We start from the raw sequence: 143012 nt of genomic DNA, 5'->3' as shown, positions 1-143012 counted from the left end.
CGCTGTCTCTCGCCCTCCGCAGTCTAGCTCGATGCCTCCCACTTCCAGCCTTTTATACTCGCCGCGGTGACGTTCCGGATGGGCCGGATCATCGAACCCGGCCGTGGGCACGGCGTCATCAGCAACGGGGCAGCCAGGAGCTGGGGAACAGCAGCCGCTCCGGCAGCAGAGGCCCAGGAAGGCAGCTACGTCCGGAGAAGTTTATATACACAGATAGACATGAACACGCGTTACAGGGCTACACACAAATACACAGATACACACATCACAGCAACACACACATATACACACGATACAGGGAAAGCACAGCGAAAAACACAAATGCGCACGCTCACACAATTCAGGGATATCTCACAGCCCCATACACACACAACACAGAAGCTACACATACACATATAGGAGGCATCACATGGCGCGCGCACACACACACACATACAGTACATACACTACTGGGATACATCACAACTACAGAAACATGCACATACACATTCACAACAGGAAAACATCACAGTGACACTCACACTACAGATACACAAATCACAGCGACACAAACTTGACCTTGCCCATGGGACGTTGCCATGGGAAATTTCTCCCCACCTGGACCAAAAGTTGTACAACTGCAACATAAGGTCCCAACTCCTATACTCAGTTTCCTGACTGAGTGCCTTCTTCACCGCCTTGTCTACCTGTGATGTTGCTTTCAATGAACTATGCATTTCTGGTCCTAGATCTCTCTGTTCCATTATACTCCCTAGTTCTCTACCATTCATAGTATAAGCCCCAAACACTCATACTTATCTATACTGAAATCATTTGCCACTCCTCAGCCCACTTCATTAACTGATCGGGATTCCCCTGTAATCCTCATAACTTCTTTCACTATCAACAACACCTCTTCATTTTATGTCATCTTCAAATTTACCAATCAAGCCTTGTGCATTCACATCAAAATCACATTTATCTAAATAAGGAATAATGATTATATACACAGTTCCAACACTGACATCTGTAGCACATCACAAGTCACCAATCTCCATTCTGAAAAACAACCTTCAATCACCACTTTCTGCTTCCTATCTCTGAACCTAAGTAGCTCTCCCTGAATTCCATAAGACCTAACTTTGCAGACCAGTCAACCATGTACAACCTTGCTAAAGTCCAGACAACGTCCACTACCCTGCCTTCATCTACCATTTTGGCTAACTTTTCCTCCCTAGCCTCCCACAAAGTCTGAAGATGCACTTTATGAGGGCATGGGGATTTGTCTGCCTTCATGTGCTGTACGGATGCAAATACTTCCTCCCTGATAGTATGGAGGTCCTCCAAATGATCTCAACTTGTTTCCTTTATCTCTTGTGCAAACACGATTTTCTTCTCAGTATCACAGAGGAGAAATAGATTATGAACTTCTTACTATTCCCACTTTACTTCAAAGTGCTCCAGTTGGAATGGGTAACCAATTGATTAATGGCTAACTAGCTGATCAACCACCATAATTGTCCTAATGGCTAACCAATCGTTCAATTCCTAACTAGTCAACCAATGGCAAACCTATCATTCAACGGTTCACCAGTCGACCAATGGCTAACTCGTTGACCAACAGCTAACCAGTTGACCAATAATGGTGAAGTTATGTCTTCAGAAAGTTTGCCGATGACAGAATTGTTGTTGGCAGAATTGCAGATGGTGATGAGAAGGTGTAAAGGAGTGAGATGGTGATTGGTGTTGCAAAAACCTCACACTCAACGTCAGTAAAACCAAAAATTTGATTGTGAATTTCAGGAAGGGCAGTTGAGGGAACACTCACTACCCTCATTGAGGGGTCAGCAGTGGAAAGGGTGAGCATCTACATGTTCCTGGGTGTCAACATCTCTGAATATCTCTCCTGGTCCGATACTGATGCAATTACAAAGAAGGCATCACCAGCAACTATACTTCATTCGGAGTTTGAGGAGATTCAGTTGGTCACCAAAGACTTTAGCAAATTTCTCTGGATAAGTGTATATTGTGGAGATCATTCTGACTGGTTGCATCAGTGGTATGGAGGCACCAGAGCTAAATAGAGGGTTGTAGATTCAGCCAGCTCCATCGTGAGCACTAGCCTCCCACTACTGGGGCAATCTTCAATATATGGTTTCTCAAGAAGGCAGCATCAATCATTAAGGACCCTTACCATCCAAGACATGTCTTCTTCTCATTACTACCATCAGGGAGGAGGTGCAGGAGCCTGAAGACCAATTCTCAATGTTTTAGGAGCAGCTTCTAATGTTCCCATGAACATTATGTCGCTTTTTGACCTCTCTTATTTTGCACTAAATATTTTGGTATATTTCTTATTGTAATTTATAATAATTTTTATATATCGCACCGTACTGCTGCAGCAAAACAACAAATCTTACAACATTTCAGATAATAAATCTAATTCTGATTCTGAAACAGAGAAAGACATACACTGCTCCCTCAAAACTGCCCTCCCAGTGTGACCCTCCCTCAGTACTGCACCCCCATCATGACCCTCACTCAGTGCCACCCCTCCCACAGCATGAGGCTTGCTCAGTACTGCCCCTCACACAATGTGACCCTCAAAAGTGCTGCCTCTTTCTGTGGAATCTTGCTGCACACTTATTGGGAGCGGTGATTCTTACCCCCACAGAGTTTACCACTCCAAGGTGTCCTGAGAATGAACTAGGAGCTGTAGAATGAACTTGGACCACCTGTCCTGACCCAGCTACTGAGCTGGTTAATGGGAAGGGGCAAAGGGTGTGGAGGGGAGGTGTTACATACCACTAGTCACAGGCTCTCACTGTGGGGATAGAGTGGGTGAGAGGCAATGGGGTGAGTGAGGGTAATTGAGGTTAAGAGTGTGTGGGTGGATGAGTAGGTTAGCGAGGGAGGTGTTGGGTGAAGAACTTGAAGGATGGATAAAGTACAGAGGATGAGGTAAGAGGGAGGAATTGAGGGGAGGTTTGAACTGTGTTAAGGGTGAGGGATAAGGGAAGTGAGGATGGATGGTAGGTGGTGAGAGAGTTGTGTGGGTGAGGGAGGGCAAAACGTAAAGCATGAAGAGTTTAGAAATGGAGGAAGATCAGGAGTGTACTGGGGAAGGGTGAAGGAGCAGAGGTGAGGGGGAAAGGAAGGGTGTTGGAGGAGGTGATTCAGGGGAGCTGTTGGAGGAGTGGTGAGGGAGATATGGGACAGGAGAGGTGTGAGGGGGTGAAGAAGTGGTAAATGAGTTATGGGAAGGAGGGATGTTGGAGGTGTTGGAGGAAGTATGGCTGGTAGTGAGAGGAAGCTACCTCAGAGGAGGAATGGAGGAAAGTGATGTTTTCTTCTTCTTTTTCTTATAAACTTAATGGCAACTGTCAGACCAACATAAGGTGTATTACTGGCACTTACTGAGTTGGAGTGTGGAGCAAAGAGACAGGAAGTATACCCACTAAATTCCCCCCCTCAAACAATATCTAAAAGTCTAATGCTTTTCAGGTCAAATGCATACCTTTAGTCATTGCAATGGCAATAAAATCCTAATAAACTTTCCATGTTAAACTGTGTCTGTCCTAGAGACCTCAAGTTAGCAATTAAGTGATTCATTTGCACCTCATAAGAAGTGCATTCAAACAATATATGCTGAACCATTTCTTTACAAGTGTACTCCTTACAAATGTCTGTATCAAGCTTATTAGTTCTGAACAAAGAATTATTCAGCCTAATATGTTCAATATGTAAGACACAAAATGCTGGAGGAACCCAGCAGGTCAGGCAGTGTCTATAGTAAAGAGTCTATAGTTGATGGTTTGGGCCAAGACCCTTAATCAGGACTGGAAAAAAGAGATTAGAAGCCAGAGTAAGAAGGTGGGGGCAGGAGAGGAAGAAGTACGAGGTAGTGCGTGATAGGTGAAATCAGGACAGGGGGCGAAATGAAATAAAGAGCTGGGAAGTTGATTGGTGAAAGTGATACAGGGCTAGAGAAGGGGACAGGACAGAAGACCACGGAAGATAAAGAAGGGGGAGGAGCTCCAGAGCAAGGTTTGGCAGGTAAGGAGATAAGGTAAGAGAAGGAAATGGGAATGAGGAATGGTGAAGGGGGTGGGGGGACAATTACCAGAAGTTAATGGGTCTGAGTGAGCACATGGTTGAAGAGTCAGAGGGTCGAATTTTTCTCTTGTTTGTGATTTGACTACTACACTGCAAAGTGTCTTTCAGGGATGCCTACCCTGAAGAAGTTCAAGTCTTCCCTTCGACGGGAGTTCAGTGAAACCCTCTGTCACTGCTGCCCTCTGATTCTTCGACCATGTAGTCCTCCATCATCTTGTATGTATTACTTTGTGTGGCCTTTTATATATTGGTGAGACCCGACGCAAACTGGGAGACCATTTCACTGAACACCTACGCTCTGTCCGCCAGAGAAAACAGGATCTCCCAGTGGCCACACATTTTAAATCCATGTCCCATTCCCATTCTGATATGTCTATCCATGGCCTCCTCTACTGTCAAGATGAAGACACGCTCAGGTTGGAGGAACAACACCTTATATACCGGCTGGGTAGCCTCCAACTTGATGGCATGAACATTGACTTCTCTAACTTCCTTACTTCTCTCTCTCTTTCTGCCCATCACTCTGCCTGTTCTCCATCTCCCCCTGGTGCTCCCCTCCCCTTTCTTTCTCCTTAGGCTTCCCGTCCCATGATCCTTTCCCTTCTCCAGCTCTGTATCCCTTTTGTCAATCACCTTCCTGACTCTCAGCTTCACCTCACCCCCTCTGGTCTTCTCCTATTATTTCACATTTTCCCCCTCCTACTTTCAAATCTCTTACTATCTTTCCTTTTGGTTAGTCCTGATGAAGGGCCTTGGCCCAAAACATCGACAGTGCTGCTCCCTATAGATGCTGCCTGGCCTTCTGCATTCCACCAGCATTTTGTGTGTGTTGCTTGAATTTCCAGCATCTGCAGATTTCCTCGTGTAGTATAATTTCTTCCTCCTTTTAAACCCATCTCTCAGTTGAGCTCCCACCATCTTCTGAATTTTTAAAAAATGCCATCCTTTCTTTTCCTTATCTCAACGTTGTTGCCACAGTGATTGAATAGACTTTTTAATTATGACTTTCACCTCTCCTTTATGCAAAGGCACCACTTAATTTTAAGTGATTGCTTGGCTAGAATGTTTGCTCACTCTTTTCCTTCAATGGCAGGGACTCATAAGAAATGTATGCACGGGCCGAGACCTTGCAGCCTCAGCAGATGTTGTTCAACCTCTAGAAGAATATCTGGTCTACGAACTTGAAATACCTGTTTTAATAGATGTCAAAACCGAGAACAAATCAGAGCATCGAAGTAATAATCAGGCCGTACTTCTTTGACCCGTTCGAAGGTTAAAATAATAACCTTCGAACGTTAACCCGTTTGAAGGTTAAAAATAAAATGGACTTTGTAGAAGCCATGATACCTGCCCTTGCATATATTGCCGAGCTTCCTGTACCACTGCAAGGTGATGTTGGAGAAGAAGGGAAGATATAGGCGGGGAGGGGAGAGAATGGGTTTTGTGAGGCTGAGGAGTAGATGTTGGAGTGAAAGGAGGAAAGCAAGGAAGGCGAGAAGGAGGAGGCATTGGAGAGAGAAGGGGGAAGGAAAGGAAGTGAGAAAAATGGAGCGATAGAAGGGCAAATTCTTCCAGCGGAAGCGGTTGCCTAGGACGCTGTTGCCTGGAGACTGCTGCGCGTGCGCGGCGGGACCGGGCCTGCGATGGAGGATGTGCTGGATACAGAGACCCAGCGGGTGAGAAACTACCCGAGACTGGCGCCTCAGTCCCATCTCCTCAACGGAGACCCGGCCCCGACTGCAGCCTTCATTCTGGAGCGGGGCCGGTAGTTCTGGTGGCGCCGGGGTGGGAGTGTGGGTTGCTGCGGCGGTGAGGACGGGTGAGCGGGAGGATGGAGAGTCCCAGGCAGGGTCCGGGAGTGTGTGTCCAGGGAGGGGTGAGGGTGTAGAGGAGAAGGTGGTTGGGGTGTTGGGACGAGTGAAGGGCTTTGGAGCGGAGGGAGAGTTGGGTGTTTGAGCCGAGGTGCTTGGGGGACGAGGAGGGGCGTTGGAACGGGGGGGGGGGGGGTGTTGAAGGGGTGTTGGAGGAGTGTGGGGAAGTTGTAGGCGTGGGAGGATTGATGAGAGTGTTGAGAGTCGACTGAATGTTGAGGTGAGATTACGGGGTGGTGGTGGTGAGTTAGGGTGGTGCAGTTTCACATAACAGATGGAGAACCGGGCCACTTACTCTATCTGAACTATGCCAGCTCTCAGAGAAATTGCATCGTACCGTTTCCTCCCATCCCCCACACACTGTGGACATTTCACAGTGTCCAGTCAATCCGCTGACCATGCACGCTGATGGGATGTGGAGGGAACCGGAGGACCCAGGGGAAGTACTCTTGGTTCAGGTGCCACACAGGTAGTGTCAGTGGGTGGGATTGAACCCAGTCCCTGAGGCTGAGTGAGGCAGCAGCTCTACCCACTCTGCCAGTGTGCCATCCTAAAGTTGTCTGATCTACCTTTGCACCACTTTACTACACTAACTCCATATCCCAGTTCCTGTAATGTCCATCTATCAATGTCTGTGTTGGCAACACACAAAATGCTGGGAGAACTCAGCAGGCCAGAACTCAGAACTCAGCATCTATGGGAAAAAAGTACAATCAATGTTTTGGGCTGAGACCCTTCAGCAGGACTGGAGAACAAGAAAGCTGAGGAGTAGATTTAAAAGGTGGGGAGAGGTAAGAGAGAAACACAAGGTGATGGGTGAAACCTGAAAGGGGGGGGGGATGAAGTAAAGAGCTGGGATGTTGATTGCTGAAAGAGATACAGGGCTGGAGAAGGGGGAGTCTGATCGGAGAGGACAAAAGGCCATGGAAGAAATAAAAGTGGGGAGGAGCATCAGAGGGAGAAGATGGACAGGCAATGAGGTAAGGTGAGAGAGGGAAAAGGGGATGGGGTGTGGTGAGGGGGGGGAGGGCATTCCTGGAAGTTCGAGAAATCGATGTTCATGCCATCAGTTGGAGGCTACCCAGACAGAATATAATATGTTGTTCCTCCAACCCGAGTGTGGCCTCATTATGACTGTGGCCATGGATAGACATTGGAGTGGGAATGGGAAGTGGAATTAAAATGGGTGGCCACTTGGAGATCCCGCTTCTTCTGGCAGTCTGTCTTGAATATTTTCATCATTGGTTTCCATAGCCTTGCCTGTAGAGAATTCTGAAGATTCAGCCTGTGGCTGAAGAATGTTTTTTCTCATTCTCTGTTATTCACAGGTAGAACAAAGAACAGGTGGTGAAAAAAGGCTTTCAGCAGTTAGAGCATTGAATATAGGAATTGGGGCATTATGTTGTAGTTGTACAAGTCATTGGTGAGACTACACTTGGAGTACTGTGTACAGCTTTGGTCACTGTTAGAGGAAAAACACTGTTAAACAGGAAAGAGAGCTGAAAAGTTTTACAAGAATGTTGTCAGGACTAGAAGGCCTGAGATTGAAGGAGAGGCTGGCCAAGTTAAGTTCTATTCCTCAGAAAGTAGGAGAATATGGGGCAACCTTATATAAATGTTTAAAATTGTGAGAGGCATAAATAAGGTGAACAGTAAGTCTTTTTTCTGGGGTAGAGAGTCCATAACTTGGGGGCATAGATTTAGAGTAAGAAGGTAAAGACTTAGAATGGACCTCCGGGATAATGCTATTACACCAAGGGTGGTGTATATGGAAGGAAGAAGCTCATTGAGGCAGGTACAATAGTATCATTTAAGAAGCACTTGGATCGGTATTTTTGGAGGGGGGGGGGATATGAGCCAAACACAGGAAATTGGGACTAGTTGGGTGGGCACCATGGTCAGCATGGACTGGTTGGGCTGCAAGGCATCAATTCATGCTCTGTCACTCTAGTTTGCAATTCACTGTATGTTTCAATGCACGTATTAATAAATCTAAATGTAAATATCTGTAACTGATCTCTGCCCTGTTGTATTCTTTGATAGTCCTTTACACTGGTCACAACTCCACCAATATTGTTTTTATCCACAAACTAGCTAGTCCACCTATTTCAATTTGACTTCCCATTCACATTCTGAATGCCTGTCCATGGCCTACTCCATTGCCATGATGATGCCACTTTAGGTTTGAGTAGCAACAACTCATATTCTGTTTCTGTAACTTCCAACCTGATGGCAAGAACATCAATTTCTCCAGTTTATGGTAATTTCTCCCCCCCCCATCCCCCTCTTAACTTTTTCCATTCCCCATTCCGGTTCCCCTCTGACCCCTTCTCTCCTCCCTTGCCCAATATCTCCCTCTAGTTCCCCTCTTCTTTCCCTTTCTTCCAAGGTCCACTGCTCTCTCCTGTCAGATTTCTTTTTCTTCAGCCCTTTATATCTTACACCTATCACCTCCCAACTTCTTACTTTACCTCCCACCTACCTTCCCCCTCACCTGGTCTCGTCTATCGCCTGCCAGCTTGTACTCCTCCCACCCACTTTATTTTGGCTTTTGCCCCCTTCCTATTCAGCCCTAATGAAGTAACTTATCCTGAAATGTCAACAGTTTATTCCCCTCCATAGATATTGTCTGACCTGCTGAGCTCCTCAAGCACTTTGTATGTGTTGCTCCTGCAGAATCTCTTCTGTTAATCCACCAATCTCTGCAGAACATCACTAGTCATGGACCTCCAGCTACCACTACTGTCTGTCTTCCATGAGTAATTCAGTTCTGAATTCAAACTTACATTTTACCCCTGTATCCCATGATCAAGTGACACATTTTCCTATTTGCTATTGGAGGGTGGGGGGGTGGTGGGAAAGAGGGAGGCATTGGTTGGGTCCTGCACAGGGTGGGTGGTGCTGTAACAAGTGCCATTTACATTGAAGCTTTGCAGAGAAGAAGGGGCATTAGGAAAACTGTGTTGCAGCTGCCGAGAGATAAGTGGTAAGGTGTCTGATGTGGGACTCGTGTGCATTTATTGCAGAACTTGGACTAACCCATCCTTCTCTCCCTGTAGGTTGCAAAGACTGGCCGTCGAGCGCAGCAGTCCCAGGACACTGTAGGCACAGAGGTGAGTGGATGTGCAGGTACTTCCCCATCACCCCTGCCTTTCCATAAAGGTCTCGCCAGTCAACAGGGTAATGGTTAACAATACTACAGAATGTGGTGGAAGATGGGTCCCGTCCCTTCAGGGTGTTGCCCTCACGAGGGGGTGGGTCCCTCCTCTCCCCACAATGTGCAGACTCTCTTTGAGACTCTGGTTCCACTCTCCAGGTTCCTAGTTTGTGAACTCTCTTCTATTCCCTCCTCTCTCCACAGTATGGACTTATCCCTAAAGCCTCTTCACCACTTAGTGTAAATTTGCCCCAGTGTGCATTCTCCTGTCACACCCTCTGGAGAGACTGATCTGTATACTGCCGAATCGATCAGACACCTTATCAGGAACAGTCAAGTTCTTATTTCTCTGCCTTGCAACATGTACAGGGTAAAAATGGATCTGTTGTTGCTTTAAATAACCAAATAAGTGTAACTTGCTGAAGAGCTGGTCTCTGGTGAGTTGACTCCACTCAATGGCTCCAGAAGAATGTCAGATATGTTGTAGGGCTCATGATGCCAAATTAGGCCAAGTGTCCGGCTAAAGGCCGGGAATCTCAAGGCCCCATTGACCCTACCTCCAAATAAAACATATTTCCATCATTAGGGAGGCATTGTTGAATTGTTCTGTAACGGTGTCAGTATGTTGTTGAGGGTACAAATCATCTCTCGCAGACTAACTATGTACAGACCTTGCAGTCTGCTGGAAAGGTCAGGATTGACTGCAAGTATCTTGGTGTTCCCAGAGAGGGGGTGGGTCTTATTAAATCAGCTTTACAAAACCCAGCGAGCAGTTCCAGAGCAGTTGAAACATGCAGTACACGGAGAAGCTGGTCAGACTGTCAAAGGAGAGCTGCCAGGTTGCCAGGGACAAAGGTCCGTTGTGTGGAGGACCAGAGAGGCTGGTGTCAGCAGGGTGTAGGGATGAAATGGACTGAGATGTGTGTACAGGAGACAGATTCTGGAGCAGGAAAAAGCAGGTCAGGCAGCATCTGCAGAGGGAAGTGGACAGTCGCTGTTTTGGGCTGAGATCCTTCACTGGGACTGAAAGAATAGAGAAGGGGAGTGGTGAGGTAGGAGCTGGTAGGCAATAGATTGAGCCTGGTGAGGAGGGGTTGATTAGGAGGTGGAGGTAGCGACAGAGGCTGAGAGGTGATGGATGGCGGTGACAAAGGGCTGCAGATGGTGGTATCTGATGGGAGAGAAAGGCGGTGAATGGCACCAGAGATGGGAGGTGAAAAGGGCAGTAGGAGGACGAAGGGGTGTGTGTGTGTGTGTGAGAGAGATAGGCAGATGGAGCAGGTTGGGGTGGGGAACTGGGTGATGGAGAAGTTGGGAAGAAGAGTGTGTGAGTGAGGAAAACTGGGTAGATCAGGAGGACAGAGAAAAGGAAAAAGGGGAGTAGATTACTTGAAATTAGAGAAAGCTGTTGAGTTGTAGACCACCCAGTGGGAACATTCAGATTTAAGTTTATTTAAACATGCAACGAAACATATAGTGAAATGTGTCATTTGTGTAAACAACCAATGCACCAGAGAATGCTGGGGGCAGCCCACAAGTGTCACCACACATTCTGGTGCCAACAGAACATGCCTACCGCATTTAGCAGCAGCAACAACAGCAAAATAAGCCCATTTCCCACACACACACAGACCTCCAACCCCAGGACAGTCTGCCTCCAGGCCTCTGTTGCTCTAGTTCAGGGGGTTCCCAACCTTTTTTATGCCATTAAGCAAGGGGTCCTTAGACCCCAATTTGGGAAAGCCTGCTCTAGTTTGAGTTTCATTTCACCCTGGCAATGAAGGGGGCCAATGTATGGGAATGGAAAAGGAAATTTAAATTCCTGGCAACCAGGAGCTCCATCTTTGAAGTTTGCAGATAAAATCAAGTGGGCTGTTAAAGGGCACCTTCCACCCTGGGGTTCAGAGAGGATGGCACGGCATTGGAGACAATGCAGGGGGTAGTTATTGGAATGTTATTGAATAATAGGGCAAATCCAGTCACAGCTTCTGAGTGAAGGTGAGGTGAATGTTGGCAACCTGTTAAAATGACAACAGTTTAATGCATATCGACAAAGCCACACGACAAAGCCACATATCGACCTGAGCCACATGAGGAGCTGGTCAAAAGTTGCCTTAAAGCAATGGGCTCCAAGGATATCCATCAAGGCAAGAGGAGGTTCTGTGTTTTGGGGCTTTGTTCACTGAAAGCAGGGCCCTGCTGAATGCAGTAATCTTGGAGTTTGCAGGTCTGGAATTAATTACAGAGGTTGGAATAGTCAGGCATGGAGAGATTTTAAAATATGGATGAGAGTTTTTAAATGGTCTAATCAAAGTGTTAGATAGCTGGGCTTATAAATTGAAAGATGATGGGTACATGAGATACTGAAAGTTTGGACAGGCAGTATGTTTTGGAGTTTGAATTCATAGAGATTGGATGAACAGAGACATCAAAAGGCAGCACAAATAGATAATTTTGTTAAGAGCCAGTGGGACACCGAGCACAAAAGCAGGCTGTTATGGGAATTGATCAGACCTTAGAACATAGAACAGTACGGCACAGGAACAGGCCCTTCAGCCTCAATGCCTGCTAAGACTGTGATGCAATTTAAACTTATCCCATCAGGTATAAATGGGATTGGATGGCCTATATTCCTCCTTTCCCTACTTTTTATATGTTTGTCTGAATGGTTCTTAAACACTGCTATCAAATCTGCTTCCACCTCCTCTCCTAGCAGCATGTTCTGAACACCCAGAAATCGCTGTGTATAGATAAAATTCATGAAAAACTACCCCCCTCACTTTCTCACAATCTCTTATTTTATTATCTTGTATTTCCACCCTGCAAAAATGATAATCTACCCTATCTACGCCTCTCATAATTTTAAACTCTTCTATCAGGTCTCCCTTCAGCCTCTGATACTCCAGAGAAAACAATCCAAGTTTATCCAACCTTTCCTGATAGCTCAAACTTTCTAATCGTGGCAGCATCCTGGTGAACCTTTTCTGCACCCTCTCTCGAGCCTGTAATGAGGTGAGCAGAACTGAATGCAATATTACAAACATGGCCTATCCAAAGTTTTATACAGTTGCAACATGACTTCCTGACTTTTATACTCAACACCCTGTCCAATGAAGGCAAGTATGTCATACACTTTCTTTACCATCCTATCTTCTTGTGATGCTACCTTCAGAGGTCAGTGGACTTGCACCCCAAGATCGTCTGTACACCAGTGCTCCTGAGGGTCCTGCCATGTAGTGTATATTTTCCCCTTGCATTTGACTTCCCAAAAAAGCAAGACCACCATCTAGTCCAGATTAAATTCCACGGGCCATTTCTCTGGCTGTATCTCCAACTGATATACAATGATAAGAGGCACAGATCGAGTGGACAGCCAGAGACTTTTTCCCAGGATGGAAATGGCTAATATGAGGGGACATAACTCTAAGGTGATTGGAGGAAAGTATAGAGGGATGTCCAAGGTAGGTTCTTTTACACAGAGTGTAGTGGGTACTGCCAGTGTTAATGGTAGAGGTAGACACATTGGGGACATTTAAGAAACGTAGATAGGTGCGTGGAGGAAAGAAAGCTGGAGGGCTATGAGTGAGGGAAGGGTTAAATTGATCTTCAAGTAGGTTAAAAGGTCACTACATCGTTGTAAGCTAAAGGGCCTGTATTGTGCTGTATGTTCTGTGGCCTTGCCAACATTATCCATAGTGAGCCAAAGAGAAAAATCTTTTTATTGAATGATATGAGATGCAAATTCCTCCTTTACCACTTTGGTACATATTCCACATTGAACTGGGACTGATGTGGATTTAGGTTGGGATATAGGGCTCCAGAACATTAGTTCAGGGTGGAGGGTAGGCTGTGGAGAGGTGAAGGGTAAATTGGTGCCTGAAGGGAAAAAAAATCATGATTGCTAATCAACAATGTAGATAAGATTAGGAACAATGTACAAGGGAGCAGGAGAAACTCAGCAGGTATGGCTTGCCACCACCTCCTTGAGGGCACTGAGGGGTGGGCCATGCCACAGATACCTTGATGTGACTAAGCATTACTCAAATATCATCTATAAATTTGCTGGTGATACAACTATTGTTGGTAGAATCTCAAATGGTGACGAGTGGGCATACAGGAGTGAGATATGCCAACTAGTGGAATGGTGCCACCGTAACAACCTGGCACTCAATGTCAGTAAGACAAAAGAGCTGAATATGGACTTCAGGGAGGGTAAGACGAAGGAACACATACCAATCCTCAGAGGGATCAGAAGTGGAGAGAATGAGCAGCTTCAAGTTCCTGGGTGTCAAGATCTCTGAGGATTTAACCTGGTCCCAACATATCGATGTAGTTATAAAGAAGGCAAGACAACGGCTATACTTTATTAGGAGCTTGAAGAGATTTGACGTGTCAACAAAAACACTCAAAAACTTCTATAGTTGTACTGTGGAAAGCATTCTGACGGACTGCATCACAGTCTGGTATGGAGGGGCTACTGCATAGGACAGAAAGAAGGTTGTAAATCTAATACAAAAACCATCCAGGACAACTTTAGGGAGTGATGTCTTAGAAAGGCAGCGTCCATTATTAAGGACCTCTGGCATGCAGGGAATGCTCCTTTCTCACTGTTACCATCAGGTAGGAGGTACAGAAGCCTGACAGCACACACTCAGCGATTCAGGAACAGCTTCTTCCCCTCTGCCATCCGATTCCTAAATGGACATTGAAGCTTTGAACACTACCTTTTTTTTAATGTACAATGTTTCTGTTTATGCACATTTTTAAAAAGTATTCAATATATGTAACTGATTTACTTGTTTATTATTATTATGTTTTATTTTTTTCATTCTCTCTGCTAGATTATGTATTGCATTGAACTGCTGTTGCTAAGTTCACGTCACATACCCGTGATAATAAACGTGATTCTAATTTGATCCTGAAAAATGAACAAAAAGAAAAATCATAATCAGAACAGTCAGCTGTGAAGTATAAAAATCTCAAGACCTGGATCAGGTGTGTGTGATGTCACTGAGGAAAGTAAGAGTGAAAACAATGATGACTACAATCTTCCATTGTCCGAGTGTGGAGGTCAGCACCCCACCAGCTCACCAAAACCTCGGCCAGTTCAAACCAGCACACGGAGCACTGGGGGAAGTCAGTGGGTCAGACAGCATCTGTGGAGGGAAACAGCCTGAATGGTAAGGAAGGGACAGAGACTTAAAGCAGAACTAGACCACCATCAGGGAAAGTAGGTAATGAGTTAAAACTGGAGGTGCACCATCTGAAGCACAAAGTGTTCAGACCAAGACAGATGAAGTAATAGTGTAAATAGAGATAAATGGATTTGATCTGGTAGAGATAGAGTGTGACCCAGGTTGAGAACCATCCTTTCCCAGAGGATATGAGTCACAGTAAAGGTGAGCAAAAAGGCTGTGGTCATCCTGAGGTGGTTTGCAGTCGTAAAGGAGAAGGGCGAGTATTAGGACAGAGATTAACTACAGGTGACACTCTGGAGCATTGGATTGCAGAAAGCCACAGTGGGAATGGTTTATAGCATCCAATGCACAGAGCATGAACTCAGAAGTTAGTGGCATTCAACAAGTGTCATGCAATAATTATGAGGACCCTTAACCTTCACTTGGAAACTGGACTTGGGGATGAGCTCATGGAATTCCTCTGATGTTTAACTCATCTGCCTTTGTTTAGTGTCTCTCTACAGTGAGGAGGAGCAGGATAGTCCAGATAAATTCGTGGAAAAAGAAGATAGGAATAGGATTTGCAATCCCAACAATTTTTCACTGATTCCAAGAATGGAGCTGTGTGAAAACGTGCCTCGTTGTTATGAAGTAGTTCGGGAAGATTGAACAACATTTAGCCAGGGCAATGCATGCAAGGAATTCTCCACAGTGCTGGGAGGATGTAATTCCAACTATTTCATGGATTGCATGCCTTTGAGATTACTTCCATGTTTTAAAAACCTCCTGCTCTTGGAGTTCATTGTGTCTCAGGGAGATGTAGCAAGGCAACAGGCTCTCCAGCCATACACACCATGATGGATATCAGCCAACCTGCTTTAATCACAGTTTATTCTCTCCACATGTATGCCAGATATGGTATATTAAGATCACATCTGATCAATGAATTATCTGTATAATGCCAGTGATCATATTATGATCACTGACTCCTAAGTATTCCTTTACCTTAAGCTCCCAAATCGAATCATATGGGCGAGTATAGGCCCACAGCCATCAAATGCTCCTCATTCATTAACCCTTTCATTCCCCGGGTCATTCTCATGAACCTCCTCTGGACATCTAATGGAGAAATTCAGAACATTACATCCTGTTACAAATTCATCCTGTTGAATTCCAAATTACTACCAAAAAAGCTTGAGGTATTGATTAAGAATTGATTTTTACAGAGTTTATGTGAAGAGAAAAAAAACGAATAAACAGAATATGTGATTGAAACAAGTTTTGTCAATTTTTGTGAAAGATTCATATTACAGGATATCATGATGCAGGCAGTTTTCTAAAATCATAGCATGGGGATGTACTGTGTTTGTTAACTGAAAAGTGATTGGTCGGTGTTGGTGTTGAAAGGACCCTGCACTAATGGGAAGTTGGTTCATGTTGTGATGGGTTTGCTGCTGCCATTGTTTGCCTTTCCTTCATTTAAACACCTGCTCTCCTTTGGACCCTAACAGCTTTCCAGTCCTCCAGGAAAGTGGCACCTCCTGTGGTTGTAAAAGGGTTGCTTGAAGTACTAGTGGTGGGACATAGCATCTGTTGCTCACACAATCCGTGTTATACACACAGTCAGTGCTGGGACACAATCCCTGTTACGTAAGCGGTCAATGCTTGGATGTGATCTATGTTAAATGCACATGGTCCCTGTTGCACACATGCAGTCCATATTACACATGTACGGTCTCTGTTTCACACACACACACACCGAGTTAGTAGTGATTCATCCGTCACAGTCCCTGTTACCCACATCAGTCACTGCTGAGACACTCAGTCTCTGCTCCTCATGTATGTTTGCACAGTTTCCTGTCTGGTCATGAAAGCTTGGACCCCCCCCCCCCCCCCCCCGCCCTGGATTCTCAGCTAGTAGAAATAACCACCCTATTAGCTCCTCATAATATCTTGAATGTTTAAATCACATCAGCTTTCAGATTCCAAGGATTACAATGCTGGTTTGTGTAATCTTCTTGCAATTTAACCCTTGGAGTTCCAATACCACTCAGCTCTTCAAGTTGTGGCCAAACTCTGCAGTGTGTGTCACGGTGAAATAGCCAGTTGGGGTGCAGAAAACTGCTCAAAGGAGCAGTGAGAGAAATGACCAGAATCTGCCTGTACTGATGACATTTGAGGGATTAGTGTTGGTCACAATCAGAGGGCTGCACTCACAAATACTGCTGTGCTATCTTTTACATCTGTCACAGTAAGGGAGTTATAGAAAATACACAGCACAGAAACAGGCCCTTCAGCCCAATGTTTCTGCTGACCAGGTTGCTGATCTGTGCTTGTTCCATTTGCCTACATTTGACCCATATCCTTCTCATCCATGTACCTGTCCATGGTACATTGTAATTGTACCTGCCTCGACCTCTTCATCAGGCAGCTCATTCTCCACATCCACCAACCTCTCTAAATCTTTCCTCTCATCTTAAAGCTGTATGTCTAGATTCAGATTCTCCAACCCTGAGGAAAACTGTGTCTGTTACCTTAGCCATGCCACTCATGATTTTATAAACCTTGATAAGGTCACCCCCATGTGTTCCATGGAAAACGGCCCCAGCTTATCCAGTCTCACCTTGTAACTCAAGCCTCCAGTCCTGATAACATTCTTGTAATTGGAATTGGTTTATTAATCTCACATGTACCAAGGTTAAGTCAAAAGCTTGTCTTGCATACTGTCCATAAAGATGATGACACAGTGCACTGAGGTAAAGCAATAACAGAAGGTAGAATAAAGTATAACAGTTCCAGAGAAAGTGCAGTGCAGATAGATGATAAGGTGCAAGGTCATAACAAACAAGAGTAGTGGATTTTCTGAAGGCCTTTGCCAAGGTGGTTCATACAAGGCTGCTAAACAAGTTAAGAGCCCATGGTGTTAGAGGCAGGATACCTGCATTGGTAAATGATTGGTTGGCTGACAAAAGTCAGAGACTGACAATAAAGGAGTCCTTTTCAAATTGTTGCCAGTGACAAGTGATGCTCTGTAGGGGTTAGTGATGGGGCTGCAACATTAATGACCTGAATGAAGGAACTGGGGCATTGTTTGCCGATGATACCAAGACAGTAGGAGGGCAGTTAGTGTGGTGGAGGCAGGGAGTCTACGGTCAGATTTGGACAGGACGGGAGAGTTCTAGCTGTATCTGTGCCAGCTCCCAGATTCCCGGGAAGAGAATATGTCCTCGTCCTCCCTTCAGCCTTTTTCCCACACTTCATTAGTCATCTCTTATTTTAGGCAACATGACTTCTCAGCATTCCTAAGCAGTTTATTTTTGAAAATTAAGAAGAATATCAAAGAGTTTATTGAATTGAGAGAGTCTCCTTCTGTGAATGCAAAGTATTCAATCCTTTCTTCATTTATTTACTCCTGTGTCAACTGAAAGCAATGACCCATGGAGTAAGGATTTCATACACACTGCAAAACATTTGCCAACTGCAATGGGGGGGTGGGAACAGCCCCATACTGGCTACAACTGTGGTGGGGGGAGGAGGACAGCAGCACATCTGTAGCTGTGGGGCAGTCCCACACCGGGGTAACAGACTCAGGTCCCCTGCAACTAGGAGTGATGGCCCCAGACCAATGAACAGAAGGACAGCCCCATGCTGACGAAAATGGGGAACAGTCCCACTCTGTCTGTAATTGTAGGCCACCACCACACTGACACCAACAGGGGTGACTGTGCCACACTGACTGTAATTGTAGGATGGCCGCCCACTGACTTTGTGGGACTGTCCCACACCGCTTGTAATGGGGGGAACAGTTCCATACCAGTTGTAGCTTTCTACAGTCACTGTACTTTTATAGAAACGTGCAAGGGTTTTTGGTGACATACTAAATCTCCTCAGACTCCTAATGAAATAATGAAGCCACTGACATGCCTTCTTCATGACAGCATCAACGTGTTGGGCCCAGGATCGATCACCTGTGAGATGTTGATAGCTAGGAACTTGAAACTGCTCACTCTTTCCATCACTGACCCCTTGATGAGGACTGGTGTGTGTTCTCCTGACTTTCCCTGAAGTCCACAATCAATTCTTTGGTCTTACTGTTGTTGAGTGTGAAGTTGTGACACCACTCAGCCAGCTGCTCTATTTCACTGCTGTATGCCTCCTCATTGCCATCTTGAGATTTTACCAACAGCCCATTCCGGTCCAAAGACATTGACACCACAGCCACCAAAAAAGCTCATGATTGTTCCTCTTTGTTAAAGAAATTCAACATGTCCCCTTTGAACCTCTCCAGTTTTTATTGATGCATTATAGAAAGCATTCTATCCAAATGCATCATGGCTTAATGTGGCAACTACTCTGCCTGAGATCACAAAAGACTGCAGAGAGCTGTGGACACAACTTCTCCTCCAAGTCTACACTTCCTTCTGCAACCATCTTACTCAAAGGTACCATTCTCTCTTCTCTTCCCTTCCCTTCCATGCACCCGTCTACACTGGGGAATCGGTGATGGAGTGAGTCAGTAGCTTTAAATTGCTGAGCAGCGACTTATCGGATGACCTGTCCTGGGCCCAGCACGTGAGGAAAGCGTGCCAGTTTCTTTTTACTTTCTTGGAAGTATGCTTGTCATTGAACACTGGGACAAGCTTCTACAGATGTGCTGTTGAAAGTATGCTGACCGGTTGCATCATGGTCTGGTACAATTCAAATACACAGGAATATAAGAAACTGCAGAGTTGACTCAACCCAATACATCACGGACTCATCCCTCCCCACCATCGGTAGCATCTACTGGAAGAGCTGCCTCAAGGAGGAAACGTCTTTCCTCAAAGATCCCCACAACCCAGGCCATGCCATCTTTTCACAGCCACCTTTGGGCAGGAGGTAAGCAAGCTGAAGTCCCACACCACCAGGTTCAGGAACAGCTACTTCAACATTTGGATCAATTCGCATAACCCTAATCACTATTGTTTAGCAACACAGTGACCATTAAAATGAACTCTGTTTTTTTTCTGTTCTAATTACATTTTTCTTTGTGAAAATTGTTTAACTTGTTTTTTGTGAATACTGTATATCTGCTGGTATGTACCTGCAATGCTGTTGCAAGTGAGTTTTTCATTACTGTACAATGATTTGATCTTTATGAACAGTACTCAAGACAAGCTTTTCACCGAATCTTGGTACATGTGACTTTAATAAACCAATGTCTGTGCCCATGATTATAATTTGTCTTTGATTTAATTAATGTTATCTGTTCATTTAATTCTGATAATTTTGAACACAAAGCAGCCCCATATCATTGCTACCTCGTTGTTTCTCACACTTGGACCACAGAGCACCTCAGCACAGAAACAGGCCCTTTGGCCTGTCTAGTCCATGCTGAACTGTAATTCTACCTAGTCCCATGACCCCACATGTAACCCTAGCCCTCCATACCTCTCCTGACCAAGTACTTATCCAAACTTCTCTCAAATGTTGCAATCAAATCTGCACCCACCACTTGTGCTTGAAGTTTATTTCCCACTTGTACCACCCTTTGAGTCAAGTTCTTCCTCATGTTCCCCTTAAATATTTCATCTGTCACCTTTTCTATTACATCTAGTTCTAGTCTCACCTAACATCAGTGGAAAATGTCTGCATTTACCCTATCTATAATCTTCATAATTTTGTAAACCTCTGTCAAATCTCCCCTCATTCTCCTATGTTCCAGGGAATAAAGTCCTAACCTATTCAACCTTTTCCTATAACTCAGGTCCTCAAGTCCCAGCAACATACTTGTAAATTTTCCCTATACTCCTTCAGCCATATTGATACTGTTCCTGTAGGTAGGTGACCTGAATTGCACACAATACTCCAGATTAGACTTCACCAATGTCTTATACAACTTCAACGTAACATGCCAGCTCCTGTACGCACCATGTTCCTGACACTGGCATGCAAGTTATGGCACCGTCGGTCACTGTGGGGTTGTTTGTGAGGAGTCGATTGCACATATCTGGCTACCTCTCTACAGGTTCCACTCTCCGTGCCACTGGCTTTTGTTGCCATGCACTTGCATGATCTAACCTATTTGCCTTTGTTTCAGGACCCCCCAAGCAAACCCACCCGTCGACTGGGAGGATGGGCAGATGACACCCCCCGCCTCTCCAAGTGAGTGCCGAACGCTTGCAATCATTGCCAGCCTCACCCAATTCAGCCTGACCGTGTGCAGCAGTCACCTGAGATGTCTTCATATCTCAGCATGGGAAGCGAGAACTTCACCCTGTGTCTCCCTGGGGTGGAGGAGGTGAAAGGGAACGTGAGTGAAGTATATCAGATTGAGGGGTGTAGATAGGGGAGACTGCAGGAAACTACTCCCCTCAGCGGAGGAAGTGATGGCGGTGTAACTGTTGCAGCATCTGTGGTGAGCAATCGGGGTTCAATTCCCACTGCTGTCTGTAAGAATTGTGTATGCTCTCCCCATGACTACTTAGGCTTCCTCTGGGTGCTCTGGTTTCTTCTCATATCCCAAAGACATACAGATTAGGATGAGTAAGTTGTAGGCATGCCATGTTGACACCAGAAGCATGACAACATTGTGAACTGCCACCAGAGCATATTTGGACTGTGTTGGATGAAAGTAAAGTGGAGGGCAATGTAGGAGGGAAGGTTTAGATCGATCTTAGAGTAGGTTTAAAGATCAGCTCAATATTGGGGCCAAAGAGCCTGTACTGTTTATAATGGACTATGTAGATCCCTGTCACCGAGCCACTCCTGTCTTCCTTCAGCGCCCCAAGAGTTTCAGGTGCAATTGGGCGTGGTTATTGAATGTGTGGACCATAAAATAAAGGAACCGATTTAGGCCATTCAGCTGTCAAGTCTGCTCCACCATTTCACTGTGGTTGATCCATTTCCCTCTCAACCCTATTTTCTTGCCTTCTCCCTGTAACCTTTTATGCCCTGGCTAATCAAGAGCTTATTAACCTGCACCTTAAATACACCCAATGACTTGAACTCCTCAGCCTCCTGTGGCAATAAATTCCACAGTTTTACCACCCTCTAGTTAAAGAAATTCCTCCTCATCTTTGTTCTAAGTGACATTCCTCTATTCTGAAGCTGTGCCCTCTGGTCCCAGAGGGATGTGATGTGTAGTGTCGGGGCCCCTCTGCTGGCCTCTCCAGCACATTGCTGGCAACTGGGGAGCAGGGAACAGCTGTGCAGAGTAGTCAGCAGCAGTGAAGTGGGGTGCCGCTGTGGAGAGGTGCCAGCACTGACATTAACAGCAGAGGGCGGCGTTGCCTCAGCACCAGCCTGTGATTGAATAGACAAGGTGTTTGTCAGCAAAACACCAAGGTGGGTTAGAGATCCTGATCCAGTCTCACCTTCAATCAGGGGCTAACTCTTCCCTATCTACTAACTCTCCCTCACCACCTCACTACTACTCGCTCGCTCCCTCCTCCTAGTTCCCCTCCACCCCTTCCACACCATCCCTTGCTCCTTCCTCTTCCCTCCCACCTTTCTTCCCTTCCTCCCTTCCTTGCCCCCTCCTCCCTTCATTCCCCCTCCTTCCTCCCTTCCCCTCCTTCCTCCCCTCTTTACCCCCTCCTCTCCCCTCCTTCCTGCACTCCTTCCACCCTTCCCACCTCCTCCCCTCCTTACCCCCTACTTCCCCTTCCTCCACTCCTTCCACCTCCCCTCCTTTCCCCCACCCCCTTCCTCTTTCCTCCCCCTTCCTCCCCTTCCTCCACTCCCTCCCCTTCTTCCACCCCCTTCCTCCTTCACCCTCCCCCTCTCCTTCTTCTCTCCTCTCTGCTTCCTATCCCTCTCTCCCCTCACCCCTCATCCCCTCCCCCTCCCTCCCCTCACCCCTCCTCCCTCTCCCCTTACCCCCTCCCCTCCCCCCTCCCCCCATCCCTCTGCCTTACTCGTCCCTTCCCCTTACTCCCCCCTCCTTCTCCCCTGCCCCTTTCCCCTCTCTCCCCTCACTCTTCCCCTCTCCCCCACCTCACTCTGTCCCCCCCTCCCCCATCTTGCCCTGACCCTCTCTCCCTCTGTCCTTTCACGCACTCTCTCCACACCGTACCATCACACTCTCTGGGATCAGACACAGTGAGGTTCCCTCCACACCATCCCATCACAAACAGCAGTGATAGTGATGTCATTGTTTTCTTTGGCTTGTAACAACTTGACTGGGTAAAATCTCAATGTTATTGAGTGCTGATGTGACTGTGCTCACTCTTTTATTTTCAGATCTGGTCGAAAGGTGTCGGATGAACTCGAGGAGTAAGTACCTCATGAAACCCTGCCTAGTCATGCTCTGGGGGCCCCCTTCCTCTAATCTTCCAGAGGGCGGCAAGTGGAGTTCAGGGTGTGTGTTTCTTCCGATTGACTGTGGCTGTCCATGACATCCCCCAGCCCTCATCTTGAGCATCTGAATATTAGCATTCCCTTCTCCCCACCCACCCTCCCCATATCTGCATCACCCTCAACCACCTGCTTTTCCCTTTGTCTTTCCCCCACCCTCACCCCCTCTGTCCCCTCCTCCTCCAGCTGCCAATCCTCCTGCCAAGTGAGGGGATTTGTGTGTCAGCTGGTTTGTATTTGTGTGTGTGTGTGATGGGAAGGTGGGTGTGAGTGTGAGAGCTTTAGAGAGGGTGTTGCAGGGATTTACCGGATGCTGCCTGGACTAGAGGGCATGTCTTATCAGGATAGGTTAATGAACTAGGGCTTTTCTCTTTGGAGCGAAGGAGACTGAGAGATGACTTAATACAAGTGTACAGTACAAGATGATAAAGAGACATTGATCAGGTGAATGGCCAGATACTTTTTCCCAGCACTGAAATGGCTAATACAAGGGGTATGATTTTAGGAAGACTGGAAGATGTATAAGGGGGATGTTTGGGGTAGGTCCTACCCAAAGAAAGTGGTGGGTATGTGAAACTTGCTGCCAGGGGTGGTTGTAGAGGCAGATGCATTAGGGATGTTTAAGAAACTTCAATGGACACACAGTTGATAGAAAAATGCAGGGCTGTTTAGGAGGAAAAGGTTAGATTGATCTTAGAATAGGTTATAATGTTGGCACAACATCGAATGCTGTGCTGTGATGATGTTCTCGATGTGTGTGAGTGTGAGATGCCGGGTGTATGTGTGTAGATGTGCACACTGTGAATGTGAACCTGTACTGTATTGTACACTAGTGATGTGCTCTGGGTGGAGAAGGTTTGTTGAGAAGGGAGGGGATGCTTGTTTGGTGGTCGCTTGCTGCACACAGCTTTAATTAACTTTTCTGTGAAAGGGTTCATTCAAACCGTGTTGGGGCACCATTCTGGACTGTATGTATGATCCTAATCTTAGTTTGTCCTCTCCAGCAACCGATTGAGGCCCCAGAGCCCTGAGGACTCAGATGATGATGGAGGTGAGTGTGGAGGTGCTGTGGATCAGGGAGGGGGGGAGAGATGGTGGTGGACTGAACTAGGATATCCTCATCAACAACCACAGAGTAAACTGTACAGCCACATACCTCCCCCACCATCGTAATTGTTCAATTTTCTGTCTGAATCAAAAAGGCAAAATAAGTAAAAAGAGCTGAATGTATCATCTAAATAAAAGATTAGGATCAAGAGCACACTTCACTCTGCCGCCTGTTTACTGATGAGGTTCTGCTGTATATCAATCAATCGGTTGTGAAATGGAATTTTGCCTTTGTTTAAGCTGCTGTGCTTGCCCTCTCATTCTTAGCTGTTAGGCTGGGACAGCGACGGTGAATATTTTGCACAATCATGTGTCGAATAAAAAAGAGCTTTTCATAAAGTGGCTCGAAATGAGATTAGAATTTGCAACCTAATGTAAAATGGCTGGTGCCTAATGCAAGCTATCTGTCTTCAAGCAAGCCATGACACTTGTGTTGAGGATGGCACTGAAGTGCTTAGTTTCAGTGATGAAGGGGTTTGATGAGATCAGGCACTCGATACCGGCCAGGATGCAGCTGCAACCTGTTGCTGCCTGGTCTGAGATAGGTCCATTCATCAGAGATGCTAGCAGCCCAGCAATTGGCACAGTGTGGAAACCCTCACTCTGTGTTTGACCCTGGGATTGTGAGATGGGACAGTGTGGAAACCTTCACTCTGTAACTGACTCCAGAAGTGTGTGATGGGACAGTGTAGAGCGAACTTCACTCTGCGTCTGACCCCAGAAATGTGTGATGAGATAGTGTAGAGGGAACTTCACTCAGTGTTTGACCCCGAGAGTGTATGTTGGGACAGTGTAGAGGGAACTTCACTCAGTGTTTGACCCCAGGAGTGTATGTTGGGACAATGTAGAGGGAACTTCACTCAGTGTTTGACCCCGGGAGTATATGTTGGGACAGTGTAGAGGGAGTTTCGCTCTTGTGTGATCCCAGAAATGTGTAATGAGACAGTGTAGAAACCTTTGGTCTGTGTCTGACCACTGGAGTGTATGATGAGATCGTGTGGAGGGAGCTTCACTCTGTGTCTATCCAGGAGTGTGTGATGAGACAGTGCAGAAGACTGTGTCTGACCCTGGAAATGTGTGAGGAGAATTGGAATTAGTTTATTATTATATGTCCTTAGGTACAGTGGAAAGATTGCCCTTCATGCTCACAAACAATAGAAAATCTGCAAATGATAGAAATCAGGACTTGACGAAGGGTCTTGGCCGAAACGTCAACTGTACTGTTTTCCATCTGAGCTCCTCAGCACTTTGCGTGTGTTTCTTGGATTTCATACCATTCATATAAATCATTACACAATGCATTGAGGTCGTACAAGGTAAAACAATTACAGAATGCAGAATAAAGTATAGTAGCCATAGAGAAGGTGTGAGGAGGTAGATAACAAGTTGCAAAATCATAATTTAGATTATGAGGTCCAGAATCTATCTTATTGTACTAGAGAACCAGAAGCTGCCCTTGAGCCAGGTGGTACATGCTTTTAGGCCTGATGGGAGGTCCAGGTCTAGGATTATGATGTCTGCTTTACTGAGGTAGTGAGATGTACAACCAGTCTTAGAGGGGAGATTGGTTTCACAGATGTGCTGAACTGTGTCCACAGCTCACTGCAGTTTCTTGTGGTCATGTGCAGAGCAGTTGCCATACCAAGCTGTCATGCATCTGGATGGAATGCTTTCTATAGTACATTGATAAAAATTGTAAGAGGCATTGGGTACAAGCCAAATTCCTTTCATCGCCCGAGGAAGTAGAGATGTTGATGAGATTTCTTGGCCATGGTATCTCTTTGATTGGACCAGAACCGACTGCTGGTTATGTTCACTCCTCGGGACCTGAAGCTCTCAATCTTCTCAGCCTCAACACCATTGCTGTAGACAGGGGCACATACACCACCCCTTTCTGAAGTCAAAGACTGGCTCTTCTATTTTGCTGATGCTGAGGGAAAGGTTGTTGTCATGATACCATGTCACTAGGCTCTCTGTCTTGTTCTTGTACTCCAGCTCATTGTTATGTCTTAGATAGGCACATGGATCTGTGGTTAAGAAGGCGTGCGGTGTATTGGCCTTCCTCAATTGTAGACTTGAATTTAGGAGCTGAGAGTAATGTTGCAGCTATATAGGATCATGGTCAGACCCCACTTGGAGTACTGTGCTCAGTTCTGGTCGTCTCACTACAGGAAGGATGTGGAAACCATAGAAAGGGTGCAGAGGAGATTGACAAGGATGTTGCCTGGATTGGGGAGCATGCCTTATGAAAACAAGTTAAGTGAACTCGGCCTTTTCTCCTTGGAGCAACAGAGGATGAGAGGTGACCTGATAGAGGTGTACAAGATAATGAGAGGCATTCATCGTGTGGATAGTCAGAGGCTTTTTCCCAGGGCTGAAATGGTTGCCACAAGAGGACATAGGTTTAAGGTGCTGGGGAGCAGGTACAGAGGAGATGTCAGGGGTAAGTTTTTTACTCAGAGTGTGGTGAGTGCGTGGAATGGGCTGCCGACAATGGTCTTTTAAGAGACTTTTGGATAGGTACATGGAGCTTAGAAAAATAGAGGGCAATGGGTAAGCCTAGTAATTTCTAAGGTAGGGACAAGTTCAGCACAACTTTGTGGGCCGAAGGGCCTGTATTGCGCTGTAGGTTTTCTATGTTTCTATGGATGAAAGTAAAATGGAGGATTATGGGAAATGTTGGGTGGAAAGGTTAGATTGATCATGGAGTAGGTTAAAAGTTTGGCACAACATTGTGGTTCTATTTTCTTACTTGCAATACGGCCCACTACATGGCATCATCTGCAAATGTAAGTGCTGTTAAGCAGGATCTGGCCATGTGGCCATGAACATACAAGGAGTAGAGGCTGAGGGTGCAACCTTGTGGAGCACCAGTGTTTAGAATAATTGTGGCAATTACTTGCCGATTGCAGTCTGTTGTTCAGGAAATCAAGGGAGAATCTACTTGCTGACTCCCAGGGTGTGGAGTTGGTGACAAGTTTGCTTGAAGTTAGAGTAGTAAAGGTGGAAACACGAGAAAATCTGCAGATGCTGGAAATTCAAACAACACACACAAAATGCTGGTGGAACACAGCAGGCCAGGCAGCATCAATAAGGAGACTGCCGACATTTCGGGCCGAGACCCTTCGTCAGGACTAACTGAAAGGAAAGATAGTAAGAGATTTGAAAGTAGTGGGGGGAGGGGGAAATGCAAAATGATAGGAGAAGACCGGAGGGGGTGGGATGAAGCTAAGAGCTGGAAAGGTGATTGGCGAAAGTGATACAGAGCTGGAGAAGGGAAAGGATCATGGGACGGGAGGCCTCAGGAGAAAGAAGTGGGGGGGGGGAGGGGGAAGCACCAGAGGGAGATGGAGAACAGGCAAACAACTAAATATGTCAGGGATGGGGTAAGAAGGGGAGGAGGGGCATTAACGGAAGTTAGAGAAGTCAATGTTCATGCCATCAGGTTGGAGGCTACCCAGCCGGTATATAAGGTGTTGTTCCTCCAACCTGAGTTTGGATTCATTTTGACAGTAGAGGATATTCTGATTCTGATATGTTTATCCATGGAAAAACTATCACCAACCTTATCAGCTCTGGGGATCTCTCATACACTGCCACCAAACTCATAGTTCCCACACCCTGCACTTCCCGTTTCTACCTCTTAACCAAGATCCACAAACCTGCCTGTCCAGGTAGACCTATTGTCTCAGCTTGTTCCTGCCCCACCGAACTCATTTCTGCATACCTTGACACTGTCTTATCCTCCCTTGTTCAATCTCTTCCCACCTATTTCATGACACTACTCATGCTTTGAATTTTTTCAATGATTTTACGTTCCCTGGCCCCCACCGCCTTATTTTCACCATGAACATCCAATCCCTATATACCTCCATCCCCCACCCGGACGGTCTCAAAGCTCTTCGCTTCTTTTTGGATTCCAGACCTAACCAATTCCCTTCTACCACCACTCTCCTCCATCTAGCGGAATTAGTTCTTACTCTCAATAATTTCTCCTTTGGCTCCTCCCACTTCCTCCAAACCAAGGGTGTAGCCATGGGCACCCGTATGGGTCCCAGTTATGCCTGCCTTTTTGTTGGCTTTGTGGAACAGTCCATGTTCCAAGTCTATACAGGTATCCGTCCCACTCTCTTCCTTCGCTACATCGATGACTGCATTGGCGCTGCCTCCTGCACGCATGCTGAGCTTGTTGACTTCATTAACTTTGCCTCCAACTTTCACCCTGCCCTCAAATTTACCTGGTCCATTTCTGACATCTCCATCCCCTTTCTTGATCTTTCTGTCTCCATCTCTGGAGACGGCTTATCTACTGATATCTACTATAAGCCTACAGACTCTCACAGCTACCTGGACTATTCCTCTTCCCACCCTGTCTCTTGCAAAAATGCTATCGCCTTCTCGCAATTCCACATCTGCTCTCAGGATGAGGCTTTTCATTCCAGGACAAAGGAGATGTCTTCCTTTTTTAAACAAAGGGGCTTCCCTTCATCCACCATCAACTCAGCTCTCAAAAGCATCTCTCCCATTTCCTGCACATCTGCCCTCACCCCATCTGCCCACCACCCCACTCGGGATAGAGTTCCCCTTGTCCTCACCTACCACCCCACCAGCCTCCAGGTCCAACGTATAATTCTCCGTAACTTCTGCCACCTCCAACGGATCCCAGTACCAAACACATCTTTCCCTCCCCACCTCTTTATGCTTTCCGCAGGGACTACGCGACTCCCTTGTCCACTCGTCCTCCCCATCCCTTCCCCCCGATCTCCCTCCTGGCACTTATCCTTGTAAGCGGAACAAGTGCTACTCCTGCCCTTACACTTCAGGGCCTCAGACAGTCCTTCCAGCTGAGGCGACACTTCACCTTTGAGTCGGCTGGTGTGGTATACTGCATCCGGTGCTCCCGGTGTGGCCTTTTATATATTGGTGAGACCCGACGCAGACTGGGAGACCGTTTCCCTGAACACTTACGCTCGGTCTGCCAGAAAAACCAGGATCTCCCAGTGGCCACACATTTTAATTCCATGTTCCATTCCCATTCTGATTTGTCTATCACTGGCCTCCTCTACTGTCAAAATGAATCCAAACTCAGGTTGGAGGAACAACACCTTATATACCGGCTGGGTAGCCTCCAACCTGATGGCATGAACATTGACTTCTCTAACTTCCGTTAATGCTCCTCCTCCCCTTCTTACCCCATCCCTGACATATTTAGTTGTTTGCCTGTTCTCCATCTCCCTCTGGTGCTTCCCCCTCCCCCTTTCTTTCTCCTGAGGCCTCCCGTCCCATGATCCTTTCCCTTCTCCAACTCTGCATCACTTTCGCCAATCACCTTTCCAGCTCTTAGCTTCATCCCACCCCCTCCGGTCTTCTCCTATCATTTCGCATTTCCCCCTCCCCCCACTACTTTCAAATCTCTTACTATCTTTCCTTTCAGTTAGTCCTGATGAAGGGTCTTGGCCGGAAACGTCGACAGTGTTTCTCCTTATAGATGTTGCCTGGCCTGCTGTGCTCCACCAGCATTTTGTGTGTGTTGTAGTAAAGGTGGAGCTGTAGTTAACAAACAATTGTCTAACATAGATGTACAAAAAAGCTGGATGAACTCAGCAGGTCGGGCAGCATCCGTTGAAAGGAGCAGTCAACATTTCGGGTCGAGACTTGATTTTTCCACATGATAAGAGGCATAGATCAAGTGGACAGTCAGAGAACTTTTCCCAGGATGGAAATGGCTGTTACGAGGCAGCATAATTTTAAAGTAACAGAAGGAATGTATGGGGTTGGTGGATGTTAGGAGTAAGTTTCTTTTTACACAGAGTGGTGGGTGCTTGGAACACACGGTCAGGGCTGGTGTTAGAGGCAGATACATCTGAGAGATTTAAGAGACTCTTAGATAGGTATGTGGGTGAAAGAAAAACAGGCTATGTGGAAGGGAAGAGTTAGATTGCTTTTGGAGTAGGTTAAAATGTCAGGACAACACCGTGGGCCAAAGGGCTTAAACTGTGCTGTAGTGTTCTATAAAATATTCCTGAAGTTGGTGGTGGGACATATGTCCCTCTAAGTGAAATTTCAGTACCAGGAGCAGGAATGGGTCACTAGTTCCCCTCAGCTTCTGTCTGGTCTCTACTCCATGTGAATACCCACCAACAGACCGATGATGCCTTTCTGTCAAAAAATCTTTCTGCCTCTTCAGGTATCACCAAAGACCTCCTCCCACCAACTCTGTGCTGTCGAATCACTCAGCTTCACCATGCTGATCCCTGTACTGAGTGACTCCCTTGTATCCTGTACCTGTCAGCATAGCTGGGCCCCAGTGGATCACTGCCTTTCAGTGTCATCTCCTGGAACAAGGACAATTCAGGGGTGACTTGTCGGTGTCAAGGATCTGGAGGTGACATGATGGTGAGCAGTCACCCTCAGGAGGCAGGTTCAGTGTTGCAAGGGACGAGAAGAACATTAGAAAGTTTTTGACAAGAACGGGCCATTCAGTCCAACAAAACTTGCCAAATTCCTATTCACGTAGTGCGTCGATGGACAGGCTTCAGAGGAGTGGGGCGGGCGACAGATTTTTAGATCAATCCCCACAGCTGGAATCTGATCCCCAGCACAGCCCCAGTACCGTGTGCTTCCTGTGACTCTGACTGGACTGCACCTGTACTCCACTGCAGACATCCCTGTCATTCCGGACCTGGAGGAGGTACAAGAGGAGGACCTAGCCATGCAGGTGGCTGCCCCACCCAGGTAGGCGCAGTGAACACTGGGCTTCCCGCATGCTCCCTCCCCCACCCTCCTGCTGCATGGTGGACTACAGCTTGGGCTCACCACCAGACCTCATGTCTCCCCCCACTCCAGCTGTCTATCACCGCAGCCTGTGTTTCATCCACAGCTGTAACACATAGTGATAACCAGCACCAGTAGTCCACCCCTGTAACCTGCACTTACAACCTACACATAATCTACGCTTATAATCTACACCTGTAGTCCACATGCAACCTGCGCTTATACCCCACACTTATAACCCACACTTATAACCTACACCCCTTTTAAACCTCCACTCTCAGTTTAAACATGTGTTCTCTAATTATAGACTACCCTACCCTGGAAAAAAGAACATTGACTATCCATCTTATACCTTATGATATTATAAACCTCTCTGAGGCCATCCTTCAGATTCCTGCGCCCCAGGGCTGTCCAGTCTCTCCTGATATCTCACATTTCATGCCCCCATATTGAACCTTTGAGAAGTTCAATCAGTACAATTTGCAGGCCTAATTATTTAGAGTGGGATTTCAGGTTGGGGTGAGGGAAGGGGTGGGATGTCTGGATTCAGTTGGTGTGTAGAGGGTTGGGGACTGAGACAGGGAAGTGCATGGATAATAATCAGGAAGGGAAAGTGGAAAGCTCCCTCCACCCCTCCCTGCTATTAGGGAACCTGCACTAATATTGGATAAGGTGTCACGGTGGGAGGTACCCAGTGGCCGGGTCACTGAGGAGGGAGATACCCTGTGAACAGGGTCACTGAGGGGGAGATACCCTGTGCATTACTCACTGAAGAGAAATGTTCCCAAGACCAGGTACATCAATGAGGGTGATACTCTTTGCCGAGGTACTCCAGAATTAACCAGCCAATTCTCTCAGTGTCCAGGTGAATCGGGTGATGACATACCGTGACTTGGATAATGATTTAATAAAGTACGGAGCATTCCAGACTCTGGTGAGTGCATTATTCTTGACCATACCTGACATCAGAGTGGGTTAGTGCCAGGAGAGACCATTTCCAACATTGGGAGTGGATTAGATCCAGGAAAGATCAGTTCTGACACTGGGAATGGGTTGGTCCAGAGAGATCGTTCCCAACACCAGGAGTGCTTTAGTCCCAGGAGAGACCATTCCTGACATTGGAGTGGATTAGTCCTTAGAAAGAGTGTTCCTGACACTGGCAGTGGGCTATCCTCACATTAGGAGTGAGCTAGTCCTGGGAGAGACCATTCCTGACACCAGGAATGGGTTAGTCCCAGGAGAGACTGCTCCAGACACTGGATAAGGGTTAGTTCCTGGAGAGACAATTCATGACACTAGGAGGGGGTTAGTCTCGAGAGAGACCATTCCTGACAATGGGAGTGAGTTATTCCTAGGAGAGACTATTCCCAACACTGGGAATGGGTTAGACCCAGAAGTAGCTGTTCTTGACACTGAGAATGGGCTAGTCCCAGGGGAGACAATTCCCAGTACTGGGAGTGGGTTAGTCTCAGGGGAGATCATTCTCAACACTGGGGGATGGTTAGTCCCAGGGGGAATTGGTCCCAACACTGGGAATGGTCAAGTTCTGGACATACTGTTCAGGGAACAGTTGTACCCAAACTTCTGCTATGGCTGTCCATCACCCTGTACTCACTAGTCTCTGGGCTTCATGTTATCAAGCACTGTTACTCTCCAGTGTTCACTGTTTATGAGAGACTGCCAATCTATCCAAGTGTTTGGCCAATATCTAGCCCCACACATGGCCACCTGTCCAGTTTTGTCTGGGAAGGGTTTTTGGGTGGTGAACTATTGACAAATGCCTGTGCTGTTTTTACAGGATGGAGACATTGACCTGAAGCTGCTGAGTCAGATGTTGTCAGCGGAACAGGATGTCCGAGAGGTGAGGGATCCTCAGTACCTGGCATCTGCCTGGGGTGGTAAATGTGTGACCAGGCTTTTAGCATCTGAGAGAGAAAACAAACGAGAAAGAGAGAATGAATAGGAGGGCTATAGATAACACGAATGAAGGAACAAAGAGAGAGGGAAAAAATAATGAGAGAGTATGAGGGAGAGAAAATGAAAGTGAATGAGAGAGAGCAAAAGAGAGAAGACGAGAGAGGAGAGTGTGAAAGAAAAGAAAAAACAGAAGTGAGAAAAGAAAGCTCGAGTGGTTGACCAAATGCCCACGTGGCTGTGATCACCTCACTGTTGGGGTGGGAGAGAGGGATGTGGGGAGAGTGGCGATAGAAGGAATGAGAAGAGTTGAGTGGATGGGTGGTGAAGGGATGGTAGTGGGGAATGGTAGAAGGGGTTGGGAGGGTGTGGTGGAGGTTTTATTTAGGGATACAGCACGAAACAGGCCCTTCCAGCCTAATGTGCTCAACCACCCAGCAATCTACCTATTTAACACCAGCCTAATCAAAGGACAATTTACAACGGCCTATTAACCTACAGTCTGGTACATCTTTGAACTGAAGGAGAAAACTGGAGAACCTGGAGGAAACCAACACAATTCACAGGGGGAACATACAAACTCCTTACAGATAGCGCTGAAATAGAACTCTGGAGTGCCCTAGCTGTACTAGTGCCATTCTAACCGCTACACTACCATGGTATCCTAGGTGGAGGGGAGGGGATGCTGGTGGAAGGGGTTGAAGGCTAGTTAGCAGAGGGCTGATGAAGGAGAAGAAGGGACGTGGAGGGAGTGAGGAACAAACAAGGGGAGTGATATTGGAGCCATGAGGTTCTCAAGGATGGGGTAATAAGACCAGAGAAAGGTGGAATTGCCCACTGGCTCTGGCAGTGTCTGCAGAGAGGAGCAGTTTATGTTCTGGGTGTAATCACAGCTCGGAGATAAATGGATGGAAATTGCTGAGATCAGAATGAGAGGGAGGTGCCCTGTGGTGTGTGGACAGATGGGGAATGGCTGTGTCTGTGGGGTCAGATGGAGGATTACAGTGACAGCAGAGGGCTCGGGGTCAGACCCCAAGCCGTGGACTGACCACAGGTCTCACCTGATCTGGTTTTGGTCTGCAGTACACAGGAGGTAGTGATGTGACTACTGAATGGCCTGAAACTCTCCAGGATCACCTGCATATTTCTGATCTCCAGCCCTGATACCAGTCACTGTGTGTGTCACCCATTGTTCAGTGTGTTTTACCTATCACCCTGTATGTGTCACCCATTGCCTTGTTTCCCTCGCCTTGGGCATGTCACCTGTCGCTCTGTGAGTTTGTCTCCCGTTGCTCTGTGTGTCACTCTTTGCTCTCTGCGTGTGCCATCCGTGTCTGTGTGAGTGACCTCTGTCACTGTGTGTCACCCATTATTCTTTGTGTATGTAACACCTTGCTCTATGTGTGTCACCCTTCGCCCTGTGTATGTGTGTGTCTTCCGTCCCATAGCTCTGTGTGTTACCTTGCTGTGAATCCATGAGTTCCCTGGATACTGAAGCTGGCTGGTCTTGTCATTAGAGGACTGTGTATGTGTGTGGATGGGTACTTAAGAGGGAGGGAGGAATGGGGGGAGGTGTTTGGCTGTTGCTTGATTTGTTCTGTTTTGTTATGTTCTGTGGACATACTGTAGTGGAGATGGAATGTGTGGCTGGTGCTTCCATTGTTGGTGCGTTGGTTGTTAATGATGCATTTCACTGTATGTTTCAATGTACATGTGACAAATAAATCTGAATCGGTTGTGCCCTTGTCCAGGAGGACGAATGCTGGAGCTGGGACCAACTCTTTACAGAAGTGTCCTCGGAGCTACTGACAGAATGCGAGGAGCGCAGTGGGCAGGACGAGGAGGACCTGAGGCTGCTGACAGCTCACTCCTGACCAGGAGAACACGCAGGCCTGTCCTCTGTGGCTTCCTTTGTGTTTGGGGCTTGCCTCTGACTTCACGCTCTGAGGCTGTAAAATAAGAATTTGCTTTTATACCTCTTATCTTCTATTGATCTAATTTGTTGCTTGTGTTGTGGTTAGTGAAGGGCTAGCTGAGTGCCTATCACAGTGTATTCACTAATTGCAGTGTGTAACCAGCCTCTCACACAGATACACATTCTCATCTGCACCATAATTACACTCAATGTGTGTGTGTGTGTGTATGTCAAGAAACTGCAAGAGTCAAAATACATTGATGGGAGCTATTTACAGACCTGCGAACAGGAGCCAGGATGTAGGGTACAAATTACAACAGGAGATAGAGAAGGTATGTTCAAAAGGGCAAAGTTACAATAGTTTTGAGGGACTTCGATATGCAGGTAGATTTTTTAAGATTGAGTGGGATCTCATTGAAACATCAAATATTCAAAGCCCTATATAGAATGGATGTAAGGAGAGAATGTTTCCCATAGTGAGGGAGTCTAAGACCAGAGGGCACAACCTCAGAATAAAGGGGTGTCCCTTTAGAACTAAGATGAAGAATTTCTTTAGTCAGAGGGTGGAGTACCTGTGGAATTTCATTACCGCAGACGGCTGTGGAGGGCAAGTCAATAGATCTATTTACAATGGAGGTTGACAGATTATTGATTAGTAAGGGACCAAAGATTATGGGAGAAGGCAGGAGAATGCAGTTGAGAGAGATATAAATCAGCTATTTATGGCAGAGCAAACTGAATGGGCCAGATGGCCTAATTTCGCTCCTGTGTCTTATGGTCTTATGTTCACATATCTACTGTGCTACACACGGGTACACTGAGTGTTTCTGTGTTTGTTGTCTCTCACACACATGCACGTACTTTATCTCATGGTTCCCTCTTCCACACTGGGAAAAATTTTCACCCTGCACAATCTTTTCTAAAATGACAGCCTGTCCTGCTCTCTACCTAGAGCCCCCTTTTGATCCCCAGAGTAATTCCACTGTTCTGTTCTTTAACCTACAGCTCTGTGTCTGTCCCCAAACTAATCCCGCTCTAGCTCTCTACCCAGAGCCTTGTGTCAGTTCCCGAACTAATCCCTCTGTCCCACTCTCTATCTACAGACCTGTGTCAGTCCCCAAACTAATCCCACTGCCTAGCTCTCTACCCACAGCCTTGTGTCAGTTCCCGAACTAATCCCTCTGTCCCACTCTCTACCTACAGCCTGTGTCATTCCCCAAACCAATCATACTGCCCCGCTCTATCTACAGCCCTGTGTCAGTCCCCAAACTAATACCACAAGACCTTCCCTCTCCAGGCAATACATTTTCAAAACCCAGACACATGTCATAGCCCAGCTCTTTCCTCACAGTACTGTGTTGGTGTCTAAATAATGACTGTGCCCACTCTACCTGCAGCCTTGCATCAGTTCCCAAACTAATCCTACCACCCTGCAGTCTCCTCCCACAGCACTATGGTTGTATTCAGACTAATACCATTCCCTCTCCAGAACCTAATGTTGTACCCGAAACTAACCCACTTGCCCCACCAAGTCACTGCAGACCCATCTATCCCCAAGCTAAACTGACTGCCTGTACTCTCTCTGGAGCCCTGTGTTCAAAACCAAACTAATCCTGCTGCCCATTTCTGTCAGCGCAACCCTGTCTCAGTCCCTAAATATAGACAGTGTCCCACACTATCTAAATCCATATTTTCAACGATTTTTCCAAATCCACCCAACTATTCCCAGTGTCTCGTTCTCACCCCACACCACTGTGTCGGTCCCCAAAATAATCCAACGCTCACATTCTCCCCACATCCCTGTGTCAGTCCCCAAAGTACACCCACTCTCCGCTCTCTCTAGAGCTGTGTCAGTCTCCAAAGTACACCCACTCTTAACGCTCTCTCCAGAGCTGTGTCAGTCTCCATACTCATCCCACTGAAGGTATAGCGCAGGGCAAGGGGCTATTTGTCATCTGATATGGCTGTGGGGAGAGAGTGGGAATGGGAAGTATTTGAGGACTGACACAGGAAGGTAGGAAGAGACCTCTAGTTTTGACATTTCTATCTAAGGGGAAAGAGACTATTGACCCTACCTGTGCCTCATACAATTTTATAAACCTCTATCGGTTCTGCCCTCAGTATCTGACAGTTCAGGTAACTCAACTGTGTCTGACCTCTCCTTATATTTAATACTCTAGACAGCATATTCGTGAATCTCTTCAGTACCCTTTCGAAAACCTTCACGGCCTTCCTATAATGGGTTAACCAGAACAAGAAACGTGAGGACAGACTAGCCAAAAATATAAAGCAGGACATCAACATTTTTTTTTAGTTATATAAAGAGTAAAAGCGAGGTGAGAGTTGATATTGGACCACTGGAAAATGATGCTGGTGAGGTAGTAATGGGGGACAAAGAAATGGCAGGCTAACTTAATGGGTACTTGCATCTGTCTTCACTGTGGAAGACACTAGCAGTGTGCTAGAGGTCTGTGAGTATCCGGGAGCAGTAGTGAGTGCCATTGCTGTTTGCAAAGGGGAAAGTGCTAGGCACACTCAAAGGTCTTAAGGTGGACTTGGACCAAATGGATTACATCCCAGAGTTCTGAGAGAATTTTGCTGAAGAGATAACAGATGCATTGGTCATGATCTTTCAAGAATCACTTGATTCTGGCATGGTCCTGGAGAAGTGGACATCTGCAAATGTTACTCCACTCTTTAAGAAGGCAGGAAGGCAAAAGAAAGGAAATTATAGGCCAATTAGCCTGACCTCAGTGGTTGGGAAAGTGTTGGAGTCTATTATTAAGAATGACGTTTCAGGGTACTTGGAGACTAATGATAAAATAAGTCAAAGTCAGCATGGTTTCTGTGAAGGGAAATCTTGCCTGGCGAAGCTGTTAGAATTCTTTCAGGAAGTAACAAGCTGGGTGGACAGAGGACAGACAGGATGTCACTTACTTGGATTTTCAGAAGGCATTTGATAAGGTGCCACACGTGAGGCTGTTTAACAAGGTAAAATCCTATGACATTACAGGAAAGATACTGGCGTGGATAGCAGAATGGGTGACAGGCAGGAGGCAGTGAGTGGGAATAAAGGGGGCCTTTTCTGGTTGGCTGCCAGTGGTGTTCCTCAGGGGTCACTATTTTTACCATTGTTTGTTAATGATTTGGATAATGGAATTGATGGCTTTGTGGCAAAGTTTGCAGGTAATACGAAGATAGGTGGAGGGGTAGGTAGTACTGAGGAAGCAATGCAATTGCAGCAGGATTTAGACAAATTGGAAGAATGGACAAAAAAGTGGCAGATGGAATACAGTGTTAGGAAATGTATGATAATGTATTTTAGTCAAAGGGACAATAGTGCGGACTATTATCTAAATTGGGAGAAGGTTCAAACTTCAGAGGTGCAGAGGGATTTAGGAGTCTTCATGCAGAGCTCCCAGAAGGTAAGTTTACCCATTGAGTCTGTGATAAAGAAGACAAATGCAATGTTTGCATTTATTTCAAGAGGAATAGAATATAAGAGCAAGGAAATAATGCTGAACCTTTTTAAGACACTAGTCAGTCTGCACATGGAGTATTGTCAACAGTTTTGGGCCACAAATCTCAGAAAGAACATGTTATTGAAGAGAATCCAGAGGAGGTTCACGAGGATGATTCTGGGAATGAAGGAGTTAACATGGAGCTTTTGGCAGCTTTGGGCCTATACTCAGTGGAGTTCAGAAGAATGTGGGGGCATCTCATTGAAACCTACCAAATGCTGAAAGGACTAGAAAGGATGAATATGGAAATGCTTCCTATGGTGGGGGTGTCCAGAACTAGAGGGCACAGCCTTCAAATTAAGGGGTGACGTTTTAGAACAGAGGTAAGGAGGAATTTTTTTAGCCAGAGATTAGTGAATATGTGGAATGCTCTACCACAGGCAGCAGTGGGGGCCAAGTCCGTGGAAGTATCTAGGGCGGAAGTTGATCATTTCGTGATCAGTTAGGGCATCAAGGGGTATGGCAAGAAGGCAGGTGTATAGGGTTGAGTGAGATCTGGGATCAGTCATGATGGAATGGCAGAGCAGACTTGATGGGCTGAATGGCCTAATTCTGCTCCTATGTTTTATGGTCTTAATCCACAGTGTATTTTCAGCATTTTCTATTGTTGTTCTGTATTTGCTGCTTTAAGGACAGGGCCCAATTTAAACTTTTGAACATGAGATGATTATAAACTAGAATGAAAGGATATTGTTCTCCACATTTCAGAGTCACTCAAACAGAACCAGGACAGGCACTTTGCGAAACTTGACCATGTGAACTGGCAAGGAACCCTTGCCACTAATCCCATTTGCCAACACTTGGTGTGTAACCTTGTGTGACTTGGCCATTCAAGAGCTCCACTAGCTATAAACATGACATACTTATCCCCACCACCTACGCAGACAACAGTTTCCAGACCGCAGCCACCCTCTGCGTGAAAACCCTTTTCCTCAGATTCTAACTAACTCTTAAAACATTTTAGATGTTTCTCATTACCAGGGAAAAGTTTGCACTATGCACCCTGTCTATGCCCCTGATATTTTGTAAAGAAGTGAGAACTAGTTGAGGCCTTAAGTTCCTCGGTGTAAGACAACCAACACTTTCTGCTGGTCCAGCCATGTGATGCAGCAGCCAAGAAGATGTACGTTTGCTTCTACTTTCTCCAAAGGCCAAGGACATTCAGTGTACTCTAACCAGTTTTCAGAGGTGCAGCATTGAAAGCTTCCTGTACAGATGTATCATGGCTTGGTATAGCCAAACCTGTAGGCATTGCAGAGTTAAGAACCCAGTCCAGCCTCCCTTCCACCATCTCTGTCTGCACTTCCCAGTGTCTCAGGGAAGCAGCCAAGGACCATTCCCAGCCTAATCAGTCTTTCTTCTCCCCCCCACCCTCCCATCTGGCAGAAGTTTATGAAAGTTTAAGAGCACATATCACCAGACTTAAGGACCGCTTCAAATTCACTGCTATCAGACTCTTGAATACACCTTTTGTACATCAAAAGATTAATTTTGATCTCCCAATCTACCTTTTTTATCAAATTGCAGTGCACTTCCTTTCTGTACATTTTGTTTTCTTTTTACTGCCTTGATGTACTTATGCACAGAATGATCAAAAACAAAAGCTTTTTATTGTATCTCAGTACACATGAGAATGGCAAAACAGCACTAACATATATCAGTTCATCCCTTCAACAAAAGGGCAATTACTTTACATAAGTTTTATATTCAAATTCAAGTTGCCATTCAACCATGCACAGGAACAGACCAAGCAAAGCAGCGGTCCTCTGCTGCCAAGGTGTAAAACACAGTCCCTACAGTCACACACAGCGCATATAGCACATATAATTATGATAGCAGAGAAACAGAGTTACAAAAAATATAATAAACTGATAACAGAGCCCAAACCCTGAGTGTCGTGGCCCGTAGATTGATGCTTGTCTTCCCGGGAGGGGACAGTAGAGGGCAGCACCATCAGGAGGTGCCTAGTACAGAATCCAGCGGCACAAAGCATCCGGCATCTCCTTCGCTGGCAACATGAGGCCTTGTCTGCACAATAACTGAGGAAACGCAGCTCCCTTGCTGTCGCTTCCACCAATCAACCAGTGAATAAGGTTCACAAGTGTTCTACATGATCAAGGTACATCAGGGTCTTTCTTGCGATCACAAGGAAAATGACAAACCCAATCATTTCCACCATTTGTTTGATCATTTGCTGCCTGGGTACCTAAAGCAGGGGCACAGCAGGATACACAACAAATCCAGTTCCACCACTATCCAGATTCCCTAGTGAGGTAGACCTGCTGTACTCGATGTTCTTAATATCCAGCACTGTCTTCTGATGGTTAAAAAAAGTCATAAAGAGCAAACAATTGCACCTCTGTTTGGACCCAGAGAGGTGTTGTGCCCAAGCACATCTTGCTGGAAGAATATTGAAATTATTTAGTATGGTGATAGAGTAATAATTATTTACAATAAGTCAGCTTGAAGAACCTGAAACCTTAAGGTCCTCTGTCGACTGTCATTGCAGTGGCTTTTGGAAGCCTTTCTTCTGTGTTTTAAAACGCTCTAAGGTGTGTTGAAAGAAAGCCACAATAGCCAGAGGATCTATCTTGGATGCTGCCCCTTTCCTCAATTTACTGATCACAAAGTGTCTTGGGGGGTGGAGTTAACTGAAAACAGTCTCCTGCGTAAGGTACTAGCTACTCTTTGATACATTTTGTCAGTCTAGCAGGGAGCAATGGCGGAAACATCCTCACCTGCTGCATCTGATACCACTGCTCCTCCAGGACTTGTCAGGATCTCCATTAAGTAATGCAGCACTCAACGCAAGTCCTGGCAACTTGGCCAATAGTGGGCTGCCATCCTTCCTGTTGATGTCCAGTACAGTGCTAGCAACGAGACATTATTTTCAACCTATTTGCTGGGAAACTCCAACTTTCTGACTCCACCACATTCCTGGAAACAACAGCCCCTGCCTGAATCTCATGCTGGTCCTGACTTTCATGTATCTCACCCACAGAAGATCTGGGCTTTTGTAGCTTGTAATTTATCAGTTTAAGTGGAATGTAATACATTGGTTGAATACATTTCTCATGCTGCTATAAATATACATAGGATTCCATTTAATTGGGACATGTTGGGTCCAATACATTTTGGCCCAATTCAGCAGCTGCCTCAATTGGTCAGAGCCATTACTTGTTAAACTACCCTAATCCCTAACAGCAAATTAGCATATCCGGCCAATGTTCCCTGCCTTGGTAGCAACGCTCCCTTTAACTTGTAATGACCAGTTTCTACAAAAATCTTGTTCTGTACAATTTTTTGTCCAGTGACAACAACATGGGTGTACTGAAATTTATATGTAGGGTTATTCACTTTAACAGCTGGCAAACCAATATCAATAACAACATTGATGTCCTCTGGGCTTGATCAGTGTTGCTCTCATTCACTTGCAGTCTCACAAAACATATGTAGCATGCCTGTAGTGGGTAATGAAGGATTTTCTTACTGGAGCTTTTTCACTCCAGCCATATGTGATTCATTTGCTAAATAATACTTTAAAAAGTCAAGTTTCCAAATATCACTCCACTTGTTTCCATTTGCAAATTCTCCGGCAACCTTTGCATCACAAACACATCCATTTCAGAGAACTGGAAAAGGAAATGTGATTGTGTACGATTATGAAGTATACTGAACATGCCAACAAGGTAGAAGGTGACAACCTTTTGTGTGCAGTTTAAATTCCTTTGTGTGCTAGTAGCAAAAGATGTGTGCAACCACACACCTTAGAGGGAACATAGTTGCTGACCCATATCTGACCTGTGCAACTAACTCATCCCTAACACTAAATCCTGATTCATACCTCAACTTATAACATGAACCTTCATCACTAGCCCAAGCTCTGTCTTGACCCAATTCTCAACTCCTGACCCTGACTGACCTTATTTTACTTGGATTTTCATGAAGCTACTGAACAAGATGGTATTGCAGTAAAGATTGGATTGAAGATTGGCAGTCAAGAGGCAGAGTGGGAAGAAAAGGGGCCTTTTCTGCTTAGAAGCCAGTGACTAGTGGTGCTCTACAAGGGATGGTATTGGGATTACTTGTTTTCACACTACATCAATGATGGCTTTGTTGTCAAGACAGCACATGATATTAAGATAGGTGGAGGGGCAGGTAGTTTTGAGGAAGCAGGGAGTCTGCAAAAGGACTTAGGCCAATGGTTCCCAGTGGGTGATATCACCCCCCCCCACAGAGGCAGTTGGAGATTCTAAGGGGCAGCCAGGGGGCAACTGGGAGATTGTAAGCTTAATTTAAAAAATGAATTACTTATTATAGGTATTTGATCCTCCATACCTGATAATTACAATGATCATTTAATCAACTCAAATCTTACTAACCCACTGTTCTCTTAGACTTTGCTCAAAGCACATTATAGTTGTTGAAAAGCAATGTAACACTTCTGTATTGGCATATCATCAGATATCTGGACTGAAGAAATCGTACTATTCCCAGGCCCAGCCTTTGCATTATTGCTGTTCAGTACTCTAGTACGGTGTTAGCTAGTACATTTCCCATAATCTAATCATGCAGTGATGCAATTCGATGGGGTAAAGATCAGAATCTGCCCTTTTAAAGGTCTTGACCACACTTCTCTAGCCCAAAGTTCAACTGAGATATCGCTGCCCCACTTTATCTACCTTCAGGTACTGTTATGAATGTACCACAACTCTGAGGGGCCGAAGGGTGCGGGCTAGCCCCCTCCTTTGTGAGAATCGCAAGAGCATTATTGGGTTGGGTCAGAGGACCCAGAAAATGAGAGAGAGACATGGCCATTGTCTCCTGGAGACAACGTTTGTGGATTGGGGACTATGCTACGTGCAGGCCCTCGGGCAAAGTGTGCTGGTTGAGAGAGAGATTGCATCACCCCAACCTGACTGACATCTACTACCCGGCGAGTTAAGATAAAAGAGGGGCAGTAGGGACAGCCCCTCAGACGCACCAGAAGAGACACTAGCGATCCCGTAATAGCGGGAAGCCATTTGAAGGAAGCCACGTGCGTTCGGTTCCCTTGCCCGGGGGCTGGTACCATGGTACCATGGAAAACGACTTGGAACTAACAACGGGGAACCAACTCCCCCCCGACTCAACGGATTGGCCTCATAAAGACCCGGGCAAGTTTCAAACCGTCTCTCTCTTAAACCAAAGAGCTGCAGCTTGAAAGGACAGTGAATTTTATCTTTCCATCGGACAATACAATATCCCCTAGATAGAGCTATTGCTTAATTGATGATGATTATTATACCCGCGTTTTTGATTGAGTTTTGACGACGTATATTATCTGAATGCCTGTATTAATCTTATTTTTGTGCCTCTTTATAAATAAAGACTTTTAAAAATAGTACCATCAGACTTCAACGGACCTCTCTATCTTTGCTGGTAAGTGATGCAGTTACGGGAATGTCGTAACAATTGGGGTTCTCGTCTCGAGATTTGAAACCAAATTGGGGAGCCAGTGAATCGGGCTTGTAAGTCCAAACTTGGATCTGGTACGCGGGTAGCCAGACGGGAAACCAGCAAAGATGGACGTGGATGAATTTATAGAAAACCCGACTCTGGAGGCACTAGAGGCGGCGACCAAATCGGACTTGGTAAATTTGGCGAAGGGGTTAAACCTCGTCAATGAAAAAACGGGAGGTGCGAAGGGCCATAACTCAGTATTACATCGAGAAGAATGTATTTGCAGCTGAGGTATTGGAAAATATCCCTGAAAAAGTACCAGCTAGTGGGATGGCTCAGTTAGAGTTGTAGAAATTAAGGTTGGAACATGAAATTAAGTTAAAGCAGCTGGAAGCAGCCGAGAGAGAGAGAGAAAAGGCCGACAAACAAAGGGAGCATGTGCGCCAGCTAAAGGAGTTAGAGGTGAAACGGGATCAGGAGCTCCAGCTAAGGGCGTTAGAGGTGAAACGGGATCAGGAGCTCCAGCTAAAGGAGTTAGAGGTGAAACGGGATCAGGAGCTCCAGCTAAAGGAGTTAGAGGTGAAACGGGATCAGGAGCTCCAGCTAAGGGCGTTAGAGGTGAAACGGGATCAGGAGCTCCAGCTAAAGGAGTTAGAGGTGAAACGGGATCAGGAGCTCCAGCTAAAGGAGTTAGAGGTGAAACGGGATCAGGAGCTCCAGCTAAGGGCGTTAGAGGTGAAAAGGGAGCAGGAAAGAGCTGAGAAGCAAAGAGATCATGAACTTCAGTTAAAAAAGCTGGATGCAGCCGAGAAGGAGAGGGAGGCAGAGAGACAGAGGAAACATGACTTGGAGATGGAGAAGTTAAAGCAAGAGCAACGCGGTCAGGGGTCAGACCGAGAGGAGCGGTTTGATGTTAGTCGGGCGTTGAGGTTAGTACCCCCGTTCGAGGAGACGGATGTTGATGTTATTTCTTGCTTTTTGAAAAGGTGGCAGTGAATCAGGAGTGGCCCAGAGCACAGTGGGTAGCGTTGTTACAAAGTGTGTTAAAGGGAAGACACAAATGGGCATATGCGGCGTTGTCCATGGAGGAGGAGAGTTATGACAAAGTAAAGGCGGCCATTCTCCGGCCTGAGCTAGTACCTGAAGCATATAGACAAAAGTCCAGAAATTTACGAAAAGGGTGGAATCAGACGTATACCGAGTTTGCCCATGAGAAGGGTGTGCTCTTGGACCATTGGTGCACCGCAGAAATAGTGAACGAGGATTATGGGCGTCTCAGGGTGTTAATTTTGATTGAGGAATTTAAAGGTTGTGTTCCGGAGGAGATCCGGATGTATTTGAATGAGAAGCCGAATAAGTCCATCTCAGAATTTGCTAGGTTCGCAGATGAATATGCCCTAACCCACAAGACAAAGTTTTCCTCAAATAAAAGTTCCCCGAGAGACCGTGGGAACGATCGAGAAAGTCCACCGGCTGAGGCAGAGATCCCACCGGGAGCTAGTGGTAAGGTTAAGGGGAAAAGGCCAGACTGCCAGAGATTTCAGGGCTTGACCTGTTTTAATTGTGGGAAGAGCGGGCATGTTGCGTCTCGGTGCTTTGCTCCGAGGAGGGAGACAGGAAAAGGGAAAGCAGCAGTCCCTCTCGGATGTGCAGTGGTAATCAGTAGATCGACAAGAGAGTCCCGGGTAGACAGAGTACGAGAAGGGTCTGAGACTTGTATGTCACACGGAACCGTATCTGTGAGGGATGGAGACACACCAGTTCCCATACGGATCTGGAGAGACACGGGGGCTGAGCTGTCGTTGATCAGCAGTAAGGTACTAGAGTTTGGTCGAAAGACGAGAAATGGTAGCTGTAAAGGGAATAAGTAAAAGGATAGAAATGGTGCCTTTATATGAGGTCATTATGGATTGTGAGCTGGTGTCTGGACCCGTTGAAATAGGGGAGTTCCCGAGAACTGACGCGGACGTCCTTCTCGGTAACGATTTAGCAGGAGGTAAGGTTTATGCCGACCCGCCGACCGGTGAGTGCGGTGGCCCCGCCCCTGGAGTCCCAGATCTATCCTGCATGCGCGGTCACTCGCAGCCTGTCGAGAAAGGCAGCTGAGAGCGAGAGCAGTTTAAATCCGGCCGGTTTTGATTTGGCCGAGACGTTTCTACCGACCTGTACCACGAGGGTGGTAAAACGAAGAGTAGTAAAGTCAAAGAGGGTAAGGGAGCGGAGGTAGATCTGCCCTTAGCGAGGAGAAAGGTCCTAGAGGCAGAAAATAACGATGAGGATACGATAGAGCGGTTAAGAGGTCCAGAGTTGGACAGGGATGATCTGGTTTGGCAGAACTGTTAGAAGAAGTTGAAAATTCTAAAGGTGTTCCTAATAATGAAAAGAGGGCAGTCTAGATGAAAAGGATGCCCTTACCTTGAAGAAGTCTGCTGGGTTGGCAGATGAGGTTGTTTCAGCCCGCGGGGTTTAGTTTACTCCGGAAGGGAGCTGCCCAGAGAGTACCTGGGAGGATCGGGGGAAGTTAGAATTTGAAAAGGGTACGGGTATTGAAAGCCTGGAAGAGGCCAATGTCCCGTTTGAGTGTGTCCAAGATGGGGATGCACGTGGTACTGAACCGAGTAACGGAGCTCAGAAAAAGTCTGAGGTATCTGATTCAGTGGAACGGGACGGCCGTCCTTGTGGGTCAGAAAGACTTGGTTCAGTGGAAAAAGGGTTAACCTTGGTAACCGTGGGAAGTGAGAGTTCCCAGGTGTTTGTGCTCGAAGGTGTGTTAAAAGTTAATGCAGAATTTAAGAATGGGATCATTGAAGGAAATGGGAAATCTGTAGTTCCCAAATCGAATGAAGAAATTCTAAGCCCTGCAGATCGCTCACAGAGTGAGCCGGGAGATAGCGGGCCCCCACTCTATTGTTATGCCAGGATGGGGTGTAAAGAGGCCGAATTCGAAATGCTGCTTGAACAAAGAGTTCGAATTAAAAACCAATAGCCTGAAGGATCCTGACGAGAGGGCTAGCCACCTGGGTAAAATTAAAGAATTGGGTGGAAATGGTCTAAGTTTGGGACACGGTGTTGATAAAATAACCCCTATGAAAAAGGCGGGCGGGAGTTTACCTCGCCAGATTACTCAAGTTCCCCACGTGAGAACTCACCGGAAAAGAGGCGACGGTTAATGGGGATGCCATTTTAAATAGCAAAGCAGGTTGTACGGGATTTCGCCACAGCCTGTGAATAATAAAGACAGCCCCCTGGAAGCCTGTCTGTTCAGTGAAAACTACCGAAAAGATTAGTGTTCACATAAACTTTTGTAGATGCACGTAAGCTAAGATCACAACTCCTTAGTTTTGTTGCTGAAGAAAAAAAATAGGTGGTTATTAAGTTGAAGTCTGATGCTGCAAGACTTTAGTAAGGTACAAGATGTTAAAATATTAAAGGAAATGCCACTGTACTCGTTAACCGTTTGGATGCTGAATTGAATGAATCACTGTATTACTCTGTAGGAAAAAAAAACTTTTGTATTGTGTTAGATTCTAAAACCCTGTAAGACTCTTTACTACTTCGTTTCACCGCTGGTGAAAATGCTTTGAAGAAAGGGGGTGTTATGAATGTACCACAGCTCTGAGGGGCCGAAGGGTGCGGGGTAGCCCCCTCCTTTGTGAGAATCGCAAGAGCATTATTGGGTTGGGTCAGAGGACCCAGGAAATGAGAGAGAGAGACATGGCCATTGTCTCCTGGAGACAACGTTTGTGGACTGGGGACTATGCTACGTAGAAGCCCTCGGGCAAAGTGGGCTGGTTGAGAGAGAGAGATTGCATCACCCCAACCTGACTGACATCTACTACCCGGCGAGTTAAGATAAAAGAGGGGCAGTAGGGACAGCCCCTCAGACGCACCAGAAGAGACACTAGCGATCCTGTAATAGCGGGAAGCCATTTGAAGGAAGCCACGTGCGTTCGTTTCCCTTGCCTGGGGGCTGGTACCATGGTACCATGGAAAACGACTTGGAACTAACAATGGGGAACCAACTCCCCCCGACTCAATGGATTGGCCTCATAAAAGACCCGGGCAAGTTTCAAACCATCTCTCTCTTAAACCAAAGAGCTGCAGCTTGAAAGGACAGTGACTTTTATCTTTCCATCGGACAATACAATATCCCCTAGATAGAGCTATTGCTTAATTGATGATGATTATTATTATTATTTTAGATTGAGTATTGAAGATGTATATTATCTGAATGTCTGTATTAATCTTATTTTTGTGCCTCTTTATAAATAAAGACTTTTAAAAATAGTACCATCAGACTTCAACGGACCTCTCTATCTTTGCTGGTAAGTGATCCAGTTATGGGAATGTCGTAACAGAACCTAGTCTAGTTTTGCCTGAGCTATGATGATGTAACTTTCCCCTTTATTGATCACCGTGCTTGAGGTTGGAGTAAAGAATAGACAATTGATCATGATCATTAATCCATAATGAAAATGACAGAGGCAGACCAAATGAAAAAGAAGTTAGAGAGTGTAGTGTGGAGTGTCTGAAATGTGGATTTATACCAGCACCAAGCAAACAAGCAGTCAATGTGTCTATTGCGTGAAAAAGATTTTTCAACTGAGGCAACGAAACCATCCGGACTCCTTGCACATTTGAAGAGAATACACTCTGATAAAGCAAACAACTACTTGGCTTATTTTCAGTCACTTCATGAAAACTTTCAGATAGGGAAAGCACTTCAAAACGTTTACCAGCACAACAGAACAGGGATGGTTTGTGTGCTTCATACAACATTATTAAATCTGAAAAGACTCAGTAAATTGGTGAAAGACTGATTCTCGCAGCAGTAAGTGTAGTTCTGTGTACAGTTTTCCTTAACTCACCAGACCAAATAATTAAAGCAATTCCATTCAGTTCAAAGACAAATAGATGAAATATCTGAGAATGTGGAAGACACATTGTGCAACATACTGAGGCCAACAGAATTTGCTCTGCAATTGGATGGGTCAATTTTGCCAGGTGATGGATCTTTGCTTTTTGGTTACATTCACCACATAAAAGATGAAAACATGGTTCAAAAGTTGGTATTTGCAAGGGGACTAGAAACTTACAAAGGGGGAGTCAATATTTTGGGTTGCTGAGCCACTTTTCAAAGAGAAGGACATGCCATTCAGCAACATACTTGGGCAATAGATGGGACACCATCAATGGCAGGATGCTACCATGAGATCATTACTTTCTTGAAAAAAGTTGTGCCTACCATATTTGCTATTTACTGTGGAATTTACGGACATGATGTTGCAAAAAATCCTAATTGACAGCACAAGTAGTTAAATACTGTTATCACAGCAGTAAATCAGTGCAATGCTCTCAATTAACTATTTTGAGAATTTTGTATCGAGAATGATTAACAGTTTGAATGCTTGCTGTGCACACAGAAGTCAGAAGGCTCAGAACCAAACTACCTGAAACATTTTTATGTGAGGGATATAGAGAGGGGAGGAGATAGGCAGAGAAAGAGAGGAATTCAGAGACTGGCAATTTTGAGGCAACACTTTCAAACTTGGGAATTGCAAAAAGAAAAACATTCTCTTTAATGATCATGATGTAATATAGGAACAGATTTGTAACACAGTGAAGTTGCAAAGAATGAGACTGAAGATCAGATAACCTGATACTGCAGGGTATAAGCAAAAGGACAGATCTAGCACCCACTCTTTCTGACCCAAATCTCAAGTAATAATTAACTAATCCCTGGCACATAAAGCTTGTTCTTAACCCATGTCAACCTGTAAACATCACCCCAATTCCCAAGCACGAACCTTTTCTCTGATCAGAGCCATAACTTGTTAAACTATCCTAATCCCTAACTCTAAATACCATCTGACCCATAGCTGACCTATGCAACCAAATCACACTAACACTAAATGCTGACTCATACTTCACCCCAACCTGCTCCCAAAGCTCAGCTCCCGACCCTGAACTGGTCCCTAACCTTACATTTTTTGCTTGGATTTTCAGAAGGCCTTTAGCAAGGTGCCATACATGAGGCTATGAGGCTGCTGAACAAGATAAGGGCCCATGGTATTACAGGAAAAATACTACCATAGATAGAAGATTGGCTGATTGGCAAGAGGCAGAGAGTGGAATAAAGGGGACTTTTCTAGTTGGCTGCCAGTGACTAGTGATGTTCCACAAGGGTTGGTGTGGGGAACACTTTTCACATTATAGGTCAATGGTTTGGATGAAGAATTGATGTCTTTGTGGCCAAGTTTGCGGATGATACAAAGCTAGCTGGAGGGGCAGGTGGTGTTCAGGATGCAAAGAGTCTGCAGAAGGACTTAGACAGATTGGGACAATGGACAAAGAAGTGGCAGGTGTCGGGAAGTGTACGGTCATGTACTTTGGTTGAAGGAATAAAGGAAGAGACTATTTTCTAAATGGGGAGAAAATTCAGAAATCAGATGTGCAAAGGGACTTGGGAGTCCTCATGCAGGATTAACTAGCAGTTTGAATTGGTGGTAAGAAAGGCAAACACAAAATTAGCATTCACTCAAGAAGACTAGAATGTAAAAGCAAGGATATAATGCTGAGGCTTTATAAGGCATTGGTCAGACTGCACATGGAGTAGTGTGTGCAGTTTTGGGCCCCTTACCTAAGAAAAGATGTGCTAGCATTGGAGAGGGTCCAGAGGAGGTTCATGAGAATGATCCTGGGAATGAAAAGGTTAATGCATGAGAAGCATTTGATGGCCCTGGGCCTTATCTCATTGGATTTTGTAAGAATGTGGGGGGGGGGGTGCGGATCTAATTGAAACTTACTGAATATTGAAAGGCCTAGAGCGGATGTGGGAGGAATTTAGGATCAGAGGGCACAGCCTCAGAATAGAAGGACTTCCCTTTAGAACAGAAATGAGGAGGAATTTCTTTAGGCAGAGAGTGGAGAATCTGTGGAATTCATTTCCCCAGACAGCTGTAGAGACCAAGTCATTGGATATATTTAAAGCAGGGGTTAATAGATACTTGATTAGTAAGGGCATCAAAGGTTATGGGGAGAAGGCAGGAGGATGGGGTTGAGAGGGATAACAAATCGGCCATGATTGGATGGTGGAGCAAACGATGCCAAACGGCCTGATTCTGCTCCTGTGCCTTATGCTCTCATATCTACTGTACACCACTATACACAGTTATGCTGAGTGTGTGTGTGCATAACCAGAATGTGTATCTACCCTCTCAGACAGAGACACACTCATAATGCGCCACTACACACTGTTACATTGTGTGTTGTGTTAACATACACATGCAGACACTCTCTCTGCCCATATCAATATAAACCTCGCCCTGTGATGTAGAGAGCAGCCCAGTCCTTTCTGAGACAGTTTATTCTCTTCTTTGGAGTATGGTCCACTCTATTCTGTTGAGGAATGGAAGCCCATTTAAATGACAGTCTATCCCTGACCGGCTAAACAGGTTGAGGACAACCTGAAGCTGAAAAAAGAGAGCTGTGCTGCTTCCAGGAGATGTAAAGAACTGAAGAATAGAGAAGTTTCTCAAGCCACTAGTAGGTGACCAAATAACTTCATGCAGAGGATAATGTGAGTATAAAACATGTTTCACATCAAAAGAAGAGCAAAATAAATTTTGGCCCCATAGAGAAAAATTGTGAATTGTGAGAAGAATAACAAAATGCCCAAGGCATTTACTGACTACTCTATGTCCACCTTTGTGTAGTAGCCATAGTAACCTATCACAGAGAGATCACGAGGAGTGAGGGTTCTGGTGAGAGTGAGGTGCAGTGAAAACTCCTAATCTTAGTCCTGAGAAGCGTCCTGGGATTGAAATCTGTTGGACCTCCTAGAACTGACCTCATCTTTCCTAGGAATTTGAGAGACTGTATGCATTTCAAATTTCGGGGATTCTGGAACACGCGCGTTCTGTTCACAGTACTAAATGATCACATACATGTTCCATCCACACGCATATCCTCTCCACAGCAGATGACCATACACAATGTCTGGCACAGCCGAGTCCCTCCCTGCTGTTGGTGATCTGTATCCCTCAGAGTTCAACCCCAGCCGTGAGTTTACCCTGATCACTGATGTCCATGGACCCTCACCACAGCTGCATTGGTGAGTCTGTGTGGTGATTCAGCAGCAGAATTCAGACAGCCTGATTGCCCTGATTGGTACGCGAAGAGAACTCCTGGTCTCCATTGAACTGCCAGATCATGCTGGGGTCTGATCACTGGTCCAGGGGCTGTGGGAAAGCCAGGATCACTGCAGGCACAGGTTCCAAAACACAGACATGTTGAGAGAGGAGATCCCAGCAAAGACCAGACCATCACCTGATGAGTGACAGCTCCTCAATGTGAATCAAGGTCTGGAATCTGTAACGCAGGCCTCCTGTAACTCAGACGATCTGTAAACAGCAAAATGTGGAAGATTCGCACATATCAGTAAATAGTAAATCACACCGTCTGATTGCGGGAGTGTGCCATGGGGCAGTGTGGTGGGGGCTTCATTCTGTGTCTGACCCTGGGAATGTGAGATGGGACTGTGTGGAGTGAATATGTGAAAGGCAGTGCAGGGGATGTGTATGATGAGACAGTCTGGGGTGAATGTGTGACAGGATGATTTGGGGGCACTGCGCGATAGCTCAAGGTGGGGGGAGTTGATTGAGATGGGACAGTATGAAGGGGATGTGATGGTAACTGTGCAGGGGGAGTGTGACATGGGACTGTGGAGGAGCAATGTGGGGGGAGGTGGGTTGATGTTTGACATGGGACAGTGTGGGGGGAGTATGTGATGGGTGGTGGTGGGTTGACGTTTGACATGGGACAGTGTGGGGGGAGTGTGTGATGGGTGGTGGTGGGTTGACGTTTGACATGGGACAGTGTGGGGGGAGTGTGTGATGGGTGGTGGTGGGTTGACGTTTGACATGGGACAGTGTGGGGGGAGTGTGTGATGGGTTGGGTGGTGGGTGTTTGACATGGGACAGTGTGGGGGAAGTGTGTGATGGCTTGGGTGGTGGGTGTTTGACATGGGACAGTGTGGGGGAAGTGTGTGATGGGTGGTGGTGGGTTGATGTTTGACATGGGACAGTGTGGGGGAAGTGTGTGATGGGTCCGGTGGGGGTGACTGACATGGAACAATGTAGGGGTGTTTGACCTGAGACAGTGTAGGGGTATTTGACATGGGGCAGTATGGGGGAGTGTGTGATGGGTCCGGTGGGGGTGACTGACATGGAACAATGTAGGGGTGTTTGACCTGAGACAGTGTAGGGGTGTTTGACATGGGGCAGTATGGGGAAGTGTGTGATGGGTCCGGTGGGGGTGACTGATATGGAACAATGTAGGGGTGTTTGACCTGAGACAGTGTAGGGTGTTTGACATGGGGCAGTATGGGGGAGTGTGTGATGGGTCCAGTGGGGGTGACTGACATGGAACAATGTAGGTGTGTTTGACCTGAGACAGTGTAGGGGTGTTTGACATGGGGCAGTATGGGGGAGTGTGTGATGGGTGGAGGTGGGTTGACGTTTGACATGGGACAGTGTGGGGGAAGTGTGTGATGGGTTGGGTAGTGGGTGTTTGACATGGGACAGTGTGGGGGAAGTGTGTGATGGGTGGTGGTGGGTTGACGTTTGACGTGGGACAGTGGGGGGTGAGTGTGTGATGGGTGGAGGTGGGTTGATGTTTGACATGGGACAGTGTGGGGGAAGTGTGTGATGGGTGGTGGTGGGTTGACGTTTGACGTGGGACAGTGGGGGGGGAGTGTGTGATGGGTGGAGGTGGGTTGATGTTTGACATGGGACAGTGTGGGGGGAGTGTGTGATGGGTGGAGGTGGGTTGATGTTTGACGTGGGACAGTGTGGGGGGAGTGTGTGATGGGTGGAGGTGGGTTGATGTTTGACATGGGACAGTGTGAGGGAAGTGTGTGATGGGTGGAGGTGGGTTGATGTTTGACATGGGACAGTGTGGGGGAAGTGTGTGATGGCTTGGGTGGTGGGTGTTTGACATGGGACAGTGTGGGGGAAGTGTGTGATGGGTGGTGGTGGGTTGACGTTTGACATGGGACAGTGTGGGGGAAGTGTGTGATGGGTCCGGTGGGGGTAACTGACATGGAACAATGTAGGGGTGTTTGACCTGAGACAGTGTAGGGGTGTTTGACATGGGGCAGTATGGGGGAGTGTGTGATGGGTAGCTGCGGAGGGGCTTTGTTAATAGTGCATAGAAATTTGATTGTTACAAATACTCAATTAGTAAACTGCTCATGCGAGCATTGCATCTCATTAACGTCCCTTCAATTGAATTATAGAAATTAAAACACAAACAATTCATTAATGATTTAGGAAATCATACTAATTAACATTATGAAATGAGATAATTTATATAATTGATTCACATTCGTACTTCCTCTGATTTGATGTATATTAAGTGACAGAACAGATACTTGCCCTGGAGAGTGGAACTGAGAGACACTGGTCTGTGTACAGATCAAGAGGGAGAGAAGGACAGAGTCAGTGCACTCTTCTCCTCTTGAAAGAGAGGGGTTGAGATACACCGCTCCATGTAAAGAGCTCCCCCCACCAGCCCATCACAACCCTTGAGAGGGGCTGAAAGAGTGCTGTCAGTGTACAGATCTCTTCCCCCTCCACCCCCAGAGAGAGGGATTGAGAGACTGTAAGCCATAGGAGCAGAATTAGGCCATTTGGCCCATCGAATCTGCTCTGCCTTTCAATCATGGCTGACCCTTTTTTTCCCGACCTCCGCCCCACTCCCTGGCCTTCTCCCCGTAACCCTTGATGCTGCATCCAATCAAGAACCTATCAAGCCCTACCTAACCACCTGGGTTCCACAGCTGCCTGTGGTAATAAATTCCACAAATCCACCACTCTCTGGCCAAAGATATTTCACCACATCTCTGGTTTAAATGGATGTCCCTCTATCCTGAGGCAGTGCCCTCTTGTCCTAGGCTCCCCCACCCTTTCCACATCTACCATGTCTAGGCCTTTCAACATTTGGAAGGTGTCAATGAAATCCCTCCTCATCCTTCTGAATTCCAGCAAGTACAGGCCCAGAGCTATCAGACTCATATGATAACCCTTTCATTTCCAGAATCATCCTTGTGAACCTCCTCGGAATCCTCTCCAATGCCAGCACATCTTTCTTTTTGATGAGGAGCCCAAAACTGTTCATAATACTCTAAGTGAGGCCTCACCAGAGCCTTCTAAAGCTTCAGCGCCACACCCCTGCTCTTGTACTCTAGACCTCTTGAAATGAATGCTAACATCGCATTTTCCTTCTTCACCACTGACTCTACCTGCAAGTTAACCTTTAGGGTGTCCTGCACAAGGACTCCCCAGTCCCTTTGAATCTCAGATTTTTGGATTTTCTCCCCATTTAGAAAATAGTCTACACATTTAATTCTTCTACCAAAGTGCATCACCATCCATTTTCCAACATTGTATTTCATTTGCCACTTTCTTGCCCATTCTCCTAAAATATCTATCCTTCTGCAGCCTACTTCTTTCCTCAACACTACTGGCCCCTCCACTAACCTTTGTATCATCTGAAAACTTGGCAACAAAGCCATCTATTTCATCATCTAATTCATTGATATTCAGCATAAAAAGAAGTGGTCCCAAAACCGACCCCTGCAGAACATCACTAGTCACTGGCAGCCAACCCGACAAGGATCCTTTTATTCCCACTCGCTGCCTCCCACCAATCAGCCAATGCTCTGACCTTGCGAGTAACTTTCCTGTAATACCATGGGCTCTTAACTTGTTTAGCAGCCTCATGTGTGGCACCTTGTCAAAGGCCTTCTGGAAGTCTGAATATACAACATCCACTGCATCCCCTTTATCTATGCTATTTGTAATCTCTTCAAAGAATTCCAACAGGTTTGCCAAGCCAGATATTCCCTTTAGGAAACCATGCTGACTTTGTCCTATCTTGTCCTGCATCACCAAGTACTCCATCACCCCATCCTTAACAATTGACTCCAACATCTTCCCAATCACTGACTGGCGAACTGGTCTTTAATTTCCTTTCTGCTGCCTTCCTCCTTTGTTAAAGAGTGACATTTGCAATCTTCCAGTCCTCTGGCACTAGGCCAGAGTCCAATGATATTTGAAAGATCATTACTAATACCTCCACAATCTCTACCGCGACCTCTTTCAAAACCCTAGGGTGCAGTTCATCTGGCCCGGGTGACTTACGTACCTTTAGGTCTTTCAGCTTTTTGAACATCTTCTCCCTTGTTATAGTAGCTGCACTCACTTCTCTTCCCTCACACTCTTCAATATCTGGCACATTGCTAGTGTCTTCCACAGTGAAGACTGATGCAAAATATTCATTTAGTTCATCTGCCATCTCCTTGTCCCCCATTATTATTTCAACGGCCTCATTTTCTAGTGGTCCTACATCCACTCTCATCTCTCTAATTTTTTACATACTTGAAAAAGCTTTTACTATTCACTTTGATATTGTTTGTGAGCTTGCTCTCATATTTTGTCTTTTCACTCCTACTGACCCTTTTAGTTGCTCTCTGTAGGTTTTAAAAGGCTTCCCAATCCTGGCTTCCCACTAATTTTTGCTTTGTTGTATGCTCTCTCTTTTGCTTTTACATTAGCTTTGACTCCCCTTGTCAGACACGGTTGTACTATTTTGCAATTTGAGTATTTCTTTGTCATTGTGTATCAGTCTCCTCCAAAAAGAGAGGAATGGAGAGACACCAGTCAGTGTACAGAGAGGGGGACTGAGAGACACCAGTCCTATCTACCTACACCCAGACCATAGCCCTCCCATCTATGTACCTATCCAAACTTTTCTTAAATGTTCCAATCAAACCTGCATCCACGACTTCCATTGGCAGCTCATTCCACCCTCCAGGTGAAGATGTTTCCCCTCAGATTTCCCTTAAGTATTTCACCTTTCACTCTTAACCCATGACCTCTAGTTCTAGTCTCGCCCAACCTCAACAGAAAATGCCCACTTGCGTACACTCTATCTGTACCCTCATAATTTTATATACCTGAAAAAGATCTCCCCTTATTCTCCTACACTCTAGGCTAGGGAATAGAGTCCTAACCTATTCAGCCTTTCCCTATAACTCATGCCCTCAAGTCCTGGCAACAACCTTATAAAATTTCTCTGTTCACTTTCAATCTTATTGACCTTTCCTGTAGGTAGATGAGCAAACTGCACACAATACTCTGAATTAGGTCTCACTAATTCATGAAGGCAAATGTACCAAAAAGCTCTCTTTACAACCCAATCTTCCTGTGACATCACCTTCAATGAACTATGGACCTGTATGCCTAGATCTTACTGTTCTACCACCCACCTCAGTGCCCTACCATTCACTGTCATAGTCCTACCTTGGCCCTCCCATAGTGCAAAACTCACACTTGTCTGTATTAAATTCCATCAGCCATTTTCAGCCCATTTCTCCCGCTGGTCCAGATCCTGCAAGCTCTTATAGTCTCCCTTGCTGTCCAGTACATCCCCAATTTTAGTGTCATCTGCAAATTTGCTGATCCAGTTTGCCACATTATCATCCAGATCATTGATAAAGATGACCAACAACAACAGACCAAGCACCAATCCTTGTGGCACACCACTAGGTGGCACAGTCACATCTGCAGAAATTTCCAGGAGTCTTTTGTGACATACCAAATTTCCTCAAGCTTCTAATGATGTAGAGCCACTGGTGTGCTTCATTGTGATTGCATCAATACATTGGTCCAGAGTAGATCTCCTGAGATGTTAACACCCAGGACGATGCTACTCACCCGTTCTACTGCTGACCCCTCAATGAGGACTGGTGTGTGTTCCCTCAACTTCCCCTTCCTGAAGGTCCATAATAAATTCCTTGATCTCACTGACGTTGAGTGTGAGATTGTTGTTGCTCCACCATCCATTCTGTACACGTCCTCGTCATCAGCAGTGATAATAAACCTGAATTTGATTCTGACAATGGAGAAATGTATTTACAAGTTGGACAAACTAGGTCTGAAAGAGAATGAGAGTTGAACTTATATGTTATAAAGTTATGAGGGGCATGAAGAGAATTGACAGTTCTCCTCATTCTCCTACCTCTCTTTGTCCCTCCCACTCCTGCCCTCTCTCTCCCACTCCCCTTACCTCTCTCTCCCTTACCCCCTCTCCCTATCTCCCCTTTTCCAACCCATTCCCCTCCTCTCTCTCCTTTTCCCACTTGATGTCTCTTCCCATCTCTCTCCTCCTCTCACCTTCCCCCTCTCACTCTCTCCCTTCCCCATACCTCCCTTCCCCACACCTCCCTTCCCACCCTCTCTTTAAACTTCTTCCCATCTTTCTCCCTTTCTCTCCCCTTCACCTTCCTCTCTCCACCCCCACAAGAGTAGATAGTCAAGACCCTTAAGACCATTGGCCGAGGGAACTTGGGGTGCAAGTCCACAGCTCCCTGAAAGTGGCAACACAGGTTGAAAAGGTGGTAAAGAAGTGTATGGCATACTTGTCTTTATTAATAATGGTGTTGACTATAAGAGTCAGGAAGTCATACTGCAGCTGTGTAAAACTCTTGTTACACATGTTAACACATGAAATACTGCATTAATTTCTGGTCCTTGCATCACAGGAAAGATGTAGGGGCTTTAGAAAGGGTGCAGAAGAAGTGCACTAAGATGTTGCCTCATTTGAGCTATTTGGGAGGTTAGACAAACTTTGGTTGTTTTCTCTGGAGTGTCAGAGGCTGAGGTGAGACCTGATAGAAGAGGCTCAGACAGAGTAGACCGTCAGAGTCTTTTCCCCACTACTGAGATATCAAATATCTGATGCTGAGGTTGAGGCCTCCATTGGTCAGAGTTGACCATGGATAGCTGTCTAGATACAAGATTCAGATTTATTTACCACAAGTACATCAAGGAGACTTAGGCTACAGCCTGACATCATATCCCCAAATTCCCTGTCCCTACACCCAAACCTAACCCCTGTCCTCAAAACCATCCCTACAAACCTTAAAATTAACTAAGTCTGAGCCACGACATCAGTAGGCGGCTCAGGACTGGCACCTTGGAAAGCCCCAGGCACCTGGATCAGACAATGTAATTGACCTGGACTGCGACAGACATTGACAGTGTACCCACTACTGTTTTCTTGTTTGTTTCATGAATCAAAATAAATTAATTGATTTTGCTTCAAAATACATTTATTGAAACACTAACAAAAATGTTATTTAAAATATCGTTCTCCATACCTTGGATGCAGATCGGCCCCTACATTGTCCACTGGTCTCAAAAAGAGCCCTGGAATGGGGATTGTGTGAAGGCCTGGCCCTAGCCTGTAGGAGACACCAAGATTGGGGGTGTAGTGGCCAGCTAGTAAGGTTATTAAAGCTGGCAGGAGGATCTTGCCCAGCTGGAAAAATGGGCTTAAAATAGTGGATGGATTTAATGCAGACAAGTGTGAGATGTTGTTCTTTGTAAGGACAAACCAGGATAGGTGACAGAAGTCTGTGTAGGGGAACACTTTGGATCTAGTGATCATAATTCCATTCTTTCCAAGGTAATTATGGAGAAGTATAGGTCTGGCCTTTGAGTTGAGATGTTAAATTGGAGAAAGGCCAATTTTGATGGTATCAGAAAGGATCTGGCAAGTCTGGATTGGGTCAGATTGTTTTCTGTCAAAGGTGTACGGTGAGTAGGAGGTTGGGAGATGTTGAGGCCCTCGTTAAGAAAAAAATAGGAGGTGCTTAGCAGGAATAGCAAGTAGGAACAAATGAGGTACTTAAGGAGTAAACTGGAAGAAATGCAAAAAAAGCACTTAAGAAAGAAATCAGGAGGGCTAAAAGAAAGCATGTTTGCTTTAGCAGACAAAGTGAAGGAGAATCTCAAGGACACCTACAGATATATTAAGAGCAAAAGGGTAGTGAGAGAGAGAATTGGTTCTCTGGAATTTCAGAGTGGCCATTTATGCATGGAGCCAAAAAAAATAGGGGAGATTTAAATGGATCTTCTTTTGCATCTGTATTTACTCAGATAGTGAGATTGAGATAATGGACCATGTATAGATTACAGAGGTGTAGGTGCTTGTTGTCTTGAGGTAAATTAGGGGGATAAGTCCCGAGAGCCTGACAAGATATTCCCTCAGACCTTGTGGGAGGCAAGTGCAAAAATTGCAGGGGCCATAGCAAAGATATTTAAAATGTCCTTAGCCTCAGGTGAGGTGTCGGAGGATAGCTAATGTGGTTCCATTGTTTAAGAAAGGCTGTAAGAGTAAGCCAGGAAATTAGAGGCTGAGGAGCCTGATGTCATTTGTTGCCTATCTCGGACAGTCCATGTTCCAAGCCTTCCCCAACTCTCCCGACACAACATTGGTACTGCTCCATACACCCATGCTGAATTAATCAATTTCCTCAACTTTGCCTCCAACTTCCACCCTGCCCTTAAATTCAGTTGGTCCATTTCTGCCACCACCCTCCCCTTTCTTGATCCCTCTGCTCCATCTGTTGAGAAGGACCTACTGAATCCCATGGTAATCTTGACTACACCTCTTCCCACCCTGTCTCCTATTAAAGTGCTCTTCCCTCAACTCCATCACATCTGTTCCCAGGATGTGGCCTTCTTTTCCAGGACATCAGAGATATCCTCTTTCTTCAGAGAACGGGGTTTTCCTTCCTCCACCATTGATGCTGCCCTCACCTACACCTCCTCCATTTCCCAAGCAGCCAGCTCACATCATCTTCCCACCACCTTAAGGGTGATAGGACATTATCCTCTTGTCCTCACCTACCACCCCATGAGCCTCCACATCCGACACACCATTCCCTGCAACTTCTGCCATCTCCAAAGGGATCCTACCACAAATATATCTTTACCTCTCCCCCTCTCTCCACTTTCCGCAGTGATCGCTTCCTCTGTGATTCCATTGTCCATTCATCCCACGAAACTAATGTCCCCTCCCCGCCAACGGCCCAAGTGCTACACCTGCCCATATACCTCCTCCTTCACCTCCCTTCAGGGCCCCAAACAGTCCTTCCAGGTAAGCCAGAATTTCCCCCGTGAGTCTGCTGGGGTCGACTATTGTGTTCGGTACTCCCGACACAGCCACCTCTACATTGGTGAAACCCCACTGTAAATTGAAGGACCACTTCGTCGAACAGCTCCACTCGATCCGCCAAAAGCAGAACTTCCCGGCCAAACATTTTAATTCCCATGCCCATTGGTCGGTCTCCTCTTGATCGGGCCACCCTAAGGGTGGAGGTGCAACATCCAATATTCTGTCTGGGTAGCCTCTAATCTGATGGCATGAATATCAATTTCTTCTTTTGGTAAAAAAAATCCCTCCCCTCCCCCTTACCTTTTCTCACCTGCCTATCACTTCCCTCGGGTCCCCTCCTCATTCCCTTTTTCCTACGGTCCACTCTGCTCTCAGATTCCTTCTTCTCCAGCCCTTTACATTTCCCACCCACCTGGGTTCACCTATCACCTTCTGCCTATCCTCCTTCCCCACCTTTTTAATTCTGGCTTCTTCCTGTTCAGTCCTGAAGAAGGGTCTCGGCCCAAAACGTCGACTGTTTATTCATTTCCATTGGTGCTGCCTGACCTGCCGAGTTCCTCCAGCATTTTGTGTGTGTTACTAGTGGGTAAGTATTGGCAGGGATTATAAGGGACCGGATATACGCGTAACTGTACTTGAATGGGACTAGGGAGAGTAACCGTTCATGGGGCCGAAGGGCCAGTTTCGGATCTGTCGTGTTCTGTGACTCGAAATCTATAACCGGAGACTCCCGCTCAGCCGACGCGGCGGAGAACGGAAATGACGATAGAGTGGGGCGGAAGCGTTCGCCATGGAGCTCCCCCCAGCGGGTCGGAAGTGACGCCATTGCGCTGTTGCAGGGCGGCCGGAGCTCTGGGTGAGTGAGGTTGGTAGTGGAGGGCGGGGAGGAGTGTGAAGTGGGGTTTAGGAACTGAGGGGGAGGGAGGAGTAACCGTGGGGGGAAAGAGGAGGGGGAGGCGAGGAAGGTGACGAGCGGGTGGATTTGATGCAGGAGGAGGTGTGAGGAAGGTCTGGGGTGGGTGTTGGGTTGTGGGCTGAGGGAAGAGAGATGAGAAGGGGAGGTTGGTGGAATGGAGGGGGTGGGATGTGTGGGTCTGGCTGAGGGGAGGGAGGGAGGCGAATGGGAGGGCGAGTTTGAGTGGTTTGGGCTGAGGGGAGAGGTGTGCTAGTGAGGTGGAGGGGATGAGAAGCTGGTGGATGGGAAACCTGTGGGGGTGAAGGTTGGGATGGGAGAAGGTGGTTGTAATTTGTGGGTTGTGGAGGTTGAGTCAGATATGCAGAGGAGGAGGTTGGGATGTGGACACCGTTTGTGGGTGGTGTTGAAGGTTTAGGAGGAAGGGGAAATGGCTGGCATGTGGGATGGGGTTGATGTGGTGAGGGTTCAGACTGAGGAGGGTATTGCTGATGAGGACGTTTGGGGCAGAATTTTAGAGGTGAATCTTTGGGTGGGGTGTTGACAGTGTGGAGGGGTTTGGATGTGAGATGGTGAAGAGTTAGAAGGATGGGAAGGTTGGGATGGGGTTATGATGGAGTTGGGGCAAGATAGGATTGGGTGGGGGAGGGTAGAGAGCAGGGTTGGGACAAGCAATGTCAGACTAATACTAATGTCAGAGTATACAAGATAATAAGAGGAATCTGTGAAAGATCTGTGCCAGGCTTGGCACCTCCTGTGGACCCGAGTCTCACTTCGTTCAGCCTTTAGATATTTATCCACTTCTGTAAACATAAATGTTGTAACGTACACTCCCCTTACAGCAAAGAATTTAGAAACTCTCCAGCCTCTGAGAAATTTCTATACACCTCAGTTTTAAATAACCTGCCCTCATCTTGTATCTGTATCTCCCCACTGTCTGAATCTCTGTCTTTTGAAAGCACCCCACATCTACCCTGTCAAGCTCCTTCAGCACCTGTAAGTTTCAGTGAGATCACTCCTCATTTGTCTGAACTGTAAAGGATTAGATCAAACTTCTTTAGTGATAGAACAGCCCTAAGGGATTATTCTGCACAAGTTGCCATGCAAATGGATAGGGTAGTTAAGAAGGCGTATGGTGTGTTGGTCTTCATTAGTTGGGGGAATTGAGTTAAAGGGCCAAGAGGTAATGCCACAGCTCCATAAAACCCTGCTGGACCATGCTTGGAATATTGTGTTAGAGGTAGGATGTGTAAGCTTTAAGAGAGGGTGCAGAGGAGATTTACCAGGATGCTGTCCGGGTTAGAGGATATTTCTTACAAGGATGGGTTGAGTGAGCTAGGCTTTTCCCTTGGAGTGAAGGAGGATGAAAGGGGACTTGATAGAGCTATACAAAATAATAAGAAGCATAGAACAATTGGATAGACAGAGACTTTATCTCGGCAGAAATGGCTAATACAAAGAGACATAATTTTAATGTGATTGATGGTAAATAAGAGAGTTATCAATGTAGTGCTTTTTTACACAGTGGTGAGTGCATGGAACACACTGCCAGGAGTGGTGGTAGAGGCAGATACTTTGGGAGGTTTAAGAGACTTTTAGAAAGCACAAGGATGAAAGAAAAATGGAGGTCTATGTAAGAGGGAAGGGTTAGATTGATCTTGAGTAGGTTAAAGAGTTGGCACAACATTGTGGGCCGAAGGGCCTGCACTGTGCTATGTTCTAAAGCGGGGGTTCCCAACCTTTACAATGCCATGGACCAATACCATAAGGCAAGGGGTCCGTGGACCCCCGGTTGGAGCCCCTGTTCTAAAGGACAGGATTCAGTGGAGTGTTAAATGAGCAGCAGGTAGTGGAGGCATGAGTAGGCCTTGGTGATGGTGTTTGGTACACATGCCTTCACTGATCAGGGCATGGAGCATAAGCATTAGGAGTATTGTGGGGAAAAAAATCAATATAACAAATTGTATGTACACTTTATAGGGTATACAAATTGTGTTACGGTGTAAGTGTTGCTCTGCTGAGGTACTGATTTGGACTGTATCCAATAATTAGCTGTTCCTGAGCCTGTCAGTGTGGGCCTTCAGACTTATGTACCTCCTGTCCATTAATCTAGAAAGGGAACAGAAAAGATTTACAATATGCTTCCAGGATGGAATTACATGTGGAGGCTCAATAGCCTGGGAATTTTTTTTCCAGGGGTGAAGGGGACTGACAGGTAACCTAATAGAGGTTTTTAAAATCATGAGGGGCATAGATAAGGTCACTGATTGCTTTTTTTTTGAGGGTGGGGGAGTATAGAAATTTAAGGGGAGAAGGGAAAGGTTTTAGTGAGACCAGAGGACCATATAAGTGGGGTCAACAATGCAAAGGGTAAGCAGCTTCAAGTTCCTAGGCATCAACATCCCAGGGGATCTGTCCTGGTCCAAACGTATTTAGCAGGAGGTGAAGGGAGCTGGAGTGATAGGGTGGAGGATGGGACAGTGGGTATGCAAATAGATGCAGATGATGGGGCAAAATTGCAGTCAGTGGGACCAGTTGAAGTGTAACATGGCAGAATTGTAAAGGGTGATGAACACAGGACTGAAGGTGCTATGCTTGGATGCACGCCGTATATGGAATAAGGTAGATGATCTTGTAGTGTAGTTAGAGATTGGCAGGTGTGACTTTTAGCTATCACTGAATCATAGCTGGAGGCCGAACATCACATTGTGTCAAAAGGATAGGTGGGTAGGCAGCGAGGGTGGGGTGACTGGTAAAAATGAAATCAAATCCTTAGAAAGAAGTGACATGGGATCGGAAGATGTAGAATCCTTGTGGATAGAGGTAAGACGCTGTAAGGGTAAAAAGACCCTGATGGAAATTATATACAACCTCTGAACAGTAGCCAGGATGAAGGGTACAAATTACAACAGGTGATAGAAAAGGCATAGAATTCACCCTGAGTTCAAAAGGAGTCGATAAAGTCAGGTGTATCAGCATTTCAGTGGAGTAAAGGGCATTGCAAAGGCATGAGAGAGTGCCTGGTCTGAGATGATTGGAAAGGGATGGTGGCAGAATGACAATGGCTGGAGTTTTAGGGAGCGGTTTGGATGACACAGGATAGATGCATCCCAAAGATGAAGAAGTGTTTTAAAAGTGAAGATGATGCACCAGTGGCTGACAAGGAAACTCAAAGACTGCATAAAAGCAAGAGAAGGAGTGTTACATTGCAAAAAAATAGTGGGAAGATTGAGATCTTTTTAAAAGCCACAAGTAGGCAACTAAAAAAGCCATGTGGGGAGAAAAGATTAAATATGAAGATAAGCTAGCCAATGATATACAAGACACCGAAAGTTTTGCTGTTTTGCTGCCACTAAACAAATTTCATGTCATATGTCAGCAACAATAAATCTGTTTCTGACATGAGCATACGGAATGAGCTACCAGAGAAAGTAGTGTATGAGAGTACATCAACAATTCTTAAAATGCACTTGGACAGATACATACATATATACATGTGAAGGGTAGACCAGCAGCGATGAGTTGGGTTGAAATGCCTGTTTCCATGCTGTGTGACAATGGGACTTCAGTTCTCTCTCTTCCCACTGAAATTCTCGTCCTTCAGGCAGCTCCTGTGACTCCAGCATTGGTCTCGTCAGCAGGCATAGAAACAGCGTGAATGTGAGGGGCCTTGAGTTCGGGGACGGACTGAGCTGGAGCAAAGGAGCAGGTAAGAATAGCCAGAAAGATGTTGTCTACATTTCTTAAGACATAACAGTATTAGCCTGATTTATTATGCCTCTCAACCCCATTCTTCTACTTTCTCACTGTAATCCTTGAAGTCATTACTAATCAGGAACTTACCAACCTCTGCTTTAAGTGTAATGAATTCCACAGATTCTCCACCCTCCGGCTAAAAAAATTCCCTATCTGTCTTTTTTAAAGTGACCACGTTCTATTCTGAGGCTGTTCCCACTGTAGGAACATCCTCGCCATTTCCATTTGCGTTTCAACGTTCGCTAGGTTTCAGTGAGGTGACCTTTCATTCTTCTAAGCTCCAGAAGGTATGTGCCCAGGACCATCATATGTTAAACGTGTTGGGCATTTCAATCCTGGGATCATTCTCATGACCCCCTCGGGAGCCTCTCCAATGCCAGCACATCCTTTCTTAAATAAGTTCAAATTCAAGTTTATTATCACTCAACCGTACAGATGTATACAGCTAAAGAAAACAACATTCCTTTGAGGCTAAGGTGCAAAACACAGCTCGTATAGTCACACACAGCATGTGTCGTTATGGTGCAGCACATGCTGTCTCAAACTAATATTAGCACAAGACCCTGAGTGGCATGGCCTGAAGATTGACACGTTAACAGAAGTATAGACAGAGTCTGTGGAGTTCCCGCCCCCTGGCATCTAACTGCTGCCCACCCTTCATGTCTTTGGCCCAGGTAGACCCCTCACCCACCCCTCTGGTGATGGACGAGCTGGCCCATGACCTGGCGTCTGCACTGGACGAAACATCTGAGCAGAACCGCCTGGACGAGGAGGGGTGGGAGGGGCCATGCCCCAGCCCCCGCCAGCCCCAGCGACGGCAGGCCCGCAAGCGGCGGGGCCGAAAGCGGCGCTCCGTCTCGAACCGGCCACTCGACTACGGCCGCTGTTTTAGCGAGGCATCTGGCTCCAGCCAGGAGGAGGCAGCAGCTGGGGGGGGCGCTGCGGCGGGAGCTGCCAGCGACTCGGATGACGACAGGGCGGTCGTTCAGCGCCTCTCCTCCCTCAATGTGACGCTGAAGGGCAGGCAATCAGCCTGGGGTGAGGGCGACGGTCCGGTGGAGGGAGGTCAGGGCCCAGGCCAGGGCCGCAGGAGACGCCGAGCCAAGCCCCCTGCCGATGTCACCTCCTCCCTGCAGAAGAAACTGAAGGTGTCTGAGCCAGCGGCCCCTCCCTGCCCCTGGAGCCCTTCCGGGCCTTGCCAACACAAGAAGCAGCGGCTGCCTGAGGGAGTGGGCAGCCAGCGCAGCTCCCGGTCACTGGCCACCCCCGGTGAAGGCATGGACTGCAGCCAGGAACACAAGGCATCCGACGAAAACATGACTGACAGGTGACTGCTAGGCAGCAGGGGGTGTGGGGGAGGTTCCCAGAGCACCACACCCTCAAACTGGTCCCCGACTCCCCATCCCATTCCAGCCCCTAGCCTCCTCTAACCTCTGACCCTGCAGTGTGTGATGGGACGGTGTGGAGGGAGATTCACTCAATGTGCATTGGGTGTGGGGCGGTTGGGTTGGGCCCTGTAGTGCAGTGAGTGGCGTGTGGCCAAGTGGTTAAGGCGTTGGACTAGCGATCTGAAGGTCATGAGTTCGAGCCCCAGCCGAGGCAGCGTGTTGTGTCCTTGAGCAAGGCACTTAACTATACGTTGCTCCAGTCCACCCAGCTGAAAAATGGGTACTAGCAAAATGCTGGGGGTTAAACCTCGTGATAGCCCGGTGGTGGATCTGGGGGGGGGGGGGGGTACTCTCGTACTCTCAGTCACTTCACACCTTGGAAACTGGCATAAGCACAGGCCTGATGAGCCTATTAGGCTCGGGACAGACTTTAACTTTAACCCGTAGTGCAGTAGGTGGGATGGAGGGGTTGGGGTAGACTCTCTGCTCTGTTCCCAGTGATGGGCTGGTCCTGGGGTAGACCTGTAGCTCAGTGGGTGGTGGGGGGGGGGGGGGGTTGATCTCTAGTGTTCAGGTGGGTTTGGGGTGCTGTACCGGTGGAACTCACTGACTCCGCTCTGATCGCAGTGACGCCAGCAGTGTGTGCAGCAGTGACGGACTCTTCACCAACGACGAGGGACGACAAGGTATGGATGCGTGGGTTATGGGAGGTGTGAAAGTGCAGGCAGTCACTGCACCCAACCGTGCCCGGTGCCCTGCCCCAATCGCTGGAAATGTCCTGGATCACACGTGGCGGGGTGGTGTGTGTGTGGGGGGGACAGGAGTGCATGACAGGACAGTGTGGGAGCGTGTGATGGGATGGTGTGGGGGGGGGATTGGGGGGGATAGAAGTGCATGACAGGACAGTGTGGGAGCGCGTGATGAGACGGTGTGTGTGGGTGGGGTTTGGGGGGGAACAGGAGTTTGTGACAGGACAAAGGGAGTGCATGACGGGATGGTGTGTGGGGGTTTGGGGGAACAGGAGTGCGTGACAGGACAGTGTGGGAGCGCGTGGCGGAATGGTGTGTGTGTGTGTGTCCTGGGGGTGCAGGTTGGTGCAGTGCAGAAAGGACACTTGGTGTGTGACTCGGGTGTGACTCTCCTTTCAGTTGGTTCCCCGGGGTTGTCTCCCACACGTGCACTTCAGTCTGCTGTGATTGTGGAGGATGGTGGATGTGTGTCCCTGTGCCTGTGACCTGGGCTAACTCCGGCAGTGTGGTGTGTCGAGGCACGTTTGAGCAGCTGTGGAGCAGTGTCTCCTGTGACCGGTGTGTCCGTGTTAATGAGGACCTGTCAGTTTGAGCTGATTGGGAGTAAAATGTTTTCTAATCACATTGTCAGAACACTGTGTGAGTGGCAGGCCAGGTGGTGGGACTGAAGGGGTGAGTGACGCCATGAGGGTACGAGTGACAGTTGTGGTGGGAGTGAGGGTGTGAGTGACGGGCTATGTTGGGAGTGAGGGTCAGGAATGGGTATCGACTTGGATTTAAGCAGCACCTGTGACATTCCCCGGACCCCCAGGCCGTGGTGTAGGTGTGGAACCAGCCTTGTTTCCTGCATTGCTGGGGTTGTCTGAAGCCCCCAGTTCAGTTGGTGGCCCTGGTCCTGGAGTCACATGAGAGACCTTGGGCCCATTGTGTCTGTGCAGTAGACCACCCACTTACACTTACCTTTCTCATTCGCTCACCCTCCAGTCACCTTTGACTCCCATACCTTTTGCCCCAGAGGCAATCTACAAGTGGCCCCTTAACCAGCTAACCCACCCTGGGGTGCCCAGCAAGGTTAAGGGGAGCATGCAGACTCCACAGGAACAGCATCGGAGTTTGGGACCTGCCTTGGTCTCCGGCCTGTGAGGCAGCAGCATGATCCCTCCCCACCCCCTCTCTGCTTCTCAGCAGCGGCGCAGGGAGTGGGCTGACGGCGCGGTCGTGCCTTCCCCGAGGCTCACTGGTCCCAACGAGCTGACCATCTCTTCCCCAGTGTGGAACTCAGAGAGGTGGGTGGGGAAGATATGGAGAGAGGGGTGGGTGGGAGAGGATTTGGAGGGAGGTGAGTGGGGAGGATATGGAGGGGTGGGTGGGGGAGGATATGAAGGTAGAGGTGGGTGGGGAGGATATGGAGGGAGGGATGGGTGGGGGAGGATATGGAGGGAGGTGAGTGGGGAGGATATGGAGGGGTGGGTGGGGGAGGATATGGAGGGAGGGGTGGGTGGGGAGGATATGGAGGGAGGTGAGTGGGGAGGATATGGAGGGAGGGGTGGGTGGGGGAGGATATGAAGGTAGAGGTGGGTGGGGAGGATATGGAGGGAGGGGTGGGTGGGGGAGGATATGGAGGGAGGTGAGTGGGGAGGATATGGAGGGGTGGGTGGGGGAGGATATGGAGGGAGGGGTGGGTGGGGAGGATATGGAGGGAGGTGAGTGGGGAGGATATGGAGGGAGGGGTGGATGGGGGAGGATATGAAGGTAGAGGTGGGTGGAGAGGTTATGGAGGGAGGTGAGTGGGGAGGATATGGAGGGAGGGGTGGGTGGGGGAGGATATGGAGGGAGGGGTGGGTGGGGAGGATATGGAGGGAGGTGAGTGGGGAGGATATGGAAGGAGGGGTGGGTGGGGGAGGATATGGAGGGAGGGGATGGGGCAAGGGATGGTGTCACTGTGGACACTTACTGCTGCCTCTGTGCCCAGATGCGAAAGGGTGGGTAGGATCAGTGGGTGAATGGGGTGAGGTGGACAGGGTAGGGTTGGGGCTGTCGATACCGTGGACACTGACCGCTACCTCAGTGCCCAGGCGTGGCGTGGCCGGGTTGCTGAGTGGATGGGGTGGGGTGATGGCGTGACATGGGCATTGGACGGACGGGGTGGACACTGACCGCTGCCTCCGTCCCCAGGTGACGACGAGCAGAGCGACTGGTTCTACGAGGGAGACTGCGAGCAGGGTTTCCGCGTGCCCAAGCTCCTGCCGCACTGGGATGGCCTGAAGGCTCCATTGACCGACGGGGACCAGGGGGTGGGTACATACCCCTCTCCCCCCTTTCTCCTGCCCACACGGCCCGCACAGAGAGGTGAGAGTGGGGCTGGTCTGTGTACACCATACTGTCTGTATGTGCCATCCACTCTTCTTCAGAGATGCAGCAATGAAACACTGGCCCAGTTAAACTTGTCACCGATTAGCCTAGAAACCCTGGTGGTCATGGGGAGAAGTCAGAGACAGTGGCCAGGATTGAACCACTGTGCCACGGTGCCGTCCAGCCTGTGTGCTCGTCCTGCACTGTCAGTGCGAATCCCCCCCCACCCCCCGAGCTCTCCACACATCGCCGCGCTGCCCCTGACCTGTCTGTCTCTCCCCCTCTCCCACAGGCTACCACGCCCGGCTCAACCGTTTTCCCGGGATCGCCGCGCGCTGCATCCGGAAAGGTCGTCGGAGGCTGGTGGGAAAGGTCAGTGGTCAGGAGGGTGGGGAGAATGGGTAATGGTCCAGTGTAGGGTGGGCAGTGGGTTTACACAGGTCAAGGGCTGTGCTGGAGAGTGTGGGATCCATACCCACTGCTCTTCTGATCAATGTCCCTCCTCTCTGCACCTGACCCGTCTGGGCTCAACGCCATTCCATCTGCCCTGACCCTGTGGTGAGACCCTCCCTACACTTCCCCCGTCCGCACCCCAGTCATGATGGTTGCTCCTGGTTGTGCTGCTGGTGATGGGGTGCAGTCCCATAGGTCAGCAGCAGGGGGTGCCATCACAATGCAGTGGGATCAGTAACTGCTGTCCCCCCCCCCACCCCGTTTAACCCTCCCCTCCCCGTCCGCAGGATAGTCCTCAGTGAGGAAATTCATCACGTCAAAGGCCATTCCCTCCGGCTGAATCCTTGCCCACACCGTTCCACATTCACACCCCGTCAGGTTTGAGTGTGGGGGTATTTGTCCCCTAACCTGTGTGTGGATGCACGGTCCAGACCCCTCCCCCCCATCCAATCTGGCCATTGATGTCGGACCCACAGCTCCTGTCCCAGGGTGACACATTTGGCTGGGGTGAGGGGGAGGTTGTGGCGTGGGGGGAGGATAGAGCAGTGGATGATGAGTGGGAGGGTTGTTGAAGGGGGAGGTGGGGTTCGGTGGAGGGATGGGTCGGAATGCGAGCATCACTGTCCGGGGTAGCCCCTGCTGTCTCCAACTCAGGAGGCATCCCTGGGTGGGAGATTTTACTGGGCGGGCGGCTGGTTGACTGAGTGCTGTGGCAGCGAACCAGCATGTGACAATGGGCTGAGCTGCCTTTGGCACCATGATACCGTAGTAACCACCCCTCTCTCCCCCCCCCCCCCCACTACATATCTGTGTGTGCCAACAGGAGGGGCCGGTGGGAGTCGTCCCCAGCGAGAGGGTGAATCACTTTGGGCAGGACCCCTACCGCAGGGAGTAAGTACTGATAACAGCGACCCCCCCCACCACCCTGTCTCCCCTCTTGCCATCTCCCCCTACACACACACAACACTGGATAACCCTCATGCGACTGGGGTGGGGAGGGGCTAGGATTTGATAATGGCATGGGGATTGGTGACCTCGATCAGGGAAGGTAAAGCATGTGGAGTATGGGAGTCAGTGGGACCCTCTTCACTGGGTGACCCAGGGCTTGGGAGGGAGGGGGGCAGGCAATGGTGGAGTTGGTGACTCCGAGCAGTGGGGGTAGGTTGTGAGGAGCGTGATGCTGGGGAGGGGTAGCAGTGGCCCCCTCAGTGGGGGCACGTGTGACGGGGAGGGAGAGGATTGTTGGGGGCGTTTGGATGGTGAGAGTACAGTCGGTGTGTGACCCTCTCTTACGGCAGGTTACGTCGTGTGAGGGTGGAGGGTGGCACTGAGGAGTGGGAAGGGAGGGTCGGTCACACTGGGCTGGGGGGGGAGAGGGGGGTGTGGATGGTGGGGTTACTGGTCAGCGTGTGACCCGCTCTTACTGCAGGCTACGCCGGGACGTGTGTGTGAGGGGTCAGTACCGCGAGTGGAGCATGTTGAGCCCCCTTCAGCCCCTGCGCCTCGGGGTAAGTAAACTCCCCTCTCTGATACGTGGGTCTCTAGGCTGGGGGTGTGTGGGGAGGGGGAAGGATCTGCGTTGCACGTTGGGACACTGCAGTCAGAGACGTGTTTTGAAGTGATGGGGGAAGAGGACGGTCAGTGGTTCGAGAGCCCACTGATCTTCACTGGCCACTGCTGGGCTGGGGAGGGGATATGGAGGGACACAGTGAAGGCTGCGGTGGGCGGAGGGTGCGGTAAGGGGTGGGGGGTGGTGGTTTACAGATTGGGCTGTGGTTGGGTCAGGGATGGATGGCCCCTGCCCCTCTCGCTGACCCCTACTCCTGCATTTGCAGTTTAACCCTTTGATGCCCCTGTGCCCACTGGCGGTGCTGACTGATGGCTCCCACAGGAAGTGCTCCAACCTGCAGACCAAGGCACGGTGAGTTCCCCACCCCTCTACTGGCGCAGGATTTCCTCTCATCTTTCCCTCCAACCCTTATCCTCCAGCGCATGATCCCCTACCCCCACACTCCCCAGCACCAGATCTCCTCTGGATAGTGTTTACACCACTTCCTGAGACTCTCCCCTCACCTGCATCTCCCTACCCCAAATCAGGGTCCTGGGTCAGGGTGAGGTCAGCTTGGGGCTCTGCTCCCAAACCCTGACCTGAGCAGTGTGCCAGGTCAGGCCCCCTTTGCCGTCAAGTCCTGCTGGGTTTTTGCCCCGTGGGCACTGCCCAGCGTGCTGCTGTGTTCCTGTGGCCACTGACTGCACTTGTTACCTCTCCCCAGGCAGACGAGTGTCCACCTGGGCTCTCTGTGTACCGGTGACGTGAAGCGTCGACGGAAAACAGCAACCACGTCCAGTCCTAGTGCAGGTATTGCGAGAGAGCCCCTCACCCCCACCCCACACAGTGGTACATCAATACTGGGCTGTGAGGAGAGAGTGGGGCAATGGAAAGAGTGTGGGGACTGACTCTGGGCTGTGGGGAGAGAGAAAGTCAGTGGGATTAGTGTGGGGACTGACACTGGACTGTGGGGAGAGAGAAAGTCAGTGGGATTAGTGTGGGGCTGACACTGGGCTGTGGGGAGAGAGCGGGTCAGTGGGATTAGTGTGGGGACTGACACTGGGCTGTGGGGAGAGAGCGGGTCAGTGGGTTTAGTGTGGGGACTGACACTGGGCTGTGGGGAGAGAGCGGGGCAGTGGGATTAGTGTGAGGACTGACACTGGGCTGTGGGAAGAGAGGGTCAGTGGGATTAGTGTGGGGACTGACTCTGGGCTGTGGGGAGAGAGCGGGTTACTGGGATTAGTGTGGGGACTGACACTGGGCTGTGGGGAGTGTGAGTCAGTGGGATTAGTGTGGGGACTGACACTGGGCTGTGGGGAGAGTGCGGGGCAGTGGGATTAGTGTGGGGACTGACACTGGGCTGTGGGGAGAGAGCGGGTCAGTGGGATTAGTGTGGGGACTGACACTGGGCTGTGGGGAGAGAGCGGGGCAGTGGGATTAGTGTGAGGACTGACACTGGGCTGTGGGGAGTGAGTCAGTGGGATTAGTGTGGGGACTGACACTGGGCTGTGGGGAGAGAGCGGGTCAGTGGGATTAGTGTGAGGACTGACACTGGGCTGTGGGAAGAGAGGGTCAGTGGGATTAGTTTGGGGACTGACACTGGGCTGTGGGAAGAGAGGGTCAGTGGGATTAGTGTGGGGACTGACACTGGGCTGTGGGGAGTGAGTCAGTGGGATTAGTGTGGGGACTGACACTGAGCTGTGGGGAGAGAGCGGGTCAGTGGGATTAGTGTGGGGACTGACACTGGGCTGTGGGGAGTGAGTCAGTGGGATTAGTGTGGGGACTGACACTGAGCTGTGGGGAGAGAGCGGGTCAGTGGGATTAGTGTGGGGACTGACACTGGGCTGTGGGGAGAGAGCTGGTCAGTGGGATTAGTGTGGGGACTGACACTGGGCTGTGGGAAGAGTGAGTCAGTGGGATTAGTGTGGGGACTGACACTGGGCTGTGGGGAGAGAGCGGGTCAGTGGGATTAGTGTGGGGACTGACACTGGGCTGTGGGGAGAGAGCGGGTCAGTGGGATTAGTGTGGGGACTGACACTGGGCTGTGGGGAGAGAGCGGGTCAGTGGGATTAGTGTGGGGACTGACACTGGGCTGTGGGAAGAGAGGGTCAGTGGGATTAGTGTGGGGACTGACACTGGGCTGTGGGGAGAGAGAGGTCAGTGGGATTAGTGTGGGGACTGACACTGGACTGTGGGGAGAGAGCGGAGCAGTGGGATTAGTTTGGAATTGAAAAATGGCTGCGGGAGGGTCTCCCAGCCTGTAGGTGAGATCCTGTGATGCAAGGCAGCTAGTCCTGGTGCCTGGCAGGGTGGAGTGAGTTAAGGTGTACAGTGGATGTCCAGCATGCAGTAAACAATGTATATTGAATGGTGTTCTTTGGGTGTACTGTAGGTGAATAGTGTATTGTTTACAGTATATGATGTTTTATTGCTGTACTTTTTACACTGAATAGTGTATGGTGGGTCTACTCTGGTGAATAGTGTACTGTGGTTGTACAGTGTATGCTGTTCTGTGGGTGTATAGAACATGGAGAATAGTGTTCCGTGGTTGGGCGGTGACGGTATTCTGTGAGCGTAGTGTACTGAGTACCAGACTGTTGTGAGCGCAGTATGGCTTTATTCAGTCCCATCTCTCTCTTTCACAGCCACCTCGTGTCCCCACGGTGAGGGTGAAGGGGGCAGCCCAGAGGAGGCTGGGAACAAGGTGTCTGCCTGCATGGAGTGGGCTGAGGGCGAAACCAGGGCTGGACCAGGAGCCGAGAGCCCAGGCGCTGGCAAATGTGTGAATTCCTTGGTGTCTCTGCCCCCTGTGGTGTCTGCCCAGCTGTGATGAGACGGCCGGACCTCAGCCCAGCGACCTCTGGCAGAGTCAGTGAGGAAGTGAATTGCCCTGTCTCTGGTCCCCACATGCTGATTGCTGCCTAGCTGACGGACACACAGACTCCGTAAAGACAGAGACATGCCTGCTCCATCCTCTGGGAGCCCTGGTCCAGTCAGGATCCCATTTGAAGGCTCAGTTAGCTCAGTGTTACATCATGTACTCTGGCAAGACACTGACTATTATACCTAATAACGCATGTTGTGCGACAAACAGCACACGTTATACCCAGCCGTGCACTGGTGACATAACATACTGGAGGGTTCTACCAGCAATCTAGGTTGTATTATAAAATATAATACATAGAGGGTGTTGTAGTGCACCCAGGAAGTTACACCCACTCATGTGGTTGTCACATACATCACAAGGATTTTAGACCCATTATTAATATAAATGTACTGATGTTCTCAACTCAATCTGTTGCAAGTGTGTGGTGAATATCTCAATTCAGATGTTCTACATCCCACTGTTTCAGTGTGAAATCTGTACGCTATTTGTACTGTGTTTTATTGTTTGTTCTATTCCTCTGACTTGCAATATTACCTGTCCCTCCAAAATTTCTTGGTGCTTTCTGGAAGGCAGTCGAGGTGCCATTTGTTCCACGGTCTCTGGAATTTCTAATGTCCTGAGTAACATTTTAGAAAGAAAATTTTAAATTAAAGTATTTTGATATTTCCCGACTCCTTTGGAATGTGTCTTTGAATAATTTCTAAAGCGTTTCTCCTGGTGTGTCTCACTGAGCAGAGACTGGAAATCCTGAGCAATTCACACAAAATGCTAAAGACACTCAGCAAGTCAGGCAGCATCTATGGAGGGAAACAAACAACCAATACTTCAGCCAGAGACCATTCATCAGGACTGGGAAGGAAGTGGATACGGTGCGGTGTCTCACCCAAATGCTGGCTGTAATGGGAGTATGAACACTACCCTTTGTTCCCAGGACACATCTCATGGGGTCATTCTTTCTGTCCCTGAAGATCCCTATGGAATGGTAGCACGCTGGGAGTTGGTGTTGACTGAATGTTTTGCAGACCAGGTGGATGTGACTGAGAAAGGTGATGAGGGTGCAGTCAGCAATAGGACGGTAAATTGGGCAGAATAGTGGAACTTAGCTCATTGGTATGAGGTGATGCCCTTTTGGGGGGGGGGTTTAACTGGGGTGTAACACAATGAGCAGCGGTCTGCAGGGGGCATTGAGGAACAGAGGAACCTTAATGGACACATCCAAAGAAAGATTAGCTTTAGTTGTCTCAGGCACATTGAAATACAGTGAAATACCTCACTTGCGTCTGTGACCAACACAGTCGGAGGATGGAGGATGAGGCAGCCCTCAAGTGTTCCCATCCTTCTGACGCCAACATAGACTGCCCACAACTTACTAACCCTAGACCTGTATGTTTTTGCAATGTCAGAGGAGGCCAGAGCACCTGAATCAACCCACAGGGACAGCAGCAGAATCGAGCCTGAGTTGCTGGCACTGTAGCGGTGTCAAACTAGCAGTGACTCTACTATGCTGCCTGAAGGGGGCAGAACATGTCAGTGAGGTGGTGAAGTGCCCTTCACTGGGCAGAATACAGAAAGTCAGAGCAGGGTGCTGGTAGCACAATGTTGGCTGGAGGAGTGTGCACAGTTGTCTTCACACAATGGGCAGCATGTGAATATGCTGGCGAGGGTGGGGATGTTTGGGGTCACCAGGGGGCTGAACTCCATTTGCAAGGAGTGGTTGGGTTTTCATTGGACATGGGAACCTGCTCCCTGAGGGGGTATTGCAAGCAGAGTGTGTCATGTTGAAGTATCTGGACCAAGCCTGGAGGACTGCAACAAAGCTCTGGTCAATGGGTTTGCTAGATGGACTGCATCTATTGCTGTCCAACTGGGTCACCATACCTGCCCTTCAAAGAATCAAAACATCTCATGGCAGATAGCAATCCTTCATGCTGCTCAGTGAGTGCCCCCCCCCCCCCATCATCACACCTCCTGCTGCTCCATCCCTCAGCTGTGAGAGTCTCAGTGGTAGTGCCTGTGGGATCTCTCCCCCCAGTGACAGGAGCTGGGCTCTCCCCGAAGGCGAGCACCTTGCACAGTGTGACACTTCCTTGAACTGTCGGCTCCTACAGTTGCAGCCCTTCATACTTTGACCACATTCTACGTCCTTGTAAACTCTGGCTTGGCTACAGGTCCATAAGACCATAAGGTATAGGAGCAGAATTAGGTCATTTAGCCCATGGAGTCTATTCCACCATTTCATCATGGCTGATCCATTTTCCCTCTCAGCCTCTATCTCCTGCCTTCTCCTTGTATCCCTTCATACCCTGACTAACCAAGAACCTATCAACCTCTCCCTTAAATATACCCAATGACTTGGCCTCTGCAGCTGCCTTTGGCAATGAATTCCACAGATTCACCACTCAGTCTAAAGAAATCCCTCCTCATCTCTGTTCCAAAAGGGCACCCCTCTATTCTGAGGCTGTGTTCTCTGGACTTAAACTCTCCCACCATAGGAAACATCCTCTCCACATCCATTCTATCCAGGCCTTTCAACATTCAATAGGTTTCAATGAGGTCACCCCTCATTCTTCTCAATTCCGGTGAGTACAGGCCCAGAGCCATCAAATTCTCCTCCTGATACAAGCCTTTCAATCCCAGAATCATTTTTGTGAACCTCCTTTGAACTTTTTCCAATGTCAGCACATCCTTTCTTAGATAAGGGGCCCAAAACTGCTCACAATACTCCATGTGAGACCTCTCCAGTGCCTTATAAAATCTCAACATTACATGTTTGCTTTTATATTCTAGTCCCCTCAAAATGAATGCTAACACCACATTTGCCTTCCTCACCATTGACTTAACCTGCAAATGAAACTGCATGAGGACTCCCAAGTCTCTTTGTACCTCAAATTTGTGAATTTTCTCTCCATTTAGAAAATAGTCTACTTTTATTTCTTCTACCAAAGTACATGACCATGCACTTTCCAACACTGTATTCTATCTGCCACTTCTTTGCCTATTCTCCTAATCTAAGTTCTTATTTATCCTCTCTGTTTCCTCAAAATTACCTGTCCCTCCAATTGTCCTCGTATTGTCTGCAAACTTGACAACGAAACGATCAATTCTGTCATTCAAATCACTGGCATTTTTTTTTTAAATAGCGGTTCCAACACAGACCCCTGTGGAACACCATTAGTCACTGGCAGCCAATCAGAAAAGGCTCACTTTATTCCCACTCTTTGCCTCCTGCCAATCAGCCAATGATCTATCCATGCTAGTATCTTTCCTGTCATACCACGGGCTCTTAACTTGAAGATTCATACAGCCAGATTTGGGAACAGCTTCTTTCCAACTGTGATAAGACTGCTGAACGGATCCTGACCCAGATCTGGGCCGTACCTTCCAAATATCCGGACCTGACTTGCACTACCTTACTTTCCCTTTTCTATTTTCTAATTATGATTTATAATTTAAAATAAAGTCAAACTCAAATGGGTCAAGGACAGTGGAAGCTGACAGATCAATTGTCTTTGTTCCTGCCATGTGCTTGGAGATGGAGGCTGCCATTGAATGGAACTGTTTTATGTCTGCCATTTTGTGAGGTGAAGTTGCTTGGCTATCTGTGTTTTAAAGTAGACACAATGATGCTTCAGGTTATCTGCTGGACTAGAGAAAAATTCCAAACAAGGAGTTATTTGTGAGGTGTTCTTTGATATAATATGACATGCAAGTTTCAGAAAATTGGGGTCTGTGCCTCACTGGAGAGATTGGAGCTGATTACAAGAGAACAAGGTGCCATAAATTACCAGTTGTCACTTTTAGATTAGAGCCAGTAAAAATATGTTTAAGGTGACATAGCCAATGACACTGAAAGGTGATATCTGATACAAGCAGATGCTTTAAGTGAGCTATCAGCAGTAAGTCTCTCAAGACTTACATCACAAGGAAGGATCCCCACGCCAAGGACTGCGAGAAGAAAGGGTCAATTGTCTGACTAGTGGAGATCCCTTACTTTGCCGTTATAAATTGGGAAAATGGTCTCAGGGAGTATTGGTACAGAGGGGTCAGAAGAATTAATGTTTTAAGTTGTTGACCTGCGGACAACATAGTTATGTTGTTGTTTGTGCAGAGACAATAAAGTATGAGCTTTGATTAATTAAATGTATAGTGAGTTTCCTAACCTAGATCCATTGATGAACGGTCAACACTGCCATACTGACCATCTGTCCAGGTAACTTCAAACTTCTCAGTTTCCCGAGAACCTTCTCCCTAGTAATGACAACTTCACCCACTTCTGCCCCCCACCACTCTCAAACTTCTGGCATACTGCTAATGCCTTCCACAGTGAAGACTGATGCAAAATATTTGTTCAGTTCACCTGCCATTTCATAGTCCCCCATTACTACCTCTCCAGCATTATTTTCCAGTGGTCCAATCTACTCTCGACTCTTACACTTTACATATCTGAAGAAGCTTTCAGTATCCTCTTTAATATTATTAGCTAATTTAATCTTGAATTCCATCTTTTTCTTCTTTATGTCTTTTTTAGTTGCCTTCTGTTGGTTTTTAGAAGCTTCCCAACTTCCCACTAATTTTTGCTCAATTCTATGCCTCCCCCTTGGCTTTTTTGTTGGCCTTGTCATCCTGTGTCAACCACAGTTGCATCCTCCTGCCTTTAGACTACTTCTTTGGGATGTAGTTGTCCTGCACCTTCTGAATTGCTCCCAGAAAGTCCAGCCATTGTTGCTCTGTTGTCATCCCTGCTTGAATTCCCTTCCAATCAATTTTGTCCAGCTCCTCTCTCATGCCTCCGTAATTCCCTTTACTTCACTGTAATACTGATATATCTGACGTTATCTTCTCCTCAAACTGCAGGGTAAATTCTATCATATTTATGATCACTGTCCCTAAGGGTTTACCTTAAGGTCGCTAATCAATTCTGGTTTATTGCACAACGCCCAATCCAGAATAGCCAATCCCCTAGTCTACCACAGATTGCTCTAAAAGGCCATTTCATAGGCATTCTAGAAATTCCCCCTCTTGGGATCCTGGTTTTCCCAACCGACCTGAATATTGAAATCCGCTATGTCTACGGTAACATTGCTCTTGTGATATCGATTTTCTTTATCTCGCTGTAATTTGTAGACCGTATCTTCAGACTGCTCAGAGGTCTGTATACGACTCGCGTCAGGGTCTTTTTACCTCTTCAGTTCCCTAGCTCTACCCCCAGCGATTCTACACATTCCAATCCTATTTCACTTTCTAATGATTTTATTTCTTTTGTTTTACTATCAGAGCCACCCCACCCCCCTGCCTGCCTGTCCTTACGATGCAATGTTTTACCTTGGACGTTAAGCTCGCAGCTATAATATTTCAGCCACGATTCAGTGATGCTCACTACGTCATTCATGGTAATCCGTAACTGTTCTACAACTTCATCTAATTGATTTCCTTGCTAGCAGTCTCACGACACACTGCCTCTGTCCTCCAGTTCCCACACCCGCCGGATCATGCTGGTATGGTGGTGTTCGAAGACCCGGACGGCGAGGGCTCTCTCTGACGGAACTTCCACTCCTGGTCACCCATGCCTGACTGTCTCTGGGAAGCTGGAGATGAGGCACAACCCCTACCCCTTGGAGATCTGCAATGCTTCTGGTGAAGAGACGCCATGGCGCCGGTGGGGAGGGAGCTTCCCGGGCTTGTACCCCAGGACAGGATGGTGTGGGACTGGGGAGAGGGGTGGTGGTGTCCTGAGGATAGTGGTGTTCCCTGCACCCACTGCCCACGTCCGTCTGGGAGGGAGAGTTGGGGTGTGATTGCAGTGTGCTTTGTACATACACATGTCTCCCCTCCCTAGCGTCCTGCACAACCGCTATGCCTCAATGAGTTATTCCGGAATCTAGTCTAGATGGAGGGCATGCGTCAATGACATGTGTTGTGAAAGTTGTTTGCGACAGTGAACTATATACAATTACTATATTACAATAAGAAACACATATTAAACTTTTAAAATTAAATACGTAGTGCAAAAATAGTGAGGAAGTGTTCGTTGTCGGTTCAGAAATCCGATGGCTGTGTCTTTTTGGGTTTTTCTCTTGGGACCGAAGTGATTTCATAGAGGTGTTCAAGATGACAGGAGGCAGACTGGATAGCCAGAGACTTTTTCCCAGGGCGGAAATTGCTCATTTGAGGGGCTTAATTTTAAGGTAATTGGAGGAAAGTATAGAGATGTCCGAGGGAGGCTTTTAACACAGTGGTGAGTGTGTGGAACGCGCTGCCAGGGATGGTGGTAGGACAGATACATTACCAGCATTTAAGAAACACATAGATGATAGAAAAATGAAAGGTTATGTGGGAGGGAAGGCTCGGCTAAAAGATCGACACAACAACGCGGGCCGTAGGGCCTTTACTGCGCTGTCGTTTTCTATCTTCTACTCAGTGTGTCAAACACCCTGTCCATCTTTGACTCCACTTTCAGGGAACTATTTACCTGTACTCCAAGGTCCTTCTGTCCTACAACACTCCCCATCAAGTTCCTAAGTGGATTCAACAAACTTGCATCAGTGGCCTCTCAGCCGGCTAATGTCATTGAAGTGTTTAGTCTCGGAGTGTTAATGAGCGCCTGACTGCCTGCACTGAGCCCAAGTGTTGGGGCAGCTACTGCCGGCTCACGGGTATTTACAAAGATTCATCTTTTACCCTAATGCTGATTGATCACCAAGTGACAGGCTGGCGGATCATTCTCCCAGATTAATACAACGATACCATCTTTACCTGGATGGGTTGGCGCAATTATCTCGCAATATATCATTCTGATTATCTCTCTGATTGAAAACTGTTCTTCCTTATAACCGAAATTATCTTAAATTAGACCAGAATTTATGCTCCACATTACAGATTTTCCAACAATGAATCAGAGCAGAATATATGACCTTTTATACCCTCCACTCCCCTCTTTACCTTCTCCTGCCTTTCTCCTTTCTCCCACCCCTCCCCTCTCCCTCCCCCTTTCTCTCCCCTCTTCTCTGCTCTACCCCTCATATGTCAAGGACATATGTACAGAAAGGTGCTGCAAAAGGGACAGTTCCCACCCACCCTGTTTATGGACTGTTTGTCCCACTCCCATTGGAAAAAGATTACATAATATCTGCACCAAGATCACGAGAATCAAGAAGTTCCTTTCCCCAAGCAGTAAGTCTGATCAACACCTCCACCACTAACCCATCTGTCCACACCCCCAACCACCACTACTTTATCATTTCCTGTCAGAGTCACCTTATGTACAGGCACTCCCGTACCCAGCATCACGTTATGGACATGCAATCAATTATGTATAAAAGCTAAATTATGTGTTTATATTTATTGTTTTTTATTATTATTGTGTTCTTTATTTTATGGTGTATATTTTGGGCTGCAATGGATCCAGAATAAAAATACTTTTGTTCTCATTTACACGTGTGTACTGGAAATGGCATTAAACAATCCTGAATCTTGAATCTCTCCTACCTTTCTCCCTTTTTTCCCCTTTCCCCTCTCCCCTTCCCACTCCACCTTCTGCCTCACTCCCCTTTCCCCTTCCCCCTCTGCCATTCTTCTTCCCTTTGCTCGTTCTGACTCCTTTTTCTCTGTACTTCTCTCTCCTATCTTTGACACGATCCAGACATCAGTGAACTGCAAGTTCTTGGATCAAACCCGAGGGGCAGGACAATGGATGATACAGTTAGCTTAACGTTTTACAGTCCCAGTGATTGGGGTTCAATTCCCGCCGCTGTCTGTAAGGAGCTTGAATGTTTTCCCCATGACTGTGTAGATTTCCTCCAGATGCTCCAGTTTCCTCCAATATTCCAGCTGCTCCAATTGCTGCAGCTGTAGGTGGTCTCTTTGGTCTTCTTCTCCAGATCCAGAGCAACACATGGAACCAGCATCTATTCTAATCTAATAGATTTGAGATCCAAAATGCTGATCAGACATTCAGATCTACGAAGTGTTTAAAATGATATTCACAGAAATGAGCAGGACATTAGTACTCGGTTCATTTGGCCCTACCTCGCCATATTTTTGCCATTCTCTTCTCAACAAGTCCCAGGAAACACAGAATTTATATTTGGAACAAATTTAAGCAATAAAACCCACATTTAAAAAAACTCCTAACACAGCAGTACACACTGAAATTCTCAAAAGTGCTTCAAAGCAATGCTGTCTTAACAAGTTTAATGGCGTCAAGATTGGCATATTGTGTTATGAGTGATGGACAGACCTGATGGTCAATGGGGTGCACAGTTAACCATTCCCAACCCCCCTCCTGAGAACTACGAACTATTGCTGTTGCTATGCTGCTATTGAGAGAGAGATAAAGCCCAGGCAAGAACATTTGCTACAGATAAGAGGGAGAGAGAGACTGTTGATTTACTGTATTTTGACTCATCCTGGATTATTTACCTTCCACTACAAGGACTTTACTTTGCTCGTTAACATTCCTCATGAGATAGCAGGAGTGGCCTGATTTGATGGACACGGTCATTCAGAGTTGATGGATAGCTGAGACCCCATGAGTGGGGATAAAAGACAGGTCTGGAGAGACACCCTTCAGACATACCAGTGGACACTGACTGAGTGTTGGGAACCCACAGAAAGGTGGGGGCTTCGGAGATCAAACCAGGAGATCGGTCAGTAAAGCTCACAGTGTTAAAGCAGGGCCAGTGGGGACTTGTGTGTGTGTCCACTCACGCCAGAGTGACGAGTCCACCACAGAAGAACGGTCTAGCTGAAGACCAGAGGGGTCATAACTCAATGGCCACAACGATACGACGGATTAAGAAAGTCACAAAAGGTTTGCCTGCCTCAGCTGTTGCTGTTACATCTCGCTGGCTCTCTCTCTCTCTCCAACGATTTCAATACAACAACCATAACTACATCAGCATTTATGAACTGAACTCTATACTTTCCTATGACATTTCATTTACCCCTAGATATCGATAGAGCTTGTTTATTATTGATTATTATTATTCCTACACTTTTAGGTTGATTACTGGTAACTTGTTTTATATGTATATTTGCATTTTTGATATTGTATTGTGTAATTTACTAATAAACACCTTTAGATTGGTACCACCAGACTCCAATAGATTCTTCTTTCTCTGCTGGTCAGACACCCAGTTATGGGGTACGTAACAAATGAAACTGCTTTTTTAATGGAGGGATCTCAGTGAGCTGATCTTTGGACCTGCTACCCACTTTGTCCCCCCTGACATCCCTGTACGAGCATACCGGCCCTGAATTTCCCACCTACCCAATGTCAGGCTACCTCCCACACTACCTTTATCATGTTCTCTTGAATGATATTGCAATCTCTCTTCACCCTGCAATTCACAGCCTTAATTTTCTGACCTTATTCCATCCCATACCTTCCTTGCAGCCTACAGAGATGCGGTCATCTCCAAAGCACTGCTCCACAGACACTACAACCACTTGCCCAGTGATATTCGCTGTGATTACATACAGCATATAGTGCCTGCCAGAAGTATTCACCCCCTTGGAAGTTTTCAAGTTTTATTGTTTTACAACATTGAATCACAGTGGATTTAATTTGTTTTTTTTTAATACTGATCAACAGAAAAAGACTCCTTCATGTTGAAGTGAAAACAGATCTCTACAAAGTTATCTAAATTAATTACAAATATAAAACACAAAATAATTGATTGCATAAGCATTCACCTCCTTTAATACAACACACCAAATCGTCACTGGTGCAGACCGTTGCATTTAGAAGTCACATAATTAGTTAAATGGAGATCTGTTTTTGGAGACGTGTGCAGTCAAGTTGTTTTAAGGTGCTTCACCTGTATCTGGAAGATCCAACTGCTGGTGAGTCAATATTCAGGCAAAAACTACACCATGAAGACAAAAGAACACTCCAAGCAACTCCACAAAAAGGTTATTGAAAAGCACAAGTCAGCTCTTGGATCCAAGAAAATTTCCATGTCACTGAATACACCTTGGAATACTGTTCAATCATCAAGAGGTGGAAAGAATATGGCACAGCTGTAAATCTGCTTACAGCAGGCTGTCCTCAAAAACTGAGTGACCATGCAAGAAGGGGATGAGTGAGGGACGCCACCAAGAGACCTATGACAACTCTGGAGGAGTTGCAATTCAGTGGCTGACAAGGGAGAAACTGCACATACAACAACTGTTGCCCAGGTGCTTCACCAGTTGCAGCTTTATGGGAGAGTGGCAAAGAGAAACCCACTATTGAAAAAAACTCACATGAAATCTCATCTAGAGTTTGCTTGAAGGTATGTGGGAGATGCTGTAGTCAGCTGGAAGAAGGTTCCGTGGTCTGATAAAAGCAAAATTGAGCTTTTTTTGGCCATCAGACTAAATGCTATGTTTGATGTAAGCCAAACACCGCGCACCATCAAAAATGCATCATCCCTACCCTGAAGCATGGTGGTGGCTGCATCACGCTGTGGGAATGTTTCACTGCAGCAGGCCCTGGAAGGCTTGTGAAGATAGAGGGTAAAATGGATGCAGCAAAATACAGGGAAATCCTGGAGGAAACCTGATGCAGTCTACAGAAGAACTGCAATTTGGGAGAAGCCAATAATATAAAAGAGGGCACAAAGTGTTTTCTCAGATATACCTGTATAAAGGATAAAAGAGAGATGAAAGTGGAGACTGTTGGAAAATTATGCTGGAGAGGGGCGCTAAAGAAACTGCAGATGGACTTAATAAGTATTTTTTGCCAACTACTGAAGATATCTTCGATGGTGGGGAGGCTAGTGATGGAAACGGCAGAGTTTACATCCCTCTGCAGCTTTTCTGATCCTGTACGTTGACCACTCCATGTCAGATGGTGATGCAACCAGTTAGAATGTTCTCCTTGGTATATATGTAGATACTTGCTTGCTATAAGCTTTGGTGACATACCAAATCTCCTCAAACTCCTAATGAAATATAGCCCTAGTATGCCTTCTTCATAATTGCATTCATATACTGGGGGCAGGACAGATCTTCAGTGATTTTGACATGAGATGTTGTAACTTTTCAAAAGTACTTGGAGCACTATGTGCATTTGTGATTATCACTCTGTAGGAAGAGTGTGGTTCTACTGGAGATAGTGTAGGGGAGATTCACCAGGATACACAAAAGATTCTGCAGATGCTGTAAATCTTAAAGAACACATATGAATTGCTGGAGGAACTCAGGTCAGGCAGCATTTATGGAGAGGAATGATGTTTCAGGCTGACTGTTTGCTGGGACATCACCCAGGTGTTGCCTGGAATTGAGTGAGCAACACCCCAATGCCTTTGCACCATCTACATTTAGAGCGAGGAGACTCTTCCCCCCTGCCCTTGGGAAGTTTGGTTCCAGTTGCCAGCAGCTCACACGCCAGAGCAACCCGTACCCACACCAGTGGTTGGGATGGGAATGTTTGAACTGGATTGCGGGAGACTGGGAGGGGTTAGAGTGGGTGGATTGGAATGGGAAGGCTGGTACTGGATTGGTGGGTGGTTGGTTGCGTTGGAAAAGTTTGTGCTAGGGTGCTGGGTTGGATTTACACAACTTGAACTGGGGAAGGTGGCATTGTTTGGGTTGTGTTGGGGTGGGTGTGTGGAGCGAGTTTCAATTAGTGCGGCTGCCATCAGTTCCCTTTCCTGAGCTGGGCAGTGTTGAAACGTCTTCACTTCCACTGAGTTTTGGTGGTCTGAAAAGAGTTTCCCAGGTTAATACCTGGTATATCAGTGTGGGTCTGGTCGGTCAGACAGGAGACAGTATCGCTCCTACCCGCTGTCTCATCAGATCCTGGCACCCTTTTCCGATCAGGAGACCTTCCTCGCTGGGCTGCGTGGCCTCACTTGTTCTACTTCCCCTTATTTCTCTTTCTCATCGTCATCTGCCCTCCCCTACCCCACTCACTTCTGCCGATCCCTCTGAACCTTCCCGTGTAGCCTGTGATTTAATTTCGTCCTTCCCCACTGTCGCTGGTATCTACAGGAGACAATGCCTCAAGAAGGCAACACCCATCACCAAAGTGCTCCACCATCTGGGGCATGTGCTCTTCTCGCAGTTACAATCGGGCAGGGGGGACAGACCCTTGAAGTCCCACAGCACCAGATCCAGAAACAGTTTATTCCCTTCAACAGTCCGGGTCTTGAACCGATCGGCACAACCCAAATCACTTCCTCAGTACAGCAACAGTATGACGGTATTGATCACTTTGCACTAAAATTGACATTTCTAAAAAAAATCAAATTGTGTTCTTTCTTGTACAGAGAGCGCGTAATGTACTTACTGTGAGCCCCGAGCGAAACCGCCCGATCTCCGTCTGCCTGGGACCGCTGCCTCTCCCAGGGCCCCATCCCACCACGTTCTCCCCTATCCCGGTCAGGCTGGGTGTGTAGGGCACCTGACTCTCACTGGCCACCATCCAGGGCAGCAGAGAACTGAGGGGTGGAAGGTGGGGATGCGAAGGGGGAAGGGATGAGGGATTGAGGGAGGGTGTGCGGCTGAAATGGGGCGTATGGAAGCGGGTGGGAGTGTGGTGCTATGAGACAGGCAGAGGACGTGAGGAGCTTGTGAGGGAAGGCATGGGGCGTGGGTAAGGGAGAAGGTTGTCACGGGTAAGTGAGTGTGTAGGGGTGAGGGAGGGGATGAGCGTACCTCCGGGGAGGGGGTGGTCCTCCCCCATCTGTGGGTGGCTCTCCCTCCACCCCGTGTGTGGGGTGAATCCGACCCTCTCGTGGACAGTGCTGCAGGTTCAAGAATGGCCTCACTGTCCCCTTCCTGAGACACCACAGGTCTCATTCTCCTTTCCTATTTCCTCTCCTCCATCTTCTCACTTTCTTCCCTTAACACCTTCTCACCCATCACACTTTCCTCTCCCCTCGTCCCGCCCTCCTCTCTCCTTCTGTCTTTCTCCTTTCCATCCTTCCCCTTCCGTCTTCCCTCCTTCCCTCCATTCCCCATCGGTCTTCCACCCTTCCCTCCCCTCCTTTCCCCTTCCGTCTTCCCTCCTTCACTCCTCTCCCCTTCTCCCACCTCTCTCCTTCTGCCTTCTTCCTCTTCCCCTTCCTCCCACCACTCACTTCTCCCTTCCCTCCCACCTCTCCTCCCCCTCTTCCTCTCCCACTCCCTTCCCTCCCTACTCTCTCCTCTCCCCTTCCACACAATCCCACCTCTCCCCTTCCCCCTCCCATCTCTCTCTCCCTACACCTCCCACCCTCCTCTCCTCTCTCCCTCCTCTCCTCTTCTCTCTCCCTCCCTTTCCATCTCCCTCCTCCCTCACTTCCCCGTCCCCTCCTCCTCACTTCCATCACTCCCTCTTCTCCCCTCCCCATCCCCCCTCCTCATTCCTGCTCCACGCTCTCCTGCCTCCTCCCTCGCCGTGCCCGGGCAGGATTGCGGAGGCTGATGCTGCTGGACCGGATGAGACTGCTACAGAGTGCCTGGGTGGAGGTGCTGGTGTTGGACATTGTGTACCCCTCGCTGCTGTATGAGCGCAGGCTGATCTACGTGGAGGTCTACATGATGGACGAGGGGGTGTCGCGGCTGGCCGGCCTTCTGCACCTCTTCAGCCCTCTCCCGCAACTGGTCGCTGCCTACTGCCGCCCCGGTTTGCAACTGGAGGAGTTCGTCACCCTCAAAGCCATTGCCCTGGCCAACTCTGGTGGGTGTCCATCCCCCCCCCCCCATCCCAGGGTGGTGATGTCCCACATGCCTCGGTCTGTGAATAAAGACCTCGACTGACTCACATACCCAAAGTCCCCTTTGCCTGCGATCGGCCCCTTGAAACCTTTCCCATCCACGTGTTGTTTAAGCGTTGTAATTCATGGTAGCACGTTCCATATCCCCACAACACTGTGAAATCAAATGCCCCTTGTGTCCACTTTAAATGATTCCTGTCTCACCTTAAACTTGTGCCTTAGTTTTATAGAAGCTTTCGAGAGGGCGCTGAGTCGTTTTGCCAGTCTGCCACCTGGATTAGAGAGCATGTCTTAACACTATAAGACATAGGAGCAGACTTGGGCCAGTTCTTCATGACTGACCCAATTTTCCTCTCAGCCCCAATCTCCTGACTTCTCCTCATATCCCTTCATGCCTGACCAACCAACAATCTATCACCCTCTGCCCTTAAATATACATAAAGACTTGGCCTCCATAGCTGCCTGTGGCAACAAATTTGACAGAGTTGACACTGTCTGACTAAAGAAATTCCTCCTCATCTCCGCTCCAAAAGGACGCTCTTCTATTCTGAGGCTGTGTCCCCTGGTCTTAGACTCTTCCATCTTAGGAAATATTCTCTCCACATCCAGTCTTTCAAGGAATTTTACTAATCAATAGGTTTCAATGAGGTCATTCTTCTGAATTCTAGTGAATACAGGCCCAGATCCATCAAATGCTCTTCATATGACAAGCCATTCAATCCTAGAATCCTTTTCGTGAACCTCTTTTGAACTCATCACATCCTTTTTATCATCACAGTCTCATCGCATCCTTTTTAGCATGGGGGCCCGAACCTACTCACAATATTCCAAGTGAGGTCTCACCATAAAATCTCAACATTACATCCTTGCTCTTATATTCTGGTCTGCTTGAAATGAATGTTAACATTGCATTTGCCTTCCTCACCACAGACTCAACCTGCAAGTTAACCATTAGAGAATGCTGCTCAAGGACTCCCAAGTCCCTTTGCACCTCAGATTTTGTGAATTTCTCTCCATTTAGAAAATAGTCAGCCCTTTCGTTTCTTCTATCAAAGTGCATGACCATACATTTCCCGACACTATATTCCACTTGCCATTTCTTTGCCCATTCTCTTAATCTGTCTAACTCCTTCTGGAGCCTCTCTACTTCCTCAAAACTACTAGCCCATCCACCTATTTTCGTTTCGTCTGCAAAGTTTGCAACAAAGCCATCAATTCCATCATCCAAATCATTGAATTATAATGTAAAAACAATCACTCCCAACACAGACCCCTGTGGAATACTAGCAGCAGGCAGCCAAAAAAGGCTCCCTTTATTCCCACTCTTTGCCTCCTGTCAATCAGCCACTGCTAGAATCTTCTTATTCCATCTTTATAAATTTTTTTTAGTCACCTTCTGCTGGTTTTTAAAAGCTTCCCAATCCTCTAATTTCCCACCAATTTTTGCTCTATTATCTGTCCTCTTTTTGGCTTTTATGTTGTTTCTGACTTCTCTTGTTAGTCATGGTTGTGATATCTATCCTTCAGAATATTTCGTCCTCTTTGGGATGTATATATCTTGTACGTTCTGAATTGCTTCCAGAAATTCCAACCATTACTGCTCTGTCATCACCTCTGCCAGTGTTACTTTTCAATCAATTCTGACCAACTCCACTGTCGTGCCCCTGTAATTTCCTTTACTCCACTGTAATACTGATACACCTGACTTTAGCTTCTCAAGTTTCAGTGTGGACCATAAATGATCACTTGTCCCGAAAGGGTTCTTTTATCTTACGTTCTCTAATCAATTCCAGTTCATTGCACAACACCCAATCCAGAATAGCTGGTCCTCTAGCTGCTCTAAATCATGAGCTGCTCTAAAAAGCTACCTCTTAGTCACTCTAGAAATGCCCCCTCATGAAATCCAGCACCAACCTGATCTACCTACATATTAAAGTCTCCCATGACATTGCCCTTTTTGGGGTGCATTTTCAATTTCTCATTGTAATCTGTAGGCCACATTCTTAAGACTGTTTGAGGGGTCTGTATGTAACTCCTGAAAACACAATCCTGTAGGTCCTGCCCTGTATGGTGGTGGGAAAAAAAGCTGGATAAAGCCTGGAGGGGGGATGGCTGAGAAAAATCTGGATAGGTGGGCTGGGTATGGGATCTAGATAGTGAAGAGGCAGATAAGACAGTTGGATACAGCGGGAGATGGGTAGGTGAGACAACAGCTGGGAGGGGAAGCCACAGATGGGAGAATAGCTTGGAGAGGGATAGGAAGAGTTGGACTCATTGGGGGAGAGTTTGGGAAAGTCAGGGGTGATGTCCCAGCCATGTCCAATAATCCCGTTGGGGGTTGGGGGCGTGGGATGGCCTCGTCTGGGTTTGAGGAACTCAACACACTGTCATCACCGACCATCGACAAATTGAATAAGCGGCCGAACTTGGTCTCGGTCTCTGTAGTTGCTGCCTCTGGTGTGAGTGTGTGTGTGTGTGTGTGTGTGTGTGTGTGTGTGTGGGGGGGGGGTGTTATTAGCCAGGTCCCTCCCCTGCCACAGGTTTTCACTATCCTCAAAGACCTCCCCGTCAGTCTCACGGTCTCAGAAACATCCGTTTTACAGGATGGCCCAGCAGAATGCAGGCTCTCACCAACAGTTCCATGAGTCCGAACAAAGCTGTGGGAGGAGTTGACGCCCTCGGCGTCTGAGAGACCACACACAGGTGCTGCCTGTTACCAGGAGGGCCTGTTCCGACAAGCCGGCTCAGTGGGCAGGAAGGTGAGGGATGATGTAGTGTGGGGAGACAGGGGAAGTTATTCATTTAGGAAGGAATGGCCGGAATCAGGTTTTTCTCTCTGACATATGTAGTGAAATTTGATATTTTGTGACAGCAGTACATTGCAAGTCATAAAATGTATTATAAATTCCAAAAATAAATACATAGAGCAACAAAATAATGGTGACGTTGCGTTCATGGATTCACAGACAGTTCAGAAATAAGATGGCGGAGGGAAGAAACTGTTTCTAAAACGTCTATGTGTTTCAGGCTCCTGTATCTCCTCCCAGATGGTAGCCATGAGAAGAGAGCATATCCTGGGTGGTGAGTGCCCTTAATGTTGGGTGCCACCTTTTGAGGCATCGTCTTTTGATGGTGGGGAGCCTAGTGCCCATGATTTAGAACACTGAAACAGGTCTTTCGGCCCACATGGTCTATGCCGACCACAGCATCCTCCCTGCTAGTCTTAGTTGCCGGCATTCAGCCCATAACCTGCCAAACCCTAACCTCCATGTACCTGTCCATATGCGCCTTAAATTTTGCAGGTACATGCCTCAACCACTCCATCTGGCACCTCATTCCAGGACTCACTACCTTCTGTGTATAGAAGTTACCTCTCAGGACTCCTATAAACCCCTGCCCTCTAATCTTCTATCTGTAGCTTCTAATCTTGGGCTCCCTTAACCTGAGGCAAATCTTATGGCCGTCCGCCTTACCTATACCTTTCATGATTTTATAAACTTCCATGAGGTCGCCCCTCATTCCCCTCCGCTCGAGTCAGGAATATGATTACACTGGAGACAGTTAACCGGGATGATTGTAGAAGGGCTGTCCTGTGCAGGAAGTTGAAAATATTGGGCTTCTCTCACTGTTTTAAAGGAGAGGTGATCCAGATGGTGTTTGTGGGCAGGATAAGTCATTTCACGGGAAGCCAGAGACAGCGGCTGAGATGAGAAGGGATTTCTCCCCTTTGAACCCTTGGATCTCCGTAGCAAGACAGCACCATCTTTTGAGGGAGCGAGTTCCAAATACAACCCTTAAGAGAAAAAAAAATGGTCTTCGTCTTCGGTCAGGGATGATCTATCTGGACAGGGCAGTGGCAGCCAGACCAATAGCACTTTGGCCTGCTCTGGGTCTCAGAAGTCATAGGGGACTCGGTGGTTAGGGGGACAGATAGGAGATTCTGCAGCAGAGACACCAGGATAGTGTGTTGCCTCCCGGGTGCTAAGGTCCAGGATGTCTCTGAGCGGTTGCTGAATATTCTTAAAGGGGAGGGTGAGCAGCCAGAGGTCATGGTACATGGTGGTACCAACGACATAGGCAGGAGAGGGGTAGAGGTCCTGCGCAGTTAAGTTTAGGGAGTTAGGGAGGAGGCTGAAGAGCAGGACCTCCACATAACTCCTAGTGCAATGAGCTAGGGAAGGTCAGAACAGGAAGATAGCGCAGACGAATGAGTGGCCGAGGAGATGGTGCAGGGGGCGGTGTTTCAAGTTCTTGGATCCTTGGAGCCTTTTCTGGGGAAGGGGTGACCTGTACAAGGGGAATCAATCTCCTGGGAGGGAGGTTTGCTATTGCTATTGGGGAGGGTTTAAACTAGATTTTCGGGGAGGGGGGTGGGAACTGAAGTGAAGAGTCAGAGGATGTGGTGGTTCGTGCACAAGTAGAGACGGTTTGTAGGGAGTTTGTGAGGATGGACAGGCAGATGATAGAGCAAAGGTGCACTAAGCTAGATGGTTTAAGACGTATCTATTTTAATGCAAGTATCATGAACAAGGCGGATGAACTTAGAGCGTGGATCAATATGTGGAACTATGATGTTGTGGCCATTACCGAGACTTGGATGTTTCAGGGACTGGAATGGCTGCTGAGTGTGTCAGGTTTTAGATGTTTCAGAAAGGATGGGGGGGTGGAGTGAAAGGTGGCGGTGTGGTATTGCTAATCAGGGATAGTATCATGGCTGCAGAAAAGGAGGAGGTCATGGAGGGATTGTCTACTGAGTAATTGTGGGTGGCAATCAGAACCCAGATGGGGCAATAACTTTACTGGATGTCTTATAGACCCCCTAACAGTAACAGGTGCCAGATCTTTCAGTGGGAGGGCATTTTGGAGGTAGTGATCACAAAAAAATAATCTCCTTTACCATAGCTCTGGAGAGGAATAGGAGCAGACTATTTGAGAAAAAAATTAACTTGGGTTAGGGGGAAATATGATGCTATCAGGCAGAATCTTGGGATCATAAACACAAAGTACACTGCAGATGCTGTGGTGAAATCAAGACGTACAAAAAAGCTGGATGAACTTGGCAGGTCGTCAGTCCTGACAAAGGGTTTCGACCCAAAATGTTGACTACTTCTTTCAATGGATGCTGCCCGACCTGCTGAGTTCATCCAGCTTTTTTTACGTCTTAACTTGGGATCATAAATTGGGAACAGATGTTCTCAGGGAAATGCACGGCAGAAATGTGGCAAATGTTCAGGGAATATTTGCATGGCATTCTGCATAGGTATGTTCCACTGAGGCAGGGAAAGGATGGTAGGGTAAAAGAACCATGGTGTACAAAGGATGTAGAAAATCTAGTTAAGAAGAAAAGCTTAAGAAAGGTTCAAGAAACTGGGTACTGTTAGGACTCTAGAAAATTACGAAGTTGTCAGGAAGGATCTTAAAAATGAAATAAGGAGAGTTAGAAGGGGCCATGAAAACACTTTGGTGAGCAGGATTAAAGAAAACCCTAAGGCATTCTACAAGTATGTGAAGAGCAAGAGGATGAGCCGTGTGAGAATAGACCAATCAGGTGCGATAGTAAAAACGTGTGCATGGAGTTGGAGTAGGTAGTGGATGTACTTAATAAATAATTTGCTTCAGTTCCCTTGTTCAAGAAAGTGAGTAGAGATAACCCAGGAAATTATAGACCAATGAGTCTTACTTCAGTAGTGGGCAAGTTATTGGAGAAGATCCTGAGAGGCAGAATTTTTGAACATTTGAAAAACCATAATCTGGTAGGGATAGTCAGCATGGCTTTGTCAAGGGCAGGTCATGCCTTACGAGCCTGATTGAATTCTTTGAGGATGTAACAAAACACATTGATGATGGTAGAGCAGTGGATGTAGTGTATATGGATTTCAGTAAATCATTTGATAAGCTTCCCTAAGCAAGGCTCATTCAGAAAGTAAGGAGGCACGGGATCCAAGGAGACTTTGCTTTTTGGATCCACAATTTGCTTACCCACAGAAGGCAAAGAGTAGTTGTAGACAGGTCATATTCTGCATGGAGGTCGGTGACCAGTGGTGTGCCTCAGGGACCTGTTCTGGTACTCTTCCTCTTTATAATTTTTATAAATTACCTGAATGAGGAAGTGGAGGGATGCGTTAGTAAGTTTTCTGATATAGAGGTTGGGGGCATTGTAGATAGTCTGGAGAATTGTCAGAGGTTACAGCAGGACATCGATAGGATGCAAAACTGGGCTGAGAAATGGCAGATGGAGTTCAACCCAGATAAGCGTGGAGTAGTTAACTTTGGTAGGTCAAATTTGAAGACAGAATATACTATTAATGGTAAGACTCTTAGCAGTGCGGAGGATCAGCGAGATCTTAGGGTCCATGTCCATGGGACACTCAAAGCTGCTGCGCAGGTCGACAGTGTTGTTAAGAAGGTGTATGGTGTGAGGGCCTTCATCAACTGTGATATTGAGTTCAAGAGCCATGGGGTAATGTTACAGCTATATAAGACCTTAGTTAGACCCCACTTGGAGTACTATGTTCAGTTCTGGTTACTACACTCCAAAAAGGATGTGGATACTATAGAGAGAGTGCAGAGGAGATTTACAAGGATGTTGTCTGGATTGGGGAGCATGCCTTATGAGAACAGGTTGAGTGAACTTGGTTTTTTCTCCTTGGAGTGATGAAAGATGAGAGGTGACCTGATAGAAGTGTACAAGATGATGAGAGGCATTGATCGTGTGGATAGCCAGAGGCTTTTTCCCAGGGCTAAAGTGGCTAACACGAGGGGGCATAGTTTTAAGGTGCTTGGAAGTAGGTACAAGGGGGATGTCAGAGGTAAATTTTTCATACAGAGAGTGGTGGGTTTGTGGAAGCACAGGCAGTGACAGTGGTAAAGGCGGATACAATCGAGTCTTTTAACAGCCTCTTAGATAGGTACATGGAGCTTAGTAAAATAGAGGGCTATGCGGTAGGGAAACTCTAGGCAATTTCTAGAGTAGGTTACATGGTCGGCACAACATTATGGGCCGAAGGGTCTGTAATTTGGTGTAGATTTCTATATTCTATGACAGCTGGTTCCACTTCTCCCTCTCCACACTTACGTTCCTCGGGTTGTTTTAGTTGTCATCTCTGTCTGCTCCAAGCCCAGCTCTTCCCCCTTCTCCCCACCACGATCGGCCCTTATCATTCAGATGAGTAGGCCGATACTGGAAACCACACTCCGCCGGTGGTCTCACCAAGGCCCTGTACAACAGTAAACTGAATGTCCCGGTAACGTTCTTAATACTTACACCTGTAATTTGTTTTGTTTGCCACATGCAGATGGAAACGTTTCTGTGTCCGAGGATACACTGGGGGTGGTCCGAAAGAGTCGCCATACTTCCGGCGCGAACATAGCATGCCCAGAATTTACTAAACACACAGGTGACAATAGACAATAGATGCAGGAGTAGGCCATTCGGCCCTTCAAGCCTGCACCGCTATTCAATCTGATCATGGCTGATCATCCACAATCAATACCCCGTTCCTGCCTTCTCCCCATATCCCTTGACTCTGCTATCTTTAAGAGCTCTAACTCTTCCTTGAAAGCATCCAGAGAATTGGCCTCCACTGCCTTCTGGGGCAGAGCATTCAACAGATCCACAACTCTCTGGGTGAAAAAGTTTTTCCTCAACTCCGTTCTAAATGGCCTACCCCTTATTCTTAAACTGTGGCCTCTGGTTCTGGACTCCCCAACATCGGGAACATGTTTCCTGCCTCTAGTGTGTCCAATCCCTTAATAATCTTATATGTTTCGATCAGATCCCCTCTCATCCTTCTAAGTTCCAGTGTATACAAGCCCAGTCGCTCCAATCTTTCCACATATGACAGTCCCACCATCCTGGGAATTAACCTCGTGAACCTACGCTGCACTCCCTCAATAGCAAGAATGTCCGTCCTCAAATTTGGAGACCAAAACTGAACACAATACTCCAGGTGTGGTCTCACCAAGGCCCTGTACAACTGCAGAAGGACCTCTTTGCTCCTATACTCAACTCTTCTTGTTATGAAGGCCAACATGCCATTAGCTTTCTTCACTGCCTGCTGTACCTGCATGCTTACTTTCAGTGACTGATGTACAAGAACACCTAGATCTCGTTGTACTTCCCCTTTTCCTAACTTGACACCATTATACAAACATAGAAAGCTAAACAAGAAAAATGTCAGTTTAGATCCTAACCCAACACCAACGATTATTCTCGTACCACATTCAATCTAACCCCAGGCTCATGCCTTCATGCCCCTTAACTTCATGGGCCTTAACATATGAGGAGCGTTTGATGGCTCTGGGCCTGTACTTGCTGGAGATTAGAGGAATGGGGAGGGGGGGGGGCATCTAACTGAGACCTGACCTATTCAATATTAAAAGGCTGAGATACACTGGAAATGGAGAGGATGTTCCCTATAGTGGGGGAATCCAGGACCAGATGTCACAGCCCCAGATTACAAGGACATCCCTTTAGAACAGAAATTAAGAGGAATTTCTTCACCTAGGGAAGGGGTTCCCAACCTGGGGTCCTTGGACCCCCTTGGTTAATGGTAAGGCTCTCTGGCCTATGTTTGGGAATCCCCCTGAGCCCAAGGGTGGTGAATCTGTGGAATTCATTGCCACAGATGGCTGTGGAGGCCAAGTCACTGGTTACATTTAAAGTGGAGGTTGATAGGTTCTTTGTTACTAAGGGTGTCAAAGGCTACGGGGAGAATGGAAGGAAATGGCGTTGAGAGGGATAATCAAAATCATTATCACCGGCACGTGATGTTAAATTTGCCAACTCAGTATCAGCAGTTCAATGCAATACACAATCTAGAAGAAAAAAAATTAAAAATAATAATGAAATTAATTACAGTGCATGTATATTGAATAGATTAAAAATTGAGCAAAAAACAGAAATAATGTTTTTTTTAAAAAGTGACATAACGTTCAAAGCTTCAATGTCCATTTAGGAATCGGATGGCAGAGGGGAAGAGCTGTTCCTGAATCACTGAGTGTGTGCCTTCAGGCCTCTATACCTCCTACCTGATGGTAACAGTGAGAAAACGGCATGCCCTGGGTGCTGGAGGTCCTTAATAATGGACGCTGCCTTTCTAAGCCACCGCCTGACCTGACCCGTATATCTGTGGAATGTGGGAGGAAACTGGAGCACCTGGAGGAAACACACCCGGTCACGGGGAGAATGCACAGACTCCTTGCAGACTTCGGTAGGAATCGAATTCAGATCGGTGAGTTGCTTTGCACACTCCCCTCTGTACAGTAGGTCACGCACAAGGATACCCACCTCTGTCTGTCCATCTTTCACTAGTCCGAATTCTCCTCCCTATTTCTCCTTCCTAAACCGACAATTTCACATTTCCCTCCTTATGTTATAGGTACAGTATTCCAAACCTGCTTATGACCACCCTCTGTTTCCCGTTAGCCCTCCCCTGCTAAATTCCTCCAGAATTGTATGTGTCTGTGTTAGTATGTTAACCAGGTAGGGTTACCTGTTACCGCGTACACCATGAGCACGTTTTCCACAATCGCCTTTGGTGTGATACCTTATCATATGCCTTCTGGTATAAAACACTGTTCCCTTATCCGGAGTATAGCAGAGACCCTCTCCCCTCGCCCCACATAAGTTGAACAAACCATCTTCTTTCACAAGCTGAATTGCCTTTGCCCGTTTTCCTTGACATAACGTCACAGTAACAGATAGCACAGAAATGATGCCCACATTGACACCTCATTGCTGGGGGAGGCGTGATAGCGCCTGGTTGCGTAATCGCTTGACAACACCACTTTCTTTCTTTCTTTGTCCCATTTCCAACATTTGCCCAAATCCACTCTAACCCTTGCCAATTCATGTACCTGTCCAAGTGTATTTTAATCGTTGTAATTGTACCCTCCTGAACCACCTTCACCGGCAATTCGTTCCACACGCCCGCCACATTCAGCGTCAAAAACCCCCCCTGCTCTTCTGTTCCCCTTTGAATAAGACCACAAGACACAGGAGTAGAATTAGGCTATTCGCCCCATCAAGTCTGCTCCGTCATTCCACTATGGCTGATTTATTATCCCTCTCAGCCACATTCTCCCTGCCACCTTTGAACCCTTATCATTAAAGAATCTATCAATCTCTGCTTTAATCTTTCCCCTCTCATCTTAATTCTGCGCCTTCTAGTTTTAAATTCCCGCTCCCGCAGAAAACAATGGCCGCCCTTTCCTCCGCACCTCATGATTTTTTAAACTTTTATAAGGTCACCTCTCAGCCTCCTTCTCTCGGTGGGAAATAGTCCCGGCTGTCCAGTCTCCGCTTAAAGCTCAAGCCCTGCAGTCCGGCTAACACCTTTGTGACCAGAACCACGCACAATACACCCAAGTCCGTGTCACCCACCTCTTGTGCAGCGACAATGTGAGTCCTAACAACTCCGGAGTCGGGAATGAGGTTGGGAATGTGGGCAGGTGCGATCACCGACTCTGCAGCCGACCCAGGAGGTAGGTAGGTTAAAGATCCATGGAGTGTTGGGAGAAACGGCGTTAAGTGGTTCTGATCTCGACAAACCTTCACCTGACGGGAACCGAATCCAGGAGTTGGCACCAGGAGTTCGGCCCAAACTAGATCAGTAGTGCTCGCTGACTCTACAGGCAGCTGGGATTAAGTGGATCTCTGCAGAATTATAATTAAGGCAATGGTACAGACGGGGAATATCAAGAAGGCAAAAAGAAGGAGAATCCCCAAGAGATTCCACAGGTATATTGAGAGCAAAAGAATAACTAGGGAGAGAGTAGGTCCTCTTGGCAATCAATATGGCACACGAAGGTTGGTGGAGTTGTGCAGAGGATTGTCAGAGTCACAGAGAAGTACAGCGCAGAAGTAGGACATACAGCCTATCTAGTCCGCACAGCGCAATTGTTAAGTCTAATCCCATAAACCATAGTCCCCTCCATACCCCTTCTACCTATGTATTTACAGTATTCATATTTCTCTTCAATGTTGAAATCGAACCTGCATCCACCACTTCCGGTGGCAGTTCCACACCCTGAGTGAAGAAATCCCTCCTAGACGTTTAACCTTTCATCCTTAACCCATCATCTCTAGTTCTAGTCTTACCCGACCTCACTGGAAAAAGACTGCTTACATTTACTTTATCCACACTCCTCATCATAATTTTGTATACCCCTATCAAATCTCCTCTCATTCTCCTGCGCTTCATTGAATGAAGTCCTAACCTTTCTCTATAACTTAGTTCCCCAAGTTGTAGGGAACAGCGGGACATTGACAGGATGCAGAGCTGGGCATAGAACTGGCAGATGGAGTTCAACCTGGAGAAGTGTGAAGTGATTCACGTTGGAAGGGGGAATTCGAAGGCAGCGTACTGGGCTAATGGCAGGTTAGTTATCAGTGTGCAGCAATGTGGGCAAATAATACTAACTCAGATAGACGTTTTGGTTAGCATGGATGGGTTGGGCCAAAGGGCCTGTTTCCACGTTGTGTTACTTTATGATCAAAATTTATTTAAAAAAACAAAAAAAAAACACAAACTAGTGGACAATGGTTGAAAGGTATTTGAGACCGAAGAAAGGTGCAGCTCCAGGTTGAGGAACGGGGTCTGCATCAGTATCAAAATAGACGGTGCAGTCGCCCCTCAGCCTCTCACACTCCACCAGCCGTTCCTCGTCCGGCTCCCCACTTCACTTTGGCTGACCTCAGACAGCCGTCTGTACTGCCCACCACGCCGCTCATCCACAATACTACCGGCCGCTAGGCACCAATGCAACACTCCTGCACTCAGCTCACGTTTCAATCGCTCCTCGTACGTTAACATTTTCATTTCTGGGATCATTCTCCTGAACCTCCTCTGGACCAATGAAGATAATCTTTTCTTAAATGAGGGGCCCAAAACTGCTCACAATACTCCTTGCGGTGTAACCAATCCTTCAGCATTACACCCTTGCGTTCATATTTTAGTCTTCTCGAAATGAATTGCATTTGCCTTCCTTCTCACCGACTCCACCTGCAAGTTAACCCTTAGGGAATACTGCACCTCTGATGTCTGAATGTTCTCCCCGTTTAGAAAATAGTCCACCATAAGTCTACCGTCAAAAGTCTTCCGTCTACCAAAGTGCATCACCTACACTGTATTCCGCCTGCCACTTCTTGGCCCATTCTCCTAACCTGTCCAAGTCCTTCTGCAGGTACCCTACTTCCTCAACCCTACCTGCCCCTTCACATATCTACGCACCGTCCGCATACTTGACAACAAAGGCATCAGGTCCGTCATCCAAATCACTGACATTTAATGTGAAAAGGTCCCAACTCAGATTCCCCTGCGGAACACCACTAGTCACCGGCAGCCAATTAGAAAAGGCCCCATTTTCCCCACTCTCCCAACCTTCCATTAATGAATAGTATCTTTCTTGTATTACCATGTAATGTCTAATCTAGCAACCTCATGTGCTGCATCTTCTCAACAGCCTCTGAAAATCATTATGGGATGTATCGTTCGGTACGGATCTTTGCCGCTTCTTTCTGTTGCTTCTGAAAGCAGGTCAGGTGACATAATGCGGTATCCCGGCAACCGAAGTAAACAACAGGAAACTGACAGAGACCCGAGTAACCCGATCGGGAAGTCAGGGAAAGAGTATCTGCGTGTTACCGGATCGGAGTGTAACCGATTCAGAGTGTAATCGGATCGGAAAGAGAAACCGGATCAAGGAAACAGTATCGGACTGTAACCGGATCAAAGAAACAGCGGCACATAAACCGGATCGGAGAGAGAAACAAGGTCAGGGAATCAGTATATGGGTGTAACCCGATCAGAAACACGGGGAATCTGAGAGAAATCGGATCGGTATCCAGACCCGATGTAGCTGCAGAAGGAATAGATCCCAGGTCTGTAAAACTCAATACTTTCCGAGAAAAATTTCCTTGCCGGAGTGAGCGTTGGAGAGAGGAAAGCGGTGGGATGGGGGAGAGAAGGGGTGGAAGTAGGGAAGTGAAATTAGTGAAGTGGGGATATTAAAGAGGGGCTGTCTATTTTGGGAGGAGGCCTGGAGATGTGGAAGTTCAGCACTTGAGAAAATGGATAACGCGCTAAACCCAGACGCCCCCAGGGCATTAACAATAGTTGATCTCCATTCACTCCAACTCACCCCCTCCCAAGAAAGGACTGATTTTGTCCGGGGTTTCAAAGAGAGGACGGCACCCACCAAGGAACTGGTGAGCAGTTATATCATAAGACATAGGAGCAGAAATAGGCCGTTTGGACCATCGATTCTGCTTCCACATTCAATTATGTCTGTTTCCTTTTTCCCCTCTCCTCAGCCCCACTCCCCGTAACCTTTGATTCCATGTCCAATCCAAAACCTAACAAACTCTGCCTTAAATACACCCAACGACCTGGCCTCCACAGCTGCCTGTGGTAACAGATTCACCACCCTCTGGCTAACGAGATTTCTCCGCATATCAGTTGGAGCTGGGGAGGGGATATTTGCAGGAGTCAATGGCGACTGGAGCAGTGGGCAGACAGCCAGATCTAAAGGACAAATGGTCCAATGGGCAGGGCAGAAAAAGTTCGGTTCGGGACCACGTGATGAAGGGGGGCTGCCGGGGAGGTCAGCTGATCCTTACGATGGCTATGGTGAGTCAGAGTGTTGGGAGGGGCAGGACTGGCAGCTTAAAGTTCCGAGCTGTACAAGTTTCAGGTGTAACGTAAAGGATTTAAGTCAGGAGCGGGAGTCACACCTCTGAATATAGAGATTGACCTGTGGGGGGGGGGGGGTGCCGCAGGGATCTTCCAATGAGGCTACGGAGGCAAAACGGATCTCTGCACCGGGGTATACAGTCAATGGCCAAAGTGAATTGGAGGGACAGATGTCGCCAATGGCAGCAAGTTGGAAGGGTAGTGGGTTACCTGAGAATCTTAACTTTCCCCGTGTGTTCAGGTAAACTCCCTCATTACCGCCCCTTCCTCAGTGTAAGCTGCGCTGCTGCTTCTCCCATAGCGTGACTGTCCTTAGATACCGATCTGCCATGGATCCCACGGGTTTCTGGAGGTCTTGGGGGGGTTCTGTTTACACCCGACACTATGGGTGACCTAGATGGGCAGGGAGTTGTGAATGAAGGTTCTTCCGTCAGGAGGTCTCCCCGTTCTCCCACTTCCTCCACCTCCCATCCCCTCTCCACCCGCTTCCCCCAACAATAATCTCGCTCTCCTTACCCTCACAGATCACTGGGCCAGTTAATGGCCGTTTGGCCAATGGGCCCCTACCTACAGATCGACCCACTCGGCAGGGGGAGGGGCTCCAGCAAGCTGCCCCCCATCAGCTCCGAAACCCCCGGCTTTTCCAAGCTGGATGTGCTGAAAGAACGGCTGCAGCAGAGGCTGGAGAGGGAAAGACAGGCTAAACTGACAGCCATGTACCGACAACAGTACCACCAGGCTTTGCTCCGACTACGGGCCACCTGCCTCCCCCAGGCTCCCCGCCCACCACAGCCTTACCGCGCCGAAGAGCAACAGCCCAGCTGGTTACCAGGGGCCAAGCGGTGCCCAGGTATCGACAGATCCCAGCCCCTGAAGCCCATCGACAGAGCAGTCGGACCCTGCAGCGACGTCAGCCCAGGGGACCCTGAATCGGACTGGCAGAGGCTCCCGCGGCAGGAAGCCCCGCAACGGCCTGGCGTCAGCTACCGTCCCTCCCCGCACAAAGCCCCCAGCGACAGGGACAGGGAGACGGAGCTCGAGCCGCCGCGACCTCTCCACCGAGGTCGGGCAGGGCAGCGGCCCCAGCCCTGCTCACTGGCAGACCAGGGACGCAGCCTGACGCACGCCCGCAGCAGGGAGAACCTCATCGAGCAGCAGCTGAGGAGGATCGAGGCAGAGCTGAGGGACATCCAGAGGCAGCGGGAGGCTGAGGAGGACGAAGAGAAGGAGGACGAAGAGGGGGCAGAATGCGTCGAGATAATGAGGGTGGAGAGGGAGAGGGGGTGGCAGAGGGAGCGGAGGGACAGTTTGGGGAGGCACAGGTCGGAGGAGGAGAGGTCAGAGGGGGAAAGTTCAGAGGGGGAGAGGTGGGGGAGGTTAGAGAGAGAGGGGTCAGAAGCGGATAGGGAGAGGTCAGAGAGAAAGAGATCAGAGAGGCAAAGGTCAAGAAGAACAGGGGAGAGGTCAAGAAGATCAGAAGGGGAAAGGCCAGGGAGGTCAGAGGGCATGAGGCCAGGGAGGCATTGGTCGGAGAGCGAGCGAGGGAAAAAAGAAATAGGGAGTGAGAGGGAAGAGAGAGGAAGGGCGAGGGAGAGGAACAAAAGGGAAAAGTGGGAGAGATCGGAGAAAGAAAGGCTGGGGGAAATAGAAAGAGAGGTGAAGCTGAGAGATAGAGTGAGGGTGAGGGGAGGGAGTCGAGTGGGTGGCGGAAACTGGGAGAGTGCACATAGCCACAGGGTGGGAGGACAGAGTGACGGGAGAGAAGGAGGGAGCGACAGGGGGGCAGCAGTGGGAGACGAGAGCCCGCAGGTCGCAGAAGAAGACTGCGACCACTCAAACCCGTTTGCAGGTTACAGCGAGAGCCCAGCCGAAGAGAAGCAGAACTCACGGAACACGGAGACCGAGTGCGGGGACGGCGAGCAGAGTGGGGATGTGGGCTGGGACGGACACTACTCCCCCGAAGAGAAGGCTCACTGCTCTTACTGCGGCCGCCGATTCGTTCTGGACCGACTCGACACACACACGGAGATCTGCAAGAAGGTGTACATGCGAAAACGGAAAATATATGACTCTGCGCAAAAGAGGGCCAAGGGGACGGACCTGGAGAACTATCAATGCAGCCACAAGATTGTTCCGATACCGGTGAGGAAAGGGGCTTCTCCAGAAGAGGGTTACATGGGAACGGGAGGATGTGATACAACAAACCTGTCCAGGAGTCCACTGCCTAAGAGTGATTGACAGTTTTTGAAACCTGCGCGGGAGAGTCCTTTTGAAATGGAAAAGCCATTGCATTGGGGCAGTTCCACTCTCTCGACCTCAGAGGTTTGGGTCCAGTGGCACGAGTAGTCATCACAAACTGGGGATTTTCATTGGTTGCAGTGCAAGATCATGACGTTTGTGCCTTGTCATGCCCTTCGATGCGTTACAGAACCGCTTTCCTGGCCGCCGGAGCTGACATCTCATGCTAGGGCAAAAATGTCCCTACTTCACCAGGATGTGGGGCCCGCCGGATACCCTCACCTGTTGAAGGCGTTTACTGGGGTGGGCATGCTGGTTAAATGGACACAACTCGGCCTCGGTGACCGGAGGCGGGGTGGATGGACCTCTCGCTGACCAGAAGTCTGTGATCAGTGTGCACCGCACGGATCGGGGCTGGGACCCTTGTGGTTTGTGATTCATAATAGCGACTTGGCGTGTACACAGCGTGGAATATTATTGCACACTATACTCCAAATCTGGCGAAAGTAAACATTATGTGCAGTTCTGGTCAGGTAATTACAGGAAAGATGTTAATAAGATTGAAAATTACAAGGATTTTGCCGGGACTTGAGGACCCGAGTTACGGGGAAAGGTTGAATAGGTTAGGACTTTGCTATCTGGAGGGTTGGACAATGAGGGGAGATTTGGTAGAGGTATATAAAATTAGGTGAGGTATAGATAGGTTAGACGCAAGCAGGCTTTTTCCACTGAGGTTGGGTGAGACGAGAACTCGAGGTAGTGGGGTTGACGGTAAAAGATGAAGGGGATCTTCACTCTGAAGGTGGTTAGTGTGTGAAACGACTGTCAGCGGACGTGGTGGATGCAGGTTCGATTTCAACATTGATGAGAAGTTTGATGGGAGAGGTATGGTCCAAGTACGGATCGATGGGACAAGGTAGGGTAACAAGTCAGCACGGGATGAAAGGGCCTCAACCTGCGGGAGGTTTTGCACTTTGGAAAGTCCCGTTGGTGTTGGACAACACATCATGAATGGTCGGGCCCCAGAGAGTACTCTAAAGGTGAAGAAGACCTGTCTCAATGAGTCACACTAACTAAGGATGGCACAGGAGTGTGTTGGGAGCGAGTCTCAGAAATACTCTGACAAGCACCTGAATCAAGTTTCAAAGGCAACGGACCAAGGCGTGGTTAAAAAAAAAACACTGGAGTACTGTACCCCGTTGTTAACACAGTGACAGACCCGCCCCCTCCAGTACTGTGCCCCGGTGCTATATAGTGACAGACTCGGTCCCACCGATGCCGTGGAACGCACACAAAGTGTTGGAGGAACTCAGCAGGTCAGGTGGCATCTATAGAGAGTAATGAATAGTCGACGTTTAGGGGCGAACCCCTTCATCAGGGCTGGGGGAGGGGGAGAGGGAGAGAAGCGAGAGCAACACACTATTCTCCCTAACTTCCGCCATCTCCAACAGCATCCTGCTATTAAGCTCATTTTCCACAGCAACCTCCACCCACCCCCCTCCGCACAGGCAGTCCACATTCCGCAAGGATCGCTCTTTCCTTGGCTCCCTTGTCCACTCGTCCATCCCCGCGGATCTCCCTCCAAGTACTTATCGCTGTAGGCGAAACAAGTGCAACTCCTTCACCATCACACATAGGCGCAGAATTAGGCAATCTAGCCCATCGACTCGGCCCTGCCATACTTTTATTATCCCTTTCAACCTCCACGTTAAATATACCCAATGATTTGGCCTGCACAGCCGCCCGTGCAGTAAATACCATGGATTCACCATCCTCAGTCTAGCTGAGCAGTTCATCCACATCATCTTTGTTTTCTGTGGCTGTGGCCTTTTATCCTACTACAAGAAACATGCTCTCCACGTCCACTGTATCTAGGCCTTTCAATATTGGATAGGTGTCAATGAGATCCTCCCTCATTGTTCTAAACTCCAGCGAGCAGAGGCCCAGAGCTATCAAATGCCCCTCATACATTTACCCTAGTTCCAGGAATCATTTTCTTGAACGTCCCCTGAATCCTCTCAAATACCAGCATTGTTTCTTAGATAAGGAGCCCAAAGCTGCTCTCAGTATTCCAAGTGTGGTCTGACCAATGTCACTATTATATTTCACTTGTATATTGTAGTCCTCTAGAAATGAATGCTAACATTTACCTTCCTTTTGCAGCTAAGATTTCTGAATTTGCCCCGTTCAGAAGAGTCTATGCCTCTATTCCTTCTATCAAGTGCATGACCATACACTTCCCTACTCTATATTCCATCAGCCACTTCTTTGCCCATTCTCCTAATCAGTCCTTCTGTAGACTGCTTGCCCCTCCACTTATCTTTGTATTGTCTGCAAACAATGAGGTCCTTCTCAGGTTTCAGGAGCAACACCTCATATTCTGTCTTACAATAGACAACAGGTGCAGAAGTAGACCATTCGGCCCTTCGAGCCTGCACTGCCATTTTGAGATCATGGCTGATCATCTACTATCAATACCCAGTTCCTGCCTTGACCCCATATCCCTTGATTCCCCTATCCATAAGATACCTATCTAGCTCCTTCTTGAAAGCATCCAGAGAATTGGCCTCCACTGCCTTCCGAGGCAGTGCATTCCAGACCCCCACAACTCTCTGGGAGAAGAAGTTTTTCCTTAACTCTGTCCTAAATGACCTACCCCTTATTCTCAAACCATGCCCTCTGGTACTGGACTCTCCCAGCATCTGGAACATATTTCCTGCCTCTATCTTGTCCAATCCCTTAATAATCTTATATGTTTCAATCAGATCCCCTCTCAATCTCCTTAATTCCAGTGTGTACAAGCCCAGTCTCTCTAACCTCTCTGCGTAAGACAGTCCGGACATCCCAGGAATTAACCTTGTGAATCTATGCTGCACTTCCTCTACAGCCAGGATGTCCTTCCTTAACCCTGGAGACCAAAACTGTACACAATACTCCAGGTGTGGTCTCACCAGGGCGCTGTACAAATGCAAGAGGATTTCCTTGCTCTTGTATTCAATTCCCTTTGTAATAAAGGCCAACGTTCCATTAGCCTTCTTCACTGCCTGCTGCACTTGCTTATTCACCTTCAGTGACTGATGAACATGGACTCATAGATCTCTTTGTATTTCTCCCTTACCTAACTCTACACCGTTGATAATAATCTGCCTTCCTGTTCTTACTCCCAAAGTGGATAACCTCACACTTATTCACATTAAGCGTCATCTGCCAAGTATCTGTCCACTCACCCAGCCTATCCAAGTCACCCTGAATTCTCCTAACATCCTCATCACGTCACACTGCCACCCAGCTTAGTATCATCAGCAAATTGTTATTCTCAATGCCTTCATCTAAATCATTGACGTAAATTGTAAACAGCTGTGGTCCCAATACTGAGCCCCGTGGCACCCCACTAGTCACCACCTGCCATTCTAAGAAACACCCGTTCACCGCTACCCTTTGCTTTCTATCTGCCAACCAGTTTTCTATCCATGTCATTGTCTTCCCCCCGATGCCCTGAGCTTTGATTTTACCCACCAATCTCCTATGTGGGACCTTATCAAATGCCTTCTGAAAATCGAGGTACATTACATCCACTGAATCTCCCCCGTCTAACTTCCTGGTTACATCCTCAAAAAACGCCAACAGATTAGTCAAGCATGATTTACCCTTGGTAAATCCATGCTGGCTCGGCCCAATCCTATCACTGCTATCTAGATATGCCACTATTTCATCCTTAATAATGGACCATAGCATCTTCCTTACCACCGATGTCAGGCTGACAGGTCGATAGTTCTGTTTTCTCCCTCCCTCCTTTCTTAAAAAGTGGGATAACATTAGCCATTCTCCAATCCTCAGGAACTGATCCTGAATCTAAGGAACATTGGAAAATGATTACTAGTGCATCCACAATTTCCAGGGCCACCTCCTTTAGTACCCTAGGATGCAGACCATCTGGACCTGGGGATTTGTCAGCCTTCCGTCCCATCAGTCTATTCATCACCGTTTCCTTCCTAATGTCAATCTGTTTCATTTCCTCTGTTACCCTATGTCCTTGGCCCATCCATACATTTGGGATATTGCTTGTGTCTTCCTTAGTGAAAACAGATCTAAAGTACTCATTAAATTCTACTGCCATTTCTCTGTTTCCCATAACAATTTCACCCAATTCATTCTTCAAGGGCCCAACATTGTTCTTAACTATCTTCTTTCTCCTCACATACCTAAAAAAGCTTTTGCTATCTTCCTTTATATTCCTGGCTAGCTTGCATTCATATCTCATTTTTTCTCCCCGTATTGCCTTTTTAGTTAAGTTCTGTTGTTCCTTAAAAACTTCCCAATCATCTGTCCTCCCACTCACCTTAGCTCTGTCATACTTCCTTTTTTTTTAATGCTATGCAATCTCTGACTTCTTTTGTCAACCACTGTGGCCTTTCCCCCCTTTGAATCCTTCCTTCTCTGGGGGATGAACTGATTTTGCACCTTGTGCATTATTCCCAAGAACACCTGCCATTGCTGATCCACCGTCTTTTCTGCTAGGCTATCTGTCCAGTCAACTTTGGCCAGCTCCTCCCTCATGGCTCCATAGTTTCCCCTGTTCAACTGCAACACTGACACCTCCTGATGGCATGAACATCGATTTCCTCTCCTCTACCCACCTCTCTTTTCTCATTCTCCATTCTGGTTACCCTCTCACCCCTTCTCATTACCTGTCCATCACCCCCCCCCCCTGGTGTCCCGTTCTCTCCTTTCTCCCGTGGTCCACTGTTCTCTATCAAATTCCTCCTTCTTCAGCCCTTTACCCTTTCCACCTAACACATATCTGCTTCTCACTTCATGCTACCTCCACCACCGATCTACCTACCTCTCCCACCACCACCTTATTCTAGCCTCTACCCGCTTCCTTTCCAATCCTGATGAAGGGTCTTGGCCCAAAATGTCAACTGTTCATATCTCTCCATAGCTGCTGCCTGACCTGAATTACTCCAGCATTTTGTGTGTGTTGCTCAAGATCTCCACCAGTATCTGCAGATTTATATTTCTGTTCATGACCCACTGGTACTGTAACCTGGTGTTAAGTCTCCACCAGTACTGATCCCAGTTTTCTCTATACTCTGTATTGGAGTGTTGTCCAGACCCGTCCTTCAGGACAGTCTTGGTTGTCAGGATAGACGCATGCTTGGGACAGATGTTGTATGTTGCTGCCTGTGTGTGTGGGGATGGGTGGTCTTGGCTCAGTGTAGAAGATACTGACGTAGATCTTTTTCCATTCATCCTTGGCACAGAAAGTCAACTGGAAGAAGAAGCACGATTCCTTCATCCGGATGCTGCACGCTGCCCAGCAGGCCGAGTTGGAAGTGTATCGCCGCAGGAAGGCGGCTCAAACTGCACCAGCGGGCGCAAACCGCCCAGACTTCATACAGTGCCCTTCCTGCAGCCGCCGCTTTGAGCACAGCGTTGCTGAGGGACACATCCCCAAGTGCATGAGTCTGCGCAGCTGGCCTGGCCCTTCCAAGAGGTAGCTGAACCACTCACCCAGCCCTGGGCAGTGGACCAAGCAGGGAGCAGGGAGGAGGGAGCTGTTCCCGGGCTGAAAACACCAGCCCCAGCCAAAGGAGAGACTAATCAAATTGTATCACTTCATTTATTTAAATAAATAAATATAATTATCAAATGGCAGTAGCTATAAAGGAACAGCGTCTCAACTGTGTCTGTCCTCCAAAGGTCCACCACAGTCAGGAACACTTCATATGTGTAGAGCAGAGTATTGTCACTACTACAGAGCCTGATAATTACAAGGCTTTGAGCTTAATGTCAGAATAGGGAAGTTATTGGGATATATTTTGAAGCATAGTATTAAATATTGCTTGGACAGGGAATGATCAGAGACTGACAGCAGAATGGTGTCAAGGGCCAACCTGGTGTGATGAATTGGACTACTTTTTTGTGTGGAATTTAGTATATTGATGAGTGCAGGGCAGTAGACGAGGATCTTCAGTATCTCTCAGCAAATTAACACAGCCATGCACCAGCAGAGTCAGGCTGACTATCCCAATCAACCCCTACCAGTAGATAGTTTGTCTCAGAGTATCCTTTCATGGAGTCCTACAGCATGGAAACAGCCCTTTGGCCCAACTCATCTATATGCTGATCATATTGCCCAGTGAGCTGCTCCCACTAAGTTTGGATTCATAGGACAGGAATTATCTGCCATATCCCAACTGCCCTTTATTTGCTCTCTCATTGTCTGTTATCCCACTTGTGGCCATGAAACACTTTTCTGCCCCTCATGGACCTTGCTCCAGAGCCCTGGGGTCATCTGAACAACCTCATCTTCCCCATCACAGACTCACTCTGTCCTATCCACCTCCCTCGCACTTGCTTTCAAACTAAACCTCAATGTTTTCTCTCTGTCCCAGTACCGGTGAAGCCAACAACTGTTCTTACCTGCATGAACCCTTCGTACTTTCGGAACACAGGGAACCTCCTCACTCCAGAGAAACCTCTACACTTCTACCTCACTGTCTATTCTCTGACTTCAACCTACTTGCTTGATGCCAGTGCTCTGTTGTCCCCTAGGTGTACGCTGAGCCTGGCAGTGTTCTGTAAGAATACCCCGCCACCCTGGATTCAGTGCCGAGGAGTGAGGGCACAGAGTTCATCCGTCATTCCCCACCCTCTCCCTCCCCCCGTCTGTCAATACTGCACACACTCCCTCACCTGCCCCAGGAGGGAACGAGTCCTCGTCTGGTGGAGGGAATGTTTCCAAAGCTGGGAGAGTCTAGAACCAGGGAGGACAGCCTCAGAATACAAGGACACGCCTTTACAACAGAGATGAGGAGGAATTTCTTTAGCTGGAGGGTGGAGAGTGTGTGGAGTTAATTGCCATGGACAGCTGTGGAGGCCAAGTCATTGGGTATATTTAAAGTGGAGGTTCATAGGTTCTTGATTAGTAAGGGCGTTGGAGGTTATGGGGAGAAGGTAGAATAGGGTTAAAAGGGATAACAAATCAGCTATGATGTAATGGTGGGGGGGGGGGGGGGGGTTTCCCAATAGGCTAAACGTCTTCATAGTTGCGGACAGCCCTCTCTGAGTTTCATCTACCCAGGACACCTTTAATTCACTGAGTCACACAAGCTTGGAGGAGTATGGCAGATTTCAAACTGTTTAATTCTGATTACACCCTTCTTCAAAGTAACAATGAGCATAAAAAAATTAGTGTTCAAACTTTTAGCGTCTGAGGTCTCAGCTCACTGGGCTGTGGAGTGTATGTGAGCCCGGGAACAGAGGGGAGGGAGGCAGCTCCAAGCATTCCTGGCCCCCCCGAGTCAGCAGCCAGGAACATTCCCAGGACACACAGTGAAGTGGGAAAAAAAGAGCATAGGAACTGATGGAACAGGAGGGAGCAGCATGCCTCAAACTGATCACTGGGTTGCTCCTGGTCACACAGTGTCCTAACCGGAGTGAGCTGCCCACACCAGGTCACACTGACTCTCCCTGGGGCCCTGAGCCAGACCAGGGGCACTGGCAGTGGAGATGGCATGAGTTCATGAAATCCCACATAAAGCCAGCGAGATGCCTGAAGATTTGTGGCTTCCTTGCACCTTTACCCCAACACTCTGTGACTAGCCCATCAACTAGCTGCTTTTTCCCACAGCGCTGAGGAAGTGGGGGTGAAGCAGGGAGAAGCCCCAATCCTTCTCCTGCCGAACCCAGGCATCTGTGCAAAGCGCTGCTCAACACTGTAAACTCACTGAGGGTGTTTGGTTCTAAGGCACAGGAGTGAGCTGAGTGCAGGGTGGATCTGAACTACTTTAAGGCACCGAACTTAAAAGTGACCCAAGCTGGAATCTACAAATAGTGGGCTTGGATCACCTCTGGGAAAGATATACAGTGAAGCAAACTCACCATATACAGCGCAAGGAGTGAACAGGTAAACACCACTCCCAGTCAGCGTTGACACCCACATAACACACCATCACACTGCCTCACCCCTGGGTGCTAAAACACTTCAACGGCCAGTGGCAGCCTGCTGTAGTAAGGATTTTCTCACAGTCCTGGGCTCCTTCCTGCGGGGTGTATGTGTGTAGGAGAGAAAGAAAGTGTGTGTGTGTGTGTGTGTGTGTGTGTGAGAGAGAGAGAGAGAGAGAATGTGAGAGAGGGCGAGTGAAAGGGCATGTGACAGTGTGTATGAACGAGAGAGGGAGAGAGAGAGACAGAGAGCCACATAGAAGGCTGCATGACACTGACACACTCAGGGAAGTGTCCTATGTCAGCTTGGATGGAGGCAGAGGAAGTAAGGGCAGGCAGATAGCCCACACTACTCGATGTGACAGAAGGAGCCGGAGCCTGGGGGTGAGGCGGGGCTGGGGGGCTGGGAAGGTCCTGCTTCAGCCTCTGTCAGCCTCTCCCCACTGCTCCCCACTCGTTGCTCTCCCAGGGCACGCACAGCAGCCCACAGCCGACGATTCTCCTCCTCCTGACTCTGCACCTGTAGACAAAGGGCATCGTCACAGCAGAGTACAGGCAGATCAGTGGGTAAAGGACATTGCTACCCAGCACAGAATACAGCAAACTAGTCACCCAGTGCTTACAGGCTGACCAGTAGGCAAATGGCATTGTCACCACGAACAAAGTACAGGTGGACAGTGAACACAATCACCCAGTGCAAGAGAATGTGGACTAATAGGCAGGGAGCATCGTCACTCAGTACAGAGTACAGATGAACAAGTGGACAAAGGGCACCCAGTGCAGAATAGAGGGATAAGAGGACAGGGCATCATCACCCAATGCGAGTACAGACAGAACAGCAGACAGGGAGCACCATCACTTAACAGAGTACAGGCGGACCAGTGGACATAGAGAACTGTACATGCAAACTAGGACTCAAACCCACGCCACTGGCATAGCACTCTGACACAACCCAAGCACAACAGAGACTCCACAAAAAGCCCTGCGGAACGGTCCCTCACCCTGGGGTTTGTGTTGGGGGAGGTGTCCACTGACCTGCTTTTCCAAACGATTCACTGTCTCCTCATTAATCTTCAGCCTCTGTTCCATCTGTCATAACAGAACAGACAAAGGGTTTCAGTGGGAGCTGAGGTGAAGGGAACAGGACGTGGTATAGGGAGTGAGGCAGCTTGGGGTGCAGGGAATGGGGCAGACTGGGCTGGAGGGAGCAGGGCGTGGGTGTAGGGAGTGAGGCAGAATGGGGTGCAGGGAGTGGGTGGGAGTTCCATGGGTTGCAGGCAGCGGTGCTGGCTGGAGAGAGCCCAGTTACCCTGCATCTCTGTCTCTCAGTCCTGTTGTGCTAGGGAGGGCGGTTTGTATAGGGAGGGGGGTTGGTGACAGTGAACACACACTTACCTGGGAAAGTAACTCCAGAACCCCACTCAGGCGGTGGATCTCGGCCCCAGAGTTCCGGTTCTCCTCCTCCAATGCCTGCTGCTGTTTGACGCACTCTGTCAGTCGCTGCTCCAGCTGTCTGAGCTCTGCCTGTACTTCACTGCACACACACTGTTGCCCAGGAAACGTGGAACCATCCCCTGAGTCTGCTCCATTCACCTGCATGGGGGTAGGGGGGGTAGACACCAGGGGTGCGAAGCGAACACGTTCCATTAATAGCACCAGGAATACCTTCCAGCTGCAGTCACCTCACCTCTCCTCTCCCCATCCCCATCGCTGGTGACCAGGGACCAGGTAACCAGATAAGCGGATCCCCCTACACACAGGTAACCCCGTTAACCAGATGAATGCCTATCCTTATTGGTGACAGTGTTAACCCAATCTCCCTTCCCCTCAGTGGTCTGTGGGATTGCTGCCACCAGAGGGGCTTAGTGGGTCATGGTTCAAAACACCCCCACTCTCCACTCCCCATTAGTAACTGTGTCCACTACCTCCCCACCCCACCCTTTTAGGGCAGTTCTGGGGTGTGGACCCACTAGACGTTTCAATAAATATCTGCTCCTGTTATTTCTCCTATACTGGTTGGGAGTCTCTGCCTCCACAGCACCTCGGGGAGCGCAGTCAGACACCCTCCACCTTTTGGCTGAAAACCTCTAGAGCTCCTCCGAGCTCTTCCCTCGCACATCAGACCCACATCTCTCTGACATCAAACAACTCTCCATGTAGAAATCTCTCTCACCATCCAGCTGATCTACTCCCTCATAATAACAGAACCTCCCTCATACCAGATCTGTGTCGGTCCCTCTGATATTAAATATCCCTGCCACCTAGAAACACATCTCAACACTCACCTCATCCACCCTCTTGTAATACCCCACCCCCCCCACCCTCAGTGCCAGGAGAACAGACCCGGCCTATCCTGTCTCTCATCATCAGCATATCCAATGACTACTGTGTCACCTGTGAACCCCCTCCAATGTCAGCACATCCTTTCTCAGGTAAGGGGCTCATCAGGTACCAGAACTGATCCGTATGTATGACGCAGGTCCCAGGTCCCAGCTCTCCCTGCTTGTCATGGTCCTGCTGCTGTGAGTGCTCCCTGCTCCTGACCTGGACCTGTCACATAGGGTGGTTGTGCAGCTCTCAGTGCAGAGGGCAAAATGCGGCCGCTCTAACCCAGCGCCCTGCCCAACCGCCCCACCCAAAGTGACATGGCCCCACATACTGAAGAACCCACCCCCACATTCTCCATACATAGTGCTGACCCCTAACCCGTGTTTGCTCTTCTACTGACGGACTCAGGCAGAGCAGGTCTCTCCTTACCACAGCTGACACATCAGCCGAGCCCGCCGCCTGACCCCTCTCCTCCTTCGCCCTTGGCTGCCCATAGGGAAGGGTTTCCGCTTTCGATCGAGATGGCAGCTTGGCTGCTTCCACTGGGCTCTCTGGGACTGTGATGAACTCTGTGTTCTCCGGTTCCTGCGGAGCAACAGGACGCAGATGTTAAACTGGTTTCTCAACTTGCACACTGTACACAGCAAAACCCTTGAGCCCCAGAAACACAGAGTGATACGTACATACATACCCAGTTACATATGCAGTCTGCATGGACACAGGAGACAGTTAGGGGGGGTGGATAAAGGAGGTGTTGGTCCATCTGCCTCTATCAGTCAGCACACTGAGTCCAGTATAGAATATTACAGCACAATGTTGTGCTGCCCCTTTAACCTAATCTAAGATCGATTGAACACTTCCCTCCCACATAGCCCTATAGTCTTCTATCAACCATTTGCTTATCTATGAGTTTCTTAAATGTCCTAATGGATCTGCCACTACCACCACCCTGGGAGTGTGTTCCACGCATCCACCGCTTTGTGTAAATAACTTACTTCTGACATCTCCCCTATACTTTCCTCCAATCACCTTAAAATTATGCTCTTTTTTATTAGCCATCTCCTCCCTGGCAAAAATTCTCTGGCTATCCACTCAATCTATACCTCTTAGCATCTTACACACCTCTAAAGTCACCTCTCATCCTCCTTTGCTCCAAAGAGAAAAGACCCTGGTTGCTCGACCTATCCTCCTAAGACATGCTCTGTAAACCAGGCAGCATCCTGGATAGACTGGAGATATTTTCCCTGGGGCGAAGGAAGCTGAGGTGTCAGGCAAGGAGAGTCTAAATCTAGAGTAATGTCCCTCTTCCTTCCCTTTCTCCCATAGTCTCCTCTCCTCTCACATACCTTCTTCTTCAGCTCTTTACCTTTTCCACCTATCACCTCCCAGCTTCTTACTTCATCCACCCTCCCCGCCCCAGCTGGCTTCACCTATCGCCTTCTCGCTTGTCCTTCTTCCACTCCCCCCACCCTTACTCCGGCTTCTTCCCTTTTCCTTTCCAGTCCCGAAGAAGGGTCTCAGCCCAAAATGTTGAAATTTTTTCCTTTTCCACAGATCCTGCCTGACCTGCTGAGTTCCTCCAGCACTTTGTGTCTTTTGCTCTAAAACAAGAAGCACAGGTTTAAAATGAAAGGGGAAAGATTTAAAGGAAAACTAAGGGTCAAGTTTTCCACACAGAGGGTGATGGAGGGAGGTGAAACTACAGCGCTTGGAAGGCACATAGACACAAAAGGATGGAGGGATTTAGTCCAAATGGAACTGACTTACATGGGTATTGGCCTGGATGAGTTGGCTGAAGGGCCTTTTTCTTTGCTGTATGACTCTGTGATTCTATGACCGAGGTGTACACAGGGTGTGCAGTCAGGCAGAAACTGCTTTGCACAGGCTGACACACAGCATGAACACGCAGGTAGGCAAGTACATGGAGCACTCTGGGCAGGGTTAGTGGGAGGTGTGTATCCACACACCCCGTGGGAACGTGGACACACACACATACACCCCGTGGATACGTGAACACACACACATATACCCCGTGGATACGTGGACACATACACATACACCCCATGGATACGTGGACACATACACATATACCCCGTGGATACGTGGACACACACACATATACCCCGTGGAAACGTGGACACATACACATACACCCCATGGATATGTGGACACACACACATACACCCCATGGATACCTGGACACACACAAATATACCCCGTGGATACGTGGACACACACACATATACCCCGTGGATACGTGGACACATACACATACACTCCATGGATGCGTGGACACACACACATACACTCCATGGATGCCTGGACACACACACATACACTCCATGGATGCGTGGACAAATACAGATACACCCCATGGATGCGTGGACAAATACAGATACACCCCATGGATGCCTGGACACATACACATACACCCCGTAGATGCCTGGACACAGACACATACACCCCATGGATGCCTGGACACACACATACACCCCATGGATGCCTGGACACACACATACACCCCATGGATGCCTGGACACAGACACACACTCCGGGCATATGCGGACACACTGAGCAACACTCACCAGGACAGGCTGAGAGAAACATGAGACGCGATACACAGAACAAGAGACAGTGGACACATGCAGAACTCTGAGAGACGTTATTCAAAGACAGAGAGACACACACACACAAACCAAGTGGTGCTTGGGAGCAGGAAACGGGAGAGGGGAGAGGGACACACACACCAAGAGATGCTGGGTTGAAGAGTGAACATCAGTCTCTAGCAACTGACCCACCTTGTCCTTCATCGCCCTCAGCTGCCCATAGGGAAGGGTGTCCGCCTCTGATCTGGATGGCTGCCTAGGTGCTTCTGCTGGGCTGTCTGGAATTGGGATGAACTCAGCATTCTCCAGTTCCTGCAGAATGATAGGGCGCAGGCGTTAAACCAACTTCTCAACTTGAATACACCCAGATGTGCACCTACACACGTACGTCCCAGACATACACACCACAGACACATATACCTAAAGAGGAAGATCAGTCTGTGGGGAGAGGGAGTGTGGGGCAATCAGCCTGGGGGAAATGGAGAATCAATCTTCTCCAGATGAGTTATCCACCCCCACCCCACGCCCACTCCCATGCATGTGTGGACACCACCAGGCTCCTCCCTACCTGTAGTAGCCACTGGGGGCAGGAGGTGTCAGTCAGCTGGCTGGAGGTGGTGAGCCGGTTGAAGAGGCCGACGCCTCGTTTGTCCTCAGCCGTTCGTTTCATCTGGTTTTGCCGCTCACACTCGGAGACAGCCTCGTCCTCTGGCAGAGAGACCTGTGTAACTGGGCACACCACAGGGTCAGCCCAGGGAAGGGAAAGCGAGTGAGTGAGGGAGGGTCTCAGGGGAAGGGTGAAGGAGGGAGGGATGAGAGAGGTCAGGGAAGGGATCAGGAAACTAGTTACAACCTCCTAAAGCCCCATCCACTGGTCTTAGGGGAAGAGCCATTTGGACTCTGACCACCCTCACCCCAAACCCTGGACAGTGACTACATACACACATGGTACACACGACAATTACACCCATTCATTGATCGTAGTTCACTCCCGTACACATATTACACCGTATCTCACACACAGTATTAAGCGCAATGTTACACACAACATATCCTGTTATTCTCTGTGATCACACATTTTAAATTAACTGCCTCTAACACACATTCACCCTATCACATGTGATGATCCACAGACTGTAGCACACACAGTACGACACTTGTTCCACATGACGCGTCAGTCGCACACTGACACTGACAGCGTCTGCTGAGTTCGGCAAAGCTATGCAGTACTCACCAGCTCCAATGGAGATCCCACTGCTGTTGGAGCGAATAGTTTTGGACACAAACACGATTTCTGGAATGGAAAGACAGGGAGAGTGTTTCTGGAGGCTGCTCCATTCATCATACCTGTCCTGCAGAGTACCAGGTGCCCTTGAGACGGGAGTGAGAAGGATCTCACCCACATGTGCAGACCTCACTGGGACTGCTAACGGTAAGAGTGAATGATACTTTGCACATCCTGGGCACTAATTATCAGGAATACAGCCACCCATCCATCAAAGCCACCAGTCCACATCAGACAGCAGGGAAAGGCCCCATCCTACACTGGGAATGTAGACTACCTGGGGGCAGTACTGAGGGAGCATCCTACTGTGGGAGGAGTGGTACTGAGGAAAGGTCACATTGTGGTAGGAAGCAGTACTGAGAGTGTGTCACATGGTGGAAGGGGCAGGAGCCTTGGGCTGTTGGGGGCGGGGTAAGCAAGGGGAGGCAATATCGGCCAGTCGCAGGCACTCACCAGCTATGAGGATCGTATGCCAGCCCCTACAGGACAAGTCAGATACGTTGTGCAGTGAACCGAAGATGGGCCGAGGCCATGAGGTGCAGATCTCTGAGCCGAACCCTTTCTCGTTGACCGTCATTCCGAGCCGACCATTCCCTCCATTACCCCAGGCGAAGATCTGGTTATCTGCCAAACATTCACAGCCATCAGCACTGACACAACACTGGGGTGGGGTGGGGTGGGGGGGGGGGGGTCGGTGGAGGCAGTCTGGAGATCAGGGCACGGCCACCAGACGAGATCGTGGATTGGAGCATGGAAACTTCACATGCGATGTTGTGTATGCAGGCACACACTTGTGATGCTGTGTGTGGATGTGTGAGATATGTGCGTGCACGTGCGAGAGCATGAGCATGTGCGTGGCGGGAGGAGTCGGCTAAATCCCGATTTTCCCTGACGTACCATCGGTGGATGCGATGGTGAACCCGTCTCCACACGACACTCTGGTCACCTGCTTCCCTCCAAGGGCCCCCATCAGAACGTTGATGCCATCTCGTTTCCTGTAGTCTCCTACACCCAGCTGCCCGTATTTGTTACAGCCAAACGTCAACAGGCGCCCTCGCTCTATGTAACAGACACAGACACATTAAATCACCCGTTGTCCCACCCTGATTCCGGACACAGAGGTAATTTCGACTGTGCCCTTCCCCAGCCCCTAATCCAAGGATAATGTCGACTGTGTGCCTCAACTGACCCCTGTCCCACCCCAGTTCCCTAATGACTTCTTCCATGGGTTGGTTGGTGTCGGAAGCCATGCGTGGGTGTAGTGCTGAAAACAGCCAGCGGGTTAGGCAGTGTCGATGGAGAAAGAATGAGTTATGGTGATGGGTGAGGAAGGAATCTTCGTCACAATTCTAAGCAAGGATCCATTCTGACTTTGATGCCAAATTAAACTAACATTCCCCCACCCAGGTTAGTTCACGTGCCTAAAAGCCTATTATATCAGCCTCCCCCACTATCCTCAGCAGCACAATCCAGCCACCCATTACTCTCTGTGCGAAATACTTGCTTCAGAAACCTTATTTGAACTCTCCCTCACACCTAAAGCTGTGTCCACTATTGTTTGACATTTCCACCCTGGAGAAGACTTTGGCTGTCTATTCTATCTGTACCTCTCAATTTTATACAAGTTATTAAGTTCTCCTCCCAGCCTCTGCTGCTCCACAGAAAACAACCCAAGTTCATCTAACCTCTCGATAGTTCATGCCCTCTAATCCAAGCAGCATCCTGGTGAAGCTCTTCTGAACCCTCTCCAAAGCCTTTACATCCTTCTTATAGAGGGGTGACTATAACTGGACACAATTCTGCAAACATGGTCTTACTGAAACTTCATACAGCTGCACGGACATCCTGATTTTTACTTCCAGGATCAACAGATGCTGCCCCATCCACTCAGTGCTTCTAACATATTCAGTTTTTATTTCTGCTGTTGGGGTCATAGAGTCATAGAGCACTACAACATAGAAACAGACCCTTCAACCCATTTAGTCTGTGCTGGCCTGATCTTCTGATTAGTCCCACTGACCGACACCCAAACCATAGCCCTCCATATCTCTCATCCATGTACTTATCCAAGCATCTCTTAAATGTTACAATTGAATCCTCATCCATCACTTCCACACTCACAACCTCTGAGTGAAGAAGTTTCCCCTCATGTTCCCCTTGTTTATCATTATTCCTGTTGGACTGAGGGATACACGGACCTCAATGAGGTTCTACATGGGTCCCCTTGTGATTTGATCATTTCACCTGTTGTCTGAGGGATACACAGATCTCCCGTTCTCCCAGTTGCTCACCGTCGATGGCTGCGGTGTGGGTCTTGCCTGCAGCGACGGTCTTCACCCTGTAGATGGCCAGCTGCTTGGATAAGGTCAGTGTTGTCATGTAGGGCACCTCCTGGTCAGGCTGTAGAGTGAACAATGTGGCTGAGAGGTTGGGCAACCATTGCTGGCTCCGATCTGCTCACTAACCCCGACCCCTGGGGTCACCACCGCACCTTCGACCTGTTGCTGTCTCTACTCTCCGGGACACAGAGCGCATGGCAGAGATATCCCACCCGTCACTTGAAGACCCAGCCCTTGCCGTGGGCTCATACTCAGAGGCACAGAGGAAAAAGGAGGTATCCCACCATGACTTCCCCTCCATTATCACCCATATCACACCACCACGTGTCCCAATCACACCTCCCCAGGGTAAACAGCCGAAACACCAATGTCAGCACATGTTGGGGTTGGGGAGGGGTGATGCGTCAAGGGTAGGGTGACAGGGAAGGTGTGTGTATCAGGGAGGGGTGATGTGGGCTGGTCTGAGCCCATCCTCACCTTGTTGTGCTGGGTCCTGAGGCCTCTCATGTAGTGGTTGAGGCCGAGCTTGTTGTACTCATTATTGCCACAGGCCAGCACCTTCCCACTCTGGGTGACAAAGAAAGTGCCATCAGACCCACACTGCACCGACACCACGCTCAGGCTCACTGGCACGTCCACCTGTGGCAGAGGAACATCATTAACAAGTTATACTGGCTGTGGTCACCACAATCTCTATTAACCAATTACACTGAGAAGCACATCCCCTGTTAATCAGTCATGTGTGCAGTGATAACCACAAGCCCTGCTGTTAACCAGTGAATGAGTGCTGGGTCAAGCTGCACACAGGGATATAACACACCTAGCGACACTGCCGGGGAGTGCTGGCCATTTGGTCAGAGACTGGTTCTCTTATAGAGCCGAGTCACCAGTGCCCATCCCAATAGTTCGACCCCACACATTCAAGACAGCTCCCAGCAGGGATAACATACCTCTCACTCACACCCCTGTGCTCCCTCCCACAACCACCACTCCCTCCCTTTCCCCTACAGTCCCATCCCTCCAACCTGCACTCCTTCCGGTGCTCTTGGCCCCAACCCATCAGTCTCTGGACCATTTCCCTCTCTCACTACTGCCCTCCTCTTACACTATCATTGCCACTGCCTCCTGCCCTGACTCTGGCGTCTACTCCAGAGACTGTACTGTAGGGTGGGGGGAGTAATATCCTGCCCTTTCATACCTGCTCCCACTGTTCATTCACTTACCCTCCCTGAATCACCGGTACACATTGCACCCTGATACTGTACACCTTGTTAGTCTGCTTCACCTTTCTGGATATCAACAGCCCACATAAAGATCAGAGACACCCCACCCCAACAATCACACCCCACCCCCACACAGCATCAGGTACAAGGGCTCCCTGTCGCCTCTTCCCTTACCCTAGATCCTGAACCAGGCTGCATACATCTCTCTACCCCATCCCTCCCACACCTTTGCAACCCCTACCCAACCCCACGCAGTCCCTCCCTGATCAACGGATCCAGCTCCTTCCCACCCCCACAGTCCCTCCCAAATCGACAGATCCTACCCCCTACCCACCTCCACACAGTCCCTCCCCGATCAATAGATCCCAGTTCCTACCCACCCCCACACAGTCCCTCTCCAATCAATGGATCCCACTCCACACTGTTCTTCCCAAATCAATGGATCTCACCCCACCTACCCCCTCACTGATCAACAGATCCCACTCCCAGATCCCCAGCACCTCCCCAATCAACAGATCCCACCCCCCCAGACTCCCAGTCCCACACAGTCTCTCCCCAATCAACAGATTTCACCTCCAGACCTCCCAGGCTCACACAACCTTTCCCACATCTCCCTAAGCCTCCCTTATCCTCACATCCACCACCCTCACACAGTCCCTCCCACGCTGATGGGTTAATTGGTTACTGTAAATTCTCCTGTGACTGGGCAAGGGTCAATTCACGGGTTGTTGGGTAGTGTGGTTCAAAGGACTGGAAGGGCCTATTTCGTACCGTCTCTCAGTAAATATAAAAAAAGATCTTCCCAAGCTTTCCACAATCAACCTCTACCCTGACCCACCCCTGCCAGATCAACCATCCCACTACAAATATTCCCCCACTTCTCCCATTCCCTTACCAATCCTCCCACATCTTCACCCCCAGTACAACCCCTCCCATAACTTCAATCCCACAGTGCCCCCACATCTTCATCCTGATACAGTTCCTCCCACATCTATCAATTCCACCCAAAAGATCCCTCAACCTCCCACCCTCACCCCTCCTTGAACCTCACACATCTCCCCAAACCTCCTACATCCTTGTCACCTTATCGCACTGAATTCCTCCCCAATCAACGAGTCACATCCCAAATCCTCCCCTAACCTCCTACCCCACCCCCTCCAACATCTGTCCCCACCTCCACAGGTGGAATTTGCCACTTGAATGTGTACAGTGCAGTATAGAGTACACAAAGCAGAATTTACGTCTACACAACCTGGAACATGTGGTCTAGGTGCACTCACCCGTTCTGGGTACGGGTAATCCTCCTCTGAATCCAGCCCGAGGCGCCCTGTAACCAACACCGAGCACTAAGTTCCAGCAAAGTTTGGGACAGCCACCCAGCAAAATCCACAGGACACAGCACCCACCACAATTCTCAATCACCACCTGTTGATCGCCACCCCCCCCCCCCCCCCACGCCTTCAAACCAAACACCTTCCAATCCCAGCCTTAAGTATTCCCAGCCCTCAACACCAGAGAATAGCAGCACAGTACTCTACTCGGACACTCAAACCTAGCCCACCACTTAGTCTGATCAGGGCTGGTCTATATTGGGCTCTTCTAGCCAGAACTCTCAATTTCTTCACCATTCAAATATTTACCTACCTCCATCCTAAAAATATTCAATGATCTGGCCTTAGGAAGCAGAGAATTCCAGAGATTTCCTGGTCAGACCACACTTGGAAGTTTGTGTTCACTTCTGGTTGCCTCAATAAAGGAAGGACGTGGAAGTCTTAGATAAGATTCAGAGGAGATTTAACAGGATGCTGCCTGGATTAGAGAGCATGCCTAATGAGGATAGGTTGAGCGAGTTAGGGCTTTTCTCTTTGTAGTGAAGGAGTATGAGAAGTAACTTGGCAAGATAATAAAAGTTATAGATCGAGAGGATAGCCAGCAACATTTTCCCAGGTTGGAAATGGCTAATGTGAGGGGGTATAATTTTAAGGTCATTGGAGGAAGGTATAGGAGACGTCAGAGGAAAATTGTTTTTTTTTACACAGAGAGTGGTGGGTACATGGAAAGCACGGCTGGGGTGGTAGTAGAGGCAGATATATTATGGACATTTAAGTAAATCAATTCATTACAATGAAAATGAAAATTTGGAAGATGCAATTGTCGAAAGCATTGTATTGCAGGCAATACAAAGATAAGAGGAGGGGCAAGTAGCGTTAAGGAAACGGGGAGTCTGCAGAAGGACTTGAGAGATTTAGGAAAAAGCATGAGAATAGGATTGAGAGGGGGAGGATAAGCAGTGTGATCAACGGTGGAACAGACACAATGCGCTGAATGGCCTAACTATATTCCTATGTACGAAGGATGATTGATAAGTTCATGTCCTAGGGTAGAAAGAGTCAATTTTGGAAAACCTAGCACATTTATTTTTCAACATAGTCCCCTCCTACATTTACACACTTAGTCCAGCGGTTGTGGAGCATACTGATCTTGGACTTCCAGAAAGTGTCCACAGCAGAGGTGATCAATAAGTTTGTGGCCTAAGGTAGAACGAGATGAGTTATACTGCTCTCGTTACATGCACCTACAGTTCAACTCTTTGAGTGATTATGCAGAAAGTTTGAAGTTAATAACTCATCGGGATGATTGATAAGTTTGTGGGCCTAAGGTAGAAGGAGATGAGTTATTAACTTCAAACTTTCTGCATAATTACTCAGAGTTGAACTGCAGGTGCATGTAATGAGAGCTGTATAACTCATCTTCTACAATAGACCACAAACTTATCAATCACCCCTGCTGTGGACACTTTCTGGAGGTCCAAGATCTTTATGCTCCACGACTGCTGGACTAAGTGTGTAAATGTAGGAGGGGACAATGTTGAAAAATAAATGTGCTAGGTTTTTAAAAATTGACTTCTTCTACCTTAGGTCACGAACTTATCAATCACCCCTTGTATATTGAAGGCAGTCCATTATCTGTGCTGATTTTGTCTATTTAGTCAATCAAAAGAACACAGCAGTGTGCACTGGATGAATTCCTCGGTCATTAACTATTAGGAACTAATATAGTTTTATAGTACTGTGCTAGTATTGTTACTGTTCTAATTTGTTCTGGATTTCATTTAAATACACAACTTGTTATACAGTTAAATGGTAGTTCATCTTTTTAATACCTTTTTAACTATTTCCATTAAACTTTGGCAAATTGGGCCAAAATGTACTGGTCCTGATGTGTCCCAGGATCCACTGTAATTTATAGTAATTCATTTCTTTGCACTGTACTGCTGCTACAAAACAACTAATTTCATCTGAGCGTGATAATAAATCTGATTCCACTTGCCTGTATTAAATCATAGAGTGATTAAGTTACACAACACAGGAACAGGCCCTTTGGTGAGCGTAGCAGGTTACCCAAGGTTACACCAGTACTGAGATCAACTCAGGAAGCAGGCAAGGAATGGCTGAGGGAATTTAATTCAGACAAGTGCAAAAAAAGATAAACACAAGAGGCTCTGCAGCTGCTAGGAATCTTAAGCAACATACACAAAATGCTGGAGAAACTCAGCAAGTCAGGCAGTATCTATGGAGGGAAATGAACAATTGACGTTTCAGGCTAAGACCCTTCATCAGAACAGGAAAAAAAAGGGACGGAGTCTGACTTGCGAGTTCCACCAGCATTTTGTATGTGCTACTCAAATGCAAAGAGATGCATTTTAGAACATAGAACAATACAGCACAGGCTCTTCAGCCCACAATGTTGTGCCAACCTTTTAATCTACTCTAAGATCAAGATAATCCTATCCTCCCACATATCCCTGCATTTCTCTTTCACCCACATGCATAAGAGTTTCTTAAATATCTGTAATGTATCGGCCTCTAGTACTACCCCTGGCAGCTTGTTCCATGCACCTATCACTGTGTAAAAAAAACTTACCTCTGACATCCCCCCTCTATACTTCCCTCCAACCACCTTAAAATCATGCCCCCCTCACATACTGGGCTGCTAAACCAGAGCAGTACTTATGCAGTGAATGACAGAGCCATGGGAGTGTAGTGGAAAAGAGAGACCGAGGGGTACAGGTACATAGTTCCTTGAATGTGGCAGTATAGATAGGTAGGGTAGTGAAGAAAGTGTTTGGCACACTGACAGCGCAGCCTGTTGCCTTAGGCAGGCCCTGGACTTACCCACCCATCTGTGGAGGGGTGCAGATGTTCCTAGCAGTACTGGGTTGAATAATGACCTTGAATTGCTCGGACTCGATTTGTTGAGAGTTGGGTCAAGAGTTCACTTTGCTGGGTGATCTGAATGCCACATGCTGACATTGAAGTTTGAGTAGATGGATCCTGAATTAGGAGTGTGCTTTGACCTCTAACCCAGGGTAGAGTGACCTGCCCTCTGCACCCTGACTCCTGCCTTCTGCAGCAGGGAAGTGTAATGTTCTCTCTGCACCCTGACCCATGCCTTCTGCACATTCTCTCTGCATCCTGAACTCTGGGGTACTCACCGTGCTCACCGCAGCCCCAGGCGAAGACCTCTTTGTTCCGTGTCAGTGCCACCACGTGATTATCGCCGCAGGATACCTGCTGGACGGCATGATCAAGGGAGAAATCCACCAGCACCGGCTCCAACACCTCCTGACCGTACTGACCATCACACCCAATGCAGCCGTAGTAATCGGAACCAAAGGCATACAGATGTCCCTCATCTATCACACATTAGAGGGCAGTGATCAGGGGGTGGGCACAAGGAGCATCATCCCCACAGTACTGACCATCTACACCCTCTCCCTGCACATCGTCCATCGTACATGCTCGGGCTCCGACAGAGTGAAGCTCCCTCCAATACAGTCCCATCACACTCCCAGGGTCAGAGCTGCCTTCGCACTGTCCCAACACACTGTCCTGGGGTCAGAATGATGTGTTGCAATGTGTGATGGTGCTCTATACAGCACTGCAGTCTGTGACTTTGCCTGACAGTACAGTGGTGAAAGTGTATGATGTTGCTGTACAAATGACACCGTGGGCTGTGATGATGTACTGTGACTGTGACCATTTGTGACAGTGTACAATCCCGTGGGCTGTGATGGAGTAGAATCCTGCGTGCTGTGGGGGTGTGGAACCCCACAGGCTGTGACATTGTGTGACGGTATACAATCCCGCATGCTGTGACTGCGTAGAATCAAGTGGACTGTGACTGCAGTCTGTGCCCCAGCCTCTCCCCCCCACCCCCACTCACCGGTGATACAGACAGTGAATTCGTCACCACAGGCTGCTTGGTGGATGGCCTTTCCTTGGAGCTTCTCCACCCACTTTGGCTGGCGGTAGGAGGCCCGGTCTCCATGGCCCAGCTGACCCACCATCTTCCTGCCCCCCTGCACATTCTGCAACGACAGAGAGAGGCTCACACCTGTTAGGGGCCCTTACTGCCTCCTGCCACCCCACAATCACACTCACCACACAACATCTAACCTCTGCACAGCAAGAAGCAAATCTCACCCAGACCCACACCAGCAAGAAACAAATTTCACCCAAAGCCTTGCAGGCGTTGCAAACCTGCACCACTGCTTGGGACATGGGTATGCGCTGATCTAGAGTGAGGGACCTGTGGTCTGAGGCTTCAGCTGTCAGTGGACCAGGTCGTGGAGTGCTCAGTGAACACCCTCTCACAGCCAAGGCACCACTCCTGCACCCTGGCCTCTCTCCCAATCTACTCACACAGGAGCAGACATGGATCTTGGAGGTCATTCTTAGGGACAGTGTGGTCACCAGCACAACGCTGGGAAAGTTCAAAGGGCAACCACGTGCTGTTGCAACACAGACACGACATTGTAGCAGCAAGACATGGACACTGCGCCACAGCAATACACTAACAACAGCCCCACATGCCACAGCCCACTCACCGCCCAGGTGTACAGCTCCTTCTCGACAGACACTACGGCGAAGTGGGTGTTGCTGGCACAGACCTGCTGGGCACTGCGGCCACTCTTGAACAGGTCTAGCTTCTGGGGGGTGGCCTTGCCCCCTCCCCAGAAATACACGTCACTGAACCGGCTGGTCACCACGGCGATGGATGGGTCGGCAGGGGCATTCAGTCTGCATGGGAACAAAGAGAAAAAATATACACGGCCTCCCCTCCAAACACCTACCCTCCCCAACCTTATCCATTCCTGATTCAACCCATCCCTGGAAGACCAGTTGACTCCTCCCTCACTCCTGACCCCCATCCCTCTCTGATCACTGACTCAAACCACCTGGCCCTCCCTGACCCAATCGACCACAACCCCAGCCCAAACCACACCAACCTCTTGATGACCCAGCCCCTTCCTGACTCCCAAATCGTTCCCCCGAAGTGTCAGCACCCTTGGGTGGGGGGGTGAGATGTGACCCACCTTGTTTTCCGGGCAGGAGCATTGAGCTGAGTGACTCTGTCCTCCATCAGCCTGGAACAGAATCAGATATAATAAACTGTCTCATGGTAGCAATGCTGGATCAGGGTGAGGGAAAGGCGAAGGAAAGGGAGGAGGTGAGAGGAAGGGGGAGAAAGACAGAGGGTATATGAGGCAGGTGGGTGAGAGAAAGGAAGGGAATAAGATTAAAGAATGGGGCTGTAGTGGTAAGTGGGAGAGGCATGATGAGAGCTGGGGAGTAGGGACAGAGTCAGCATACAGTTTCTGTAGGGGGGGTAGTAGGGAAGGAGAGGATGAGGAGGGGGAGCCCAAAGACACTGAGGGAGGTGGGTGCAGGGAGTAGGAGCAATGGAGGAAGCAAGTGTGAGGGGAATTATGGGGTGAAGAGTGTGTGGTGTAGGAGGACTACTGGTGGGCAGTATGGTAGGGCAGGGGAAGTGTGAGGGAGTGCAGATGGTGTGAGGGAAGCGTCTGTGCAGAGGTGAGGGAAGTCACGCTCTGTGGGTGCTGATGACAGGTTGGAAAGGGGAGAGGGCGATTGTGTAGGAGTCCATGCAGTGGTGAGGGATCTCACGCTCTCCGGGTGCTGATGACAGGTCGGGAGGAGGGAAGAGGGCGATTGTGTAGGAGTCCATGCAGTGGTGAGGGATCTCACGCTCTCCGGGTGCTGATGACAGGTTGGGGGAGGGAACAGGGCGATTGTGTAGGAGTCCATGCAGTGGTGAGGGAACTCACGCTCTCCGGGTGCTGATGACAGGTTGGGGGAGGGAACAGGGCGATTGTGTAGGAGTCCATGCAGTGGTGAGGGATCTCACGCTCTCCGGGTGCTGATGACAGGTTGGGGGAGGGAACAGGGCGATTGTGTAGGAGTCCATGCAGTGGTGAGGGATCTCACGCTCTCCGGGTGCTGATGACAGGTTGGGGGAGGGAACAGGGCGATTGTGTAGGAGTCCATGCAGTGGTGAGGGATCTCACGCTCTCCGGGTGCTGATGACAGGTTGGGGGAGGGAACAGGGCGATTGTGTAGGAGTCCATGCAGTGGTGAGGGAACTCACACTCTCCGGGTGCTGATGACAGGTCGGCTCAGGATCTCCTCAGCCGTTGGCCTCTTGTTGGGGTCCTGGAAAACAGGCAGGTTACTGTCACCATGCCATGTGCACAGGCAAAGGCAGGTTGATAAACACATGCAACGGGATCTGTCAGGTCAGCTTGGAGCCACGCGGTTATCTGTCTGAGTGAACTGTGGGATTTGGGGGCGGTGGAGCAACACCAGATGAAGATTGCTTAAAAGGCAGAGACCAGGAATTCATTAGATCAATTCTAGCTGGCAGAGGAATGTAAAACAAGCAAGGACTAGGAGAGACTTAGAATTCAGCAAAGAATGGATTAGGAAAGGAAAGGGGAAGACATGAGAGTAAACTTGCACAGAACATTCCACCACCCTGTAAACTTAGAGACTGAACAGATTTGTGAAGACAGTGCTGGTCTCTCATAGTCAGGAATGGGGAAGTTAATGAGTACAAAGCAGAAGACACATCAAACTCAGGCTTGACCCTCACACAGGACACAAACAATATCACAGGAATAGCAGGTACACAGTTTAGTGAGAGGGGGAAACTAATGGAAACATGTATTCAGAACATCTTTCCTGGAACCCTAGAACAGTAGGTCACTGTGCTGTAGTGGATAGCATAATGCTGTGACTATGCCAGAGACCCGGGTTCAATTTCTGCTTCTGTATGTAAGGAGTTTGCACATTCTCCCTACAACCGTGTAGGTTGCTGCCGGGTGCTCCGGTTTCCTCCCACATTCCAAACGATGTGTGGGGTTAGTACGTTAGTTGGTCACATGGATGTAATTGGGCAGCATGGGCTTGTCCAGGCCAGAAGGGCCTGTTATTGTGCTGAATTTCCAAACAAATAAACAGAAGAAATCTGTTCTCAGAACAAAAGGAGTAAGGGAAATTAAAGGGATCAAACACTGAAAAATCCCCAAGGCCTGCTAGTGTGATTCCAGAGGGGACACTGGATATAGATCATGTATTCATCATCATTTTCCAGCATTCCTGAGATTCTAGAATAACATATACAAAATCCTGGAGGAACTCAGCCAGTCAGGCAGTGTCGATGGAGAGGAATGAACAGTCGACATTTCAGGCTGAGACTCTTTATTGGGACTGAAAAGGAAGGAGTGAGACGCCAGAATAAGGGGGGGGGGGGGGGTGGAGTACAAGCTGCAAGTGATAGGTGAGACCGGGTGAGGGGGAACATGGGTGGGTGGAGAAAGGAGGATGAAATGAGAAGCTGGGGAATGATAGCTCAAAGAGGTAAAGGGCTGAAGAAGAAGAAATCTGATAGAAGAGGAGAGTGGGCTGTGTGAGAAGGGGAAAAAGTAAAGGATTCAGAGGGAGGTGATGGGCAGGTGAGGAGAGGAAGGGGGATCCAGAATGGGCAGTGCAAAAAGAAAGAAAGGGTAGAAATTACTGGAAGTTAGAGAAATTGAACAGCTCGAACTTGGGGTGTTGCTAACTTCCCCAGGAATTGGGAATCAAGAACTAGAGGGCATAAGTTTAGGGTGAGAGGGAAAAGATTTAACAGAGACATGAAGAGCAGCTCTTTCACCTTGAAGGTGGTGAGTGTATGTCATGAGCTGCCAGAGGAAGTGTTTGAGGCAGGTACAATAATGACATTTAAAAGACAGGAAAGTTTTAGAGGGATTTGAGCCAAAAGTGGGCAAATAGGATGACTTGAGAATGGATCCAACGTCGGTATAGACCAGTAAGACTGAAGGGCTTATTTTCGTGATGTGTGCTGTATAATCTGAGTATTCACAAAGGTGGTAGGGAGGGAACAACAAGGCATAAGGTGAGCAGCCTGAGCTATTAGAGGGAAAGATGCTGGAGATCAGAGTAAATGTTGTTAGCTCGGGAAGGTGACTGGCCAGAGGGTAAAGGCACGCACCGTGTCCAAACACTCCAGTACAATGGAACGGGCATCCTCGCTGTACACACTGGCGTCCACCTCCATCGTACGTGTCCCCTTCACAATCTTCACACACAGGTTCAGTGGGTTCTGCAGAGAGCGGCAGGGACACCAGCTCAGTGGGAGCAGGGGAGGGGGAGAGAGGGGGGAAGAGGGGAAGGTAAAGAGGGAAGGGAGGAGGGGTAACGGAGGCAATGGTGGTGGGAAGAAGATTGTGGGAAGGAGGGTGGGCTGGGAGAGGGGAGGGAAGGGCGGTGGGAAATAAGGAAAGGATGGTGTTAGGGAGGGGATGGTGGTGGGGAGAGGGGAGTGGGTGGGTGATCTCTCAGCTCCTTACCATGGCACTGAAGTTATGTTGGAGAGGAGAGGAGATGGGAGAAGGGGGTGGGGAGAGCAGAGGGGTGGGTGGTGGGGAGACAGTCGGAGAGGGGAGGACAGTCTCTCAACTCCTTACGGTGGCATCGAAGGTGCGTTTGAGGGTGAGCAGCTCACAGAGCACACAGCCCACTGCCCAGATGTCCGACTTGAAGTTGTAGCGCTCCCCCTGGCACAGTTCTGGGGACATGTAGTAGGGAGTACCGACACACTGTGGGGAACACACAGAACATGTCACCAGCACTGTTCACTAGCCTCGGGGAACACACACCGACTGCACTGGGGAACACACATCACTATTCCCACCCCAGCACTGTCTGCCGGCCCAAGGGAACACAACACCCACTAGCACTGGGCAACACACACCTCCCTTGTCCTTCAAATTCCCGTTCACTCTCCCTCTCAGCTTAAACCTATCACCTGTAGCTTTACATTCTTATCCAGAGGAAAAAAAAACTGACCATCTACCTCCTGCCCCTCCACATTAATACATCTTTTTGGTCACCCTTCAGCCTCCCTAAACCCTCTATTGAACCATTGTTGGAGTACTGTGCTCAGCTCTGGTTGTCTCACTGTAGGAGGAATGTGGAAGCTTTAGAAAGATGCATAGATGCTGCATGGACTAGTGGGCATGTCATATGATGAAAGGTTGAGCAAGCTAGGGCTTTTCTCTTTGGAGAAAAGGAGGATATGTGGAGTTGATAGAGGTGTACAGGATTATAAGAAGCACGGATAGAGTGGACAGCCAGAGACTTTTCCCCACAGTGGTAAATGCTAATACCAGGGGGTATAATTTTAAGGTGATTGGAGGAAAGTACAGGGGGATGTCAGAGATAGGCATTTCTAACCATGGAACACCCTACCTGCGATGGTGGTAGAGACAGATACATTAGGGGCACTTAAAAGACTTAGATAGGCACATGGATGATAAAAAATGGAGGACTGGGTGGGAGGGAAGGTTGTTAGCTTTCTCAAGGAGTTCCAGCAGAAGTGATGGATGCAGGTTCAATTGTAACAATGAAGAGAAATTCAGATAAGTACACGGATGGGAGGAGTAGGGAGGGCTAAGGTCCAGTTCAAGTAGATGGAACTAAGTAGAAGATCAGATCAGCATGGACCAAGTAGGCCAACTAGCCTGTTTCTGCGCTGCAGATGGTCTGAAACCCTGCAGTCGGAGACACACCTCCCTTCCCTCCCCTCAGACCACCAAGAGCTCCCGGACTGGAGAGAGTTACATGGGAAGGGATTCCATTCACTATTGGGGTTAGAACAGCTTCACAGGATATTCACCACTCTGACACAATGCTGCATCGCCAGAATGTCCACACTGTAGCTGAGCTTTACTTCACTCTAAGTAATCACACAGCAAGTCCAATCACTTGAGGCAGGTAGTTATAGAACCCTACTGCACCAAAACAGGCTCTTTGGCCTATCTAGTCCATGCCGATCAACTATTCTCGTCCCATTGACCTGCACCCGGACTATACCTCTCAAAGCTATGTACTTATCCAAACTTCTCTTAAATGCTGAAGTTGAACTCACATGCACCACTTCTGGTGGCAGCTCGCTCCACACTCCCACCACCCTCTGAGTGAAGAAGTTCCCCCTTCTGTTTCCCTTAAACATTTCACCTTTTACCCTTAACCCACGGCCTCTTGTTCTACTCTCACCCAACCCCAGTGGGAAAAGTCTGTTTGCATTTACTGTATCTACACCCCTCATAATTTTGCATACATCAATCAAATCTTTCCTCATTCTTCTATTCTCCAGGGAATAAAGTTCTAACCTACTCAACCTTTTCCTATACTCTAGATCCTGAAGTCCTGGCAATATCCTTGTAAACTTACTTGGTACTCTTTCAATCTTATTAATATTTTTCCTGTAGGTAGGTGGCCAGAATTGCACACAATACTCCAAATTAGACCTCACCGATGTGTTGTACAACTTCAACTTCATATATATGGTACAACAGTATCATTTAAAAAAGGACTTAAACAGGTAAGTGGAGGGGTAGAGCTTGGAGTGGTATGAGCCAAATACAAGAAACTGAGACTGTCTGTGTGGGCACCTTGGTCAGCACAGGTGGATGGGCCAAAGGGTCTGTATCTGTGCCATGACCTCCCCACTGACCTGTTGGTCCAGACTTACCGTTTCAGCCATGGAGTGGGGAGAGTTGAGCCGCTTGGCCAGTCCATAGTCGCCAAGCTTGATCAGGTCGGACTTGGTGAGGAAGATGTTCAGTGTCTTAATGTCTCTGTGGAGAGAGAAATGTCAGAGAAGGAGGGGGAAGAAGGGGAGGAGGGAGGTGGGAGGGACAGTAGGGGAGAGGGTTGGGGGCATGGGCAGAGGGTGGACAGTGATGGAGGGGGAATTACGGAGGGCTGCAGATCAAAGGAGGGGTGTGGTACAGGGGAAAGGGAAAGTTGAGGAGGGAAGGTGGGGTGGAGGGTGATGGACGGGGTGTCAGGGAGGAGTTCAGGGTGGGGGGGTAAGAAGAGGAGGTTGAGAATGTGGGAGAGATGAAGGGAAAGACAACAGGGGATGTAACACGGCGCTCTGTTATGAGGTCCCTACCACCGACACCCCTTAACCCCGCTCAGCCCCCTGGTCTGCGATGCTCCCCCTCCCCACATGTTCTTCACCTCCCCTGACTGACCGGTGCAGGATGCCATAGCTGTGGATGTGTGCCACCGCAGAGACGATCTGGTATAGATACCACACCACTGTCTGTGGAGAGAGCGACAGCACAAGGTCACACAGGGCAGGGGGAGTGTTACAGGGTCAGCACTGTCACCTCCCCTCAACCCTCCTCCTTGGCCCAACCCCATCACCCACACTCTCTCCCTCCCCTCTCCCCTCAGCCTCTCCCCAATCCTTGACCCCTCTTCCCACACCAACAACCCCACTCCCCTTCTCCTATCCTCTCCCCCAATCTTCAACTCCTCCATCATCCATTCATCTCCATCCTCACAAACCCTCGCACACAGCTTCCCTACCCCCAACACCCACTTACCTCCTCGGGGAAGAGTTTGTCTCCCTGCTGCAGAATTTTGTCGTACAAGTTCCCTCCTGTCAATGACAGACACAATGTCAGCACAGCTTCACATCACCTCTCCAACACCCCAGCCTCCATCTTCTCCAATGGCAGGTTACAGTGCCACTCCAGCCAGGGAAGCACCCATTATCCCTATCCTTGACATGCACATCACCTACTTCCATACTGCCCCCCCCCCCCCAACCATCGCCCCTCACTGCCCCATCACCACCACCTCCTCCCTCCTGTCAGCCCAACCAGGGCACCACCTCTCGAACCCATGCCCCAGATCCACTTCATTTCACTCCCCTCCACCTGCACACACCCCACCCATCATTTCTCACTACACCATCCATTCCTCCTGTCAATGATAGGCACAGCAACAGCCCACTCTTTATCCCCATCATCACTTCCCCCAACCTCTCATCCAAACTTCCAATGGCCCTCACCCCTACTTTCCTCATCCCCTCCACACCTCCCTGCCCCATCCTCCTCACCGTTGCAGTACTCAACCTCGATGAGCAGCCGGCTGTTGTCTAGGAAGTGGTTGTAGTAGGCGATGATGTTGTGGTGCTGCAGCACGGACAGGATGAGGATCTCGTTCTGTGTGTCCTGCCGCTCTCGCTCTGACAGCCTTGCCAGGTCGATCTCCTTCCACACCACCAGCGAGTCATCCTGTGGGGGCACACTGTCAGGTGGCGCAGCAGCAGTGAGTGTGGGGGGGGGGGGAGGGTAAAGAGTGAGAGGGCCTGGGCAATGGTGGTGCTTCAGCATCCACCCACCACAAACGCCATGTACATGAGCTTGAGAGAATTGACCAAAATTCTCTGGACTTTGGGCAGGTCCTGGCAGACTGGACGACAGCGAATTTCACACCACTGTTTATAAAAGGATGGAGTCATAAGGCAGGTAAATAGGCCTGTTGACTCAACTTCTGTAATCAGGTAAATGAAAGAAATAGTGAACAATCTAGATAGAAGTAGTTCCAACAGGCAGGCACAGCATGGATTAATAAAACATAGAACACGTATAATATCAGTCCTTCAGCTAACCATGTTGTGTCAACTTATATAAACCTACTCCATGATTAATCTAATCCTTCCCTCCTACACAGGCAATAGAACCCCAATTTTCTTACATCCATGTGCCTTCCAACAAACTCTTAAATGTGTCCATTGCATTTGCCTCTACCACCATCTCTGCCAATACATTCCAGGTACCCATCACTCTTTGTGTAAAGAAGCCCTTCAGAACAAATCCAGTTTGACAACCTTGCTGGAGATCTTTTGAGGATATAATGAGCACAGTAGATAGAGGGAAATAGGAGTACGTTGCAAACTTGGAATTCTGGAAGATGTTCAGTAAGGTGCCATATTAAATCACTTATCCATAAGAAATGGATGCAAGGATAGAAGATTGGTTAACCAATAGAAAGCAGAGAGTTGGGATAAATGGGTGTTTCTCTAGTTAGAAGTGTGCGGAGTGCCACAAGGGTCGGTGCTGGACCCACAACTGTTCACGTTATACATTAACAATTTGGAATTTTGGAAGAGCGGACTGTAGTGTATCTAAGTTTGCTGATGACCCTAAATTGAGAAGGAAAGCAAGTTGTGAAGATGCTGAGAGTCTGCACAGAGCTATAGGTATGTCAAGAGAGTGAGTAAGGGTCTGGCAGATAGAGCACAATGTTGCTAAATGTGAGAACATCCAATTTGGAAAGAAAAGTTAAAGATCCATTGTTATTTTGAGGGTGGAAAGATTGCAACATGGTATTGTGCAGAAGGTCTTGAGAGTGCTTGTGCAGGAATTGTGAAAAATTGGTTTGCAGATGCAACCCGTTATCAAGATGGCAAATGGAATGTCAGCCTTCATTGCTAGAGGGATTAAATTCAAATGTAGAGAGGTTATACTTCAACTGTACAGGGTGCTGCCGAGGCCACACCTGACTACTGCATGCAGTTCTGGCCCCCTCACTAGAGGAAAGATATACAGGCTTTGAAGTCAATGTGGAGAAGGTTCACCAGGTTGATTCTGGAGATGAGGGAGTTATCTTAAGAGGAGAGAGAGACAGTAACCTTGGACTATGGTTGCTGGAATTCAGAAGAATCCTGCAGAAACATAGAATTATGTAAGGGTAAATGAGATAGAGGCAGGAAAGTTGTTTCCATTGGTAGGTGAGACTAGAACTAGGAGACGTCATCTCCAGATTCAGGGGAATAGATTTAGGACAGAAATGAGAAGCTTCTTTGCCTAGGAAGGCAGTAGAGGCTACCACATTAAATATATTTACGACAGTTGTATAGATTTTTGCAAAGCAGGGTAATTAATGGTATGGGGAAAAGGCAGGTAGCTGACACTAAGTCCATGGTCAGATCAGCCATGATCTTATTGAATGGTGGAGCAGGCTTCATGGGCCAGATGGCTGACTCCTCTTTCCAGTTCTCATGTTCCATCTGAATGCCTGCACTCTGCTCAGATTCCTGCCCCTCCTCTCCACCTCTTGCATCCTCATTACCCCATCCCATCCTGTCTCCCCCTCCCCTAATCCTCCTCTCCCATCCCTACTGCTGCATCCCAACCCTGTCCTTCCACCTCCCTCTGCCTCCTCCACTAGCCTCTCCATCACTCTCCTTTCTGTAACCCAACACCCAGCCTATTTCCTTCCGATTTTCATCCCCACCCCTCACAGAGGCTGAACTGAGGGTGGCTCCACGATCAATGGGACAGAACGTGGAACAGTGGACAATATAGGAACAGGCTTTAGCCCATCATGTCTCTGCTGACCATGGTACCAATCTAAAAAGTACATCATAGAGAGGGTACAGAAGGTTGTAAAGAAAGCTTTTGGCACATTGGCCTTCATAAATTAATGAGTACAGGATTTGGGATGTTATGTTGAAGTTATACAAGACATTGAGAGTACAGAGAAAATATACAAGGATGTTGCCAGGTCTTGAGTACCTGAGTTATAGGGTTAGGTTGAATAGCTTGGGATTTTGTTCCCTGGAGCATTGGAGAATGAGGGGTGATTTGATAGAGGTATACAAAATTATAAGGGGTATAGATAGGGTAAATAATAACAGGCTTTTCCCCACTAAGTTTGGATGACAATTAGAACTAGCGATCTTATGTTAAGGATGAAAGGTGATATGTTTAGGAGGAGCCTGAGGGTGAACCTCTTCACTCAGAGGGTTCGTAAGAGTGTGAAATGAGCTGCAAGCAGAAGTAGTGGATTCTGGTTTGATTTCAACATTTAAGAGAAATTTGGAGTACTAAACACATTGATGATGGTAGAGAAGTAGATGTAGTGTATATGGATTTCAGTAAGGCATTTGACAAGGTACCCCATGAAAGGCTTATTGAGTAAGTAAGGAGACATGGGATCCAAGGGGAAATTGCTTTGTGGATCCAGAACTCGCTTGCCCACAAAAGGCAAAGAATGGTTGTAGATGGGTCATATTCTGCATGGAGGTTGGTCAGCAGTGGTGTGCCTCAGGAATCTATTCTGGGACCCCTACTCTTCGTGATTCTTATAAAGTAAATGAAAAAGCGGAGGTATAGGTTATTAAATTTGCTGATGACACAAAGGTTGGAGGTGTTGTGGATAGTGTGGAGGGCTGTCAAAGGTTACAGCGGGACACTGATAAGATGCAAAACTGGGCTGAGAAGTGGCAGATGGCGTTCAACCCAGATAAGTGTGAGGTGGTTCATTTTGGTAGGTCAAATATGATGGCAGAATATAGAATTAATGGTAAGAGTCTTGGCAGTGTGGAGGATCAGAGGGATCTTGGGGTCCAAGTCCATAGGACACTCACAGCTGCTGTGCAGGCAGACTCTGTGGTTAAGAAAGCATATGGTGCATTGGCCTTCATCTATCATGGGACTGAATTTAGGAGCCGAGGGGTAATGTTGCAGCTATATAGGACCCTGGTCAGATCCCACTTGGAGTACTGTGCTCAGTTCTGGTCACCTCACTATAGGAAGGATATATAAAGGGTGCAGAGGAGATTTACAAGGATGTTTCCTGGATTGGGGAGCATGCCTCATGAGAATAGGTTGAATGAACTCGACCTTTTTTCCTTGGAGCACCAGAGGATGAGACGTGACCTGATAGAGGTGTACCAGATAATGAGAGGCATTGATTGTGTGGATAGTCAGAGGCTTTTTCCCAGGGCTGAAATGGCTAACATGAAAGGGCACAGTTTTAAGGTGCTTGGAAGTAGGTACAGAGGTGATGTCAGGGGTAAGTGTTTTATGCAGAGTGGTGAGTACATGGAATGGGCTACTGGTGATGGTGGTGGAGGCGGATACGACTGAGTCTCTTAAGAGACTTCTGGACAGGTATATGCAGTTCAGAAAAATAGTGGGCTATGGGTAACCCTAGGTAATTTCTCAGGTAAGGAATTGTTTGGCACATTTTTGTGGGCTGAAGGGCTTATATTGTGCTGTAGGTTTTCTATGTTTTTATGTCTCTAAGTACATGGTTGGGAGGGGTATGGAGAGATATAATCCAGGTGCAGGTGGATGGGACTCCGGAGAATGTTTCTGTGCCGTAGTGCTCTATGACTCTAAACTGGAGTGGCAGTGGCTGAGGGGAGATCTGAAAGGGGTTTATAAAGTTATGAGAGGCATAGACAGCCAGGATCTTTTTCCCAGGATTGAAATGTCTAATACCAGAGGGCATGCATTTAAGGTGAGATGGGATAAGTTCAAAGGAGATGTGGGGAGGGGGGCAAGTATCATTTTTTCCCAAACAGAGTGGTGGGTGCCTGAAATGTGCAGGTGGTAGTAGTCGAACAGTTACAATAGCGGCCTTCAAGATGCTGTTAGTCACATGAATGTGCAGAGAATGATAGAACATGGACTAACACATATAAATTGGTGGAGGAACTCAGCAGGGTCAGGCAGTTTCTACGGAGAAGAATAAAGAATGGACGTTTCAGGCTGATAGCCTTCATCAGACTTGATTAAAAAAAAACAGATTCTGTAGAATTTCTTATGTTTTAAATTTGGAGGGATATGGACATTGAGTTGGCAGAATGGACTTGTTTAGAAGGGTTTTAATTACTAGTTTAATTAGTTTGGCAAAACATTGTGGGTTGAAGAGCCTGTTCCTGTGCTGTATTGTTCTACATTCTAGAAGGAACAAAACTCTCCAATACGCCCTACAAAGGACATGTTGAACAGAATTATATTGTTACAAACTTTCTACATGTTCCAACAGTTGTGAACAGTGATTCTGTCTGACTTGTGGGAGTTATTGAAGGCCTCTGCAAGTCCAAATCCACTACACGCTGGTTCAGTCTGATCCACTTTCCATTTTACAACCCCCAAAACTTCCCAATGCATTAATCCAACATGATTTCCCTTTCGGATATCCATGTCAACCTTCTCCAACCATATGATCACTTTCTAAAAGCCCTTGTATCCGCCTGCTCCAGAAACAGTCTATAAATTCACTGATATTATGAGTTTTGATTTCTATAAATTGATCAATGACACACTGTTGTTGGCAGAATCTCAGATGGTGACAAGGAAGAATCCAGGAGTGCGATGGATCATCTGGTTGAGGGACAACAATCTCACACTCAACATCAATAACACCAAAGAATTGATCGTGGACTTCAAGAAGGGGAATTTGAAGGAACACACACACTGGTCCTCATAGAGGAGTCAGCAACTTCAAGTTCCTGGGTGTTAGCATCTCTGAAGAGCTATCCTGGGCCTAACATATTGATGCAGTTACATTGAAGGTATACTAGTAGCTATATTTCATTAGGAGTTTGAGGAGATCTGGCACGTCACCAAAGACTCTAGCAAATCTCTACTGATACACTGTAGAGAGCATTCTAACTGGCTGCATCACCTGGTATGGAGTGTCAATGCACAGGATTGGAAATAGCTGCAATGGGTTCTAGACTCAGCCAGCTCCATCAAAGGCACTGTCCTCAAGGACATCTTCTAAAGGTGATGCCTCAAGAAGGCAGCATCCATCAATAAGTACCCCCATCACCCAGGAAATGCTCTCTTCTCATTACTACCATCAGAGAGGACATCCGGGAATGTGAAGACACACATTACTTTTTAGGAACTTTTCTTGCCCCTCCACCATCAGATTTCTGAATGGACTATGAACCATAAATACCACATCACTATTTTGCTCTCTTTTTGCACTTTATTTATAAAATATTTTTCTTATTATAACTTATAATATTTTTATGTATTGAATTGTACTGCTACCACAAAATAACAAACTTCACAACATGTCGGTGATAATAAACCTGATTCTGGTTCAGATTCCAGCAGCTCCCTACTCTGGTCGGCCCACTGTCTCACATAGCTGGAGGATCCGTTGCTGCTGGTCTGTGTGAACTGTTCCACAACCCTTGGACGATGGCATCAGTGAACACCCATGCCACCCAGTAATGAGGTTACCTGGTTCTGGGGGTTATGATGGACACCTGGGATGATGGATTGGTAAACTGAACCACAGGGATGGAATTGGCCCATCTGTACAGTGAGGGGGCGGTGCTGGGACAGAAAAGGTCCCTCTGTACAGTGAGAGTGAGTGGGGTATCAACAGAATCCACACCCTCTGTAAGTGAGGGGGGTGGAATGGGACAAAACCAACCCCCTGCACAATGGGAGGGGGAGGCAGAGGCTCCTGGTCATTATTCGACACTGCGGACACCCCCCCCCCCCCCCTCCATCCAGCAGCAGCTCATTTCATCAAACATGTCCAGGGCTGACAGTGAGGGAGCAGGGATGAGCTTCCTCCTACGTGACACAGCGCCCCAGGGGACGGGCTCCTCAGGAGCTGAGGTAGCGTCCTTGACAGTGAAGGAGGGCCCGGGGATGAGCGCCCCCGGTTGGGATCCTGCCGTGCCTACCTCGGTCCGCCGGTACAGCGTGGCCTCGCCGAAGGCGCCGCGGCCCAGCACCCGCACAGGGATGTAATGCAGCTCCTCGGCCTCCCCAGTCGAACCGCCCGCCGGTCCCGCCGCCCGACTCGCCTCGCTGCCCAGCTCCGAGCTCAGCGAGTCCAGGTGTCGCTCGAACTCGCGTAGCGCCATCGCTCCGGGGCGGCCTCGCGTCCACCTGCACCCCGAGACCCGACAGAGCGCGACCCCGACACCCGTACGCACACCGCCGGTCGCGCGCAGCCCCAGGCGCGCGACCGCCCCTGCTGCTGGAAGGACCGACATCACCGCCCCTGGTGGTGGGAGGACTGAAGAAAGACCGACATCACCGTCCGACTCTCAGTGGGAGGACCAAGATTATCATGCCTGTTGGCTGCAGGACCATTTTGGCCATGTTGTAGTTCCAAAGAAGGGTCTCGGCCGTAACGTCTACTGTTTACGGTATTCATTTCCGTGGATCCTGCCTGACCTGCTGAATTCTTCCGGCATTTTGAGTCTGTTGCTTTGGATTTCCAGTGTCTGCAGGCTTTCTCTTGGTTATGTGGTAGTCCAATGGTTTAACTCCAATGAAACATGAGCCAAGTACTCGGGTTTGCCTGAAACTTTCTGGGTCATACAGTGTTTTGGGATGTCTGTAAGTGACTGGCATGCAGCATGGCGGAGGAGTATGTACCAGGCCATGCTCTGAAGCTCGGTGCATCCTTTGGAATGACTTTGTCGGGAAGGACCACCGTCCGTGGTCCGACGTTCCTGCACATCGAGGGGCGAGTTCCTTAATTGCAATCTCTCAACCCTTGGTGAGTGTATTTCTGAAGGAAAAATGCAAGTGGCATCACAGTACTACTTTCTTTAGTTTGATGTTACAATGAATGTAAAGAAAAACATAAACAGGAGGAAATCTGCAGATGCTGAAAATTCAAGCAACGCACACAAAATGCTGGTGGAACACAGCAGGCCAGGCAGAATCTGTAGGAAGAAGCACTGTCGACATTTCGGGCAGAGACCCTTCGTCAGGACTAGAACTTCTTCCCATATATGCTGCCTGGCCTTGCGTTCGACAAGCATTTCGTGTGTGTTGAGTAAAGAAAAACATCGTTTTTTTTTCGCTGTGTGCATTTGTATGAATAAAGTATTTTAAACAATTAGACAACCATGTTTAGGTATTACACTGAATTCTTGCAGCCCCAGCGATCTGGATTCATCCCTGACGTCCGACGCTATGTGGAGTTTGTGCTGTCCTTGTAGTAGTCGGTCAACTCTTTGATTTTGGCCTTGCATTGACCTGACATTTCTACTGTGAGTTATTAGTCTGTGATATTGGTCTGTTTTCTTTCTTCCCCTGTATTAGCACACCTTAACCTACAATTTGCAATATGTCCTATCCATCTCTTCCACCCCCCCCCCACCCATGCACCATCAATAACTCTGAGAGGTGAGTTAAGGTAGGCTTTTATTGGTTGGAAGAAAGCACCGTCAGCAGCAAGCCACCACCATACAACATCCTGGAGACTGAGGAAGGGGCTGTGCCTCCAATCGCCTTTATACCGGGGTCTGTGGGAGGAGCCACAGGAGCAG

General features: G+C 48.1%; 5 protein-coding genes across 15 annotated transcripts in view; 3 read left to right on the top strand and 2 right to left on the bottom strand.

Moving 5' to 3' along the window:
* tgfb3 (transforming growth factor, beta 3) overlaps positions 1-159 on the bottom strand; it is a 31466-nt gene extending 31307 nt beyond the window's left edge. The window contains exon 1 of one of the 2 annotated variants that reach the window (XM_059960392.1): positions 1-159. This exon is cut by the window's left edge and continues 613 nt beyond it. The gene's annotated coding sequence lies outside the window, so the exon portion shown is untranslated. The other variant, XM_059960384.1, reaches the window with a different exon arrangement.
* A 5513-nt stretch (positions 160-5672) lies between these two features.
* Positions 5673-34412, top strand: LOC132387946 (intraflagellar transport protein 43 homolog A). Its single transcript, XM_059960265.1, has 9 exons — positions 5673-5771; positions 9026-9079; positions 20380-20444; positions 22524-22556; positions 23642-23688; positions 30407-30479; positions 31377-31452; positions 32317-32379; positions 34184-34412. The coding sequence occupies exons 1-9, from the start codon at positions 5739-5741 to the stop codon at positions 34304-34306; spliced, it is 567 nt and encodes a 188-aa protein (XP_059816248.1). The 5' UTR covers positions 5673-5738; the 3' UTR covers positions 34307-34412.
* A 26683-nt stretch (positions 34413-61095) lies between these two features.
* LOC132387882 (G patch domain-containing protein 2-like) lies at positions 61096-75053 on the top strand. 9 transcript variants are annotated; one of them, XM_059960257.1, is made up of 11 exons: positions 61096-61191; positions 64853-64957; positions 65679-66331; positions 67020-67078; positions 69317-69490; positions 69786-69865; positions 70770-70837; positions 71376-71454; positions 71782-71867; positions 72224-72305; positions 74141-74278. In XM_059960257.1, the coding sequence occupies exons 3-10, from the start codon at positions 65706-65708 to the stop codon at positions 72261-72263; spliced, it is 1212 nt and encodes a 403-aa protein (XP_059816240.1). In that variant the 5' UTR covers positions 61096-61191; positions 64853-64957; positions 65679-65705; the 3' UTR covers positions 72264-72305; positions 74141-74278. The 9 variants fall into 9 exon arrangements, with proteins under 9 accessions (XP_059816240.1, XP_059816235.1, XP_059816226.1 ...); XM_059960231.1 differs by having other exon boundaries at positions 61102-61191; positions 65683-66331; positions 72220-72305; positions 74141-75053; XM_059960211.1 differs by having other exon boundaries at positions 61103-61191; positions 72220-72305; positions 74141-75053.
* A 25594-nt stretch (positions 75054-100647) lies between these two features.
* Positions 100648-111013, top strand: LOC132387809 (trichohyalin-like). Of its 2 annotated transcripts, XM_059960187.1 has the most exons (3): positions 100648-100950; positions 102286-103903; positions 109264-111013. In XM_059960187.1, the coding sequence occupies exons 2-3, from the start codon at positions 102302-102304 to the stop codon at positions 109498-109500; spliced, it is 1839 nt and encodes a 612-aa protein (XP_059816170.1). In that variant the 5' UTR covers positions 100648-100950; positions 102286-102301; the 3' UTR covers positions 109501-111013. The 2 variants fall into 2 exon arrangements, with proteins under 2 accessions (XP_059816170.1, XP_059816175.1); XM_059960192.1 differs by lacking the exon at positions 100648-100950 and having other exon boundaries at positions 100974-103903.
* Positions 111014-111129: 116 nt separating this feature from the next.
* Positions 111130-141737, bottom strand: LOC132387799 (serine/threonine-protein kinase Nek9). The gene is made up of 24 exons (XM_059960181.1): positions 141408-141737; positions 135015-135192; positions 134497-134552; positions 134140-134210; positions 133632-133737; positions 131563-131694; positions 131088-131198; positions 129183-129247; positions 128110-128160; positions 127621-127813; positions 126957-127101; positions 126226-126426; positions 123011-123057; positions 120985-121146; positions 120460-120568; positions 119066-119227; positions 118622-118792; positions 118118-118177; positions 117452-117612; positions 117076-117195; positions 114707-114862; positions 113345-113542; positions 112985-113038; positions 111130-112469 (listed from the first exon to the last, which is right to left on the bottom strand). Exons 1-24 carry the CDS (start codon positions 141720-141722, stop codon positions 112299-112301), a joined length of 3195 nt encoding a protein of 1064 aa, XP_059816164.1. The 5' UTR covers positions 141723-141737; the 3' UTR covers positions 111130-112298.
* Positions 141738-143012: the final 1275 nt, after the last annotated feature.

Source organism: Hypanus sabinus, chromosome 2 (assembly GCF_030144855.1).
Source record: "Hypanus sabinus isolate sHypSab1 chromosome 2, sHypSab1.hap1, whole genome shotgun sequence".
Lineage (NCBI taxonomy): Eukaryota > Metazoa > Chordata > Chondrichthyes > Myliobatiformes > Dasyatidae > Hypanus > Hypanus sabinus.
Note: the sequence above shows the minus strand (reverse complement) of the source record. Positions and strands in the feature narration are given on the sequence as shown.

What these genes read in the sequence shown, in the direction of transcription:
- LOC132387946 (XM_059960265.1), top strand. Translation starts at nt 5,739, where the DNA reads ATGGAGGATGTGCTGGATACAGAGACCCAGCGG. An exon ending in GTGTCGGATGAACTCGAGGA is followed by an intron (nt 22,557 to 23,641) that starts GTAAGTACCTCA and finishes TGTCCTCTCCAG; the next exon opens with CAACCGATTGAGGCCCCAGA. An exon ending in ACGGAGCATTCCAGACTCTG is followed by an intron (nt 31,453 to 32,316) that starts GTGAGTGCATTA and finishes CTGTTTTTACAG; the next exon opens with GATGGAGACATTGACCTGAA.
- LOC132387882 (XM_059960231.1), top strand. Translation starts at nt 65,706, where the DNA reads ATGGACGAGCTGGCCCATGACCTGGCGTCTGCACTGGACGAAACATCT. An exon ending in CAACGACGAGGGACGACAAG is followed by an intron (nt 67,079 to 69,316) that starts GTATGGATGCGT and finishes CTCCGTCCCCAG; the next exon opens with GTGACGACGAGCAGAGCGAC. An exon ending in AACCTGCAGACCAAGGCACG is followed by an intron (nt 71,868 to 72,219) that starts GTGAGTTCCCCA and finishes ACCTCTCCCCAG; the next exon opens with GCAGACGAGTGTCCACCTGG.
- LOC132387809 (XM_059960187.1), top strand. Translation starts at nt 102,302, where the DNA reads ATGGCCGTTTGGCCAATGGGCCCCTACCTACAGATCGACCCACTCGGC. An exon ending in ACAAGATTGTTCCGATACCG is followed by an intron (nt 103,904 to 109,263) that starts GTGAGGAAAGGG and finishes TCCTTGGCACAG; the next exon opens with AAAGTCAACTGGAAGAAGAA.
- LOC132387799 (XM_059960181.1), bottom strand. Translation starts at nt 141,722, where the DNA reads ATGTCGGTCCTTCCAGCAGCAGGGGCGGTCGCGCGCCTGGGGCTGCGC. An exon ending in CGAGGTTGAGTACTGCAACG is followed by an intron (nt 134,553 to 135,014) that starts GTGAGGAGGATG and finishes TGTCATTGACAG; the next exon opens with GAGGGAACTTGTACGACAAA. An exon ending in GCCCCCAGTGGCTACTACAG is followed by an intron (nt 117,196 to 117,451) that starts GTAGGGAGGAGC and finishes ATCATTCTGCAG; the next exon opens with GAACTGGAGAATGCTGAGTT.